Source organism: Tachypleus tridentatus, chromosome 10 (assembly GCF_004210375.1).
Source record: "Tachypleus tridentatus isolate NWPU-2018 chromosome 10, ASM421037v1, whole genome shotgun sequence".
NCBI classification, from domain to species: domain Eukaryota; kingdom Metazoa; phylum Arthropoda; class Merostomata; order Xiphosura; family Limulidae; genus Tachypleus; species Tachypleus tridentatus.
The window spans coordinates 61,228,467-61,372,645 of NC_134834.1; the positions used below are offsets into that span (position 1 = coordinate 61,228,467).

At 33.4% G+C, this 144,179-nt stretch overlaps 1 protein-coding gene across 3 annotated transcripts; it reads right to left on the minus strand.

Annotated features, from left to right (window-relative positions):
• Nucleotides 1-26,085: 26,085 nt before the first annotated feature.
• On the minus strand, nt 26,086-105,384 carry LOC143229399 (RYamide receptor-like). Of its 3 annotated transcripts, none has more exons than XM_076461678.1 (6): nt 104,463-105,384; nt 65,374-65,388; nt 47,311-47,411; nt 38,131-38,221; nt 28,780-28,926; nt 26,086-26,451 (listed from the first exon to the last, which is right to left on the minus strand). In XM_076461678.1, the coding sequence occupies exons 1-6, from the start codon at nt 105,252-105,254 to the stop codon at nt 26,365-26,367; spliced, it is 1,233 nt and encodes a 410-aa protein (XP_076317793.1). In that variant the 5' UTR covers nt 105,255-105,384; the 3' UTR covers nt 26,086-26,364. The 3 variants fall into 3 exon arrangements, with proteins under 3 accessions (XP_076317793.1, XP_076317794.1, XP_076317795.1); XM_076461680.1 differs by having other exon boundaries at nt 26,334-26,451; nt 28,750-28,926; XM_076461679.1 differs by lacking the exon at nt 65,374-65,388.
• Nucleotides 105,385-144,179: the final 38,795 nt, after the last annotated feature.

Consider the following 144,179-nt stretch of genomic DNA (forward strand, 5'->3'; position numbering starts at 1 on the left):
TTATAATGATTTAAGTAAATTCTTTCTTAAAACATTCAACTAACAATAACTTACGATTACAGCATTTTACCAATACAGATCAAAACTATTGTTCCTTAACCACCTGGCGTAAATTTATCATAATACACCGTACTAAAGACAGATCACTATATAAAGAAACAAATAAAAGATACAAACATGTACTTTATAGTCAAACATAATTACTTTGTGACACCAACAGTATTATTTCTTCACACTGCATTGCATGTTCAGTGGATGTTAGATTTCAGCTTTTAGGCATAAAAAATTAATTTTCGACTTTTCTTTCACGACACCGTTAAGGTTATGTCACTCCAAATTATACTTGTAATTCAAATTATGATAACCTACATGCAATATCTTGTATTCATCATAATCAAAATCCATCTGCCATTAATTTGCCCAAATTATTAAATTATCTAAATTATTTTGTAAAGCAGCAGTGCACTCTTCACAGCCAGCAACATCCAAGACGTTAATATCATCAGTCAATTTAAGTAACTTCTTGACCATTTCTTCACCTATGTCAGTAACTGAAATAAAAAAAACAATGGTCCTAAATTGGGGTACACAAGTTGCAACATTAATCCACTTTGACTGAACTTCATTTATAACAACCCTCTGCTTTGTCTCATCAAGCCATTCTTCTATTCAATCAGTTAACATCCTTCACGCCTATAGATATAAGTTTATACAAACCGTTTATGTGGCACTTCGTTAAATGCTTTCTTAAAATTTAGATACACCAAATTTACACTCTTACTCTCATATATATTTAGTGACATTTTCAAAGCATGTCAAAAGATTCGTAATGGTGTGTGTTTGTGTTTCTCTTATAGCAAAGCCACATCGGTCTATCTGCTGAGCCCATCGAGGGGAATCGAACTCCTGATTTTAGCGTTGTAAATTCGTGGACTTACCGTTGATTTGTAAGGGAAACCATATTAACTATCCGATATAATTCTAGATTTTTTTAAAATGACTTTGCAATGTATCTTTTATCAGACTTTCCAAAACCTTTTTCCACAACTGATGTAAGATTGATAGGCCTGTAATGATTGAGATAACTTCTATTACCTCCTTTGAAAATAGGAGTGACATTAAATAACTTCCAATATGTTGGTACTTGTCTCCTATCCAAGAACTTTAAAAAATTGTGACAAGTAGCTCACATATCCAGTTCTCCACATCCTTAAAAACTCTCGAGAAAATATTATACGGCTTAGGAGCTTTAGCATTCTTTAAACTTTCCTGGTTTTTTGTTTCGTCAAACTTTTTAATGAAATGAGTATGTTACACTATGGCACAATGCAACTGTCATCACGTTATGGCTGATTTCGATTTTAACTTTATGTTGTTTATTTGCAAAGTATTTTACACAAATAACACTTAACAAGTGCATAATTATTTGAGCAAAAAAACATAGCACGACAAACAATTGCTATGAGCTTTCACGTACTTATTACTTTGTGAATACCCACCCTTTCAGACGATTCTGCATATTAGTTATGTTTGCCTTCACCATATTTTGGAATAATTTAGCCTCAGCTTGTTTCATAAACTGCTTTAAACATATTTTAGCTACTCTTTACTTTAGTACGGGTTTTATTCTTTGTTTTTATGAGTTTTTTTGTTTCAGTTCACAAAACCCTTATCAAATATTGAATGCTCATAACTGTTTCATATTCTATACATTATTATAAATACCATTACAATACATTTTTGTTTACTTTACCTGTAGTTTTATTAAATAAAGTTGCGTACGTGCAGTTTTGTTTGTCTGACTCCTTAACATTTTTTAAAACAATACACTAGGATTTATCAATTTATCACATAATAGTTACAAGAAAGCGCAGTTTAAAAGGCGTTCGTGTAAATGAATAGAATAAGAAAAAATCAAGTGAAGTGCTCGAAATGTGCTACAATGTTTTTGTGGGTGGCGGCTAGTTTGTTACAAATATTCTGTATTACTCTCTATAGTTTAATAAAGTTGATTTATTGCCATTTTACCTTCTCAGTTTTGATATACACCCATATTGCCTTAATATAAAACCTGAAAAGGTAAAATAGAAAACAAACAATTTTGGTCAATTGTGGGTAGTAATACAAAACATTTGAAACACAATTTTACAACCATACATTGATAAACTTAACATAAAAACATAAAAACAATTATACGGCTTTGTTTAAATCGAACGCAAAATATTTGTGCATTGTACAACTAATTTGCTTTTATTCTATATTTTCTATAATGATGTATTGTGTACTAACGACAGAATAACTATTTATGTGTAATTATTCATTATTTATCGCTCCTGTACGAGTAGCACCCATATACCTGCACACATTTATCTATCACTGTATATATTACAGAGAGGTAGGAGTCTTATTTCAACAAACCATCTATCTATAGCTATATGTACACATGTTTTGCAGAGACGAATATAATGGCCTCTAAGCCTAATGTGATCACATACCATAATTAAGAAAAAGGACTGCATGAACTGGATCGTAGTCCATATATATTACGAAAATTGTTCTAATATTTTATGGTCACTTTCATACCCAGTTTTCAACACGGATATTTGAAGAGAGAAAAGATCTAAACATCAGGCGAAACGCAAATAAGCTTACATTACAGTATATCTCTCGTAACAGGCAAAAAAGTTCATACACAAAAACATTAAATACAATATGATAAAGCGATCTTTCTGTTAGAGCAACAATAAACTTAAATTTTAGGCTTAATGGTGAAGCCTATAAAATGTTATTGTAAATTGATTCCTTTTTGTATTATAAAAATGAATAAATCCAATTTAAATAAGTTTCAACAATAAAATAAAACGTATAGAAATAACTTATATAAACAATGTATTTCAAACCAGATGGTCCTTATGAAAAGCAACATCTGATTAGTAAGTTACCATGTGAAACTTGATTTCGAAAGCTCACATGTACTTAAAGCAGTTACCTTGTAGACACTGTGCTGAACAGCAGTTAAAGTGTTAAGAAAGCATTAATTCATTGTTTTCACTTGTAACGGATTTAATATTACTTTAATATCTATGTTTATTTCCGTTTAATATACATTTAGAAATGTATGTAGCTTGTACTGTTAAATGTGCTTGTGCAATCCTGCCTGTTCTTTAAATTTGTAGATTTTCGGGAGAAAGAATCAATAATATATGTTTTAGAAAGGTATTAGCGTATTTTGTTTTTAGTATTACCCCGCTGGTACAGGAGTAAGTCGATGAATTTACAACGTTAAAAGCAGGCGTTCGATTCTCCTTAGTGTACTCAGCTTTGTTATAGGAAAAGACACACACATTTTTATATATTATTGTCCAAGTGAACTTTCAAGAATTTCGCCTAAAGATTATGAATTGACGCGCCAAGAAACAGTTTAAAGAAAATCGTTGGTCGGCTATAGAGTAGAGTAACAACAAAAAAACCGAGAAGTTTAAAACAAAATATTTAACAATGATTGTTAGCAAAAATATTTTATATAATCTTGTAACTAATCATTTAGTACAAACTATCACCTTGGTACACAAGGGCTATCTGCGCTAGCCGTCCATAATTTATCAGTGTAAGACGAGAGGGAAGAAAGCTAGTCATCGCCACCCACCGTCAACTTCTGAACTACTCTTTTACCAACGAATGGCGTGATTCACCTTCACATTATAACCAGTGATGTCGAGAAACCCACTTGTTGAGAAATTTATATGCAAAAACGGCTCGTTTGGGTTGAGAAAATATTTTACATAGAAGGTCGAAACGTTGTTCGCTCTTCTATGTAAAATATTTTCTCAACCCAAACGAGCCGTTTTTGCATATAAATTTCACATTATAACGCCCCCCCCCCCCAAGGCTGAAAGGGCGAGCACGTTTGGTGTGACGATCGCTTTGGAGTGGATTTTATTTAAGTATAAGGCGTATTACTTTTTCAGATTAAAAAAGTGCTTGAGACGACAGTTTTATAGCTAAAATTATCATTTTAGGTTTCCTTATCTTATAATTACAGAAGTGTAATATGAAACATACAAGTTCGTGTTAGTTAACAAACATTAATATAGTCAGCTGAAGACAGCAATTTCAAGCTGTATCAGCTCTTACGTGCGATGATGGATAACGTTATCTGACAAAAGATTTACGTGTTTCTAAGTGTGGAAAACAGATTGTTACAAATTTCATACAAATACTCATGTACCTTTCTCTTTGTTTTCAAATGTTTGTTTTATGTGATAGGTTAGGTTTGTGAAGTTACACGAGCTGGAAAGGTAAAATGAAATTAACTTGAGTTTGTTTGTTCATCTCAAGGAATTAAATCCTGTATTTTGATATTGTAAGTTAGTAAACTGATGTACCGGAAGATTAAACACTTTAGTGGAAATCGACATATATATATAAATTTAGACCTAAATTAGTTAGCAATGAGGCTTAGTTTGGATGCTTTTTTAGTATAAATGAAAGTAGGTGATTAGATCATATATTCTGAGTGGACGTATAACTTGAACCAAGTAGACAGAACTGACTATTAGTAGGGTTGTAAAACGTTCCTTTATAAATCACATGTTTTCATAAAGGTGTGAAAGAACGTAACGAAGCTATTATAATATCAAAACTAACAAGAGTAAAAAAGAAACCACCGAGTGTGAGGAACGATGGGAGGTTGAATATTTCAAACAAGCCTAATAAGCCCTTTATAAAAACTTAAAATCTAAAGAGAGTTTGGTTAGAAACTCCTGTGTTGATTTGTGTCATGTCCTAGGTTTGTGCTTTACTTTTGGTCTAGTTTAACCACACACGTCCCCGTTTCACAAAGAAAATAAAAAAAAAGTTAAAAGATTTCTTAGACGTTGTTATTGCTGTCAAATACAAAATATCATTACCAATAAACGTTACTACTTCACTAGTGATGATCCAGTAAATATTAAGGCGTTCAACTCGTAATCTGAGGGTCGCGGGTTCAAATCCCGGTCGCACCAAACATGCCCGCCCTTTCAGCCGTGGGGGCGTTATAATGTTACGATCAATTCCACTATTCGTTGGTAAAAAAGTAGCCCAAGAGTTGGCGGTGGGTGGTGATGACTAGATGCCTTCCCTCTAGTCTTATACTGCTAAATTCAAAACAAACCAGTAAATACACAATTAAGCACGCCCTACTTCCAGTATCACTTTGTTGTTGGGCCTTGATTCCCTTGTCGTGGTTCTGGAATTCACAGTCACTCTTGTATCATTCACACGCGCAGGCAAATTACAGTAAAATCTACTAGACTGCAAAAAACAAACAAACCAAAGGTACTTTCAAAACTACAAAAACGTTTATCCACCTTATACAACAGCTGTGGTTTAGTAACTCTGAAATAAAAGAGCAGTCATTGCTTTTAGTCGTTATTCTGAATTTCAGAGAACCTTATTTTGAGATAGAGCTTTTATGGAAGTAGTAAGTACAGAATAATTAAAGACAACACCAACGTTAAAGCTATAAAACGTTTTATCAATTGCCTGTTGCGGTGAGTACAATAATAATAATCGTAATATATCTATATTTGAAAAACTTGTAATATTCTATTTATGAGTTGTTTAAAATTCTTCGGAGTCAAACCTGATATCTTTAATTCGAAATTGGTATATTGAATTAAATACTGGTATTTAATAAAAACTTATCCATTATCTTATGCTTACTTTTGCCAAGTAGATATTTCTATTAATCATCAGTCAGCTCAGACACAAAGAAAAATGAATTACAGCCTTTTAGGAGGTTTATAGAAGTAAAATAAAATGTAACTGTTATTCTTTGGCACCATTACTCGGAGAGTTGTCCCCCACTAGTACAGCGATAAGTCTTTGGATTTACAACGCTAAAATCAGGCGTTCGATTCCCGTCGGTGGGCTCAGCAGATAGCCCAATATGGATTTGCTATAAGAAATACACACTCGAAGAGTTTCTCCTACCGGATTAACATATAAAAATTACAACTTTATTATAACATTACATAATACCACGTGTGAATCTGTTAGTGGCAATTGTTGGTAATGCTTTCTAATAAACATGTTCAAAACTCGGTCATGAAAGAATAGTAGTTATCGAAATTATTATAAAGAAGAAATTTTATCTCCTCATGTTCACGAGACTTAAGAAACACTTCCTCCTAAACTTGCTTTCTATTTCAGATATTTTACATAAAAATTCCATAATTCAATATGCAGTTGCGAAAACATTGCAAAACACAAAATTTTAGTTTCTGATGTTTTGTTTTGTATTTCAGAGTTGTATAAAAATATCCGTTTTTAAATATATAGACCAAGTTAACAAAGTCTTTGGTGCCTGACCAGGGGCGTCTGCTCTAAATGTAGACATGTCTTTATTTAGACATGTATGTTTATTCTTTATTACTTTTAACCACCTTTTATCTTCTCACGTCATCGTTTATTTTGTTTGTTTGTTTTTGAATTTCGCGCAAAACTACTCGAGGGCTATCTGCGCTAGCCGTCCCTAATTTAGCAGTGTAAGACTAGGACTAGGTGGAAGACAGCTAGTCATCACCACTCACCGCCAGCTCTTGGACTACTCTTTTACCAACGAATAGTGGGATTGACCGTACATTATAACGTCCCCACGGCTGAAAGGACGAGCATGTTTGGCGTGACGGGGATTCGAACCCACGACCCTCATATTACGAGTCGAGTTCCATAATAACCTGGCCATACCGGGCCTTCTCACGCTATAGGGAACAACATTTATTTAAGAATAAAATGTTGTGTTTACGGAACGCCTATTGTAGTGTTGAAATAGCCTTTGATTTACTTGTGCTGGAAGCATTGTTAACATTCGGACTAAGATGATATGTTCAAATACGCCAATGATACTGTTGGAATGACGATTTATAAAGTACTCGTTGTATAACTACTGAAGTATTAATTATCGTATTTGTAGTTGAGTATTTCATCATAGTACAATTATCGTGAATTCTTGATTTATTAACAAAAAGCTTAAAGTTGTTGTTGTTTTTTTAATCGTGACAATCAACTTATTTGAAATCCACTATGAGCATACTATTTTTCTTGTGTATCTAAAATAATTAAGAAAGTTTTTAATCATCAGAAAAATTAATTTATTTTTCCATTTTAACATTTAGCTTTATGATTTCTTCAGGAGTAAAGTTAGCTAAGGTAAGTTTTATATGAGACACTTATGCACGTTTTTATTTTATCGTGTATTCTTTATTTCGTTTAATAGCTTCAAATAGACATAAAAATAGGCACACTTAATTCTGCAGTAAGATTAGGGACACTTTAGAATGTTTGATTTATTTTGTCAACATTATACACTATGGTCATATGTGACACCTTATACCTTAAGTAGTAAGTATTTATTATTAATTAAATATATAAAAATTACAGCTAATAGCTAGTAATTTTTATATAAAAATATATAATATATAATATATAAAAATTACAGCTAATAGCTAGTAATTGACAATTAGTCTTAGATGATCGTGTACTCAGCCTATATGCTATAATATCCATAACAATGATTGATAATGAATCATACCAACCTCAATGTTGAAGATGTAAGTATTTACGTTACGTAATGACTATGTTCATCTCACCCTCTCAATGAACAGTAGATCCATTCACTAGGCCCGGCAGGGCCTGGTGGTTAAGGCACTCGACTTGTAATCTGAGGGTCGCGGATTCGAATCCCTGTCACACCAAACATGCTCTTAGCCGTGGAGGCGTTAGAATGTGACGTTCAATCACACTATTCGTTGGTAAAAGAGTAGTCCAAGAGTTGGCGGTGGATGGTGATGACTAGCTGCTTTCTTTCTAGCCTTACACTGCGAAATTAAGGACGGCTAGCGCAGATAACTTTTGTGTAGCTTTGCTCGAAATTCTAAACAAACCAAATACAAATTATTCGAAAGTGAAAACAATGACCTAGAAAATATCAAAACGATGTGTTAAAATTACTGATCGTTAAGAAGGATCACCAAACTAGACTTGTATTTATGTAAAAACGGATCGTTTGGGTTGAGAAAATGTTTTACGGAGAGGAGCGAACAACGTTTTGACCTTCTTCGATCATCGTCAGGTTCACAAAGGAAGAAAGAAGCCAATATTTTTATGACACAAGTTGAAACATAAGCAATTAACACAACTTTCAACCACCACTACACTGGTACAGATATGTAGATGACACGGTTGCGGGATTCAGATCTACAGAACACACACTTAATTTTTTCAATCACATTAATGCTATACATCCCAACATCAACGTCACATGTGAACAGGAAGAAAGCAATCAAATATCATTTCTTAATCTCAAAATTACAAGAACCGATACACAATTTAAAACAGAAATCCACCGAAAAATCACCCATACTGGACTATACATTCCTTGGGACTCAGCACATGAAACAAAACAAACACCCAACATACTAAGAAACCAAATAAACACAGCCATAAAACTATGCTCACCAGATAAAATTAACGATGAATTAGACAAAATAAAACAATACTTTGTCAACATTAACAAGTTTCCTCCACAAACCGTAGAAAACATTATACGCACACACCTAGACAGAAAGCAAAATCATCCAACAAAAGTAAATATATCTCACGAATCAAAAAATATCGAAACCATATACTGCTGCATATCATATATTCCTGACATCAGCAGAAAAATAACCAACATTTGGCAAAAACTAATAACAAAATATGGCATTCCAGTTAATACCAAATTTATTCAAAAACCAGGCAGAAAACTGAGGTCTAGACTATGTAAAAACTACACTGACAAACACCACACCAACATTATTTATAAAATACAATGTGATAACTGCCACAACTTCTATATTGGAGAAACAAGTAGAAAAATGGAAACCAGATTCAAAGAACATAAAAAGTCACCTTCACACGTTTTCGAACACTGCAAGTCAAATAAACACAACATAACCATAGAAAACACTCAAATACTAAATAAAGAAACAAACATAAACAAATGTAAAATTAAAGAAGCCTTACTTATACAACAACTTAAACCCAAAATAAACCAATACAAAAAAACTCCTTTATACCTATATTAAAAAAATAATAATATAATAAATCATAATAATAAAATAAATAATATAAAATTATATATTCTTACATCTAAGCCTCCATCTACATTCCGACACTCAGTTACACAACCCCTTTCAAACATGTGATCAGCTTCCGGTCAGTTACCTCTTTCTTTCTTTGTGAACCTGATGATGACCGAAGAAGGTCGAAACGTTGTTAACTCCTTTACGTAAAAAAATTTCTCATCCCAAACGAGCCGTTTTTACATAAATATTTTTCTCTACAAGTGGGTTTTCTCGACATCACTGATTAGGCTTGTATTTAATCCTACGATAAAGAAGTTTAATAGTGTACTTTATCTTTTCACTATGATGAGCAATAGTTCGTTTGGCTGCTGTCGTTGCATCTTCTGTTCATCAGTATTATAAACAAGATGCTCACATATTTCGTCTTACTCCACTAAAAAGTAAACTATCTTGCCATCTTCTGATTTCAAAAACTTGACGGAATCCAATGCAACTAGAAACTGGAAAACTAGACACCTAAAACATGACGAAGTAGGACATTTAAAAATCGTTTGGTTGTTGTAAAATAAAACAATAATTACAGTAATTATTTCATTATATGATCTGTAAATATTCAGGCTTACTACATTACCAGTTTAATTTACTCCAGTATTTAAACTGTATGAATCTAGACCATTTTTTTAACTTTTAAATCTACGCCATTATTTAATCCACACTTCATAAATTTATTGTTTAAACTAGTACACAGTAAGAATTATGGTAAAACTGAAATATAAAATAAACAATTGTAAAAGTAATTTAAGCAGTGTATACACCAATGATGTCTAACCTTTCATAAACTAACTTGGGAAATTGATAAGCTAGGTAGTAAAATTCACGATTACATAACGTGAAATATAAATGCCAAATAGTTTTAAAACGCTCCCTCTGGTGGTTATGATACTGATTTCTAGGTTACTTTTATATTTTAAAATCCGTTATTTCTGTGACTAAGTGGCAAATCTGAGGGCGTATGACGTTACCAATCAGGTTTCGATACCCGCGATGTACAGAACAAAGATAGTCCAATATATATCTTTGCGCTTTGTAACAGAAAAACATTTTAAATTATTTAAAAGCGTACTACCAAATAATTTTTTAGATAAAGTTAGATACACATATTTATATTTATGATGCCACTAGTTGCAAATAATACAAATCTTTGTCATCCTTCTAGCTAATCACAGTTTATCACAATTTGATTTGGGCATTAAGGCATACAGAATCGTAATAATTAAAGTCTGGGCTAAGAATGACTTATCTTTAGCTTTCCCACATTGTGAATCCAAGAGTTCGTGATTCACGGCTCGTTACTGCAAAAACAGCCCCCAGTCATCGGACTTAAAACACTAGAAACCGAGCTTAGGTACCCGTGGTAGGCAGACTACAGATAGCCCATTGTGTAGCTTTGTGCTTAACTACAAACTTCGTCCGCGATACATTTATTCGACAGTTCTTGTTATATTAGCATCAAGGCTCAAACGTTTTTGTTTTGTTTTTTAAATCGCAAGTTTTAACTCACTTGAAAAATCCATTATAAGTATGCTTGTTTGCTTGGTATTAGAAGGAAGGTCTGCAGTACCATCAAGAGAGACAGGTTTTCAAGTTGAAAACAAAGAACCATCAAACATCATCTACGGATCATCCGCACCAGTAGAAGAGGGTCGTTCATGTCTTATCATTACGTGACAGAAATTAGAGAGCGTAAGGACCGAGGAAGAGAGAAGTCGGAAGGTGGCAGAGAGAGACACAGAAGTCGAGGATATAGTGAAACTCACCATCGTTTGATTGAACATTTTGAGGAAATCCATTTTTACGAGGAAGAATATCTAAAAGAGAGAGGGAAGAAATACCGAGACGAAAATGAAGACACGTCCAATAATCCTAGACACAAATATAAAAATGAAAAAGGATATTTAAATTATCCTAACGATCGTGAAAGTAACAATCTGGAGTATTCTTTAGTTTCATCAAAAGATAAATTTTATGATTTGTTAAATCACATAGGTTCTAATCATGTTAACAACGAAACGGTAGAACAGCATTCTTACTCTACTAATGAACCGCCTTTTCCACATTTTCCAATACCCACTTCTAACTTTAAGATTTAATAATGAGTTTCGTACTTGGGTTATGGCTACTGTTAAGTTTAATGACAAAGAACTCCAAAAATTTATGTTTGTCAAACATGTGGGTCCTCCAGTTCAATCACTGAATGCTAAAGTTTATTTAAATCGCCACCCTCCCCACATCAGTTAAAAAGGGAATTTGGTGCGGATGTAAACAGTTTATTAAAACATTTACTACCACAAAGATACACTTTTAAACTAGTTAAAATACCTGTTAATGTAAAACAACATATTTTGAAATCTCAAGTTCCGGGAGAAAGACAATTTGTGCTTTTTGAACTACATCAGATCACTTTCTTCCGTAGTTTTACCATTACTTCACACTCAACTCAGGGTATCCACTCCACGCGGCCACAAGGCCTAGGGCCTTATTAAACCAGACTTTAATATATATATATATTATATCAAGACCAATGGAGCCTAACCTCTCATTTCTTCCTAGTTACAACCTATTCCGCTCTTTACATAATTTCATCAAAGCTACACAAAACACGTCTTATCAAGCTCAGGAAGCAAGGAATCATCCAAAAGTACGAGATAAAACACATTCTGTTGACAGACTCTGATGATCTCGCGAGAAAATACGCAATAAATATAGCTCTAGTTTTATACGTTCTCCGAAACAATGCGGTTCCGATTAAAATAAAAGAGAAAAGGAACAATTATTCGTATAAAGTACTAGCATTAGAAAAGTTACTGCATACTATATCTACAAGTTATTTTATACTAATGTACAATAATGTTAAGAAAAAATACCTGATAAACTGCAAAATGATCTTTTGTAAGTTTTATTCTGTAACTCTTGTTTGGTATCAACCCATTCATTGTACCCCATAGTCTTACCAATTCGCAAGTCGAATGATTTTCTAAATACGTTAAGGCATTTTTTAAGAGTGCATCTATTCAGTTATGACATGGTTAACATTTGAAATACTAGAATAAAAAAGTTTGCGAAATAAGAATCTGATTATGTAATAATTCACGATGAATTTGTGTCTTTTTTCCAATCTTTTATAAATTTATTACGTTAACTAAAATTATAAAACGCCACAAGCAACAATTCTTCATATTCTGTACCCCCAAAATTATACGTCATGTCATGCTTTTGTTTATTTTATACACTAAATGAGTTATAATATTTTAACTCCCCACTGTAATATAGCAAGATGTCTGCGGGCTTACAGCGCTAAGGACCGTATTTCGATACCCGTGGTGGGCAGAGCGCATATAGTCCATTGTGTATCTTTGTGTTTAACTACAAACAAGCCCGGCATTGCCAGGTGGTTAAGGCATTTGACTCGGAGGGTCGGGGTTCGAATCCCCGTCACATCGAACATGCTCACCCATTCTGCAATGGGGGTGTTATTACGAGACGGTCAATTCCACAATTCGTTGATAAAAGTGTAGTCCAAGAGTTGGTTGTGGGTGATGATGATTACTTCCTTCCTTCTAGTCTTACTCTGCTGATGTATTGACCCTAACATTATAACGCCCTCAGGTTGAAAACGCGAACATGTTTGGTGTAACGAGGATTTGAACCGGCAACCCTAAGATTACGAGTTGAGTGTCTTAACCACCTGGCCATGCTAACACGACATAAGGCAACCACATGATATAATAGTTCAATGACACGTTATTACAGGAGTATCATCTCATTGCGACGAAAACTTTCTATCCAATGTATCTTTGTATACTGTGTATAAAATTATCTAGATTACCTTTATTCTCTATGGAATTTTATAGATATGCTATTGAATCATATTTTGACTTTAAAATATCCAAATAGCAACATTTCAAGGCTTCTCTCGCGATTTCCTGCTTTGTGAATTTAGTAACACTGGTTTTAAGAAATTTTCGTTACAATAAGAAGATACTCATGGAATAATGCATCATTGAATTATTATATTCACTAAACACTGAAAATATATCAACACTATTGAGCTGTTTGTGAGCGAATTTGTGACTTTAGAAACTGCCAACTTCTTTTTCTGATGTCTTTCAAACGGACAGCGTTACGTTAATGGGATTAAAACTCTAAAATTCGATGCTCGTTTCTTTGTCGTTGACACAGCAGATAACCTACCGAGGCTTAGCTTTACATCAAATAAACTTTCACCGAATGTCATGTCATTGTTGTCTGTATTGAAAATCGCTAAATTTGCCACTAGCTGCTTTGGCAAACCTTTGTCGCTAAGAGCCAGAAACGTCACAATATGTAGCGACAAAATTGTTAAGTCGGCAACACCGCATATAATATAAAGAACTCGAAACTTTAACTTCCTGAGCAAAACGACAAAAAGGAAGAAGAAAATAACTGTTGTTATTGATTGCTAGCAGTAAAACATCACTAAAAACATCAATAAGAGAATTTACTTTTCCGGATATTTAGATGCAAAATAGGTTTAAACTAAACATATTAAAAACATATTAAATACCTTTATTTATAAACACTAATGCTCCGTTGTTTTAAAGCTTTGTTAGTTTGATCAATAAAGAGAATGTTGGACAGGGCGAAGCAAGAAATGGCCATTGGGGGGTAGTTTGAGTGCTTGATGCAAGCGCCGCAGGCGCGAAGCCATGCTAGGGGGGTCCAGTGGCATGTTTCCCGGGAAAGTTTTTAATAAAAACATAAAAGAAAAGCCTGAATTATGCATTTTGAGATCATCTTTTTGGCAAATTTCAGAATGGCACACTGAGGTGTTTGTCTTACTTTTTAATCATAAATAAATATATAGGGCTATATTTATAATATAAAACTTAAAGTTATAAGGCCCAGCAAAGGAGGCCTACAGTCCTGTCATCAACATATAAAATATAGAGTCACTCAGAAGAGTGAAAAATATATGTATAGTGTCTATAATCTGTATTCAAATATCATGGACAGTGTATGTTCAGATTCCCTGGATTTCAAGAATTAACTTCACAAATAAACAGTGGGTGGCACTGCAGCAGGCTGGCAGCGCCATGGCACTAACCTAGTACCATTAACGCCATCTATAGTGAATGATTCACTATAGATGGCGTCAATGGTACTGTGAATGTGACGTTGACAAACAGAAGTTGTGATAAACAATCATTCGCTATGTCAAGCCTGTAAAAGCAAAGGACACTGCATGGGTTCTTTAAACCCATTCATGAGGCTGAACCTGATCAATCTGCTGCAGCCAATCAGGTTGAATCAGAATTGTCAACTCAATTATCATTACCGTGGCCTTCTACCAGTGCTGCTACTACCACCTCAGGTCCAGTCTGAGACATTGGAAATTACATTTGTGATGATGTCAGCATTGGGAAACAGGTAAGTCGACTCCTCATTATATTAATTTTGTATTAAAAATCATGCAAACACTCTGTATCGTTGGCTTTCACAGTGGAGATGGCTACTCTACAGTCAACATGCAAAGGGTGCTTTCTGCAAGTACTGCTGTCTTTTTGCTTCTGATGGTGCTGGTGTTGGAAGCCAGAAATTGGGGCAACTAGTGAAATTTCCATACACAAACTGAAAGAAGGCTGTTGAAGACTTCAAGGCATATGAATTGAAACAGTACCACGAAGATAGCAAAGAAAAAGCTAACAATTTTCTACAGGTCGTAAACACAAGTTCATCTGTACACTTGCAGCTTGATGCAACTTACAAGCAAGAAATTGAACAGAACTGACAATATTTAATGCCTATTATTGATACTGTATTGCTTTGTGGGAGACAGAGTTTAGCTTTGAGGGGAAAATATGATTCTGGTCCAATGTATGTTGGTAAAACTGATGAGGAGCCCGTCAGTAATGATGGGAATTTTCGGGCAATTTTGCGATACAGAGTACAAAGAGGAATGCTACGTATCTGAGTCCTCAAATTTAAAATGAAATCATTAATGCCTGTAATACTCATGTTCTTGATGCTTTGGTCAACAGGGTTAATGCTGCAAAGTGTTTCTCAATATTAGCTGATGAAACAACAGATATTTCAGGCATTGAACAGTTATCTAACAGTGTTACATATTTGCATGCTAATGACAACTCTATTGCAATGAGAGAAGAATTTTGTGCAATTTATACCTGTTTATGATATGACAGGCGGAAACTTGGCTGATGTTATCATAACCAATCTGACAAAATATGGTATTGACATGGCTTACCTGCGAGGACAAGGATACGACGGTGCTACCTCTATGAGTGGGAAATTCAATGGTGTCCAGAGACACATAACTGATAAATTCCCACTTGCACCCTATGTACACTGCAGTGCCCATTTCATAAGCTTGGCAATTTTTGATGCTTGTAAAGAAGTTCCTGTGCGAAATTGCATGAGAGTAATTTTTAGCATTAAAAACTTTTACAATACACCCAAACGAAAGCACGTTTTGGCTCTTTAGGTGGAGAATAAAGCAACTGAATCGAAAAAAAAGTTTAAAAGACCTCTGCCCCACCCGGTGGGTTGAGAGGCATGACTCAGTCATTGTCTTTCTAGAATTAATCCATGCAGTTGCAGATACTCTTGAGACCATATCAGGTTGGCAAGACAGAGATTCTGTCACGAAAGCCAATCAATTGTTGTGTCCCATAACACAGCCAGAATTCATGATCACTCTACTTACCATTGCTAAATTGTTTTCCTTTAGTTTACCTCTGTACAACTTACTGCAGCAACACAACATTGATTTAGGTGCTGCGATGCATCACGCAGAAATTGTGAAAGATTTAATCCGTTCACTCAGAAATAATACTGTGAATGAATTTAACAACATTTTCTGTGAGGCTCAAACTCTGTGTAATGAGCTTCAAATTGACATCATAATGCCAAGGCAGGCTAAAAGACAGATGTACCGTGCTAACCCACAAACCACTAGCCCTGAGGAGTACTTTCATATTGTTGTATTTGTACCATTTGTTGATCACTTTCTTTCACAAATATGTGACCGTCTGTCCAGTCACAAAATTCTCCTTACAAACTTCATGTGTCTACTACCTTCAGGATCTACCACATAACGGTCAGAACCTACAGCACAACAATGTGACCAACTTAAAGAGTTGGTCAATATATACAAGGTTGACATTGACAGCACTTCACTAGCTGCAGCAGGTGAACTTAGGGATTGGTGCAAATCACTTGCGAGCAACAGACCAAAAAATCTCAGAGATGCATATGCAATGTGCAATGCAGAAATGTTCCCACTCATTCCTAAACTGTTGAAAGTATTTGTCACGCTGCCTGTATCAACGAGCTCAGTGAAGCGTTCGTTTTCAACTCTCAGAAGACTCAAAACGTATTTGAGAAATACCACCCCTGAATATCGATTGAGTGGCCTGGCCTCATTATACATTCACCGTGATATTAAAGTTGAACCAAACTGTGTTGCAGATGTACTGGCAAGAACGAACAGGCGTTAGAGCCTTTCATAGATATTCGATCGTATTTCTCTAGTTGTGACAAAACTTGTGTATTAAAAGAGTGTTCGATCAGAAATTTACATTTGACCATTTGTTGTGTGTGAAACTATCTGTCATGCAATCACGGATCTTTATGAAACTTCACAGGTGGCAATTGAACTAAAAAGTTTGGGTCCATGGGGGGTAACCCCCAAACCCCCTGATGTTGGATAAGAAAAAGATTTCGTAGTACTATAAATACGACTGGGATATCTTACGCAAAATATTATATCTTGAATGCCTTTTGTACCAAATTCTGAAGAGTAGCAAAGTTGGATATCATTGGATTAATAACTTTAAAATATCGTATTACTGAGCAAGTATAAATCGTGCATTTTTTTATACATAGAGTAAACGTAAATAAATAACTGTTGTTTCTTTTTTCAACAAATTTCAACATCATGTTCCATATCAAGCTTAGATAATCTATCGGGAAAAGTTGGAACAAGATAATGAAGAAGAAGCAAAACTAGAAGTGATTCATGGAACCAAGAGAACCATGCTGAAGTACCGTTTAAAAACTAGCCAAGTGAAGCAGATGTGATAATTGGACATAGAAATAAAGTTCGAAAAAGCGAAATAAAGTGATATAAAAATGAAAATGAAGACGTAGCAGTAACTTTGGCTTTCTCGTAGTTTACAGTTATGTTATATTCTTCTGTTTTGTAGTTTACAGTTATGTTATATTCTTCTGTTTTTAAATTTCAATTTTTTTTTTAAAATATCGATTTCAATACTTAACTTTATTGAAGTATTTACGAAAATGTTACTTATAACCTTGCAAAGTACGAGGTTTAAATACTATGAAATGGACTTTAGTGAGATATTACTTGTTGATTTTTTACAAAGCTTTGTTCCTAGTTTTGAGCCGCTAGATGGACGCCACCTAATTAATAACATTAAAATCAACCTTAGTGCAAGGTAATCATTGTAACCTCAGTATAAATAATTGAATAACTTGTCCTTTATGACTTTTTCTAGCTTCAGAGCAATTCTTAATTTTTTAAAATTATATTTAATGTTGAAAATTTCGCTGGCACTGGTTGTTTCTGTGGTATAGCTATGAGTTTCAAAGTTGAAGAAACGGGAACGAATACGTGCAATGCAATACCAAAAATATTTATCGCACTCTAAGTTGTTCGGGCGTTATAAGAGTTAAAGTCGATCCTTTAGAGTATATGGTAGGTAATAGGGCACTAGTGACTGGATACCTTTTCTCTGGTAAAAAGTAAGGACGGTGACAGATACCTTACTAAGTATGTCATAAATACAAAATAATAATAAAAATAAAAGACTGTAAGTTTAATAACCACACCTGAATGAGTAAGAAGTGGATCTGGTGCGCCATCACTAGTAAAACTTACAAACTAATCTATTACATATCTGATTCACACACACATATGAAACTATATACTCTGCTGGCTAAAATATTAAGGCCAATGAACATAAAGAAAAAATATACATTTTGCGTTGTTTGACTCAACCACTTATTTGAGTAGAACTTCGAAAGATGAAAATAAGAAAAGGGAAAATAAAAACCCAAAACCTTTTCAGCATTTAATAGGGAAAATGTGAACACTATAAAATTAGCCTAAATACTAGCTGGTCAAAAGTTTACGACCATACTAAAACAAAGCGTTAATCGGTAAACGCGTAACGATATTTAGTCAATAAGGATGCTCTCTCCAACATGTCAATGTAGCCATCTGCTGTTTGACGCCCCTGTATAACCTGAAGTCCCATTGTTCCATGGAAGGAGAAAGCATCCCAGATCATGATGGAACCGCCTCCACTGTGTCGTGTAGAAAATGTCTCCGGTGGCATATCTTTATCGTGCCAGTGACCTTGGAAGCCATCTGAACTATCCAGGTTAATTTTTTTCTCATCAGAAAACAAAACCTTCGTTCACTTTTCTACGTCCCATGTTTGATGCTTCTGAGCAAAGTTTAACCGAGCTGTTTCGTGATGTAGAAGGAAGCATGGCCTTTGAAAACGTTTGTGGTTTTTAAAGCCTTTCTCTCGTAGATGCCGTCTTATTGTTCTTAAGCCTCATACTGCGTCCGTAAGGGCCTTAATCTGGTTCGACCATTGGCTCTTGTCTTGCCGGAAAACCCGTCGAATCCTCCTGCTCAACGCCGGTGAAATTTTCTTGGGCCGACCTCTTGAAATTCTTGTTCTGTATCCCTCAGGGTCTTTTAAGAAATTTGCAACAGCAGTTTTACTACACCTAATCTCACCAGCGACGGCACGTTGAAAGAGACCTTGGTTTTGCAGCTCGACAATTCTGCCACTTTCAAACTCTGTCAACTTTTTAGCCTTTGCTATGTTTTTACCCAATGTAACACAGGAGATGTCAGTTGGAGATGTTAACAACGCTAATGCTTGAACACAAATGACTAAATTTCGTTAGGTGTTCACTGATTAGCTCTTCGTTTCAGTATGGTTTTAAACGTTTGACCAGCTAGTATTTATGCTAATTTCATAGTGTTCACATTAGCCCTATTAAATGCTAAAAAAGTTTTTTTACTTTTATGTTTCCTTTTCTTATTGTCATCTTTTGAAGCTCTACTCAAATAAGTGGTTGAGTCTAACAACGCAAAATGCATATTTTTTTTATGTTCATTGCCCTTAAGATTTTGGCCAGCAGTGCATATGTTTTTTAACATTAAATATATCAAACAACAGGTTGGGCTGTAGCAGTGTTTTTCGTCTAAACACAAAGATAGCTATTTTTAACTTAAAGAACAATCATATTTTTTCTTATTGTGTATTTCAAGCATTACTATATCATAATATATCATGATTTACGAAAGTTATGTGTTTACATTATATACTGTTGACGAGCGTAACTCGGCCAATGAACGGGAAGGTCAAGTTTGCATAGTCATTAATAACCGTCTTCAGAATGCCAGGTGGTTAGGGCGTCTGACTCGGAATCTGTGGGTCACGGGCTCGAATCCTCATCACACCAAACATGATCGCCCTTTCAACCGTGAGAGCGTCATAATGTAACCGTTTATCGAACTATTCGTTGGTAAAAGAGTAGCACAAGAGTTAGCTGTGGGTAGTGTTGACTAGCTGCCTTCATGTCAATTTTACATTGCTAAGTTAGGGAAAACTAGCGTAAATAGCAAAACTACACAAGGGCTATCTGCGCTAGTCGTCCCTAATTTAGCAGTGTAAGACTAGAGGGAAGGCAGCTAGTCATCACCACCCACCGCCAATTCTTGGGCTCTTCTTTTACCAACGAAGAGTGGGATTAATCGTACATTATAACGCCCCTACGGCTGAAAGGGCGAGCATGGTGGTGTTTTTAAAGAGAGGCAGTCGTCTTAGCAACAATATTAACCATATTCGTGATAACGTCAAACCCATTTGAAGTAAAAATGTATCTCAAGACGGCTGGTATGGGTATTAAAATTTTTATTAAAATGAAGTACAGAAGAACGTTTCGACCTTCTTAGGTCATCTTTAGAAGGTTGAAACGTTGTTCTCTACTTTATTTTAATAAAAGTTTTAATACTCATACCAGCAGACTTGAGATACATTTTTAACGATACTTAGCATCGGGTATTGAAATTCTTAACAAAGTAGAAAATGCAAAAAACGAATTATAAAAACTACAAAACTAACGGCAAAAATTTAAACTTTTATATAAAACCAAAATCAAAATCTTGGTTTTTGTAATTGTATAACAATATATAAATATTGTATATACTTTGTAGTTAACATCAAACAATTACTTGAATGCGATAACTATAAAAAAAAGTACTTTAATATATATTGTATAGAAAAAATATAATGTTCAGATTTCAAATAATGCATTATAGAATCTATTACAAATACAAACCTAAAATACATAAAAACTAAAAACCTAAAAAAAGAAGATAAAATTGTAAAGATGTAGTTTTACGTAGCTACTATGATAAGTGATATGTTCGATATTATTAATAAGTGCCGTCCTTTAGGCCCCAAAATGTTTCTTTTTTTCGAGGCCTGAAAGATTGTTAAACCTAAATTATTGCTACGAATTTAATTAATTTCACTTTACAGTACCGACTTATTGCTGGTCGTTGTTTCAGTTAATACTCACTGATATCAAAGTAATTATTTGATCTTTAATATGTATTTCATTCAATATGAAAGAATACAAATTTTTATGAGACTATATAACAGCATTCATTAAAATGTTGTTATAATAAGTATAATGAAATAGTTTCCATTATAGTATCGTCATAGAATGAATGTGTTTCTACTCCTTCTCTTGGTGGCCAGTTTGTTTGAGACACAGTTTGAAAGTCAATTCTTTGCCCTTGGATTTAAGACTTAGAATATGTATTCAGCATGTCAGAATCACAGATAAAGCAGTGTTCAAAAGTTCTATCTTAACGGTGGAATGTAATATTGGTATTCATTCTGTTTTGCAACGAACGTTTATTCTACTTTCTAAAATTACAGTTTGACAGACGACAAAAATGTATTTAATCATTCCAACTACGTTAGAAAAAAAAAAGTCAAGTTGTACTTAGGTTTTTACTTCTTTGTTTGTTTGTTTTGGAATTTCGCACAAAGCTACTCGAGAGCTATCTGAGCTAGCCGTCCCTAATTTAGCAGTGTAAGACTAGAGGGAAGGCAGCTAGTCATCACCACCCACCGCCAACTCTTGGACTACTCTTTTACCAACGAATAGTGGGATTGACCGTCACATTATAACGCCCCCACGGCTGAAAGGGCGAGCATGTTTGGCGCGACCGGGATGCGAACCCGCGACCCTCAGATTACGAGTCGCACGCCTTAACACGCTTGGCCATGCCGGGCCTTTTACTTCTTATAGATCCACATTTTAATTTTGAAACTGAAGTAAAATACGTTTTAACAAAGCATTTACATTAAATCTAAATATTCTCTATCCATTTTTAGAATTGAGTTAAAGTTAATTCGTTCGAAAAATTAGCATATTTTCAGCTTTCACTTTCTTGGATGGTTCTCGTAAGTTTTTCAAGTGAAAGTAAATAAGACAATTCAATAACAGATCTCATGATGCTTCGTATGTCAGAACATTGTTAGCCGAACCAACGAACGTATATTAAAATTCTGTCAACCATAACAAGTTACAATTCAAATTAAATGTCTAATAACTAAAAATGCACTAAAAAGCTTCTTTGAATATGATGTCGCAAAGCAAACTTTGAAACATTAATTGAAATAATGCAAAAAATTGTTTTTGTTCGCAAAACCAAATACAATCTACACATTTTGCCTATAATCGAGTAATGCAAAATGATTATAAATAAAGTTTACCATAAAGGATTTTGAAAACTGGATTACCCAAGCAAGAACTTCAACGTATGTGTGTTTGTGTTTTGTTGTAGCAAAGCCACATCGGGCTATCTGCTGAGCCTACCTTAGGGATTCGAACCCCTGATTTTAGCGTTGTAGACTTACCGCTGCACTAGCGAAGGGGGGGCGAACCTCAACGCATATTAGACAATAAGTTTATTTGACATTGACCTCAAGCAAAATATTTTTATATTTTAAGAAGTTCCCAAACAAAGTATTTGAAATTAGATCTTGTGTAATATTTCTCTGATGAAATTAGATTGTACCTTATTGATCCAAGTCAATTTGTTTTGTAGTGAACTTTTATGAAGATTACAAACAACTTCATGATTATATATTTAATGCTTATTAAGCTTATCACTCTAACCTTCTTCTTTAGATAGTAGCAGCTGCAGTGAGAGAATGAGGAATTTTAAAACACCTGTAAAACAGAATATATAATAATTATTGAATTTTTTTACTACCACAAATAGCGACACATCAGAAGACAACGTAAATCTAGCTAGATGTACACTAGAACCGTTTTAAGTATGATGCATCAAACAGAGTGTATCTAAGTCCAACTAGATGTGTTACAGGACAATTTCAAACAACGAAGTATCAGATACAGTAGGTCTAATATAGCGAGTTCTGCATAAGGACTATTTTAAACTAAGATGCATTTGAGCGTTCACCAAAGACTAGGTGAATATATACTAGGACTATTTTAAATCACTAATCATAAACTGCACGCTTGGTCTGTTTGAACCCATAGTGCAACAAAGAGAGTATACATATAGCGTAATTACATAATAAGATAATTCTATCCTATCATGTAACAGAGTTGGAACAGGTGCATAGTTCACTTCTGTATCAACAATATTTTAACCAAATACACACTATACGGGAAGTTTAGATGAAATATAAGTTAAATATTCCAAAATGGATTGAAAGAAAGTTTGTAAACAATACGGATATTAAGAAAACTTTTATTTTAAAGCTCACTTATTTGTCCAAATTTAACTTATAAGATATTAATTAGTTTTTAAAAAGCAATTTACACATAAATCAACAAGTTCCTTAATAAGGTGCACACTGCTGTTTATATTCTATATTGAATATCCGCTTGAATCCATTAAAATGTTACAAAGTAAGTTTCACATTTTTTTTAGCAATATTAAGGATGTTTTGCAAAATACTGAGGTCCGTCCTCTTTTCTGGTGACAGTGTTACAAATAAGAACGAAACATTTAAAAGAAAAAACTGTATCTCAGAAACTAGCTCAGGCACGTTTACAGATATTGACCGCCTCGTGACATCTGTATGTTACAAACTGTCCGACATATATTGTTAATTACAGTTTCATTTTATTCGTCATTCATACGTCAGATAAACATTCTTAAGTCGCAACTCACTAAAGGAAACCTATCGAAATACTCCATTTTTTTAGAGAAACGTAGCTATATTATACTAGAGATAATCTACATAAACAGAGGTTTCGAACTAAGTTTTTAACATATTCCCGAGCTTAAATGATGTTATTAACTATAATATCGATACACTTAACAATTTACAGATTCCAACCTCACTTCAACCAATAAACCTTTACTGTCACAGACCATAAACGTATTCCACTTAACGTACTACCCATTCAACACACAAATAACTCGTATATCGTTAAACACTTTCACATCATAACAAATCACATGTTCCCTAATAAACCTCTAATTTTTTTACAAACGAGACACTAACATTAAGAATGTACTTATCTATACTCAACTTCAAAAGAACATACAATAATCATGTTTTACTCAAGTTACAACTTAAAATTATCAGGGAAGCAGATACAACACTTGTCCTTACATTGATCACAAAACACTCATTAAATGTCTTAAGTCAGCTATTTTACCTGTACATCTATATGTTTAACTTACTGTATTACCTGTAACAACTGTGACTACATCTATGTAGTACAAATCAACTACATGTTCGCTGAAAGGACACGAGAAAATTAAGACAGGATTTCTGAGACAAAGATAAGTCTTTAGTTTGACACTTTAACAAAGCTGATAATTCAGAAAACATTTTAAATTAATTTTTCTATGACATATCCGTTTCTCCTCTAATGTAAGATGAAAAATCGAAAAAATAAGCTTTCAAATTAGTTTGTATTAGTTCTTTTGGTATCATTGAACATCTCAGTTTTTATCATTTTAAAAATAGACTTTTTAATTTTTTTTAATATTTAAGTTTTTTATTTATCTTCTTGTTTTAACTATATTTAAATGTTTATTTTTTATTCGTTCTTAGCCATTTCGAGTTATTTAATCAACAGTTCTTCACTATTTTATTGGGCTTTTATTGTTATATTATTTAATTCTTGTGTTTCTATTTCGCGTTATATTCTTTTCTGTGTATTGTTTCCTTTTAGAGTGTTTACCAATAATTTGTTATTAACCAATAAGTTTGAAAAACAGCGTTTACTTGAAATATTGCTTAAGAAATAGTGTGTGTGTTCTTCTTATAACAAAGTCACAATTAGGCTATCTGCTGAGTTCACCGTGGGAAATCGAACCCCTGATTTTAGCGTTGTAAATCCATAAATTTACCGCTGTACCAGCGGTGGATCCAAAGAAATAGAAAAAAAAAAAGTGAAATACGCTTAAAGTAATGCATCCCCCAGAATGTAATTTATATATTGTTTATTCTCCTATTATTTATCTGGGAAACAAGGCTTCTCAGCGGCTTAACAGTAAGCTTGGGAGCTTATAACATAAAAATCAAGATTTGATCCCTGCAACAAGCACAGTCCAGACAGCCCGTCGTGGAGCTTTATATTTAATTAAACAAAAGCAAGTGAATAAGTAAACTGAACATTTAATGACAGAGCAAGATTCGAAAAGGTTCTGATGATAAATTAATTAATTAAATTATATTCGGTTCTGAAAACTTTAGAAAAATAATAAAAAATAACTCATTAAATTCGAATACCGTGATACGTTTACTTTTACAGTTTTAACGGGGCTAATAAACTAAGTCACATGGATTTCTTAAAACTGAGTGACATTGACATTATCTTTGTATAGCTTGCTAAAATAAAAACTGTGATAGACACCTTTTAGAAAAGAGAAGAATTTGTTGTTCCGGAATAGAAATTGTTCTGATGAAACTTAATACCTCAAAAATAAGAAATATTGAGTTTTTAGGTATGTCTGAAATTGGTAGAATGTGTAGGACATGTGGAATTTAAAAACGTCAAAAATTGGAATTGTCAAGACACAAACTGACAAGATCTCAATCAACACAATATTATACACACATATATATGTAACAATTAAAAAGTGTTTTGGTAAGATAAAATATTTTCAGGGTGAAAACGCATAACACACTAAAAAAGTAAATTTTTTCAAGACATATAAACAGCGATAAAATGAAAATCTATCCCACAGTACTTTGATACTCAAGAAAAATATGACCTTTAGAAATGACACAAAACGTATCCAAGCAGAATTAGTATTGGAGCATAAAGTATTGTTATATTTTCTAAAGATATAGACTTAACAATTTATATATCATTTAGTCATATTTAGAGCAAACTGATAATTTATGCAAACTCAAGAGTTAAGCAGTAATTTATTTAAAATAAAACCTGTTTAGAATTAGATAAAATAACAGCAACATTGAAGAAATATCCTAGTTCTGCCAACAGGTTACAATTCAAGATTATTGATTCAATAAAACATTTTAGGTATTTGATTATTGAAATAACAGATTTATAACAAATGAAATACCGAATATCTGGATTTATGTTGACGTCATATGCATTTAAAAAGCAAACAACATTCATCATTCAATGTGCCAATATTTATTTTCTTTAATACATCAAAAATAACAACAAAGTACAGCTTTAGAGACCAAACGAAACGGATTTGATATATATATATATATATATATACGTATAACAACACAATAAATTCATACGTATAAGAAAGAACGAAAGACAATAGTTACATTACTTAACTTGTCAGTATTTATTGTCTTTCAAACATCAAATATAACACCAAAGTACATTTTAAGTCACAAATCGAAACTGACTCGATAGATATTATAACATAAATTCATATATATTTTATAATCACGTTTTGAGCTCATATATATTGTACAAATAAAAAGATATATATGTGAATACATATTTTTTTTTAATATCTGGAAAATATGTCAAAGTGAATTACTATCTTTCTTCACAGGGCTGGGTGTACATGTTGAAGCATGGACTTCCTCACTGCACGAGAGAGCTGAGCGAATCATGCTTCGCGCTCCTTCATGTGGGAAGAAATGGATCATTAGAGGCTGTTTATACAGCTGGATGTGTGGTTTTGGCACAGGAAATTGATCCTTTGGGACCAAGGCGTTCCTATAGATGATGTGTTCTGTAAAAGAAAGAAGGAGTAACATAAAATAAATATTAAATAAATAATATCATAATTAAAACTTAAGAACTAAGTCTAAAAAACTCTGAACTCTTTATTGTTAAATTATTTTTGGCTAAATATTTTCTAAAACTGTATGTAAAAATAAATAACGGAGACTTTCATTGGTCTTCATTTGTTGTATATACTATCACTTCTTTTGAAGTCTTATGGTTTTCGGCTCAACTTCATTATTTTTTAAAAAGGATATCAACAATGATAAAAGTGCCATGAACTTTCTGACCTGTAATATCCTACTGTGGTTGAAATATTGTTACACAGAAATATTCCAGCTACACTTAAGAGAGAGCTGATAAACAACATAATCATCCTTTTTTTGATGTGCAATTACATCCATCACAATAAATAATTCACCAGTTTTAATGCAATGTAGTTTGTAACTATAAGTACTTTGTGTGACGTAACTGAGTTGTCCTGATAGAAAACGAACTGCCATGTAGGTTTTTACAAATTTTATCTTTGTTTCTTTTTATAACTTAAAGGTCGTTAATGTTCTTTTGCTCCAGGTACTACCTTTTGTTCTATGTCAGTTATTTAGAGTATCCCTTTCAGTTTTATGAAAACAAAATATATACACTGAAGAAAATATTTAAAACAAAAGACTGGTATTGTGAACAACGTGCAAAATACATGGATAAATTGAGAATATTATTTTTATTCTACGTTTTATCGAGCAACAGATAGTTCATAGTTTAGTTTGAGTGTAAGTTTCACGTTAAGAATACTTACGGTAAGGCTGTAGTGATCATATTTCAATCGTTGTTATGGTTAGTATCATATATGATTACTTATTTCTAATCATTAATCAGTAATTAATTTTTCATATAACTGTATCCTAAATACTAACTAGTTTCAATTGCTTATCTGCCGTCGTTTTCAATATGTCTCTGCTGTTAGCACATACAACAAATGTGGACCAGTGAAAGTCTTTATTGTTTATTTATGCATAGAGTTTTAAAAAAAATTTACTCAGAATGAATTTAACAATAAAGAGCTTAGATTTTGCTGATTTATATGTTAGGTTGACTCAGTTTTTATTAGTTAGATACTAGTAATAAATAATTAGACTTAGGTAATTGTATGAGATGCTAACCATAATAAAAAATTTCCTTTCAAGAATGATAGAGATGGAATAAAAACCCTACAATCAGAGCGTTTTAGAAAAGTGGGCCTTCCTTCTTCATGGGCAAACAGGTCCACCTTTGAAAAGCGCTTGGGTTATTGGATTTTTATTTAAAAAATTGTCCTTGTTAGGTATAATTAAGAACGACATTTTAATATCAGCTTTTGTTGTACTTAAGTGTACCACATGTTTTTTTACTCTCTGTTTTAATATAGAACTTTTTCAAAATTTATTTGTGCAGGTATGTTCGATTTCATACAATATAATGGTCGTCAATTTCCTTTTACTCCAATTACCTATTGCTTTGTGTCGTTTATCTAGAGTATCACATTTTGTCTTCTGGTGGGAAAGATAGCTGCAAGGTCACATGTATTAGAATAATTAGACGAAGCTAAAATTATTATTACTTTTTTTTTACAAGCAGTCAGGTAGCTTCTTGAGGTAATGGTTTCTCTCATGCTTAATTGAGAATAATAAGTCATGTGGAAGCGCTAGTCACTCTTGATATGTTTGTCGTTAATTAGTTAAGCAAGTAACATAATGTCTTGTCTGGAATACCATCTTGACCAGCTTGGTCTGGAACAAGAGACCAACAGAGTTAAACTCGCTTACGATCTAATTTGTGTCAAAGCATCTTCACACCTAACTCTCCAGCACAGATGAGTGTTTGTAATTGAACATTTGTGTTCAGTCGTTATCTATTTATCGCGAACTCATTTAACCAGAAAATACACAATTATTTCTCAGTAATTATCTTGATAAATCTCCCAGTATTCCGCGGACTTATGTTTTTAATTTTAGGGAAAGTAAGTGCATCTTAAAATATCACATTTCATCAAGCCAGATGACGGTAAAAGCGATGCTGTATGTTTGTTTTGCAAGCTGCTAAAAGTAAAATCTATAAACATAATTGTAAAATATATTTATACCTTTTCGTTTCAACTAATCGGCTTAGAATATGAACTATAGAACAACTGATATAAGAATTTTCGTTTTTACTTTTCAGCCAAGAACATTTTAAACTATTTTAATTGAACGGGCTGTTATGTTTTTAGGTTAGATTGGTTGGCCTACATGGACTACCCTCACTAATCTCAAGTGAAACATCTATCTACCAATCATAAAGCGGTACTGAAATGACAGACACTTTGTTCTACTCTTGATATCCTGATTGATTGACGCACAGATAGAACCATCGAATTGGAGTTATCTAATTCAAAGAATTGCTGTTGACGTCGTCTCCTATGACTGTTCCTGTGAAACTTGTGTCGAAACTCCCGTTTGAACCTTTCCTAGGAATAAAAACAAGAAAACATTCGTAACAGTCTGTAAGACTATTATGATCACACAAAAAATCTGAAAAAAAACTTCCATCAGAAAGTGTTGTTAACCTAACGACACGATCTTCCTTTACGGGGTGTTATTAACCTGCTGATACGAACTCTTTTGACCAATTATTGCTCTTTATATATTTCTGAAACGTACCACAAGAAATGAATTGTACAAAGAATAGATTTACAATTGAACCAATGTAAAGTGTACTAGAATACGTGTACGTGTACCACAAATAAAATGACAAATACACTAGCACACACAATGTACAACAATAAAATGAGAAATATACTAGCACACGCAATGTACAACAATGAAATGATAAATGTAGAATACAAAATATCATAATAAACACTCTATGAGAGATTTTGCAAACGTGGACAATAATTTACTATGCACAACAATAAGTGAACATTACATAGGAATCTAAGGTTTAAAATACAAAATTGTATGATAATTATGAATAGAATGAAACAGTAAGGGAACATGGACATTGTACAATATTGCTCGAAACAATTCACGGAGAGAGAGAGAGTGTGTGTATATATATATATATCTTAAGAAAAATATTTTTATGTCCTTAGATTGTAATTAGCTTGCCAAAACTCGTATTAAATTAAAATAAAAAATTACATCGGGATCATTACTTGAACCCAGGAACTCTAGTTAACAGATGCAGTGCTCAATCGCAGTAGTATTGAATAAATTAATGTTTTCATTCTTTAAAGTTGAGGATATAGCAGTGACATATAACTGGGAATAACGTATGTATGTAGATACACTTAAATCTTTCCTATAAATTAAGCCCAAGAATTATAAATATATGAATATCACCACAAACAATTTTGTTAATAAAGTTGAAGAGCCTGAGATAAAATAAATAGAACATTAAGGTTGAAGAAGAACAGTGAAAATGATGGTCGTGGTTAAGTTCCATATTAACAATTTCGAAATATAGCACATTCTTTGGAATCAATCTATTATTCCCAAGATCCCAAAAGCCACATTAAATAGGGATGTAAGAACTCGGGGCCTGGCATGGCCAGATGGCTAAGGCGCTCGACTCTTCATCTGAGGGTTGTAGGTTCGAATTCCTGTCGTACCACACCCGCTCGCCCTTTAGGAACGGTTAGTACAGATGGACCTCGTGTAGCTTTGCGCGAAATTCAAAAAATTCTGAGAACTTGGATAAAAATTAAGTACAGTTTGTGTAAACACGCTACCTTTTTTAGAAACAAACTATTTCAAAATTTAAATTTCACGCAGTGCATAGATGATGCCAAGGTCTATGAATTACTTTTTAATATGTATTTTTTCAGAAACAAATAAACTTGAGAATACGCTCATAGATCATTGCCACCATTAAATATTTTAACTACGTAAGAGAACCGTCACATTCTTTTAAAAGATACATAAGGCTAAAACACGTAATATACAATCCCAAGTTTACTAAATTTGATTCGAGGTTTTGTTGCAGTCTTAATAAAAGCAACATCAAAATTTTCAATGTATAATACTAAAGATTATTCTATACACAAAACCTCCAATAATAATCCAAGGGTCGCAGGTTCAAATCCCCATCACACTAAACATGCTCGCCCTACATGTGGGGGAGTTATAACGTAACGGTCAATCTCACTATTCGTTGGTAAAAGAGTAGCCCAAGAGTTGGCAGTAGGTGGTGATGACTAGCTGCCTTCCTTCTGGTCTTACACTGCTAAATTAGGGACGGCTGGCGCAGATAGCGCTCGTTTAACTATGCGCGAAATTCAAAAACAAAGTCTTCTTCTATCTGATATTTTTTCCCTATATGATTAGTAGTGTTGTGTAGTAAGCTGTATTAACTGTATGATCAATAGTATTCTCTAGTAAGCTGTATTAACTGTATGAATGCGTTTTGTTATAGCAAAACCACATCAGACTATCTGCTGAATCCACCGAGGGGATTCAAATCCCTGATTTTAGCGTTATAAATCCGTAGATCTACCATTGTAGTACTAGTAGGCGACTGTATTAACTGTATGACCAATATTTATATGCAAAAACGGCTCGTTTGGGTTGAGAAAATATTTTACATAGAAGAGCGAACAACGTTTCGACCTTCTTCGGTCATCGTCAGGTTCACAAAGAAAGAGGTAACTGACCGGAAGCTGACCACATGTTTGAAAGGGGGTTGTGTAACTGTGTGTCGAAATGTAGAGGGCGGTATTAGATGTTTGAATATATAATTTTATTTATTTTATTATATTAATATAGATATAAAGGCGTTCCTTTATATTGGTTTATTTTGGGTTTAAGTTGTTGTATAAGTAAAGCTTCTTTAATTTTGCGTTTGTTTATGTTTGTTTCTTTATTTAGTATTTGAGTGTTTTCTATGGTTATGTTGTGTTTATTTGACTTGCAGTGTTCGAAAACGTGTGAAGGTGACTTTTTATGTTCTTTGAATCTGGTTTCCATTTTTTAACTTGTTTCTCCAATATAGAAGTCGTGGCAGTTATCACATTGTATTTCATAAATAATGTTGGTGTGGTGTTTGTCAGTGTAGTTTTTACATAGTATAGACCTCAGTTTTATGCCTGGTTTTGAATAAATTTGGTATTAACTGGAATGCCATATTTTGTTATTAGTTTTTGCCAAATGTTGGTTATTTTTCTGCTGATGTCAGGAATATATGATATGGAGCAGTATATGGTTTCGATATTTTTTGATTCGTGAGATATATTTACTTTTGTTGGTTGATTTTGCTTTCTGTCTAGGTGTGTGCGTATAATGTTTTCTACGGTTTGTGGAGGAAACTTATTGATGTTGATGAAGTATTGTTTTATTTTGTCTAATTCATCGTTAATTTTATCTGGTGAGCATAGTTTTATGGCTGTGTTTATTTGGTTTCTTAGTATGTTGAGTTTTTGTTTTGTTTCATGTGCTGAGTCCCAAGGAATGTATAGTCCAGTATGGGTGATTTTTCGGTGGATTTCTGTTTTAAATTGTGTATCGGTTCTTGTAATTTTGAGATTAAGAAATGATATTTGATTGCTTTCTTCCTGTTCACATGTGACGTTGATGTTGGGATGTATAGCATTAATGTGATTGAAAAAATTAAGTATGTGTTCTGTAGATTTGAATCCCGCAACCGTGTCAGCTACATATCTGTACCAGTATAGTGGTGGATGTAATGCTGTGTTAATTGTTTGTGTTTCAACTTGTGTCATTAAAATATTGGCTAGAACTGGTGATACTGGGTTGCCCATGCTTAGGCCATTTGTTTGTATATAGTTTTGGTTGTTGAACATGAAGTTTGTCTTTATCGTGGTGAATTCTATGAGGGTTGCTAACTGGTTACTGGGAATTTCTATAGTTGGGTTAGGGTCTCGGATATAGAGTTCTAAGGCCATCTTGCAGGCTTCAGTGGTTGGAACTTCTGTAAAGAGGGATATAACATCGAAACTGGCCATTAAGGCTTTATGATTAAATTGATTAAGATTAGACTTGAAATTAAAAGAGTCTTTGATGAATGAGCTGGCTGATGTTACATATTTGGAGAATGCCCATGCTATGTATTTACCAAGATTGTAATTAAACGATTCATATGTGGACATTATTGGTCGTATATGGACAATCTGGTTTATGAGGTTGTGGGATGCCGTATATTTGCAGTGTGCGTGAGTCGGTTTTACGTAGGTAGGAATAAAGTGTTTGTGAAATTGTGTTGGCTTTTTTCATTTGTAGTAGTAATTTGTTCAGTTGCGTCTCGTGTGTCTTTGTTGGATTTGTGTGTATTGGTTTAAATTTGTTCGTGTCTGATAGGATTTTATTCATTTTTTGGATGTATTCATTCGTGTTCATTATGACTATAGCGTTACCTTTATCTGCTTTTAGAATTTTTATGTTTTTAATGGGATTAATGTCTCTTTTTGTAAGGTTGTTTTTTAGTTTTCTGTTTTGTGAAATTATGTTGATGGTTTTGTGAGAAACTTCTTTGAAAAAATCGTTTAAGATGTTGTTTTTAAGTGTTTCTGGAAAATATAAATTTGTAATTTTACCTGGGAAGTTTGGCTGTTGGATGTCAATAAAATTATCTAAGTTGTCTTCTTTCTGTTGGTTGTGTTTGGTTGTTTCCTTGTTTTTGTTCTCTGTAGAAAGTATCACAAGTCTCCTGGCTAGGTCTTCTAAACATGTTTTGATTTCTATGGTTGGAATGTACCTAGGTGCTATTGCGAAGTTGAGTCCTTTGTTAAGTAGTAGGACTCAACTTCGCAAAGAAGAAAAACAAGGCACAAAACTGAGATCTATACTATGTAAAAACTACACTGACAAACACCACACCAACATTATTTATGAAATACAATGTGATAACTGCCACGACTTCTATATTGGAGAAACAAGTTAAAAAATGGAAACCAGATTCAAAGAACATAAAAAGTCACCTTCACACGTTTTCGAACACTGCAAGTCAAATAAACACAACATAACCATAGAAAACACTCAAATACTAAATAAAGAAACAAACATAAACAAACGCAAAATTAAAGAAGCCTTACTTATACAACAACTTAAACCCAAAATAAACCAATATAAAGGAACGCCTTTATATCTATATTAATATAATAAAATGAATAAAATTATATATTCAAACATCTAATACCGCCCTCTACATTTCGACACACAGTTACACAACCCCCTTTCAAACATGTGGTCAGCTTCCGGTCAGTTACCTCTTTCTTTGTGAACCTGACAATGACCGAAGAAGGTCGAAAAGTTGTTCGCTCTTCTATGTAAAATATTTTCTCAACCCAAACCGTTTTTGCATATAAATTTCTTAACAAGTGGGTTTCTCGACATCACTGATTATGTATGATCAATAGTATTCTGTAGTAAGCTGTATTAACTGTATGATCAATAATATTCTGTAGCAGGCTGTATTAACTGTATGATTAATAGTATTCTTTAGTAAGCTGTATTAACTATATGATCAAAATTCTTCTTGTATTAAGTTATGTTAACTATACGACCAAAAGTCTTTTTCTAGTAAGTTATGTTAACTATATAATCAATAACCTTCTTGTATCAATAGTATTCTGTAGTAAGCTGTATTAACTGTATGATCAATAATATTCTGTAGCAGGCTGTATTAACTGTATGATTAATAGTATTCTTTAGTTAGCTGTATTAACTATATGATCAAAATTCTTCTTGTATTAAGTTATGTTAACTATACGACCAAAAGTCTTTTTCTAGTAAGTTATGTTAACTATATAATCAATAACCTTCTTGTATTAAGTTGTATTAAGAATATCAAGAAAACCTCTCATTTTAAGCTACTTTATTTGTGTGATTTTTCTGTTATATTTTAATTTTATTATTTGTGTTGGCTTTGGTATCTTTATATGTGTTGAAATATTACCTAACTATATAAATAAAACGCTTGTGATTATCTGTCTGTCCAAAACTTATCTCTCTCATTGCATCAGGGCCCGGTTTAGCCAGTAAGGTTAAGGCGTTCGACTAGTAATCCGAGGGTCGCGGGTTCGAATCCCCGTCGCACCAAACATACTCGCCGGTGACGGTCTATCCAACTATTTGTTGGCAAAAGAGTAGTCCAAGAGTTAGTGGTGGGTGATAGTGAATAGTTGCCTTCCCTATAGTCTTACACTGCTAAATCAGGGACGGATAGCGCAGATATCTCTAGAGTAGCTTAACGCGAAATTTAAAAAAACATTCTCGATCAAACGTTGTTCTGTACTTTATTTTGACTAAAGATGTAATACCTATACCAGCCGTACTGAAAATATATTTTCACTTCAAGTGAGTTTTTCATCATCATGAAGAAGACTTTTGATTATATAGTCACTACAAAAAGACTATTGATTACTAACTGGAGTATACTCGACAGAAGTAATGTAAATTCCTGATTAATGAAAGGTTATCTTAGTACATGAAAAGTTGCTTCATTTATATGTAATTGTAACAAACGTAAAAACGTCCATAGAAATTTCAAAACACAAAATATGAAACCGCAAGTTTGCATATATTCCCGCATGGACCCAACCAATTTTCTTTCCAAATTTGGTGAAGGTCCAGTTACAGAAGGTGAAGTAGTAATAAAATACGCAAAAACAACCATGAAAACCGCAAAATGCAAAACTTGCTCATATTTTTTTTTCCCCATTGACCCAACGAATACTCATACGAAATTTCGTGAAGGTTCATCCATAAGAGGTGAGATAGTGGAAAACACGCAAAAATGCTTATAAAACTGCAAAATGGAAAGTTTTGTAAGTATCTGCTCATAGACCTAATGAACCTTCAAACTAAATTTGATTCATTCATAAGGGACGAAGTAGTTACATGAATACATGACAGTCGACAGAAAGTACTAATATATTTATATAAATATAGTTAATACACTTACTAGAAGACTATTGATTATACAGCTAAAACAAGTTTCTACTGTTCATTATATATTTAATACAGCTTATTGCAAGGCTACTGATTATACAATTAATACAACTGATCACTAGGAGACTGTTAATAATATAGATAATACAAGTTACACAAGAAGTATAGTTTAGGATAACCATACTAAAAATACAAATCCTTGGACTTCCAATCCAGTAAGTAAATCACCAGAATACCACTGACTACCACAAAGAGATTAGGATTTTAATTACCTAGCTAATAAAACTTTATATAAAGATACAATATTTCAAATATACGTATCGACTTTTATCCCCACACGCATATTGATCTTAGTTCCGTCGAATTAATGATCTGCTGGTGGCTTTTGTAAGCCAGGAACTTTAAAGTCCGAAGAATAGCTAGTTCAGTCAGAAACCGTAATATCACAGAAATTTTCGGTAGTGAGGGATTCTAACTTACAACCTCAGATTGCAAGTCACCTCGCCGTGCCAGCCTCGTCGATGTGGATAGTTTTACTTATTAGAAGACTGTCTTATACTTATAATTCTGACCTCACTACAAATAGACGACGTTTCATATCAGTTATAGAACTTACATTAGGAGGACGTTGCTTCTACAAACAGACAACTGCCGATTTAGTTAATACAACTTACTGCAAAAAGATTATTGTCTATTCAGATTATTCATGCCACTACAATAGACAGCTTTATATATGTGTGTGTGTTATGCACAAAACACAATTTACACAGTACGTCAACTTTTAATATGCACGTGTCAGTTGTATGTGTGATATTAAATACATTTTGGATATTAGAATACTGCTTGTCATCAGCAAACGCAAAACTTCTTATCAATGCTCTTAACAACAGAAATTATTACTATAGGGTTTGTTTTATTCGTTATAAAGCCCTATGAGCATCAAACTAAAGAAACAAAACTACTTAATGACGCATGTAAGTTTTTACCATACTAGAAGTTTAAATGAGTTTAACGTTGGATATGCAAGATGAACGTTAACGGCAGAGATGAGAGCACTGTTATCATTTACAATATCCCTAAGGGAAGTTTTATCAAAAATACGTACTTAGAAACAATGTTTTTAAGTTAAAAAGCGTGTTTCTTTTGCAAACATAGATCGAATACAACATATTGAATAATGAAAATTGTCTTTAGTTTTCTCGTTTTTAGTTCGGATAATTTAACACAGAAAATCTAACAGGGAATTTTTTTGACAGAAGTTTCTGGGAAATATTTAACTGTCTACGAAAGTAACTCTTGTCCGCTTCGTCTTCCGATCGACCATTTTAATGACAAATTGCAGCTGTAAGACTAGGAGAAAAAACAAAAGCAGTTATGGCATTGCTAGTTTATTAAATGTATGTCGAATGAAAATTTGTGTTAGCATTTCTAAACGTCATCCAAACAACTTCTCAGGTAGACATGATACACAGAAGTTTCCAATCAAATATATATACACTATTCTTTGAAACATATTTAATTGTATGGTTTGTATTACCAAAACATGTAGGACAATTTATTAAATAAGGTACTTGGGTATGTATCAGAATACATTTCTCAAGACAGTGTAATAATGAAATATTAATACCGTTTCGTTTATCCTATTAGGTGTATTCAGTTATACTCAAAACTGTAACAGAACGTTTTATCAAATTTGTCATTGTGCATTCTACAAAAGACACAATTTTATATATAAATTTTAGAACTGCGTTTGACACGTGAAAAATAAGAAGTTGAAATGTTTGTATAAAGGTTCTGAAAAGAGCAGAGTGGTCTAAGTTAACAGAGATTAGTTAAAAAAAGCGATATTGTTATTATATAAAGAAAATAAAACAAGGAGGTTTGAAAGTGGAGAGAAAGCAGGTAATTTTAAAGGTGAACTACGAGAAACTATAATAAGAGATGTCATCCCAACGAGTGTTTTGTATTTCATAAGATTACATTAATATGTTTTGTTTTCGTTTTAGGAACTTTTTTCAGAGCACACGATGAATCATATCCTGATAAATCATTCACCAATCTTAAAAAAATACTGCCACAAACAATGAAATTATTAACGATGAATTAATAATAATTATTAAATGAATATGATTGTTATTCAACATAAACAAAATTCAGTTGGTATATAAACAATAACATATCAAAAATAATTATAATGCATATGCAAAAACTATTATTATTGATACTGATAGCTGATTAACTTTCAGTGATAAAAAATTAGCGCATGACTTTGAAAGGCGTTAACAACCAGTAAGAATCTTATGTCAGCACCATTAAAAATAGTAGTATTTGTGTGTTATAAAGTTTAAATCTGCTCACTATTGATAAATTCACGAAAGACGTGAGAACAATAAGTACCAGCTCATTTCCAAATTTATCATTGTTCATTTCAGTAAAACAATAGTCACTATACGTAAAATTAATCTAAGAGTTTATATAAAGTATCTTTCTTTGAAGACTTGTTAGTTTGGTAATAAAAACTTAGAATACAATGTGAATTTTCTGTAAGCTTTATGAAAGAATGAAACCTTAAATTATAATTAAGAGGCAACTAAGTAAACATATATTTCTGTTGCGATGTATTTCATGTAACATGCACAGAACATATATATTTGTAACGGGTACATTGAGAAAAAAGTCGTACTTATATTACAAATGACGTACATATGACGTTATACGTATTATTGTTGTGAAAATGGCTGATTTAAAACAGTATAAACAGTACTTACATTGTAGATGGCGTATATAAAGGGGTTGTAACAGGAATTACTCATAGCAAGCCAATGACAGCAAAACCATATGACGTTAATATACTTATAGCTGAAAAAGACATAATACTATTAGAAAAATATCAGAACATTTTAACCTTAAAGTAAATACACGACCACGTTTTTAAACGTCCTACCTAATTATAATACATACCTGCAATAGTTTTTTTTACAAACATTTACAAATGTTTATATGTCCTAAAGTAATTCTTGTATCTTGAATCCGAATATGATATCATTTTATCCGTCACGTACAGATTTCCCATAAGACGTCATGCTTACTTGTTTATAAGTGAATCATTTTGATTGAAACCGGGTCACATTTTCTTGTGTTTAAAATGTTGACAACCACTGGCTATAGATTTCTCTAAACCAATCGCGATGTAAGAGTCTTGTTGATTGTTCTAGAACCCAAACAAACAAACAAAAAAATACTCATTGTGGTTAGCGCAATAATTATTTGATGTAAGAGTTTTTTCTTTCTAATTTGTAAAAAGAAAAAAAATCTTACATGATAGAAATAAAGAATATTATTTTCGAAATCTGCATAACAGAATTATGGATAATCCGTTATTATAACCCAAACAACTTTCATGAAGTTTAAATTTGTAGGCCTACAGAATGTGTAAATTGTTATACATAAATTAATAACAATTTATTGTCGTTTTTGCCCAGATTTATTTTAATAACTCTTTAAGTTTATCTCAAAGTTACAAAATATTAGTATTAGATTCTACAAGAGTTCCCACCCTTAATGGCTTAACGGTAAATCTAAAGGCTTTAAAATTTAAAAATAGGTATTGATACTTGTGGCAGGCACAGTAGAGATAGACCACTGAGTAGTTTTAAGTTTAGCAACAAACAAACAAAACTCCATAAGAAATACGTATATCAATTTATACGTTATTTTTATATTGTTTTTATGGAATTTTGAAATCATGAAGTGTCACTATGGAAGCCATAAACACTAAAGTATAAAAGTTAGTATCTCTTACGAGATAGTAATACACACAGTAATAACCGTGATTGGCACTTTCCTATTCTATACTAGCAAGCGTTTGATAAGAGGGCGGTTTGAAAATATTAACATGTGAAACTTCATACAATGTACTAGTCTAAACTAGACCTGGCATGGCCAAGCGTGTTAAGGTGTGCGACTCGTAATCTGAGGGGCTCGGGTTTGCATCCCCGTCGCGCTAAATATACTCGCCCTTTCAGCCGTGGGGGCGTTATAATGTGACGGTCAATCCTACTATTTGTTGGTAAAAGAGTAGCCCAAGAGTTGGCGGTGGGTGGTGATGACTAGCTGCCTTCCCTCTAGTCTTACACTGCTAAATTAGGGACGGTTAGCACAGATAGCCCTCGAGTAACTTCGTGCAAAATTCAAACAAACAAACTAGTCTAAACTAAACTTGATTCAATTATGAAGACATAACGAAATTGTGATTTTTGTATTTAAATAGTTATCCGTATCTATTAACATAGCAGCATATTAATTGGTATGTACGAGGTAATCCTGTTATTATTCTTATTTTCTCCTCGAGATTCAGATTCCCTTATATATTTAACCAATGCTAAAGTTTAATAATAATTTTAAACTGAGTAGTGTTTTTTGGGCATTTTCTTTACAGAATATATTTATAGAAAATTTATCTGTTGTTTCCTTTCATTATTTCGGATTTTCGCTCAACGCTACACAAGATATCCATAATTTTCAAACAACAGACTAGAGAAGAAAGCATACAGTCTACAGCACCCACCACTATCTCTTGGGCAACTCTAATCGAATATTAGGATTTCGACGATCACTCTTCTAACGAACCTCCTTCTCCAGGTGTTGAACACGTTGTTGGGCCATGGAACACTGACCTTGGGAATTATTGTTCCTCATGCTAACCCATTTTCCACGTCCAACTCAATATTATTGTGGAGCATCAAAACAAACATTTCATTTAAGCATCTGAAAAGGTATCTCAGAGGTAAGTCCAACGGAATATAACGTTAAAAACTGGTTTCAAGCATAGATAGCTCACGTTTTTGTGTTAGTTATCCTGTTTCGTGCGTTTGATTGTAAAAACTCGTGAAATCGATTTGAAGTGTAATCGTTTTATACATTTAGTATCTGGAATTTGCAGAATTTTTTTTCTGTTAAATGTTAATTGAAAAGTTCTAAAGTCATTGTTTTCTATAATGTCTCTTTCGTGTATGTTATTATTTTTATTTAAAGTCAAGTGTAAATTTATTCCAGCGAAATTATTATTTGTGGAAATCATTTCAACCGAAAATACAGTAAAACTTCGTCTATTGATTTTATAATAATCACAAGAGTGTTCAATATTCCACAGCTGATCAGTGAAAGTACTCGAACAAGCAATACGGCATAACAATTTATAAGATAATTTAGATAAAAAACATCATATTCCTAGAACAAGTTTATTAGACTATCTAAAAATATTAGAAACCTGTAAAGGACACAAACTACACGTATACTCAGATTTTTTTCTTAATTTATTATTACTCTTTTTTATATTATATACTTTGTTACAATTCAGTACATATTTCTACAATACTTTATCTGCAACGTGTTCACTGAATGGATTGAGCTACGAATGTTAGCATTATACATCTTAAAGCTTATCTCCGACTTTCTGGGGCATTTTAAAGAACTGTCCTGTAATTTCTATGTTCAAAACTAAAACAAAATATTAGCAATAGAGATATCACAGTTTGATTCCATGCTATGTAATATAGTACCAATGAATTACAATTTCAACAATTTTAGGTTAAAGGTTTTTGTTTTTTTTTTAATTTCGCGCAAAGCTACTCGAGAGCTACATGCGCTAGCCGTCCATAATTTATCAGTGTAAGACTAGAGGAAAGGCAAATAGTCATCACCACCCACGTTTACACAAATTAATCTTTTCTTATATTGCTGGCCTGGCATGGCCTAGCGCGTAAGGCGTGCGACTCGTAATCCGAGGTTCGCGCCCGCGTCGCGCCAAACATGCTCGCCCTCCCAGCTGTGGGGGCGTTATAATGTGACGGTCAATCCCACTATTCGTTGGTAAAGAGTAGCCCAAGAGTTTGCGGTGGGTGGTGATGACTAACTACCTTCTTACACTGCTAAATTAAGGACGGCTAGCAGAGATAGCCCTCGAGTAGCTTTGTGCGAAATTCTAAAACACACAAAACAAATCTTATATTGCTTCTATCGTGGCTTTAAACATACCCATAAAATAGTATGTTATTAAAGTTGTTCTAATGGAAAGAACAACGTGGAATAAACGTTTGGCCGAAATAAAGAATACCGATCTTTCTTTTCCCTAAAGGGTGTTTTTTTGTTTCAATACGATGACCATATATTTTAATTTCCTTACAGTGATTTTTTTTTTCGAAACGATTACCAGTTGTTTCAAGTTCCTTAAAGGAAACCTAGTGGTGAAGTTGTTTGGTTAAAATAATTAGTCAGTATTTTTCGTTTCTTTAGTTAAAGGTAAGTTTTCAGTCAAAACAATGACCATAAAAATTCCTTTCTCTAAAAGCGAAGTGAAACGGTGGATATTTAGTTCTTCTTCTTTAGGATGACATAAACGATTTCATTGTAGTTTTAAAAAATATTAGCAGTAGTAGGTGCATTTGTTTGTTATTCGTGTTACTAAATCGCCGTAGAATCTTGTGTTGTTTAAAACATTCTACGTATACTTGGATAATATGAGCTTCCGTTTCATATTTCGCTTGATTTGAAAACTTTGCTCGTATACTTTATCAGACAACTAAGTAGGTTCTGTTCAATTTAAATGCATATCTGTTAGTTGTATTAACTTTTCATATACGAATTTTTAAAGTAACATAATTAAAAAACTTTATTTTATAGCATTTGTTATTTTTGGTTTGGTAAAGTGAATAAAAAAATGTTCCAGGAAACTGTCTTTAGGCATAAAATAAAATGAAAAAAGATGTTTTTAGACACTATGATTATAGTGGCCTAACTGTGATTTATTAACTGTACGTAACTTCTCTTTGCAATGACATTTAGTGACATTTACATTATATAGATACTTATAACTTTATACAATAGTGACATAAAATCAGTTTCGGTTTCAAATACTTAAGAAAACTCAACTGTTTCGTAAATTCAAAATAAATTATATTTCCATTTAAAGGCCATTGAATAAAATCAGCTAAATAAAAAACTAAAGATTAAATCATTCTAATGGAAAAAACGGGTATTTATAAAATTGAACGTAAATGTGATATTGTATACATTGATAAAACTGGAAAATATTTAAAATTTTGAATGAATGAACATAAGAGAAATGTTAAAAACAGAACAGATACCTCTGTAATAGCTAAATATAGAAATTACACATGTTATCTAGCGGGAACAATTGTCATTCAACCTAGAAATTAGAGAAAAAGTAGAAATAACGAATCACAGTAAAAAGACGTATTTAAAATAAGGATTAAAGTCTGTAGAATCAGAAACTATGTAGATGGCGCGACGTTTTTTAAGTATGTAAACTACGTGGTTAAATGATCCTTTTTTATATTTATATGTTAGTGCAGTATTTAGTTTTTACACTGCTGAGGATGACCTGAATCAATGTGAAAACATGTACTGTCTTTAAAGACTGTTGATTGACTTTAGTATTTCAATGTTTCATTGCATTTTTAAAATTTACAGAAGCCGCTTGAATTTTAACCGTTTAACAGTTTGATTTTCGTTTCGTCATAATGTAGCACTTTCCAACACTCCTTTATATCCAAATTATGGATTCTAATGTGATTTAATTTTAGTATTATGACATTGGTGATTAAATGTATTATTGAAGAGTAACTACAATGCCATAATATTTAGATTAGAACTGTTATGAAACTGGATCACGGATTAAGTAGGTGTTCGTGTATAGGATAAAACTATTATGTTCTAGTACACGTATCGAGCGTTGATTATTCATTTTACCTAAATTAAAGACAACTCTCGATTAAGCGGTAAACAGTTGTGCATTCGAACGTAGCGTAGCTACTATAAGTCATTAAAATTTGTTCGTTACAATAAGGAAGCTTGGCTATTTGGTAGTGTAAATGTTGGAAAAATTAATTCAGTTTACTTAAACTTAATAACAGAAAACGTAAATTTTGGTGCTTATTTTTAAATAATAAATAATGGTCGTGATTTCGCTAACTTTTATATGTGAACTGGTTCTAGATGAAAATTATCATAAGTCAAACTTCTTTCAGGTAGTGTTACATATTTGTAATATTTATTCACTTATGAGAGTAAGCGCTAATTTCGCGTTCTGAATTGTTACTTGCTAAGATTAAAATGCGATAATGATATCTAATTGTCGAATAAAACGTTTCTAGACATCTGCAAAACGTGAATAACCAAAAATAACAACTACTGTTGAGAAATAGTATATAAATATATATATAAACAGTGAAACCCGTCTAAGCCGAAAACTGCATAGAGCGGAAACTTGTACAAGCCGGAAATTTTAACAATTTGCAGCATTATTTTAAGATTTCTCTTATAAAAGTCCTCCATACGGGGAAACCTGCGTAACGCGAACGGAAAACTATCTTTCACCTACCTCATTTATTAACAAGTAGGATTAGAACCTGAGTAAGGCGGAAAAAAACTGTTTTTTATTAAATATTAATATCTTATTTAATTAATAATTTCTTCAACAATTAATAAATTATTGTTTAATTAATGATTTGTTTAAATATTAATAAATTCACGGACATTTTCTTACAGTAAGTATTGGTTGAATATGTTATGTTCTTTTTTCTGCCATCATTATTTTCGTGGTTAATTTTGATTCATGATTTGTAGAAATATATTTGTCTTTTAAGTGCAAAATTCTACTCTTTAAATAATTAAAAAAGTAAATTCATATCTTCCCTAATTTCAAAATTTAGGAATAATTTACTAAATACCCTCATTTTAAAAAAAAGTTGTTTGTTATGACGATTTTAGTGAAATCTAAACTCTGATTGAGAAGATTGATGTAGATGATTCTGTGAGCGCAGAAGGTTTTGTGAACAAGTTAAAACAAGAATTTTTTTTCTCAGAAACTGATGAAATGTATTTAAAATCTATAATAGAATAGCAAGATGGTAGCAGTGTGAGAGATTCAGAAGATGAACAAAATGGAAAAGATAGGGAGGAAATAGAAATTCCTAGTTCATCACAAGTGTTAGGTTATATCAACACTATCAGATTGTATGTAAAAATGAAGGGCCAATTAACCATATGAGAAAGTCCATTAAAAAGACGAAACAGTTGAAATTGGACACTTTCCTCAAATAAATTTGATTAAGATTTTGTGTACTTATATATATATTCTGAATGTCTATTTTTGTTCTTATTCTAATAAATATAGCATAAACAGTATAATAACTTTATTCGCAAACGTCTTATTTCCTTTCAGTCAAGCAAGTATAACGTTCCGCTCAGAAATTATATATAATTTAGGAAATGCATATTCACTGTTTAAGATGGAAAATCTACTTAAGCTGGAAATTTTATTCGGTCCCATGCAGACAAGTTCTACTCTATATGTATAAATTTATTTGCATGCATTTATAAATTGAATATTTTGAACAAATCAAATTAAAAACAGCTTTGAACAATAAATTTTATGTTAATAATATCTGTAAACTTTAACTTCTAAATTGAAAAATAAGTAATCTTATACCAATATTGTCTATAAAGGTGAAACCGTGAATTAAACGCTTAATTATTTAAAGTTAACGTTGTCTATGAAGGTGAGTTCCTAAATTCGACACAAATATTCCCAAGCATTAGCGAACATCCACATTATAATTATTCAGTCTGAATTAGATTTCTTGAAACATTTTGATACGAAGCTCAACCATCTGATCAAAAGTGATGACTTTTTTTTTGTAAGAATTAGTTAAACAAGTTTTTGTGGTACAGAATTTAGGCTTAGTTCGTTTGTTGAATTCTACGTAAAACTATTTGAAGGTTATCCGTACAAGCCGTCCCTATTTTAAAAGTAATAAACTAGAAGGAAGGAATCAATATCGACAATTCTTTAATTACACTTTACCAACACTTTAAATTGCAATTTACCGTCATTAATGTTAATATCACTGAGATTTATCTATTAAACGTTACAATAATGTTCTAAAGTTAGCATATTGTTAACCAATGATTGTCATTGTAATACTTTCACTTTTAGTTGTTATACACGTTTTGACGGCTCAGCAGTAAATGTGTAGGCTTATAACGCTAAAAAACCAGGTTTGGATACCAGTGGTGGGCAAAATTCATTGTATAGCTTTGTACTTAAGAATAAACAAACATAAATACACATACGTATATGTATATAATAAATCACTTATACGTATAAGTGTGACCATGAGAAAGAATTCGATATATGACGTCAGGCATCGCCAGGTAATTAAGGCATTCGACTCGCTATCTGAGAGTCGCGAGTTCGAGTATCCGTCACACCAAACATGCTCGCTCTTTCAACCGTGGGGATGTTATAATGTAATGGTCAATCCCATTATTCGTTGGTAAAAGAGTAGCCCAAGAGTTCGCGGTGTGTGGTGATGACTAGATGCCCTCCCTCTAGTCTTACACTACTAAGTTAGGGATGGCTAGCGCAGATAGACCTCGTGTAGTTTTGCTCGAAATTCAAAACAAACAAACATTAGAGTCATGGATTATCATTAGTCTCATAAGAGAAGGTGCACGGAGGACAAACAAACATTGGAGTCATGGATTATCATTAGTCTCATAAGAAAAGGTGCACGGAGGACAAACAAACAACCAGAAAGAAATCAATATATGTCAAAGTTGTTAGACAACCTTAGATATGTGGCTGCACTACCTGTATCAATATAATTTTCTTTTAAATAGTATGTTCCCAAGTTTTGTAGTTATATAGAGTAGAATATGGTAGTAAGCATCCGATATGAAAGTGAAAGCTTTTACCAAAGGTAGGTTTTTTTCATGATAATCTGTATATTTATAAGCATACGATTTTGGTGTTGCTTGTTTTTAATATGTAAACCTTTTTTTCAAAGATTTTTGACTTAATCACCACTTAAGACCAAAGTTATGATATTCTAATTTGCATATTTTCTTCATTATTATGTTTGTGATTTCTTTTAATTGTTCTTAATGGAAATAGACGATGTTTGGAAAATACTGATATTTTGTACTTATAACTACTACTAAAATTAAGGTTGTTGAAATTTACTGTTTAAGGAAACAGCTATATTTTAATCATTACTCCAAAGTGTTTAATTTCAAACATATTTAAATATAAAAAATCTTGAATTTCTCTAGTCGAGACTACTCTCCGAATATGAGAAATAGAATTTTCCTACTTGTCTCCTGATGAGTTTCACATGTTTGTTTTTTCTAAAGGCACGTGAATCTTATCACATAGTTGAGAGAAAGATTGCTCTAAAGCTCCGTATGGACCAACTGTAACTCTCACCACTAAACAAAGTAACAAAATTGACTCACAACCTATGGCACAGATAATGGATTGTTTGTTCAGGTAGACTATTTTCAGTTTAAGAAAGATTCTGGTGTATACACACTTATTTTAATACTAAGTAAGAAATCAAATTATTTCCATGAAAATTTATCGATAGGTCATTTGTATATTATACTCGGCTGTGATCGTGCTTAACTACGCTCGTCATTCTAAAGTAGACGTCAATAAACAATGACGGATGAAGACAATCTTTATACTTTACTGTGAATGTGTTCATTTATCTGTTTTCAGTAAGGAAATATGAAAATATGCATAATGTAAATATACATTCTGATGATAAAGAGGTACCTGTTATCGTTTGGCACATTTTAATCGTTAATCTTAAATCACTACTGTAAAACAATCGAAATATTTTATTAAAGCAGAAAATAATATAAAACGCAATACATATCTGTCTTAAATTTGATTCAATTACTGTACTTTTTTACATTGTGAAAAAACATTTTCTCGACATCGGTTAAGTAAAACATGGCCAATTAAATGAGTAAAACAATTAATGTTAAAATATATATATAATTTTACTTTTGTATACACTGTTGGATATAATTTTCTAAAGGACTTACATATTTTGATAAAAATATAGAAAAGTGTTTACTTATTAATTTGTGGGAATATCTCCTGTAGTAGATTGTAACTTTGAAATGGTAGCCAGCAGAAGGAAAAGAGAGCAACAACGATAGCAAGCATTTTGATGACCTACAAGGATAAAAGGAATACACAAATATATATCTATGTGTCACAACAGTACCATAAAACATTAAACAGTTTAGAATCATTTTATAAATAACGTATAACGTAAAAGCTGTTTGTGACAGGTAATTTCCTTCTTCTTTTCTAATTAGATACTTTAAGCTTATTTGATTAAGGTATGTTCTCTATGTTGTAATTTATTATAACAAAACATCAATAAACATTGATTAGAAATGTATAATCTTCATCTAAAATAAAAAGTTAGGTGTAACAAGAAATCCACTATTAAACTTTGTTGATTAATTTGTAATGACTACGGGATTTAATAATATATGTACTTGTTAAATAACTTTATTCTAATTAAAATTATTTCCAAATTCTTTGTATACACAAATACTTGTTTGTCAGATATTTGCAAAAGCTACTCAAATGTCCCTAATTTCGTAATGATAGACTAGATGGAAGGTAGCTAATCAACAGCATCCAACGCCAGATCTTGGGATATTCTTGTCCAACAGAATAGTGGGATCTGATCACCACGCTTAGAACGCATCTAAGACCCAAAATTAATGGATCGCATTTTTGTTCTGGTATATGGCAACAAGATACGAATACTGGATCCACCAAAAGCTAAGTTCGGTATGCTTACCACTGGGCTGCACTTGAGCCAAATTACTTAGAATACAAATATCGATATGAATATGCATAAGTAAATAGTTTGAATAATAAAAACACAGGGTGACTTTGTAGTTCATTTACACAGACGACATCACGACGGGTTAAGTAAAGCAAACTTTATTGTCTACACGTAGATATACTTTTAAACTTTCTTTACTTTCTATAAACCATCTTTCAGGCTGAAGCTTAAAAAGTAATGGGAGAGAAGGGTATATAATACGTATATTTCATGAATATCGAAGGTTTTTGTTTCCTTCACAACATTATTATTATTTTCTAAGTTTTATTTCCTTTTCTGTGCCGTAAAGTAGTTTTAAGCTAGAGAAATCATGAACGTTTCGGTATTTCTTCATTAGTTTTCCTAGACTTGAAGCTGATCTTTACGATACGTCTATAATACCAGACTTTAAGTGCCTCAAACTATTGTTTTGTTTTCTCGGATAAGAACCACGTTTCTGCTCCATTAAGTACGTCTGGCCACATTTAAAATGTTAGTTCTGTTTCTTTCTGTTCTAGTTTGACATCTGTCGTGATCAATTGTTTGAGGTTGAGTCATTTTGTTCTTGCCTTTTCTATACTTTGCGTTATCTATTTTCAGCACTTGGCATCACTTCAGTTGATCCAGTTTTTTACCTTCTACTTTGATAGGTATTCTAGAAGATAGAGAAGTATAAAACCATCTGGGATTAGAAAGGATTATAAGTAAAGTCAGTATTAGCGTTAGTGCTTTGCTGTAACCATGGACAAAATAAGAAAATGTACTTTTGAATTTATGTTGGTAACAGGTAATTTAGTGATACGAAGCTAAATATAAAGTGTACTGTTCTAAATGATAAAGCATGCGGATTTATCTCACACATGGTTACCTATTTAAACTTCAAATATTAAATATTTATTGAAAATCAAACCTTTAGAATATTAAATGCGCCTCATGCAACAAAACCAAAAAGTATTCAGTTTTCGCTTAAAATTCACTTTTAGAGCTTTTAGTGAAATAAGAACTCGAAAAATTATTTTACATTTAATGATTCATCCAACCGATGCTCAATAGATATGATGCAAAGAACGACTAACTGAACTTTTCTATGTATGTGATTACTTTTGATTACTTCTAGTCTTGAAAGTTTCTTTCTCCACTAGTCTTCACAATTGATGATGTCAGAATATTTTCAGACCACTGAACGTGTTTCAAAATAAAGAGAGAAATTATTTTGTTCTTTCCCAGATGCTCTATTGCATGGACTGTGGTCCCTCTTGGTGGGGTGATTATTGATGATGCTATAAGTCCATCACAGAGTTTTAGTTCATTAACGTCTCTTCGTTGAAGCTGTTGAACCGTAAAAATAACGTTAAGTTTCAGAAAATGAAACTTTCTATATATCATACAGGAACAAAAAAAAGGTCACTGCATCGGTATAATTGACTGAATTGTTTTTACAAAAACTGAAAATCAGTGCAAGAAGCGGTATGAAAATAATTTCAAACTATTGCGCAGGGTTTTGAATGGGCTCATCTCTCTACTTATATAATCAAATATATATTCGTTTCGTTTTCAGCCAATCACAGTCTCTCATTATAAATTTAAAGTAATCTTCATCTCTTCGGAAAATGCTTTTGCATCTGTTAGGCTCATGCAAATCCTTCATTAAGCCAATCACTGTCTAGTGTATATTTGACGTTTTTCCATAAACCACGAGACAACTATTTATACAGCAGACGGTAAAAATTCACGAAAACATTTTAATTTAGAACTTTCTGACAAGGTTAGGAAGAATTACCCTTAATTTACTTGGTTTCTTTTACTCGTTTGACATGCACCACACGCACTTGTGAGTAAACCGAGACTATCGAACTCACTATAGTAATAATAAAGCACTAATTACAGCTTGGGAGGACATAAGCATTGACGTATTGAAAGGTAAGATATGATGCTCTTCTACTGTTATAATGTTACTGAGACCGAAAAAGTTACAACATTTCTCTATAATCAGTTCTCTGCTCCACATTACCATCAATGTGAAACTTTATTTTTAGTGTCTCATTTCTATCATTTCTTTTCACTACTTTGAAATTGTAATTTACTGCTTTTCCCCTATTATTGCTTATAGATGTTCTCCGCTGGTACAGCGGTAAGTCTACGGATTTACAGTGTTAAAATTAGGGGGTTGATTCCCCGCGGTGGATATAATAGATAGCCTAATGTACCTTTGCTAAAATAAAACAGATATTTTGCCAATAACATTCTGCAGTCGTTGACAAATGTCTACTTCTTTTTTGTTTTTTTACTGGCCACAACCAACTCTAAATAAAGGTATATGAACCAGCGAGGAATATAAACAGATGTCTGTAATTAGATGCCAAAAATTTAAACACACCGGTCAAGGTAGTTGTGAAAATATAAGTTCAAGAATAGCAAAAAAACTTCAGAGACTAAATGACGTTGTGAATACATATATAGGACTAACTAGGGATGAAAACCGTTGCAACGAGGTAGAAGAGACATAAAAAGCAACTGAATTTAGATATTATTTGTTTAGATATTATTATTTGAAATAATTATAGATAAAAAAACCAAGGAAAAAGAGCAAAAAAAGAGAGAGAATAAACACTTGAGACTAAATAGGACTGTAAATAAGTTTTTGGTTTATTTTGGAGCGAAAAACAAAACAAACAAAAATGCAGCTCTAAAACAAGCTAAGAGCTCAAAAGTGTAAATATGCCAAACAATAGTGAAAGTGAATCTCTGGGGTAGCTGATAAGGCTAAAATTTAAGGATTATTTCCAGACGTAAACTATCCTTTATCCTAAGTAAGAAACTAAGGCAGGGGTTCCCAACCTTTTGGCACTCGCAACCCCTTACCTAAAAGTTTGAAACCCATGTGACCTCCTACTTAGGGCTTACTATCAGCAGCTTAATTTTTTTTATTTTCTGTGAAGGAGAGGGAAAGAAACATCTAAAAAAATATTTAAAAATTCTGTAATTATTTATTAGCAAATTAAATCAGATTGGTCCAACCTGAATTCACAAAAAGAACATATATTTCTTAAAATAATATTAACATAGGTTTGAACAGCTATCCAACCCAGCTAGTGAGATGCCTGATGTTGCATTTCAGCAGCAAGCTTTGAAATTCGTGGTCGAGCGTTTGTTAGAGCCAGTCTCATGTCATCTCCAACATCCAATCTGTTCTTATTCTTTGTTTTTATATTGACAAGAGTGGAAAATCCTGCCTCACACAAGTAGGTAGAAGCAAATGGAACAAGGACACGTAAAGCTATCATGCTGACTTTGGAGTATGACTGATACATAGCGCACCAGAACTGAGTCACGGATTTCACCTTGAAGAGATCACGGGCTGAAGAGTCATTCCTTAGATCCAGAAATTCATCTTGGATATCATCTGGGATGCTGGATACATCAAGTTCAGTACAAAATGGGTTCCTTACCAGGGCCTCCTGTTCCTGTGATAGCTCAGGGAAGTAACGCTCGACTTCCTTTTTTAGAGACTGAAGATGTTCGGTAATCTCATCCTTGAGGAACTGATCCAGTTGGATCTGAGACTCATCCGTCACTCCACAAAGTTTTAAAACATAGCGATGTTTTTAAGATTGGTTTTCCGACGCCAGTTCTGCAGTTTGAAAACAAAGGCCCGAAGACTATCGTGAAAAAGGAGAACATGTGTTTCCCTTCCTTGAAGCTTCAAATTGAGCTTGTTCAGCTGGTCAAAAATGTCGGCTAGGTATGCAACCCTTTTATTCCATGCTTCATCTTCGAAGTGAGCTACAAGATCTTTCCTTTCTTAAGTCTCCAGGAATAGCTTTATTTCATCTTTCATTTCAAAGACACGATTAATAACGTTTCCTTTCGACAACCAACGTACTGCTGTGTAGAAGAGAAGGACTTCGTGGTCAGCATTCATGTCTTTGCATAGTTCTTTGAATAGGCGAGTGTTGAGTGCTTGAATCTTCACATAATTTACAATTTTGATTACAGATTCAAGCACTTCCTGCAGAGAGGCAGAGAGAATCTTACTGGCGAGATCATATCGGTAAATCATGCAGTGGATGCCCTTTGCTTGAGGTGCTAGCTTCTTCACTCTCGACTGGAATCCTGATTTCGATCCCAGCATAGCCGGTGCCCCACCCGTACAAACCCCACACACGTTTTCCCATTGAAGATCTTCGTCTTGAAAAAAAGTTCAAACTTTTTCCATGACATCATCAGCTTTTTTTGTGGTTTCAAGTGCACTGCAGAATAAGAATTCGTTTTTGATGTCACCTGAATTAATGTATCTCACGAAGACAAGCAACTGTGAACATGAACTTACATCTGTTGACTCGTCGAGCTGAAAGGAGAACAAAGGGGAACCCTTGATTTCAGTCAAAACCTGTTCCTTCACATCCATAGACATTTTAGAAATGAGCCTCTGTATAGTATTATTTGACAGGGATACTTGCTGCATCTTCTTTGCACTGGCTTCTCCAAGAATAAGATTTACTGCTTTCATCATGCAGGGTTTAAGAAGTGTTTCTCCAATCGTGTGAGGCTTTTTTGTTCAGCAATTTCGAATGCAATCTCATATGAAGCTTCCACTACGGCTGCACTCTGCTGCTGAAACGACCCACTTCTATCGATTCTTTGGCTTTTAAGACACCGTTCATGCCGTTTGAAGAAATCCAAACCCTTCTTTGCGTGTTCTGGATGTTTCGTCTCGAGATGACGCTTGAGTTTTGATGGTTTCATTGACTCTGCACTCAGGACAGCATGGCACAAAACACACTGTGGTTTCTCGATGCCGTCGTTGGCGAGCACAGTGGTTAAGCCAATGTTGAGGTAGCATTCTGAGTATCTGCACCGTTTAGCCATGGACACAACTCATTTCTACTGCTTACTTAACTCCTTGTTAAAATGAAATAAAAATGTTGAAATGAACGCTTTGGCAACTGTAGATCTTACACTGACTACTTGTGGGGGGTGCAGGTAGAGTAATGATGGGGTAAGTATTGGGAGGGAAGGGAGCGTGGCCAGTCGCGCGATTCGTCATTCACCAATCAGCAACGGACATGTGACTCACGTGTCGACAGCGAGCACATACACACTTAATCACAACTAAACAGACACACAAGCATACGTACATGCGCGTGCACTCACATACTCGCTACTCACTAGTACACACATACATACAGTTGCAGACACATACACATTCACTCACAGGCACGCATACATACACCCATAATATCACCTAATGACATTGAACTAACGTAGCACACGTTTTGCTTTGCATCGAAATAAAAATAATGTAAGAGCATGAAAATGTAATTGATGAAATAAAATTAATGTTATCCCAAGCTACTTCTAACAAGGCTACGCGACTCCCTTGCCAAGGCTTCGCGACCCCACAGGGGGTCGCGACCCACCGGTTGGGAACCCCTGAACTAAGGTATCAAAGACTGTAGTAAATCTCTTCTCTCCTCCAGAAAACTGATTAGATCCTGTTTATGGGATAGCCAAAGGTTGAATACAGTTTTATTCCACGACCTTGCTGTAAATACAGGTGTGAATGTTACCTCCAGAATTGTAAGATCAACTGTAACATAAACTGGCCTCACTGGATGTGTAACTGCTTGTAAACCGATGCTAAGGAAAGATAACCAAACTAAAAGGCTGAGAAAATGCATCAAACCACAAAAACTGTAAAGTAACAAATGTAAACATAATCAGTTTACAACGTATACAGTGAAGGATTGTGGGAATTAGTTCAATTTTGAGGTAATATCTCATCCTATAGTGTTGATGACCTACACATACTGATGGTATTCTGACTGCTGACAAGTACAGGAGGTTGTAATTTATCATGCCATTCAGGGTTTTTCATAATATTTGAAATTTTTGCTGGTGAATAGATAACACATCTTATTAGCTAAATGAATGCATTTACGTCAATGGGGATAACATTAAAGGAATAAAACCAGTGAAGGTGATGGATAATGCTGTAATTATTAAATCTGAATCTACTACAAAGGCCTCAAAGTTCTTATCACTTATACAACAGATGACATTTCTTTATGTTTACTATTTGAACAGAATAAGCATTCCAATGTTTAACTCAAATTAATTTCGAGATAATAAATATTATATTTTACCGGGAATAATATAACATTTAACGATATTAAGTTTGTTAAGAAAATAACATACTAAGACGTAATTACGTTATTTACTAAAGAATCTCAATGTTCTAAAACTCTGTTTAATGTTTGGCATGATTCACTTGGTAATGTAGGTAATTGTGGTTGGGTTAATAACTAACAGAAGTAATACAGCTCTTCAACTATGTTTAATGTTTGGCATGATTCACTTGGTATATGTAGGTAATTATGGTTGGGTTAATAACTAACAGAAGTAATACAGCTCTTCAACTATGTTTAATGTTTGGCATGATTCAGTTGGAATAGTTAATTATGGTGGTTGGATTAATAAGTAAGAGGACTGTCAAAGTTCTGAAACTGTGTTTAATGCGATTCACTTGGTATAGTTAATTATGGTTTGGTAAATAACTAAAATGAGTATTAAAGTTCTGGAATTTTGTCTAGTGTTTGATGTGATTACTTTGCTATGGTTAATTACAGTTGGTTTAAAATCTAATAGGATAGCCAAAGTTTTGGATCTTTGCTTAATGTTTTATACGATTCTATAAGGTTAATAAGTATCATTCGACTACAGTGAAGGTTACGAACGGCGAATATCGAAAGAATTATTTATTACGATGTAAGATTATAACTGAGGTTATCCGCAAAGGAGAATAAAACTATTTGGGAATATGGTAACAAGGAGCTCAATAAACTTATAAAACAGACCATTAACATGTTAAGAAAAGTGAGCAAGTCACTTTCTTACTGGTAGAACAGAACATAGGTTTATTCTGTTATTCATTCTGTTTCAGATTTTACACAGAAGCATGACTGGTCGGAGATGTAGCAAAATTGTTACATTGTGGCAAAAATTATTTTAAAATTTATTTGCAAACAATATAACAAATGTAATTATTATTTATACTTGAAACCTTATTAGATCATTTAATTGACATTATGCGCGTATTATTAATTTGTTTTTACTAAAATTATTTTTGTACTAAAAATTGAGAAATCAAACAATAGCCAGTTACTGTAATAAATCATTGCATATTAGTATTAAAGAGAATCAGTTAAATAAATATACTAGCTCCAACAACAAAGCTATGATGCAATAAATAAAGCTTTCTAAATGGATTTCACTACATATAGGAAAACAACTAAGTGGTACCACCAAACGACGTCCATGGGAGATTACCCCATTTAATATATTAATTGTAATCGTTATTTTGAAAAAAAAAACACAAATCATTTCGTTGAACATATTCAATTGTAACGTTTAACATGATTCATGCTTGACAGTAAAACAAATTAATAAATAAAAAATGAAATAAAACTAATAAAAATCGTCAACATGTTTTTATATAAGCTAGGTTTAATTGTCCAAGATTCTAACTGTACCTTTGGTGTAGTTATAAACTGCAAAAAAACGTGTAATTCTAAGTAACAAACAACTATTTCGACTTTCCAGGGTTTGGTTTGTTTTGAATTTCGTGCAAAGCTACTCGAGGACTATCTGCGCTAGCCATCTCTAAGTTAGCAATGTAAGACTAGAGGGAAGACAGTTAGTCATCACCATCTACCGCTATCTCTTGGGCTACTTTTTTACCAACGAATAGTTGGATTGACCGTCACATTGTAATACCTCCTCGGCTGAAAGGGTGAGTATGGTTGGTGTGATGGGAATTCGAACCCGCGACCCTCAAATTACAAGTCGAATGTCTTAACCACCTGGCCCTGCAGGGTGAGTTTCCATGGAGGCACGTTTGATAATGGAAGCTTTGACTCAATATCACTCATTTAGGGTGGTGCGTTAAATTCAAAACATATTTGTATCAATCTTTGCAAAGAAGATTATTTTAGCTGTAATTCATCTTATCAGTTAGTGACATAAATATATACAAATAGAGGTTGATGAATAATGCATTAAAATACGGTTTAGAAAATCAACAAGCTATCATAAAGTTAGCTGTTAAACAATTCATACAGGATTTAAATGTAAAATTACTTTCACTTTCATATATAAATATTCATTGCTGTTCAGTTAATCTCCAACAGTGCTTATTCGTTCAAATATACAAAAAATATGTAAGTTAGAAAGAAATTAATATTTTGTAATAACAAAATAGCCAGGCAAAAAGAAATTTATAATCAAAGTATATAATGAAAGGGTTTGCAAAATAAATGATTAAAGCAAGCCACGAAAACCTTCAGTCCACTTTAGCCTATAACTTCACGACCTGATATAGAATTGTAACAAGCTCAGACAAAACTCCAGCAAATAAAATCCAAACAAACACAATATCCAATATCTAAAACATAGCGTACCAACACTTTATTAAAAAAATCAATGTCGCATCTATAAATAAGGTCGGAATGTATTGTGCGGAAGGTTATATGAAACATACAAAAGCTAGGATATTTTTTGTTGTCTTATATAGCGATGTCATGCTTTAGAATTGTAAAAATAGAGAAGAAAAAAACGCATGTTAGATGAAGGTTTAGCTTATGGAACAGTAAGAAAATGCTTTGTGTTATTATTTTAGAACTCTGCTGCTTTATAAATTATTAGTCTCTATTGTTTATATTTACAGTTTTGTGTCACATAATAATAGAGGCATTACATAAAATTTTAAGGAACATATTACTATGGCTACGAAAGACAGAGAAAAGATTTTCTTTTACAATCACTTGTTATTAAATTATTAGTAAAATCAATATTATTTGTATCTTTTGCCATCTTTTCTCTGTTACAGTGAAAATACCGATGTTTTCAGATAATTGTAGCATTGTTTGTTACAAAGATATATCTACACACAACGGTTACTACTTGTGGACGCTAGGTTTTAAATTATTTCATTTATAAAAGCATTCTAATAATTAGGTTCGGCATCGCTAGGTGGGGAAAGCGCTCGACTCGCAATATGTGGGTTGCGGATTCGAATCCCAATTACACTCAACACTTTCGCTCTTTTAACTGTGGTTTACGCTTATGAATTGGGAGCGTCATGTATATACGACCAGGAACGTTTATTTAACTACAGCGAATTCATACCGGACATTAATGACTCTATTACAGTAAACCTTGAAAACGACTTAAGTGTTAATGTACTTCATCTCTTATGTTCTTTCCCAATATTAAGGCTAGCTACAGCAATGCATACGATTAAGAAAGTAAACTGCAATAGATATTACTATGGTATTACTGTACATTTTCATAATATTTTACTATTATGACTTCGAGTTCACTGTCTTTTCCCATCGATGTTTCATCCCCAGGATCGATCAACTCAAGTAACTTCAGCGGTGAAAAACTCGACATGTGATCAACGACGAATGCAGAACTAACTATTACCCTGTTAAGAGAATTGCATGTATATCAACTCAAGATAAAGTTGCACCTTGTAAACCATCGATAAGATACCAAAAAAGTCTCACACCAGTTAGAGGACTGTATTCTTTCTAAATCTGTAAAACTGTTAGACATAAATCATTATTTTTAATTACCGTTATTGTAAATTGTGTTATTGTTTGTATATTGAAACATACTTGTATTAAAAGAGAAAATTGTGCATATCAATCTTATTAGCAAATATAATAAGTTAGATACATATCGAAATTTAATTAACTTCTAAATTTAAATTATCGTTTAATTTAATTTCAGGCTATTTGAAACTGTAATACGTAACAAAGTTGTATATTAAAGCTGCAAAACTAAGGAGTAGAAATTATTATTGTCAACAGCTGTCGTTAGAGTATCTTGCTTTCAGTAATATGTGCATTTCGACAATTTCAGTTCGTTTTACTGGTTTCATACTAATCAACCATTGCTTACAGTTTTAACACGCCTTCAGCTATCTGATTATATAGCAAAAGCTAAATGTGTATAATAGAATTGTAAATAATAACGTTATTTGCCCAGCAATAGTTATTTTTAATATTACTCTGTTTGTGCATTTATCATATTTTGGAAGCTTACCATCTTGGAAACGGCAGTTGTTTATTTACTGCTAAGTTCAGATTGATGAATAATGGTGTATTTAGTGATACTGTCTGAGATTCAATGTAGGTAAAATGTAGCATACACTAGTTTAAATCTGAATATAACAATACTGACTTTGTTGTGGATTGTTAAAACTATTAAAAAAATACTTGTTACTGACAGCTTGAAGACAAAATAAATCACCCAAGGGGTGAATGTTATAAGTTGTAAGGCATTTTCACTGCGGAAAGTCGAAGAGAGGTAGAGTAAAATGGAAGAACATTCTGTTTATCTGTCTGATAATACAAATCATGAACATGGTGAGAAAAGAATTATCTTTGATGAAAGCAAGTGTAATGTGTTATGAGATGAAATACGATAGACACATAAAAAAGACGATTATGCAATGTAAAATATACAATAAGTGAAACTTGCTTTACCAATAAATTGCATGGCAATATCAAATCTTCTTAGCGTTGTGAATGAAACGCTACAGGATAAAAAAATGGGTAAAAACTATTAAATTAAGTAGCGAAGCAAAAATGCAGTTTCCTAAAAGTAGGTTTCCTCTAAGTGCAACGTTACACAACTGACTATCTGCAATCTTCCCACCGTAAGGATTGAACCTATATTTTAGTAATATAAGCACGTAAGCTTATCTCTGAGGAATTATTCTTTGTTTTTGAACTTCGCGCATAGCTACATTAAGGCTATTTGCTCTGGTCATCCCTACTTTAGCAGTGTAAGACTAGCAGGTAATCAGCTAGTTATCGCCACCCATCGCCAACTCTTGGACTACTCTTTTACAATTGAACTGACCATCACATCATAACAGCTGAAATGGTAGGCATGTTTGGTGGGACGGAGATTTGAACTTACGACTTTCGGATTACGAATTAAATTCTCTAACCACCAAGTGATATCAGTCCTGTGAAGACATAAACATTCATGATAATTGTCTTCGTTGGTGTGTCTGCATAAATAATGTTGTTACTTCTTAAACAACTTTAAAGAACACGAGTGGCTAGATAGTAAGCGGACTTACAATATCCAGAAAAAAATAAACACAAAACTTATTCAAGACATAATATAGAGTGATCGTGTAGTTTATTAAACATAATTAATTATCTCTAATTTGTTTGTTTTGAGCTAAGTACACGATACACAAAGAGCTATCTTTTCTCTGCCGACCGTAGTCATCAAAACCTAATGTTTAGTGTTATACGCCATTATACTGCTGAGCCAGCGGAGTGGAAAAAGTCCTTTAATTTCATACAGATTGTTCTAGATAGAACTTGCAATAAATTAGGATTTCTTAGCGTGTTCTCTTCATATATATATATATTAATACAGCATAATATAATTAGTATTTAAAAAACATCTTGAACGTATTAGGTGTTTAACCTCTTAGAAAACTGAATAAACAAAACTTTGATTATTTTTATTAAAACTAAGAATTTGAAATAAAAATGTACCTATCACTCTTCAGGGTTATATTTTTTAAACTAACTTGATACGTTACAGAAGAGTTTTACCATTTGGCTAGAGATAAATTGTGTAACGTTTGTTCAATCTCATTAGCTTAAGACAAATTTGAACATATAATTTATCATTGCTTTATTTTTGTCATAACGTTGTTTTTGTTCTGAAATTTTAATATAACATTAAATTATTACCTCTTTAAACGACTCCTGACTACAATTATGTGACACTTTCAGATGCGAAACAAATCTATGTTTTGTTGCTAGCAAACGTTGGCTTTTGTGCGCAAACGAGAAATATGAAACTGCTCACGTAATGCTTTGGAACAAAATGTAAAATATATTTATTCAACTTAAACGTAAATAAAATAGCATCCTGTATCTCCAGAACGTAACGTTATTAGGTTAATATTTTGCTATTACAACTTCGTTAGGAATTACCGATTTCCTACCAGTTTACCAATCCAATTGAATTTAATTAGGAACGTGGCTATTAGTAAATGGAACATTGATACACATAAGTCAAAGCTTGATGAAACTTTTGTAAAGGGCGGAAGATTTTCGAAACGTCGTCCTCTACACTTGTAGTTGCCGTCCATTCTATAAAGTTTCTTCAAGAGTACTCTGCCTAAACAATCTATTAAAGTCAAAGCCTAGCTTTCTACACTTTAGGAATAAGTTTAAATACATAGAAATAAGTGAAACCAAAAAAATGCTGGATAAATAATATATATAAACTGACAGGTAAACTATTAAAATTATTGGATAAAGAATAGCATTCTTTATATATATATAATACATCTTAATAGCTGTATCTGTAAATATTATTTCACCTTATCCTATCAATATATACACAAAACAACGCCTTGAAAATATCTTTTAACCCTTATGAATTTGTATGGAGACTTCATGAATGTTCAATATATTAAAATTTTAAGGATGCTACTAACGTTTCTCCACTTAACGCAAACTTTATATATGTTCATTTTATATTTCTTTTTGTTCCAGTATAATATAATTAAATGTGTTGATTTTCTCTTAAAGCAACAAACTAACGAGAATGAATACAAATACATATGTGAAAAACATAAAAATGCGAAACACCTATAAAGAAATTAGAATTTTGGAGATAATTCACATCAAATATATTTAGTTTTATTTCTTATCTTCTTTGCAACGTATAGAGTAAATACTCTCGTTTTCAAGCCAAAACAAGCTTTTATATCAAAAACAGACCATTTTAGGATGATTTGAAAGTAATACAGTGAGTACATGATAAAATAATACAATGCAAAGTGAAGCACAAACTTTAGACCTTATAATAACGACAACATTACAAATCTGAAGAACATAGTAATGAGGTGGTTACTTATGTGATTAAATGTGTTTTTAACCCATTCCCTCACACAGAACTGGGTGAAACCAAGTGGCTATTGTTTCAGACACTGTGGATCCAATCCAGTGATTCATGGTTTGCGTCCTATTACTGCAAAACCGCGTTCCGCAGATTAAGACCGTGATTATAAGAGTAACATTATATTCCATTATTTATTTAGAATAGCTTAAAAGTTAGTATGCATACTGTCAACTAGCTGCGTTTCCGTTAGTCTGAGCTCGGCATGGTCTCATGGTTGAAGCACTCAACTCTCAATCTGAGGATCGCGGGTTCAAATCCCCGTCACTCCAAACATGCTTGATCTTTCAGCCGTGGGAGCGTTATACTGTAACGTTCAGTCCACTATTCCTTTGTAAAAGAGTATCTCAAGAGTTAGCAGTGGGTAATGATGACTTGCTGCCTTCCATCTAGTCTTACACTGCTAAGTTAGGGACAGCTAGCTCAGATATATCTAATGTAGCTTTGCGCAAAATTCACAAAATATAAAACAAATCCTCTAGTCTATTGGTTCAGTGTTAAAAAGTTAGTGCAGATAGATCTTAATAAGCTTTTCGCTAATATTGAAAACAGACGCACAAAAATCCCTAAAACAAAAGTGTACTGATGTTATAAAATTATGAACTTTTATTTTGTAATTTTTTCTTTCTTTCTCTCCACTTGTAGTTTCAGTAAACACCTTAAATATAATTTATTTGTTACAAATCGAACCACCAACTAACAAACCTGTCAGTGAATTAAAGCTAAGACAAGAGATTTGAATGAGGAATAAAAAATTCCTCGATACAAAGTCGAAAAATATATTTTTTATTTGCTCAAAAGTCAACAAAAAATAAAAGAAAATTGTTACTTCTTCAGAAATTTAGATTATCTGAAATTACATTAAAGAAAAATTATTTGTCTCAATACTTCTTTTTAAATATAAGAAAAGTTTCTCTAACTGAAAGTATTTCGCACTGAACTTAATTGTTCCAGATTCTACACACATAAATAGATATAATTAAAAAAAATAGATTTTTATTTGTCGATCACCGATAAAACTACAACAAAATAAACTCAGTTTCCGTTTTCTCATTAACATTCTCTTTTGAAGTGCATGTGAGTCGTTGATTCAAACATATGTTATGAAAAATCTTCATTAAATGTCAATTCGAAAATATAGAACAAAATTGCTAAACTGTACATGTCAGCATTTAACGATAAACTTTAAGCAAAGCAAATTCTTTAATATTCCAGTTGATTAGAGACTATCGCCAGTATCACTGGTGTGTCATGTAATGTTTAATACGCGTTTGTTATTCTCAGTAAAAACAGTTCACTGACAATGAGTAAGCGTTCAAGCAGGATTACGCGAACTAGCTTCAGCCAAAGGTCGCTAAGTTTACAAACCATTGTGTTGGATGGATACAAATGGTACATTTACGTTTATAAATAGGTGTAATGTGCATTAATAAGACTCAATGAGCAATAGAAAAAAACACACATTACCATTGTACCCCAAAAGATTCAACACTTTGAGATAGCGATAACCTTATTTTGTTTCAGTAATTGTCTTTCAAAGGTTGTGAAAAATCACGAAAAACAGTTCACGAAATATGACGTCATCGTGTTTGGAACTAAATTAAACACTCGAATCAATACTTCGAAATAAACATTTATATTTTCTCATTACAGCAACTTCTTTTAAAAGATGCAGATTTTTTTTCACAAAATAAGTAAAACATTCAACGTTTAAAAATGCACGATGATTTACTGTATAAGCTAAAAGTAAAACTTATACAATAAATAACTGTGAATTTTTAAACGTTAAATGTTCTTACTTATTCTATGAAATCTATGCACAATAACAATCATAGAATAAATATATTGATCTGTTTTTAAGTTTCAGTACAATTGGTATCCGTATTAACTGTTAACGACCATCATCAGATAACACGTATAGTTTTGTAAACGTTAAACAGTGTATGGCCTGGTGGTTAGGCCTGTTACTCATATTATGCTAGTCGAGGGAACAAAACCCACTGCTGAACATCTTCGCTCTTTTAGTCGTGAGGGCGTTATAAGGTGACAGTCAATCTCATTATACATTATTAAATAGTAGTGCAAGAGCTGGCAGGAGTTGCTAGCAGATCAACTATCTTCACTGTGACCGGCAATCTAAAACTAGATATGTTGGCGAATAGCCTTAGTAGGTTTATCTTTGTATAACAAACATCACGTTAAGTAATTTACGTGATGCAGGTTTAAGGTTCGAGATGTCATCAAAGTAAAATACTTTCGAAACGGGCCCGGCATGGCCAAGCGTGTTAAGGCGTGCGACTCGTAATCTGAGGGTCGCGGGTTCGCATCCCGGTCGCGCCAAACATGCTCGCCCTTTCAGCCGTGGGGGCGTTATAATGTGACGATCAATTCCACTTTTCATTGGTAAAAGAGTAGCCCAAGAGTTGGTGGTGGGTGGTGATGACGAGCTGCTTTCCCTCTAGTCTTACACTACTAAATTAGGGACGGCTAGCACAGATAGCCCTCGAGTAGCTTTGTGTGAAATTTCAAAAACAAACCAACTTTCGAAACGAATATTCCAGTTATCATCTTAACGATTTGAACTCGTGACACCTACAGCAATAAGCACAGGGACCAATACAATATAACTGAAGTTCCTCTATGTCCTGGTATATAATCATGTACCAAATTAATAGATTTATCTTTTGTAAGAAAGCAAACAAACTACAAGAAAAGGAGAACAAAAATTATTATGACCATTATCAAAAAATGTTTTTTGTCAGAGCTTTTATGAAAACCTCAACAAAGCCAAACATTTGTAGAACGTATCAATTACTTTGATACTTAGCATGAGAAAAAGAAGGATTTTAACGTCTATTATTCACTGAAATGGATAAAATGATAATTTGTTGTTTTGGTTCAGTTGGGATATATGATTTAAAAGATAATGGTTTTGGTTGTGTTGTGTATAAGCAAACTAATATAAAAGTGTATTTAACACACACTCTCTCGGAGACACATGTTGTTATTCTTTACGTTATAAAGAAATAAAAGTTTAATGTTCAACAAAATTACTAGAAATGTAGCAAAATTTACTCACAATATTTAAGCAATCTCACGTTATTGTTTTTTAGGTTTTTTTCGTTACAGGTAAAAAAATTCGTCCTAAGTTATAGGATAAGTGAATTTGCTAAATACTGTAAAAATGTCAATTATCAAGATTAAGTTTGTTAAATGGTGTAAAAATATTATAAACCACCATCGACATATTCGATTGCTGTAAAGATGTCGCAAACCATAAGAGAAAAATGAAAATATTTTTTTCTCTAGTAACAATAAAAGAAATCAAAATGGTAAGTACTTTTAAATGCGTGTTGTTTAGTAGGATGCATTTAATATTAGCTGTGATTGGACATTAATGTGATCCTCAGTGTTTAACAATCAAATTCCAAAACAAATCGCAAATTCCCCAATCCGACACAGCAGTTACTGATCTAAACGGTCACGACGTCTAGTAATGAAACTGATAGTTAACCTTAAATCCAGGTAAACATAGTTTATGACGTCATAATACTAGAGGTACTTCAGCAGGGTCTCCAAAAGTGTTATGTTCTAACAATAAATAAACCAAACATTAAGACAAACAAAATTCTTATTTCTTACTTTTGATTTTTATATGCCATTTTATATTGTAGTTTACAAAGTGCTGAATTATTCTTGTACTTCATGGCATATACTCGTTTTACTGACATCAAAACAGTATTACTTGCAACATTATGTCTCCCTTACGTGACGCAGCTTTAGTGTCTGCTGACAACATACTATTGTATAGTGGTACAAATGGTTACAACAGGCGATCTTCAGCCCTCTTATGGAAAAATAATGCAGTTTTTTTTTTTTTTTTTGATTTCCCGTAAATATATTTGAAGCTCATATGTACTTGCCGTCCCTACTATTGAGATGATAGACTAGAGGGAAATTATCTCTTGGACTCCAACAAATAGTGGGATTGACTGTAGCGTATAAACAACCCTACAACAAAGAAGACGAGCATGATTATCTTTGCAGCTGTGCTAGACCTACAGTGGTTTAGAATTATGGTCGGAATTATGGTCCCTCGTTAAAAGGAAGTGGCCACCTTTAAATGTCTGCTGGAATGCAACTAAATAACTATCCCTGACCAAAACTCAACAACGATAATAATCTTTTAACACAAACACTCAGAACACACACATATGATCACTCGGACAAAACTGGTTAGGACTTGATATCACTGACACAAAACGTAGGTTTAATGTTACTCACGTTATTCACAGCTTCCTGCGATTCCGCCAAAAGGGACAAGTGGATAGGCAAAAATAAACAATAAAAATAATGATTATCGATCATAATCGATTTACAAGTTTTCTCTACATAAACATATTTAAGCTATCATTTGTTTCTTATTGTAAAATGAAATCACAATTTCTTTAATATCCCATACTTGTATGCATTTTATTGTTTAAGTATTTTACACTTACTTGCGTTAGTTTTAAAACAATAAAATAAAATAACAACAAAACCAAAAATTATAAACGACGACTCTAGAGGTAAAAATAACAATTTATTTCAACCAAGTAACATAAGAAACCCTTTGGGGTTCTCAGGCTCCACTTAGTTTTCTTGCAGTCTTTTAATCCTAATGAAGTCAGGGTTTCAATAAATTGTTACATTAAAAAAAAAAACTCTAAGAAACTAGTTTTGTTTAATACTTATTATATGTTTTCAGTTTCCATATTTTAATGTATTTAAAGGTTGAGATAAAAAGGTTTTAATATTTATGAAGTTATAATATGTTCGCCAAATAAAAATTGTTGCTAACATAAAGTGGTCAAAAATACTTATAAACTACAGTTTTAATTTCATGATAAGAGTTGTGATGATCCCTGAATATCACAAGTTGTTGTTGAAACTAAATGTAGTAAAATTATTTTTGCACACAGTTTTGTCTAAAACATGAACACCCAATATTAATTCGACAAAGACCTTTGATTAACACATTATTATTGGAATATTTCTCATGCACACGTACTGTATTCCGTTATTTTTACCAACACTGATACCATAATGAAAATCAAACAGAGGAATTTAAATAATGCTTTTGGTGTGTTAAATATTCAATCCACAATTCATATTATTCTAAAATAATAAATATTCCAGATTTCTCTTAGATATCGAATGAATAATGTTTCCAAACAACCAGATTAAATACTATGCTCTAACTGAGACAACAGGAAAGAATAAGAACAAACTGGAGTCTGCAGTATTGTGAGTATTAGAGCACATGATGTCATACCAAAACAGCTGATGTATTCGATGCTTTCATATTAGGAATACATATTCTTACTCACTCTGTATTTCACGGTTGCAATTTATCGTTCATAATCCACAGGCATTTACAATGCTTTGTAGAACATTATTTCCATCGAAAATTTCTTCCCTGCAATGTTTCTTTTCAACAACCCCAATCAGATATCTAACATGAAATCAAAACTTTTACAAAATAAGCCTTAAAATCAGTTATATAGTAATATCTTTGAACTTGATAGAGGTTATACTTCACTATCTTTATGTGGTTTACACTATAACAGGTGTTGCTCGTATATTTTGAGAATGCAAATCGTGTCTCAACCATTACTATGCCTGTCGAAAACCATCCAGGCTGATGAGCGAAAGTCCTAGTCAGCATTAGACATAGCAGTTACAGTGTATTTGACCCATTATTATACATTTTTATTTATTGTTACTCATAAATTCTCAGGATTTCTCGTGTTTCTTCCGAAGTCGAATTAAAGGTTTTAAATATTTCGTGGAACTTGTTGCATTCATTATCTTATAACTGATCTGAAATTTAGTCATATGGAAATATAAGGTGATATCCTACGTAATTATTTATTTATCTCAACAGCATTCACGCTCTCGGTGTTAAGTGAGCGAGCTTGTAACGCTTAAAATCAATTTTCGACACTCGAGGTGGAAAAAGCACGGATATGCCTTTGTGTAGCTTTCTGATTTTCCAAAAAGCTAACTCTCATCATCTCGGTTTTATTGGTATTTTATATCACTGTGGTATTTATTTCTGGCACTGTTTGAATATATAATATTTTATTTTACTTTATACGTGTTTATACGTGTGTTTTTCTGGCATTTTTTGGAAAATATGATATTTTTATTATTTCATTTTTTTCAGAATTAATATTTGTAGGTTTTTTTTCTCTAGCATTGTTTGGTTATTAATACTTTACTTTTCCTTAGAACTCATATTTGTAGGTTTGTTTCAAGAATATTTACTAATTTTTTATTTTATTTGTTCACTGATTGTATTTGGTGGTTTATTTGCTCTACGAGCAAAGTTACACACTAGTTCTTTTATGATCTCTTAACAACGAGGAATCGAAATATAGATTTTAATGTTATAAGACTTGACTCTCACTGTTGACACGCCTTGCGGTTTCACAGAAATATGGACTTCATGTCTATCAACTTACTGTAGAAAAATATTAAATTTGATTTATTGTACAATCCTTACTGTATTTGGATAATACTTTAGCAAAACTTAAATTTGAAAGAAACAAATATATAAAATCATATAAAACCTGTAACGTTGGCATCCCCGCACACACATCTCAAGGTCTCCATCTAAATTTAAACAACACGTTATTCGGAATTATTTGTATAGAAATTATTATGAATTAATCAAATAAGGATCAAACGAATAAAGAACTGATATACAAACAAGTGCTATCGATATGCTTTGACATTAATTTTGTTGGCATTCTACAATACAATATGAACGTTTATTAAATGACTTTTATAGCAGATCAACTCACAAACGGCAGTATGCAAATCTTATAATGACATTAGAAGTTTGTACCAGATCATCTCACAAACGACAGTATAAAAATCCTTTAATGATATTAGAGTCTGCATCAGATGAACTCACAACCAGCATTATCCAAATCTAATAATGATATTAGAAGTCTATACTAGTTCAATTCACAACCGGAACTATCTGAATGTTGTATTAATATTAGAAGTATGTATGAGATCAACTCATAACCAGCAGTATCCAAATATTGTCATAATCTTGGAATTTTGTCAGCTGCATCTGCTCTCGAAGCAGAAACAACGGCCATTAATGTTAGTATTGAGATGTTATTGTAATGAATCGTCACATTTACTCTTAATGTAGAAAGAGCTATTACGTTTACACTGAGTAGCTGACCCAAAATGATATTTTAGTATGAAATTTCCAGTCATAACTAAGAGCACATAGTTTTGCCCTTTGTTAACGATCTATTGATTATCAGTCATAGTCGTAACCAGCTAGCTATGAGAATAACGAGGTCGTATTTTTTTTTTTTTTGGCTTCCTTCATGCACTCACATATATTTACATATGGAAGGTGCATTTTGAACCGTTCTTTTGATATCTATGAAATATTTATCCTGGTTACGGTATTGTTTACTATTTTACGAATGTTATATGAAGTCTTTTGTTATCCCAGTAATATCCAAATACTGTTACTGATTTGTTATTAGGAGCTATTTACTAAATGAACTGCAAATTAACGTTAGCAATCTTTTTAATAATTCAATATTATATATCTTTTATTCTAGTGAGGATGTAACCAAAACACGAGCCACATATCTTCCATCTTAGTCTGGATGTTTTCTGAGACCCCTTTTTAGTTCCTTAATTTTTCTATAAAATATTGTAATTATCTAAAGGACACTTAATTAATTTTTATTATTATCGTATGTGCCTAACCTTCAGCTCTATTAGGAACATTTTTTTTATATTAGCAACAATATTTTTAATATTCTGTTCCGCTACAGTGGCGATAAAAAACATAATTGTGGATAGTAACTGTGAAACTTTTTTTATTATTCGAATTACTTCGAATCACGCAGTATTTCTAAAGCTACCCCTTACAAGTTTATAAGAATCGAGGGATTAAGGAGTCTTTATTTATTATTTTGGAAACACAAAATACGCTATTTATTTCCTTAGATAATATCAGAACGAATTTTGAGACAGTTATAGAAGAAATTAAACTGAGACACTATCGTACATCAAAGTTAATCGCACGTTTTAAGAAAGATGTTCCATGTTTTGTGCTACTATTATAACTGCTTCCTGAATTTTTGACTTATTTTTATTTTAGCGCAAATCTATACCAAGAGCTATTTACGGTTTGTTCAAATTTAGTTTTTTCAGTCCTTAAAACTATAAATAATTTTCTATTTCTCAACCTGTCACGTGATCAAATTCTGTTGCGAAACACGTTTGCTTTTTTATTTGTGGGAGCATTATAATGCTACGGTAAATTTTACTATTTACTTGTAAAATATATCCAAGAGGTGAAGATAGGTTGTGTTGAGTAGCTACTTTTCTTTTCACTTTAAAATTAGGTTTGGTTTGTTTTGAATTTCGCACAAAGCTACTCGAGGGCTATCTGTGCTAGCTGTCCCTAATTTAGCAGTGTAAGACTAGAGGGAAGGCAGCTAGTAATCACCACCCACCGCTAACTCTTGGGCTACTCTTTTACCAACGAATAGTGGGATTGACCGTCACATTATAACGCCCCCACGGCTGAAAGGGAGAGCATGTTTGGCGCGACGGGGATGCAAACCCGCGACCCTCAAATTACGAGTCGCACGCCTTAACACGCTTGGCCATGCCAGGCCCGGTTTGTTTTGAATTTCGCACAAAGCTACACGAGGGCTATATGCGCTACCCGTCTCTAATTTAGTAGTGTAAGTCTAAAGGGAAGGCAGCTAGTCATCACCACCAACTGCCAGCTCTCGGGCTACTCTTTTAGCAACGAATAGTGGAATTGACCGCAACATTATAACGCCCCTACGGCTGAAAGGGCAAGTATGTTTGATGCGACGGGGATTCGAGCCCAAGACCATTAGATTACGAGTCGAGTGCCTTAACCACCTGGCCATTCCAGGCCCTTAAAATTAGGATTTACTAGCTTTGGAGCAGCTTTTCACAATATTTAACAAACAAAATTTAAGTTTTAACAACCAGTTAATATGAATTACTTTGCTGTATGTTCTACTTCATTGCAGGATGTCAGTATAAGCTATTGTATGTTCGGTATAAAATCAATCATTTTTATACTAGTATTTTATGATATTTATGAACCTTCTCTTCCAAATGCCGTAATGCTCTAACTTATTAATTTACGATGCTTCCTATTTCCTATTTGTCACCAAACAAATAATTCTTAAAACGGAAGTTAATTTTATTACTTGTATTACAATTGTGTTAACCATTTAAAAAAAGCAGTTTTACATTTCATTTTATTCGTCTTCTTAAGAACTATTTATAAATAATAACTTATAAGACTACACACATATCGCTAGTTATAATCCATTTTTTATAATCCAGTTTTTTTTTATTTATATAAGCTTTCAGTTTCTTTTCAGAATACGTCTACCGTGGGCATGTACCCGGGTATTACGGATAAAAAACAGACTAGAAGAGTGTGTGTTTTTCTTTTAGAAAGGTACATCGGGTTATCTTCTGTATCCATCGAGGGAAATTAAATTCCTGATTTTAGCGATATAAATCCGTATACTTACTGTACCAGCGAGGCACCACTAAAAGAGATGGAAAATAAAATGAATATATGTAATCAGGCTTTTGTGACGATATTGTAGTCTTGGAAAGAACAAAGGATTTTTTTGCTTCTATTTAAACCTAGAACAGGTACAATGTTTGTTGCTTGAAGCATGATCGATTGCTTGAAACGTTTTTAAGTTATTTGGACCTGGTTTTTGATCTGCTTTATTATTCACCAGCGTTTGCTGCCTGCTAGTTCTAGTTTGTTTATCCATGGAGATGGTAGTTAAAAGGTCTTGCAATTTCCTGATGCTCTCTGAGATCGACAACAAGTGATCTGTTTGTCAGATGTATGTATTGCGGTCCACATGTACATCAAAATATTTTGTAACTTATATTTCGAAACATTTCTCAAGATATTGTACCTATATCTCAACATAAGTACTTGAATAAAGCACTTTCTTCAGATCATTCTGAAGTATTTCACTTAGAAGGCTGAAAACCAGAGCACCTTTGCAAGGCAGAATTTTCTCTATTATTGATTTGCATTGATATTTAAGGCACTTTTGATACTGTAAACCTCAGCATAGAGATCCAGAGGTTGTATCACTCAAGAAACAAAGCAGAACCAGTGCGTTATAAGCTTCAACCCCGAAGAATAGCATGGTGTTTGAATAAGTTAGTATATTTTGTTCTTTACTGACAAATCGATGAAAACAAGTATAGTTGTAATACATATTTTATAGATGAAGGAATATCGTCTTCCATTTGTACTTTCTTTAGTTTGTTATTTTCTGTGAAAGAAGAACGTAACGTAAAAATTATAAACAAAATTAATTAACCATTAAATTCTCTAATAAACAAGAGATTTTCACTTTAAACAGTAAATGAGGTGGTAACAAGAAATCTTATACGGGTGTTACTCCTGAGAACCATTTAACATGCATCGTGAAATCAACAGGTAATAAAAATATATACTGAAGTTGAGATATAACATACTATACTACACTCTTTTGATGGCTTGATAAATAACTACATAGAACTTAAGTGTAAAAGAAGTAGATTTATTAACATCAAAACATTATTGGGAAGTGATTCAAAAGTTTTATATAATCTAACAACTACAGGTGTGACGATTATAGAGAGCATTAAGCTTGGGTTCAAAGAAAGCCGAAATTGTTCTTTGTTGAAGATAAGATAAAATCTTTAAACGATAATTTATAAAAAAAAAACAAAGCGTTTTAATGATATGAAACTAAAATAGAGATGAAATGGTTAACTGAACATTAGGTTTATAAAGTTTTCAAAGATCACTATTATTATCTTTATTAGTCAAATATCGTCAATTTATTTTCAGGAAAAATTAATAACGTAAATCAACTTCAACATATCATCTTTTCGTGCTGTTTTTCATCTGAAACATTTTCATAGAGGTTTTCTATCTCAAGACCCATAATTTATTTCATAAGGATTATAAAACAACAACAACACAAAGTAGGTTTGATTTTGTTTCGAATTTCGCGCAAAGCTACACGAGGGCTATTTGCACTAGCCGTCCCTAATTTAACAGTGTATGGCTAGAGGGAGACAGCTAGTCATCATCACCCACCGCCAACTCTTGGGATACTTTTTACCAACGAATAGTGAGATTGACCGTCACATTATAACGCCCTCACGGCTGAAAGGGCGAACATATTTGGTGAGACCGGGATTCGAGCCCGTGATCCTCAGATTACGTGTCGCACGCCTTAACCCACCTGGCCACCTGAAAGGGCGCGTATGTTTGGTGTGACGGTGATTCGAACTCACGACCTTCGGATTACGAGTCAAATGCCTTAACCACCTGGCCATGTGGGGCCCGCAAAAGTTGGCTGACCAGAAAATAAAGTTAGAGAGTTATTGAAACTGAAAAAAAGGAATTAAGTTAAAAGTTCAGAAATTAAACAAGTTACTACTCAGCAGAGTTACAGAAAATCGACAGTGACATTGTGACAAATATTTCAGTAATAAGCAAATAGGACGATAAAACTGACTAAATATTGAAAGACAAAAAACTAAACAAGTTGGGATGGAAAATAAGGCTTCATGAAAACTAGTACAAGTAGAAATTATTGTAAAGAATATAACATCGATGAGTTTCAAAGCAAAACGGTGAATGTTGAATATTGTTCTAGTTCCCAACATTTTAAAGAATGTAGAAAACGAAGAAAGAGATGTAATATGGGGAAGATAACAGACATGTATCAACGAGGAAATTATAAGAAACCAGTCCAAAATATATTATGAGAACAACACTGTATAAGATTTGCAAGCTTTTAGTTAAATCTCCAATTTTCCGTTGTTCATATGAAGAATAGAAATCTTGTTGTAACAGAAAAAACATTACACTATGTCCTTGTTAAGTTCCCTCATACAATTTTATTTTGCCCGGCATGGCCAGGTGGGTTAAGGCGTGCGACTCGTAATCCGAGGGTCGCGGGTTAGAATCCTCGTCACACCAAACATGCTCGCCCTTTCAGCCGTGGGGCGTTATAATGTGATGGTCAATAATGTGTTAGTTAATAATAAATTATTTCCACCAGATATGTTAATTATTTTCATGTATTATAAAAGTTAGATGAAGTACTATATCTAAAAATAACATAACAGACAAACAGTTATTAAAGAACCCTTGCATAGCCGAGTTGTTAAGGTATTCAACTCGTATTCAGAGGGTCGAAGGGTTCGAATCACCGTCGCACCAAACATGCTCGTCCTTTTAGCCGCGGAGGCATAATAATGTGACGGTCAGTTCCACTATTCGTTGGTAAAAGAGTATCCAAAGAGTTGGCGGTGGGTAGTGATGACTATCAGCCTTTCCTCTAGTCTTACACTGCTAAATTAGGGTTTGGCTAGCGCATATAGCCCTCGTGTAGCTTTTTCGCGAAATTCAAAACAAACCAGACAAAATCACAATTATTGATTTTTTGTAAAATGTCGCATTGACCGTTTTTTTGAAATCGAATAAAAGAAATATCGGTTGAACACGTTACGCGGGGAGACAAATAAACAACCCTTTAAAGTAAGAGAATATAAAATGTTTTTTATCGGAACTTATATGAGCACCAAAAAATAAAAACAGTGTATTCATTTTTTGACGTTTTTTTCTTATATGAGCACCAAAAAATAAAAATTGTATTCACTTATAATTTTCATGAGGAAATTTCTATCTCTTGATTCTTTTTTAGTGTAAAGCACAATTATTATATATCTTTCCAGACCGTAGAAAGTAAAACTTAAAGTAAAGCACAAATTTTTAAACTGCACAGCTTCATATGCCTGACGGCAGACTTGGATCATGTAACTTGAAACAAGTAACGTTCTCAGTTAATAAATGTCAAAAGCGATCATTGGTCCGCAATTTTGGTGCGTTATAAGAGTGGCGGTCAAATCCTACTATTCAATCAGAGTGACCCAATAGAAGCTAAAAGCTCAAAATTTGAGAAGGATAGCCTAACTAGCCCTTGTATAACTTTATGTGAATATCAGATATAAGGAAAAAAATATACAATTAAAACATTATGTGAGTATCAGACATTAGGAAACAAAACTATACAATTAAAACCTTATGTGAGTATCAGATATAAAGAAAAACTATACAATTAAAACCGAAAACTATATTCCTATACCATCATTACTAACAGTGACCTTCCTTCAATATTAAAAATTACCTTCCTTTTAATTAGTGCTAAAAGTGGCCTACTACTTTAAGAGCATTAAAAGAAACATTCTACTTCATAAGCCGTAGGAACAATCTTCCTACTTTATTAGAGGTTTCTCTTTGATAAATCTCTATCTTTCATGCCGAAATTCTAGAAAGATAGACTACCGTTTAATATTATGTAGATAAACACTTTGTTGTCGAGATGAACGTGTACAATAGCAGTTGAAAGATGATTCTCTGATTTCATGTTACAGTTTTATAGAAAATCTTCTCTCACGGGTGGGAATCCCCGTCACATCAAATATGCTCGCCCTTTCAGCAGTGGGGGCGTTATTATGTGACTGGCAATCCCACTATTCTTTGGTAAAAGAGTAGCCCAAGAGTTGGCGGTGGGTGGTGATGACTAGCTGCCTTCCCTCTAGTCTTACACTGCTAAATTAGGGACGGCTAGCACAGATAGCTCTCGAGTAGCTTTGTGCGAAATTCAAAAACAAACAAACTTGTTTGTTTTGGTATTATGCATAAATGTACACAAAGAGCTATCTGTGTTCTGCCCCCCACAGGTATCTAAACCAGGATTTTAGCAAAATTAATCTGTAGACATGCCACTGACGGGGGCAAGCCCTCGAAAAACTATAACCGGTCTTCGTTTCTTAAATAAGCAGTGAAATTCAAAACAAACAAACAAACTTACAAGTAAGTGTTTACACTTTATAAATTATGGTGAACGATCTTTGTAATTATCATATACATTTATGAAATTTATCCTAAGAAAGATTTAGAGACGTACTGAAATACTTAAATATGAATATTTGTTTGTTTGAAGTTAAGCTCAAAGCTACACAAAGATACATCTGTGCTCTGACCACCATGGCTATATGAAACCCGACTGCCAGCGTTGTAAGTCCACAGACATACCACTGTGCTACTAGAGGTTGTATGTGGAAACATCATCACTTATGTACAAATAGTAATAGGTAGAAGGTAAGGTTCAAGTTCGAAATTCAAGCTAGAATTGACTTTAATAATATTTTGCTTATTATTTTATTAGTCCCTCGCTGGTACAACAGTAAAGTCTACAGATTTACAACGTTAACATCAGGGGGTCGATTACCCTCAGTGGATTCACCAGATAGTTTGCAGTGGCTTTTCTATAAGAAAACGCACATACATTTATTTATGAAACGTAGTTTATTTTTTGAACAAACTTGTTAAGATCCTAAGTCACCTGATTCTAAATTAAGAGTCTGGTAACGATGGAGTATTTCTTGTTCACACAATAAGCTATCTGTGATTTGCTCACCGTGGGTATGCAAATTTTATTTTCAGCATTGTAATCTTTCAGACTTACCGTTGAACTATTGGGAGACGAATATAATAAAGGACAGGTTCTGAAGCGTGTTTTTAGAGTTTTATAAACGCTGCGACAGCTTAGGTGTAATAAATAATTGCATCTTTGATTTAACGTAATATCACAGTTAACTCATTTGTTTGAACGAAGTTAACAGATATATTTGATGCGGTTTGACTTAATAATATGGATAACATTTTTCCCTTTTAGAAGTTTAATGAATTTAAGTCTACATCAGATTTTAAACTTGCTGTTTTTGAAAACAGGGGAAACTAAAATAAATGTATGAGTTTGGAAAATAATAAAATCACATGAATAATGAGCTAATTTTAGGAACATAATGCACTTGATTTGTTTACAGAGTTCTTTGCTGATAAATCTATATTTTTTATGGAGTTCAGTAATCTATTTGCTCAGGTTACAAAAAAATATTAAAGAAACAGATACAGTAAATCACGGAAATCGTTTCGGAAAGAAAGAAAACTTTACTTCTCAGTATTTCATTTACATTATCTTAATAAAATCGTTTAGTATATTCCATTATCAGTCATCACATTAGCCCCAAAACCACAATGTGCGGGAATAAACGATGGAGGCATGTTTGGTTCAGCGATGAATCACGTTTTATGCTTCGTAGGCAGGATGGAAGGACCCATCATGTGGAACGTCAACGACGTTTTTCAACATGACAACGCCCGTCCTCACACAGCCCGACTCACCACTGTCTTCTTGAGACACCACGACATTAATGTTCTTCCCTGGCCCTCCAGATCACCAGATTTTAAACCACATCGAACATCTTTGGGACGAGTTGGAGAGACGTCTGCGACGGCGACGACCTCAACCGCAGACTCTACCTCAGCTTGCAGCAGCTTTGCAAGCTGAGTGGACAGCAATTCCACAGGATGTGATTCGTCATCTTATCGTTTCCATGGGCAGGAGATGCCAAGCAGTTACTGATGCTCACGGGGGGCATACTCGTTATTGACGATGAGTGACGTTAAACTTCACCTAGTGAGCGTGGACTTCGCCTTTGCAGACTTTGGATATCAGCAGTGATTGTGCAAAGTTTCACACATGTCCTACAGAACTACCCGGAATAAACTTGTTAACAATTTGTCTCATATTTTGCCTTTTGCGTTTCTTTTTTTGAAGAGTATATATATATATATGTTGTTGTTGATGCTTTCCATTAAATTTAAAGGAGAACGTGTTTCAGTGAACAATTTAATGCTATACATTTTTCCAAAACATTAAAGAAGAGTGCTGACAGTTGCTTGAGTTTTTTGTACTTCTGAAAACATACAAGATTTAACGAGGATGAGATAACTATCTAGCAAGTACGGCTGATTAAAGTTGAAATGTGGCTTCATAAACTGAACACGTACAAAAGATCAGTGTCGCCATGCATACATGGTTTAGTATACAGTTTTGTTCCTAAAGTTACGTTAGCTGTATAGAGATTTAGGATATATTTTTTTCCCTGTTTTTACCGATGGAATGAACACAAGTGGCTTAGGTAGTGCAACGCCCTCCCTGAAAAATGACACTACTGCTTTCTCTACTTATAAGTATTTGGCAAATTTCTCAGTGTAATCTTTTTTTTTACCTGTACAATATATCTCAAAAGCTTGCGAGTGATGCTGTCTATTGTCTCTGTACGTTCTGACTTTTGTTGTGTTACGTAAAGATAATTTTCCACTTTGTTCATTTCCTTTTTTTTCCAATTCAATTGAGTCAGAATTCAATTTTATTTCTGCAGAAGATCTTCTGTCGTTTCGTTTATTATTGTAGTTACTATTCTTACCTCCAAGGTAATGAGAGCTCCTTGGAATGCGTTCCAACAATGGGTTTTATGTCACGTTGCTAAGCAACAAAAGTATATATGTTATACTTTTACACTAAAATGTTTTCAGAATACGCGCACAATCAAATTAATAGCCCGAACAAAGCCGGGTGCTTTCGCTAATCAATGAATAATATAAAATAAAATATAGATTAAACGAGTAAGTTAAGATGTATTATATAAATTAGAAGTTTTAACCAGTGATCATAAAATAGCGAATATTAAATACAGGAGGATATTTACCAATGTATACCGTTGCATTCATTCATTGAATATAAATGTTTATTTGATTCAAGAGAGAAAGCTTCTTGATACTATTTTCTAAGTTACATTTATTACTGTCACAAATCATAATCATACAAATTAATACAACTCATTACCACTATGTGTGGCCAGGTGGGTTAAGGCATTCGTTCATAATTCGAGAGTCACTGGTTCGAATCCCGGTCGCATCAACATCCTCGTCCTTTCATCCGTGGGGGCTTTATAATGTGATGGTCAATCCCACTATTCGTTGGTAGAAGAGTAGCCCAGAAAATGGCGGTGGGTGGTGATGACTAGCTGCCTTCCCTCTAGTCTTACACTGCTAAATTAGGGATGGCTAGCACAGATAGCCCTCGAGTAGCTTTGCGCAAAATTCAAAACAAACCACTATACATTTTGCAAATTTGTTAGATTATTTTAGACTTGTATTTAACTCGTCAGGTTTATTGTAAGATTATATTTTATAAATCTACCGAGTTAAACAGCCATTTCAACTATTTTCTAACTGTTTTTTTTTAAATTTTGTTTGTTTGTTTTGGAATTTCGCACAAAGCTACTCGAGGGCTATCTGTGCTAGCCGTCCCTAATTTAGCAATGTAAGACTAGAGGGAAGGCAGCTAGTCATCATTACCCACCGCCAACTCTTGGGCTACTCTTTTACCAACGAATAGTGGGATTGACCGTCACATTATAACGCCTCCACGGCTGAAAGGGCGAGCATGTTTGGCGCGACCGGGATGCGAACCCGCGACCCTCAGATTACGAAGCGCACGCCTTAACGCGCTAGGCCATGCTAGGCCATGCTAGGCCCGTTTTTCTTTAAAAACTTCTAGCACTTTGGAACGAAAACGGATATGGTTTTCATAACAAATGGTCCCTAGTGATACAGCGGTATGTCTGCGAACGTACCACGCTAGAAACTAGGTTTCGATATCCGTGGTGGGTAGAGCACAGATAGCCCATTGTGTAGCTTTTTGCTTAATTCCAAACAAACAAACTCATAACAAATGTATACAACGTCAAATAATATTTTCTCCTTTATATTACAGCTATAAAACAATCAAGACCTATTCGTGATGACGAGAAACCCACTTGAAGTAAAAATATATCTCAGTACGGCTGGTATGGGTATTAACACTTTTACTAATAAAGCAGAGAATAATGTTTCGACCTTCTTAGGTCATCTTCAGTAACCTGAAAAAAACCAACGATAGTGCGAAAAGCAATAATCTAGTTTTTGTTTTTTTAAGTTGTATTCAACCTTTTATTTTTAATATTAATTTATCGTATTAGTTAATTTGTAAAACACACGAACATAGCGAAAGTACCTGTCTTTGCTCGAGATGTTAGGTTGATATTTTCTAGATCAATATGTGTGTGTATTCTGAACCTACTGTAGCATAGAAGGACAGTAAAAATACTTTAAACGTTTTTGCTTTTTAGAAACAAAAGCCGTAAATATAATACAGTAAATTAAGATTTTACTTTTATTAAAAAGTTTAACATTGCGTAAATATTTCTTATTCATATTTGATATCACATTTTATCAGAATCTGTTACAGTTTTTTAACATTCATTGCTTCATACTAAACAGTAGTGGTTTTATTTCCCAAAGAAATAGTAGACAGATATGCAGACACGCTATATAATAATATATCAACTTCTAACATATAAAAAAAGTCAGTGCGTTTTGATAACAGTGGATTTTATATCATGTTGTTTAGCAATAAAAGTGAAATCTAATATTGCTGCTAAAAGTATAAAATAAAAGGTATAAACTACAAAACTGAAAAAACAACACAAAATCTTGTTATTTTCTGGAACTATGGGAGGAACACATACGTGTCTGTCTGTCTGTGACTTCTATTTGTAACATAAGAAACCACATTTCTGTGGTTTCACGCCAGCTTTCCTCATTAAAATATGCGCACGACCATGCACGTACTTACGTAGATAAATAATAATACCCGGGTGAAAACCCTCAGGGTCTACTTAGTATGTGTGCAAAAGTTCAGGTTTCTAGGTTTTTTCCAATTAGAGTTATGGTGGTCACACATACACAGACATGCAAGTGTGCACACACACGCGTGTTTGTCTGTCTTTATGTGATTCTTTTTGTAATGTAACAAACCACTTTGTTCCCAGGAGGTCCAGCGGTAGATATTTGGATTTACGTAGCTAAAATTAGGAGCTCGATTTCTTTCGTTGAACACGGCAAACAGCTCGATTCTTCTTTGCTATAAGAAAAAAACACACTTCTTTGCTATGCGGTTTTTCGCTAGATTGCCTCATTAAAATGATGTGCATGCGCGCATGCACGTGAATAAGCTAAGACATAATACCCAGGTGCACATTCTCAGGGTGAACTTAGTATGGGTGCAAACTTTCAGGTTTTATGGTTCTTTGCATTTGGTGCTAGGCGGTCGAGCGTGCTCGCACGCACACATAGACCCATCCTTTTATTTTTATATATATGGTTATTTGCGTATCGACTTACTACTAGTCTGAGGTTACTAAGTTTCCCCAAATCGTGAGATATCACTGGATATACGGCTGAAAATATTGTTAACTAATGAATCTGTCTACTTTTTGTTTTATTACTTTGTATGTAGTAAGAGCGTACTTTGAGTTAAAGGTTAAAGACAAGGATAATTTTTAGTTCTGATCAGAGCATAACCAGCGACAATGTGAAAGATTTTGTGTTTAATGTAAACATTTTTAGCTTATTCAGCTGAACCTGAAAAATATCATTTATTTAATGCTTGAAATGCTACGCACATTTTAAGGTATTGGTACGTTATTAAAGTGAAAGACAATCCCTTAATGTGAACAAAAGGTTTTTAGGGTGTTTCAAACTTGGGGTAAGCGAAATATAGTTTTCGTAAAGTAGTCGTAAATACAAAAATATGTATTTAGTTTGACAGCGTTTGAAAAAGCACAATAAAGATATCTGAACACCCTCTGTAGTAAGTAAATACTTTTTCTGGTAATGTTTAAAATCTTCCCAGAGTAACACCAAGCTGGAGGTTTACAGCCGCTTAACAGAAGTAATCAGTTGTTTTAACAGAAGTAATCAGTTGTTCGCAAGTTTCATACCGTCGATACTAATGTAGCTTTTCCTTTATGCGCTTATGATTTAGTCAGTATTAGACATTCGAAGTTCTTCCTGTGAAATATTACAGTGCAAATGGTGATATTTCTAAACACTTTTGTCTGATTGCACATTAATTTTGCAGACTTTCAGCTTTTCTTAAACTAACTGTTTTCTTGCCTACAGCCCCAAACCTTATTTTTATGAAGAAATTTGACTTTATGGCGATTTCAACTTTTTTAGCCTTACGTATGTATGAGAAATGAATTTGCCATTTCCGGCATCCAAACACTGGTCTAAAGGGATTAGTTTCAATGCTATGTTCCACTAAACAAAAGAGAAATACTATTCTTTTCAACATTTTTTTGTGATCATCCATTTTAAATTTTAAATTTCTTCCAGTTGGTCCTATGTAAGCTATTTCATATTAACGTGATATATCATTAATTTTTATGATAATTTACTTTGAATTTTAATTTTTTTCTAGTTTGTCCTTTGTAAGCTATTTAATATTCACATGATAAACAGCATTCTTCATTTAATCAATTTTATATTTGACTATATTAAGAATTTGGCTAACTTTGTTTATCGGTTTGTATGTTGGAAAAGTATTTGTCTGTTTATTATTTTTTTTTATTTAACAAGATAAGCTTGGTATAAATATTAGTGCCAAATATTTTCTGTTTTTACATGTTTTAGCATATGGTTTTAACGTAAACTTTTGTCCCTGTTTTTAGTTTGTTGACAACTTGTTCAACAACATTAAGATTAAAACCTCTTTCTACTGCTATATGATTAATTAATAATAACTCATTGTTAACATTATCCTGTTTGTTCCATAATTTTAGTATCCTATTCACAAAATAGTAAAAAACATTAGTTTTTCTAGATTTAGCGTGACTAGATTTTTCATGTGGTAAAATAATTACAGAAAAGATTAGGATAATTGGCAGTTTCCAATTTATTCTTTTTTATTCACTAAAACATCCAAATATAAACAACTATTTGTTTCAATTTTATAGTTAAATCTTATAGAATTTTCAGTACTATTAAACCAATTAAAAAATAGCTAGTTCGTGTACACCATGCCTTTTGTTTGCAAAATATTTTGCCATATATCCGTTTTTTTAGATTTTATTAAAATTCCTTGGCACTTGCGTAAAGTTCAATGTGAAAACTCATAGTTATTTAACGATTTTTATATAGACAGTTTTGAAAGTGAAGCGCTAGAAAAAAAATTGGTAAAAACTTAAGTATGGTTAAGGTATGTCGATAGTACATTTTTGACTTGGCGTTTTGTTTTAGACGAACTAATTAATTTTACTAATTACCTTAATAGCAATGATAATTCTATAAGATTTTATTATGAAATTGAGACAAATGGTTCCTTATCTTTTGTCATATTTATTATAACATTTAAATTTTGTCCCTACTACAGAATATTCACTCTGAAACTGTATCTATTTCCACTGTTATGGATAATAGACTGGGATTTAATTAAGTAAGATATTAAAATATAATCTCATTTAAGCGTCATAGCAGCTCAGGAAAGCATATGTTGAGAGTTTTTCACCAAGCTATTACAGCGATTCCCATTTACGGTGGTACAAACAGTAGAATTAATTAGAGTAGTTAATGAACATAGGACAGGTTATAATGCAGATTTATTATCCAGAGTTAATAAAAACGAGAGATTAGGATATGTTATTCATCTTGTTCACATGAGCCAATCAGTACAATGATGGACTTCTTTGTGGTTCAGTAAATTGCGCGATGGTTAAGGATAACCTTGTTTTGCTACAATGGACTTCGAAATACTTACATGAATAAAACGCTCGCATAAGTTTGCCAAATGTTACTAATCTAATCGGTCACAATAAAAATGAAAAATATGCTTTTCTGGTAGATATTCTGTCTTATGATTGTCATTTACTATTTTTGTGACAGCCGATTTGAAGAAAACAAAAGAAAATATTATTTTTTGGGAGTTTCTTTTCCTATTGTCAGTCACCATTGTTGAAACATCCGATCTGAAGAAAAGAAAAAAAAATTCGGAAAAGTAATCAAGAAACAAAAAATACATTTTCGGGAGTGAAGTAAGCCACCCACCCACCGTCTAAGTCATGAAATCAAGGTGGTCTCCGAGAAAAAGTGTGTAACGACTACTGTTTCTGTTATTGCAAGCTGAGTTAATTGTAAGATTCTGCCTAGAGAAAATTCAAATATTTCTCTCTCAGGACTTGCTATTTTATCAAGTGAAGTTGAACACGATTCTTGGGCATTTAAACAATATAATTTTAGAAAAATAGCAATATAGGAATGAATTATCTGCCTCTCCTTGGATCAGAACTAAATAAAAACAGTTAGAAAATGAGGAAGGTATATGAGATTTGCAATTAAAATCACCACTGTAATATTCGTGGAACTATGTGTCATAGTTTCTAGAGAATAAAATTTTGAAGAACCGTCTTGTACATCACAGTATACAAAGTTCATATCTTTGAAGGTTGAAAAATTGTTTTGTACATCCCGTGATACAAAGGTTAAAACTGCAAAGGTTAAAAAATAGTGCTTGTGTGAGAAAGGTTACAGGTAAGAAGATTAAGAAATAGTTTCACACGTCCTAATGAGACAAAGGTTACAACTACGAAGGTTAAGAAACAGTTTCTTACATCTTAGATATAGAAAGGTCACAATTACTTATATTGAAAAAATAATTTTGTGCATCGCAGTGGTATTAAGACAAAATAATATTCATTTTAACACCACGAGACTGTTATTTTAAAATAACAGTTTTCATTTATAAAGTCAGAAGAAAATATTTGTATGTTATTTTATATTCTGCATTGAATATCGATATATGTATATACACTTAATACTAAAGCGTATGTAATTGTAAAGCTACACGCAAAATAGAAAATACTCAACTAAGTACTGATGTTGGTCTTTTGCATGTGTTCAGACCTTCAAATCTAAACTTTAAATATACACCTTCCACTGTTTTTATCTTTTAAACTAAATTGTATATACAAAGACTCATTTTGCCATTGTTCTAAATTGTCAACGCCAAAAATAATTTTTCTTTTTTTCCTATAAAACAAATCGTGACATAAAGTAGCCAACAGATGGCACTGCTAAATGCTACTCATAATTGTTACTTTTGTCTGCGAGCTGCAAAAAAAATCGAACTAAAACTAAACAATGGTATTTTTAAGGCCAACTTTAATGTTTAACCTCTGGCCAGTTATTACAGTGCATTGTTAAGTATTAATGGCTTGCTTCGCGTAAAACTGGTGAGAAAAGACTTTTGGAGAATATATAAAGATGAGATAGTCATGTCTTAGGATATGATGAACGCTTTTATAAGCTATAAAATTAATTATATATAGTTTTTGCAATGGACTAAATGCGGATATATAAAAAAATATACATATTTGTTTAAACAAAAGAACAATCATAATTATTATTACAAGCAACAAATTACCTTTCATTATTTGTACATGCGTTGATTAGAATGTTTGTTTTAGCGTATTTTGTAAGAAATACCATGCAAGTAATGTTATAGTCCTGGCGTTTGCATTTAGTAACTACTAATTTCATCACATATGTGCTTTTTCTCTGATGAAACTTATTTTAAATCTAAGGTTTTCTGTTGATTAATAGGATTAAGAATCGTAAAGATCACATATAAAAACAAGCTGCTTCAAAATATCTACTCTTTACTGGAAAATACGATATAAAATTTACAAGATAAAGAAACCTCAACTGTTCAATGTTTTTTCTTCCAACATGAATATACTAATAAAAAGTGTTCACTTAATTTCTCAGTATTAAACGCTGTCAATAGATTCATTCTCGTTTTTAAAACTCCAAACTATGCATGGCCTGTCAAATTAAATTTCAAATAAAAAAAGGTTTTAATTATTGTCGTTCCTAAAGCTCCGCAATTTCATATTTGATTTCTTGGAGTATGTTAATTTTATAATGATAAAGATATAAATAGACTAATTCTTTCGAGCTCATTACAAAACAAACTTGACACATTAAAAAACAGACGCAATGATAATCAAAGAAGAGGACCTAGCTATTATCAATGAAAAAAAATATAGTTATCAAAGAAGACAACACAGTGACTAACAAAGAGAAAGATACACTGTTTATCAAAGAAGAGGACACAGTGACTAACAAAGAGAAAGATGCACTGTTTATCAAAGAAGAAGACACAGTGACTAACAAAGAGAAAGATACACTGTTTATCAAAGAAGATACAGTGACTAACAAAGAGAAAGATACACTGTTTATCAAAGAAAAGGACACAGTGACCAACAAAGAGAAAGATACACTGTATCCTCTTCTTTGATAAACAGTGTATCTTTTTCTTTGTTGGTCACTGTGTCCTCTTCTTTGATAATCAGTGTATCTTTCTCTTTGTTAGTTACTATTTGTTTGTTTTGATAACTATATTTTTTCCTTAATAATCACTATATTTTTTCATTTAATAGACAGAATTAGTAACAAAAAAGTGAATGTGAAAAGAAGAGAATACAATAAATTCTATGGACTCTATCAAAGAAAAAATCTCAATGTCTACGAAAGAAATGAATGTATTGACTGTCAAATAACTGAATACAATAATTAAAAATGAAAGCAATACATTAAGTATCAAAGAGCATCATAGAAGGTGGTGCTTATCAAAGAAAAGACAATGACTACTTAGAGAATACACGGACTATGAAAGACGAAAATATAGTGATTGTCGAAAATGATTATATAAATCCTATAAAATATGAATACACAATGACAATCAAAGAGGGCGCATTGAATACCAAAGAGCTTGATACGGTGAATATAAAAAAAGGTTACACTGATAATCCAGACGATCATACAGTAGCTATCAAAACTGGATACAGTAAATATCAAAAAATATTTTTAAAATGAATTTTTAGGTTGCATCATACCAGGCGCAACGATTAGTTTTTAATAAGCTAAAACCTAAAGACATAATATAGGTGAAAACTGATACATTTTGGGGCAAATCTTTATCGAAAACGAGAACCCAAAACTACAAAAACTATTTCAAAATTGTAAAATATTAAGATTAATCCTATGATAAACTGCTCCTTCAAATATATTCCTTACAATAAGTTACTGAAGCTAAGGCATCATGAGAACGATGTTCTGGACCACATTCTTTCCTTGGAACTACGTTCCCCATGATCAGCCATGCTTAATTTTATATAGTTTTAGCCAAAATGCTTGCATATTTTGTAATAAATATCATTATTATTTTAAAAATGGAATACAAATACACTTAAGGACCTCAAACTGAGAAAATCATGTTATACTAAACATCTACACATTTAATTTATATAGTGATACAAGTTTCAGGGACGTGATGAACGATTTATTAGCTACCTGTAGAAAGATGTGTAATTCAGAATCTCATTTTCACTACGACAAATAGCTAGCTACCCAAACATATACTGCACCACTTCCTGTCTTTCCTCTTCTGTTCTCCAGACAAAAGATGAACACAAATTCTATCTTAATCTTTAACAAGCCAGAAATAAGACTCGTCTGAAAAGATGACATGTCGCTAATATTCTAACTATAAGATAAGACTCTGTCTTGCCCAAGTAACATGATAACGGAAGTGAATCCTGGTTAATATCAGTTTTCATACAGCCCTTTTTGCAAAATAACCTTGTTCTTCTTGATACCATCAAATGAATGTGTTCTTGCCATTCCTGTTGTAAGGCGTGGCAAGATTTCTTTTGGCCCTGACATGCTAACCAAATCAAAACAAGGTCATCTCAGACAGTGGGTTTTCGGTGTCTACCACTATATTTCCCTGGAATAATATTTCCTAAAGTCTGATGACCTTTGAGGATGCCGGATACCGTACGTTAGGGATACCCTAATGCTCTGGCAAATCTCGTTTCCTTCATACCATTTCTGAACAATCGGACAATTTGACGCCCAATAGCTTTCATATGAGGAGACAAAGCATTGATCTGTCTTGAAAACATTATATCAAAAGCACAGCCTTTTATGCAAAATGCGTGTACGTGTGTTGTGATTGAAATGCTCTAAATAATGTATACATACAAGAATAACAACCTGTACATGCTTATTCTGTCATACGCTACATTCTTTGTTACTACTTGGGCAATCACTCAATATCTACTCCATGCATGTATACAATAGCATTAATATAGAATAGTATGAAAATATTTTGGCCAAGAATGCATCTATCATTACTCACTATTACTCGTGACACCACAATTTACAATGCATCAGTCTTTTTGAAAGATTGTGTGGCCATCATAAATCACATATCTGTTGCACTTCACAGATAATCCAAGGTATGTAAAAAAAACATTAGCTTTCAAAGCTATTTTTAAGAAAGCTAAAGTTACCAAAAGGTTATTGCAGTTGCTGTGATCCCAGGTTCTTTGCTATTCTTTTGAGGAAAATGGTCATTATAACACTTTGGGGCGGAAGGTTCTCTTTCATAACAATAGTCTTTGTTTTGCAGTCTGTAGTTGACTTGGGGTGTGTGGATTTTAAGGCTATTTCTATTTTATTGTTCTGCTGTGCAAGTTTTATGTTTTAATAAAGAACATTGAATGTTCTTTTTCGACATGTTTTTTCTTTGGCTCTGCATCGTTTATCAGTTTCACTACATGAATAAATTAAATAGGTGTCGCTTTATATGTACAGCTGGATTGATAAGTTTATCCATGACGGCATATAACTGTTGAATGATGGCGAATTTACCAGGAACACTTATATAAACTGTTACATATTATAATTTATTTTGGAGGATTCTCCGACCTATTATGTTATGTATGTCGAGGTGTTACTATTTCACATAACCGGAAATTTGAATCTAGAAGTTAATAAAATGTTAATATTTATCAAATTTTTATTTTCCAACAATTTTATTTTTTATCACTTATATATTTTAATATACAAACATAAAAACGATACGTTTATAATAAAGGCTATTGCTAATAGTTATTACAAATGATAGTTTTACAATTTACAAACAGTATGGTTGTTATGCCTTGTCTAGAACTAAATATCTTATTGATGATCCAGGTCCACAACGAGCAAATTAATTTTGAACTCGCTTAAGCTGACTAGCTTGATTGGCTTTGCACCAGTTATAAGCGTAAGCTCTCGCCGACGACAATATCTAATGTCTTCGTAGAAATACTAACATTCGAAGTAAGTTAATTCACTGAAGTTGGACGGTTTGTAATGTTCGAAATCTATAAACGTTCCTGCTCCAATTCTGTAGTTTTCCGATTAATATACGTTAATCACAATTATAGCTTCCTGGGCCTGTAGCACACTGACTGTAGCTCTCCAATAATATTATTTTCTTCCATCTCTAGCCCAGTCGCTTCTTTTAGAAATCACGCGAGTTTGTTGATATGTCGACAATGTTCTAGCGCGCTTTCGTCAAACAAGTATTGTAGATTTTTAGGCATACGAACGTTCTACAAATTTCGAGAACTGGCGGAACATTCACAATACAGTCAAGAATATACGTCACATGCAAAAAATAAAACTAAAAAACAAACATAGGCACTAAAATAAACTATACAGAAAATATACACATGCAAAAAATAAAACTATACAGAAACAAACACAGGCACTAAAATAAATAAACAACATTAAATTTGTTATAACATGTGCTGAAAGTACTATCCGTGGTGTCATGATGCGCATCTGTAGTCATATACTAATGCATTAGTACATACATTTTGCTAAAACAAAGTGTAAATAGTTTTCTGTTTCTTCAATCGCTAGTTAATTCTAATGCCATTAATGCACAAACTAAGAGACACATTGTGATGTACATTATCATAAATGTTGAAATATAAAATAGTTATTAACTTAATATTAAGTACAATCTTCAATTTTTAAAGTTAAAAATTTATAATGATGAACAATACAGTTAGAGAATTGTCGAATAGTCACTTACTTATAGGCATTGATAACTAGGTATTTTCGGGTGAAAACAGCATCAATGCGTTATGTTTCTTCCCTGTTTTCATTTATTTATTTTTACATGTAAGTACCAGAGAAAATAATAATAGCATTCATAATGTCTTCTTAGGGAGTTACACATACCTTGTAAAGTTTGGCTGACAGTGATAAGGTTTTTACTAGACAATACTTCCACTTCAAACACAGCTCAATTGTTTTGGATGTATAAAACGCTTGTTCTTTTTCGCATTCGTGGGTCCACATATAAATGTCTTATGACACATACACATCTTTCTAGCTATTTAAAATTCTGTTTAGAGGCCTAGTACTACTCTTCAAATTATTCTTGTTTAAGCGTAGAAACAAACCTGAGATTTTTAGCTTTATAAGAATATACATTTACCGCTGAGTTACCAAGTGTCAAATCAGTAAATGTGAATGTTTATAATGCTAAAAACCGTGTTTTGATACCCGTGGTGGTTACGGTACAGACAGCCCATTGTGTACTTCGTAAATTTATGCCTAGTAATCCCAATAAATAAACGTACCGCTGATTAGGAGAGGCCTAATCATCAAGCCCTTTTCAAAATATTTTCCATAAATAAGTGTGTTAAATGTAAGAACAAATGCTGAAAACTTTTAAGAAAACTGAAGAACGGGGTGTGTTTTTTTATTAAACTGAATGTAACATAGTTTTTAATTTGTCAAACTCTGGATGCTACAGTTGGAATTTCGGTTCTGTTACAGTAAAACAAATCGTGCTCGTTACTTTTCAGTCGTGGGTGAAGTATTAGAATGGTAGTCAAGTCCCAGCATTTGACTAGACTAGCTGAACAGTGGGCAGTACTTTCTTTCTAATTTGTCTGTTCAAAAGTAGGGAGGGCTAGTACAGATAGCTTCTTCACGAATATGAAAAGCGACTAAGCATTAAAATTTTCCTATCATGTTTGATAACAATAACAACATACAGTCTTATGTCTACCTAGAACTCAGTCACTTTGTGTTCATTGAGATTTTTGTCTCTTTTCTTCTGTTTATCCAGATCGGTTAATCTGCTTGTTTATATTTTATCATTTTATTTATTTTTGTAGATTTTTCCCCATTTTATCTGTTTATCTAAATCTATATCACTATACCTGTTTATCCACGATTCAATAATTTGAATCTGTTTATCTAATATTCTCTAAACGTGTCTGTTTAATTTCTAATCAGTGCAAAATTGGTTTCAGAAATATTGCTTCGAAATCAGAAATACTTGTTTTATAACTGAAAAGCCGAAAAAAAGTAATTCCCGATTTAACGAATTCACTAGATAAGAAAGAAGTATACGTAACTTTTCTTAACAGAAAGTAGTTAACCTGTATAAGTACTGAACATCATTGGGTATTAAATAATAAGATACAAAATATTCGTTGAACAGTTTAATCAAAGTTAGGTTAGGCCACAGACGAAACGTATGGCTAACAGACACTTAATTGAGACTAAATAAAATAAAAAGCAAGAAACGAGTAATTCATCGTGATGCTACGAGTGTTCGGTTTAAATCAAAACGTTGAATAAGAGAAACATTGTCTCTTTGGTTTTATCCGATTCAATTGATTATTGATTATCTACGTATCAGCTTTTGTGTGTTCAACTGTGTATACCTGCTAAAGTAAAGGTTATGGGTATACTTGCCAAGGCAAAAGTTATTTATATTGAGACATATTTGAAGAATGAGTGTTATGTGTTCGGTTTCTTGATACTCTTGGAATTATTTTCTTCGTTGAAGTCACTCAGTCTGATAATCTCGATCTATAATCACCACGCGCGTGCGTATATGTTTTTCTTATAGCAAAACCACGTCGGGCTACCCGCTGAGTCTACCGAGGAGAATCGAACCCTTGATTTTTAGTGTTGTAAATTCGTAGAGATACCGCTGTATCAGCGGGGGACCAATAACCGCAGTTTCTATTCTAACAAGCTTTGGTGAAGCCGACTAGTTTATTTATAAACTAGGTATTTTTTGTAATTTGTAAACAGCCTTCTCTGGTGACCTAGACGTCTCTTCTTAAGTTCACGTTTAAATAAGTGAATGTGACAATCATCTATGTATATAAACCGGAAACCTTAACAGCTGTGTATTTTATAAGTAATTGTTGTGGTTTTAGTTTCTTCGGAAGGAGACTTATCTCAAGATGTGGATGGGAGTTTGTAAATGTTTGTAAACTTGAAATATTTAGTTATTATTTTTAACTGTAACAGCAGGTATGACCAGCTTTACTGCAATGGGATAGTTCTCTTTTTAAACTATAGCTCTTACTTTGTGAATGTGTGGGTTACTTCAGACTAGCTTTGGTTTTGGAGTCCGTTGCTAGCTAAAAGCTGTAGTTATTCTAGTTTTGTTGCTTTCGTTGAAATGTGCGTCTTTTTGGTTTTACATCGTTTAAAAATCTCTCTATGTAAATATTCATTTTTAGAGAAACTATGATGCAGTTCTTGATCCTTAAATTGTCCATTGAGGCATTTGTGATTAAAAAAACTACAGGTGGCGCCATAATTTGCATCTGATAAGAAACGTCACTACGTTAGCAAAAGAAAATTTGCGATTAGCTTTTTGTAGATAGGAGCTAAGAAGAATTGATCAACATATAAAGTTTAAACAAATGTGAACTGTAGATCTCGGAACGTTTATCACAATAGCTCTGTTATAGGCACTGTGACAGCGTGGCATGGTCTCAATGGTTGGATGATCTATCAACACGTATTAACGTCTCATCAAAGTCAAACACTTAGAACCACCAAAATATATATTTAGACAACATACTGATTTGTTTATTTAATGAAACGATAACAATGGCATCATTAACAGTTAATATTACGAAGTGCTAATTAACTAAACTAATGAAGTAAAGCCGAACTATTTAGCAAAACGCTGTAAACGAGGAATTAGCTAGTAAGTTACAAATAACGACGTATCACGCTTGCATGATGTGCTCAAACTGTTCAATAACTAAGTTTTAAACTAAAGAAGCATATAAATGAATTGCTAATAAAATTAGTATTGTCGTTATCATTTTATTAAGGTCGCGATATTTTGTAAAGTTATTAACCTTAAAAACAGCAGTAAATTTAGTATTTAGTTCACCACAAAATTAGATACAGTTGGTGTTCAAAATATAGTAGATTTTACCTCGTTTGTTAAAAATAAGAGTAAGTTTATAATTTTCGTTTATGAAAATTTATAATATTCAACATATTATATGATATTAATGAGCTTGGGTGAATGAACATAGTACTATAATTTACTTGTAGTATCTGTGTTAGAAAATAAAAAATAAGAACAAAAATTAACTGTATTTCATATTAAAAAAAAAAACAAGTTTTATAATAATATCAATTTAAACGATATTGTGTTTTAAAACTGTAAGTTGTAGTGTTGAATTTGTCAGAAATTAAATTGTGGACCAAATCATTATTTGGAAGTTTTTCAAAACGCTGCTTTAGTTTCTTAATCATTGTATCGATACCTACGTACTTGTATTTCATATAATAGTTTCTTTTCCTACCAAAAGAATTGTTGTTAACATTTGACTTTGAAGTATCTAGCAGCAGGATTCAGACCAAAGCTTATATTATTAATTTTTCCTATCACATATATCCCCCGCTGATACAGCGGTAAGTCTACGGATTTACAACGCTAAAATCAGGGGTTCGATGTTCTTCGATGGATACAGTAGGTAACACGATGTGGCTTTTCTATAAGAAAACATACACATTTACACTCCTATCGAATGTGAATATTAAAAGTCGTTGTCTTTTTTCTACTAGCATTTCACAGTTCAGCAGTACTAAATGTATTTGTTTTTCATCTTAATAACGTTATTACAAAATATGCAAACATTTTGGCTAAGGTTGTGTGTTGTATTCGTCAGTCTCAATATTCATTGTCTCATCTGTTCGATAAACAGCTCTGCTAGGTGGACTTTATTCATTAGTTGAATGTCTAGTCTTTCTCGTCTGGTCTCGAATGAACTGATGTATAAATGTTTATATCTGTTACTTCTGACTTGACACGAAATGTTAGGTTTAGCCCTAGTAAATAACTTTACCCAAATGAGTCATTTCCAATTAAACACAAGGCAGGCTACAACCTTGGAATATAACCTGGGTTACAAGTGGACAAAACTTGATGTTAACATTCTTGAACAATGTGAACATTACGACCAAGTTATTCTTTCCCATGTGATTTAAATATAATATGTATAAAACATTTGTAACAGATCAGATTAACACCTTTTACCTGTCTTGACCATTTACATAGAAGAGCGAACAACGTTTCGACCTTTCACCTTGTTCGCTCTTCTATGTAATGTTTTCAAAACGTTTTGCATATAAATTTCTCAACAAGTGGGTTTCTCGTCATCACTGAAGATCAACACCTGTCTTGACCATGTGTTACGTGCAAATTACACAGAATAAAGGAACTTTTTTTTTAAATATATATATTGAGATGAGAAGGTGGAAAATATGTGGTATGTCTGTATACCTCATTGGTCTTGAAAGAAGTGTATGGGATCAGGCATCTTCAAAGCTAAGGTCCTGACAAAACCATAGACCATAGACGCATAGTCCAGTATCGATTGAATAAGGAGAACACGTTAGATCCTGAGCATAGTACATCGATCCACACCCCAGGGTGTAAGAAGGGCACAGAAGATGGTGAGTGCACTAGTACGCTTAACACATAGTTACTTTATGTGATGAAAGAAAACAAGCTTATGGTCAAAGATAAACCCCAAAATCTTTGTCTCAGAAATCATTGAAAAAACAATATCACCGAGGTGGAGCTTAGGATAATAGTGTAAATCCTGTTGGTGGCAAAAATGCATTGAATTAATTTTTTGGAAAAAAAAAAAAAACCATTTGCTGAGGTGCCTCAACAAGTGATTGAGGACAGTCTAAAGCTGCCGCTTAATAGACCTCATGTTTGATGAACGACAAGAGATGTGAAAATCATCAACATAAAGCCCATTTGCAACAATAGCAGGAAGCTGCGCAGTGATAACATTGATCTTAATATTGAAAATTGTGACACTCAAGATACAGCCCTGAGGACTTCAAATTCCCGTGTAAATGAACTGGAAAGAGTCGAATCCACATGGACTCAGAGTTGCCTGTCTAGTAAAAAGTTCTGAATAAAAAATTGGTTAACGGCCATGCTACCCACACGAGTACAGGTCCCGTAAAATGCTATACCTCCACATAATGTTATAAGTCTTTCAAAGTCAAAGAACACAGAAACAAAGTGTTCTCTCTTGAAGAAGACTTCCTTAATCAAGATTTCAAGACAAATCAGGTGGTTTATGATGAAAGACCTCGACAGAACTCACACTTAGTGGACAAAAGAAGGTTGTCTGATTCGAGGAAACAAACAAGACGAACATTAACCATCTTCTCTAAGACCTTACAAAGATAGCTAGACAAAGCAAATGGATGAGAATTAGAAGGAATCTTGGGATCCTCCCCAGGCTTAGAGAAAGAGAGAACAGTAGCCTAGTGACAAGCTTTAGGAAGAACATTCATCTGTCAGATCTGGTAAAAAACCACTAGAAGTGTAGCAAGAGATGCAGTAGAGAGATAGAACAGCATCTCATAGTGAACTTAATCAGATCTGACTGATGTACTGTCAGACTAATGAAGAGTTCCACCAATCTAAAGGGGCTATTACAGTCATAGAGACGATTGACCTAAAAGGAAAGAAGCGATCGCTCTGCCTGAGATTTAATAGCCAATAAAGCAGGGGAAGAGACAGAAGTACTGGAAAGATGAGCAAAGTTCTTGCCAAGAGCATCGTCGATGCTCTGTAGATCAGCAATCGTCTGGTCATTGGAGAGAAAGATGGAAAGAGGATGGGAAGAATGCCCCATTGACCTTCCAAGCCGTGTCCCAGAGAACCTTGGAATTGGCGGGTAGAAGAGATGTTAGTTGTGAACTTTGGTACCGAAGTCTGATCTGCCGAGAATGAGCACAGGTCTGCTGGAAGGCAGTGAAGTTTGAAACAATGGGATACCTGCAAAACATATTTTAAGCCATTTCTATGCTTTCTTTTTTTTCTGATATTGGGCAGGAGATCATCATGGACTAGGATACCATGGAAAACGTGTCAGAGTTTTAGGTATAGAACGAAGAGCTACTTAAACAATGCAATCATTTACCACTCCAATGCATTCTTTAATAGATGACAGATTAACGACAGCATCATCAAGTTCCGATAGAGAGATGAAAAAGAGCCAGTCATTCTAATCCAGCTTTCACTGTGGCACTCGCGTTGGGTGGCATCAACTACAGACAACCTCCCTTAAAACTGTAGGGAAGTACTTCCTCATGGGTCACTGTCATCCCTCTAAGAAAAGTAAAGGATAGCAGATAGATGGATCAATGGCAGCAAAAGACTCATTAGGTACATGAAAATAAGTATAAGAACCAGTACTAAGAAAGGAAAAGTTCTACAGAACGACCATCATCAATACAAGCACCACCCCAGAAAGAATTGTGTCCATTACAGTCTCACAGGATGTCAAAGGGAGATGACAACTGTTTAACAACAGCATCATTGTCTGATTGATCATTAGTCTCTCCAGGAGATAGGTACAGATAAAAATAATGATGTTCCGACCCAAGGAAATAATGATGGCTATGGCTTCTAAGGATGTAATGAGTTTTATAGATAAGGTCAACCAGCAGTGCCGCCCTTCCATGCACTCGCCTATCACACAGCCTATTATTCCAGTACAAATGATAGAAATCATTTAAGCTCTTAATATCACTGAGATCATAACGGAAACATTAACAGTACCACTGTATCAATGTAGCTATTTTTAGCTAGATGGAGGAGAGTTTAGTAGAGAACCTTCCTGTTTATAACCGTGTCTCTTTATCAGAAGCAGATCTGTTGACGTCCATGGATCCTATTTTGGGTCGAGTGGGCAAGTCTCTGTTATAGATAGGTTCCAGTGACTGAGAGCATGGACAAGTAATTGTTCTTCATCCAGGCTTGGTCAGGTGAATAGGACGTTCGACTCGTAATCTGAGGGTCGCAGGTTCGAATACCTGTCACACCAAATATGCTCGCCATTTCAGCCGTGGAAGCGTTATAATGTAACGATCAATCCCACTATTCGTTGGAAATAATTAGTCCAAGAGTTGTTGGTAGGTGGTGATGACTAACTGCCTTCCCCCTAATCTTACACTGCTAAATTAAGGATGGCTAGCGTAAATAGCCATTGTGTAGTTTTGCTCGAAATTCAAATCCAAACATGTAGTAGTAGTAGAATGTAATGCAGCAGTGAATATTCGTGACAAAGTTGTGGATAACAATTTATAAGTTTCTAGGTGAGAAATATTGGTAACAATTTTAATCCCTGTACCTCTTTTACCTCTACCAACGTAGAGCAAGATCTATAATAAGAAGGGTGGAAAAACTACAATGAACACAGAGAGTGTTCAGTTCTCACTCGTAGGCATCATGGTCTTTGCTACCACAACGAGCATACAGTCATGTGAAAAAGTTAGGATACCCTATTGAAGCCTGTGTATTTTTGTAACATTTTTGAATATATAGATATTTAATCTCAATTTTAACAATACTGAGGGATTATAGAAATATAATTAAACAATTAAAACTGAAGAAAAGACTTTTCAAGATCTTCTGTAAATGCAATTCTACAAAAACGCATATTCTAACTGAGGAAAAAGTTAGGACACCCCACATTTATTTCCACTTAAAATGGCTCAACTCACACACAGGTGTATCACACCAGGTGCACATGATTAGAAAATTGTTTCTCAGCATTTTTAATGAGGCTTGCCCTAGTTAAACCTCAGACATTTAGTTTTGTGTGCTCCTGACTGTTGAAGTGAGAATGAGCACCATGGTGAGAGCAAAAGAGCTGTCTGAGGCCTTCAGAATGAAAATTGTAGCAGCTTATGAGTCTGGTAAGGGATTTAAAAAGATCCCAAAGAATTTTGAAATCAGCCATTCCACTGTCCGGAAAATAGTCAACAAGTGGAGGACTTTAAAAACAGGTGCCAACATGCCCAGGTCTGGTTGTCCAAACAAGTTCACTCCGAGAGCAAACCGCAAGATGCTAAAAAGGTCTCCAAACACCCCAACATGTCATCACGGGACCTACAGCAGGCTCTGGCTACTGTTGATGTGAAAGTGCATGCCTCTACAATCGGAAAGAGACTGCACAAGTTTAACTTGCATGGGAGATGTGCAAGGAGAAAACCTTTGTTCTCCAAGAGAAACATGAAGGCTAGACTGAAGTTTGCCAGAGAGAATGTAGACAAAGACCATGACTTCTGGAATAATGTTCTTTGGACAGATGAGTCCAAACTTGAATCATTTGGACACCAGAACAAAGGACATGTTTGGTGTAAACCAAATACAGCATTTCAGGAAAAGAACCTCATACCAACTGTGAAGCATGGAGATGGAAGTGTCATGGTTTGGAGCTGCTTTGCTGCAGCAGGACCTGGACAGCTCACAATCATAGAATCCACCATGAATTCTACTGTGTATCAGAGGGTGCTTGAGGATCATGTGAGACCATCTGTACGAAAATTAAAGATGAAGCGAAACTGAACCCTGCAACATGACAATGACCTAAAACATACCAGTAAATCTACCAAGGACTGGCTGAAAACTAAGAAATGGAGAGTCCTGGAATGGCCGAGTCAAAGCCCAGATCTTAATCCCATTGAGATGCTGTGGGGTGACTTGAAACTGGCTGTACATGCAAGAAACCCCTCAAACAGCTCATAGCTGAAAGAATTCTCCATTGAGGAGGGGAGCAGACTTTCTTCAGATCGATATCAGATACTAGTATATGGCTACAAGAAGCGTCTCACTGCAGTTATTCCAGCCAAAGGGGTAACACTAGCTATTAGGAGGTAGGGTGTCTTGACTTTTCCTCAGTTAGAATATTTATTTTTGTAGAATTACATTTACAGAAGATCTTGAAAAGTCTTTTCTTCAGTTTTAATTGTTTAGTTATATTCCTATAATCTTTCAGTATTGTTAAAATTGAGATTAAATGTCTATATAACCAAAAATGTTACAAAAATACACAGACTTTTATAGGGTGTCCTAACATTTTTACATGAGTGTACATTACAGAAACACAACAAGATATCTTAGAAAGACCAAACCACTGACACTGAAAATAACTGAGAGGGTTGAAAATATGTGGTCATACATTGCAGTTCAGATAACCTGCTTTGACAGTAGCAAATGGATGTAGCAATGTAAACGTCAAAATAAGAACACTGGTAAGCATCATAATTCCCTTTTTACGCATGGAGATATGTCGCACTACAGATACTCTTTGGTTGGATCTCCAACTCTGAGATGCCCTTCAACTCCCTATGAACAATAATTGCTCTTGACGAATTCAAAGTAGCATTGTCTTTGAAATCAAGAGAAGTTCACTGTGTTTTAAGGTAGATGTTTCCACCAAGATGTCCTCAGAACGTAGCTTCTTGACAAACTTTGGAGGAACAGCAAATTTCTCTAATCCATTCTGAATAAGAAAGGGAGACAATGGTCCTATAGGTTTGTATGACAAAAAATGCAGGATGAGAAAAATGAGCCATGCGATTAATGTATGTCTAATGATACAATTAATTTGTAAAAAAAAAGGATATGTAATTCAAATTACAGTTTGTCCTGTTTCAGTACAATATATACTTTTGTTATGAAAATACACTTTACAAAGAACTGTATTAGTTTAAGTTGTTGAAAACGTTTCATATTTCTAGCTGTGAAGGGACTATAAGTGTGAGTGTCAATGTAACTATTCGGTTTAAATGTGGTCGGGACCTGGCATGGCCAGGTGGTTAGGGTGCTCGTCTCGCAAGTTGAGAGTCGCAGGTTCGAATCTCCGTCAGACAAAGCATGCTCGCCCTTTCAGCCATGGGGGCGTTTTAAGTGAACAATCAATTCTACTATTCGTTGGTAAAAGAATAGCCCAAGATTTGGTGGTGGGTGGTGATGACTAGCTGACTTCCCTCTTGTCTTGCACTGTTAAATTATGGAAAGCTAGCGCAGATAGTTTTCGTGTAGCTTTACACTAAATTTCTCACCAAACTCACACGTTGCTACTCTTGTTGAAATCAGTGGGTTTGCCATGCTCCATGAAAAGGTGCCTTTCTTATAAGAAATACTTCATTTAACACTGCTAGTCTCATTTTAGACAATAGTAAGTTTATCAAATGTTAGTGAAAAGAAGTGAAAAAAAATGTGGATAATTAAAACAATATTACAGACTGCATATAAAATAGAACTTGTTACGATGAGAAAAGATGTTTTAAAATTAGGTTTTTGTGTTAAGAGGAAGTATTACAGTAGTTATATCTTGTTTCTTACTTTCCTTCACGTTTAAATAAAATATGTTTGGAGAGGTATATTTAGACAACAAGGATGACGTACTGTCACAAGTGACCACCGTACTGTCATAAAATGTGATAAAACTTATTTATAGAACAACTAAATAAGCATTTCATAGCAGATCCTTACTGACAATAACTCAAACAACATCACGCATTTCGTGTTGCAAAAACCAAATAGAACAGGCAGATGCTGTTGATTAAATATTTTAATAGCAGAAACTTTACTCTTGTAGACATCATTGTATTCCCTGTAAAAATAAGATATTTGGGAATTTTAAGGCATAACTTTAGATGCTTAGTTTTCAGCAAAAATAATAAAGATGCCGAAAATAAATTATTTTACAGTGTAATTTATAGCCGAAAGTTTACCAGATTTTGGAAAAATTTGAGTACTAAAACTGTTACGAAAAAAAGTTTATTGGGAAGCTTTTTTTACATATTTCTCTTAATTTGTCAATTGCGACTCAAAATCGGAGGCATTTACTAAATAGAATTTCACACTGACTTTCTGTTCAGTACCAAAACTTGTCATTTAAATTGAATCATGCTGTTTACTTATGCAGTATAATACTATAAAAGTGACTACGGCAGACAGAAGATAATACCGTTTATTACACACTTCTGATATCATTCTGCAATGAAAAAATGAAGAGAGATGTATAAGGAAAAAAAATACAAAACAACAACAGAACACACCTGCAGTTAACTTCTTTTTATAGCAGTATATGATGTACTTCTCATTTTATGGGTTTCCTCGGTTGTCAAGAGTTAAAGGCAAAAATCCACAAGAAAAACAGCTGAAATATTTTTTGTTTCATATTCAATAGTAGGGAGACAAATCTCATATTCAAATGTGTTTCAATGTATTTTGTTTTATTATGCTAATCATGCAACAATGAACTGACTCTCATAAAATATGAATAAATTAGTTAGTTTATGCATGGAACTTAAAGAATCGTGAACTAAAATTATACGACGATTTAACAAACTAAATTTTATTAATTGATAATTTTAATATGATTGATTTAATTGTTTAAAGGTCAAGTTGTTGTTCACGAGCCAGCATATCTGAGTGCTCTGTTATATTATTCTAAAACAAACATTAAGTGAATGGTTCAGTAGTTTTTGTTTATTTTAGGGTAAGACCTCAATTGGCTATTCCATCTATTGACTGCAAGGAATCGAATTCTAGATTTTAGCTTGATAAATTCATAAACTTAACGCTGACCAACTAGGAGGGGTAGGCTTAATAACAAACTTTATGGTTTACAAATGTTAGATTACAGGACTTGATTCCTAGTACGGACAGATCTTAGATAATTCAACGTCTAGGTTTGCGCTTAAAAAAAAGAGAGCCACATTTCACAGTAAAACCGTCACAAACAAACTCCTCGGTGAAAAATAGTCATTTAAACCAAAACACCAAACAATTCAAACGGTTAACAAAATGACTAACAGCTAGTCACTAATACAATTTTCTATTAAACAGCCCTTATAGCTAAAATACAAATAAACCTTTCCATTAAACAGTCACATATAACTTAACACCAAATAAACCTTTTTGTTAAACATTCACTTACAGCTAATTACCAAACAAGCTTTTCTATTAAACAGTCACTTACAGTTAAACACCAAATACATTTCTCTCAAGCAGTCACTTACAGCAAAACATCAAATAAGCCTTTCTATTAAACAGTCAATTACAGCTAAACACCAAACAAACCTTTATATTAAACAGTCACGTACAGTTAAGCACCAAATAAACCTTTATATTAAACAATCATTTACAGCTAAACACCAAATAAACCTTTTATTAAACAGTTACATACAGCTAAACACCTTTCTGTTAATGTAAGTCAAATACAGCTAAACACCAAAAATAAACCTTTTATTAAAAAGTTACATTCAGCTAAACACCAAAAATAAACCTTTCTATTAAACAGTCACATACAGCTAAGCACCAAATAAACCTTTCTGTTAATATAAGTCAAATACAGCTAAACACTCAAATAAAGCTTTCTATTAAACAGTCACTTACAGTTAAACACCAAAAATAAAACGTTCTATTAAACAGTCACACACAGCAAAACACCAAATAGACCTTTCTATTAAACAGTCACTTACACCTAAACACCATATAAACCTTTCTGTTATTATAAGTCAATTACAGCTAAACACCAAATAAACTTTTCTATTAAACAGTCACTTACAGCTAAGCACCAAATATACCTTTCTATTAAACAGTCACTTACAGCTAAACATCAAATAAAACTGTGTATTAAACAATCACTTACAGATAAACACCAAATAAACCTTTCCATTAGACAGTCACTTATAGCTAAACACCAAATAAATCCTTTCTATTAAACAGTCACTTACAGCTAAACACCAAATAAATCTTTTCTATTAAACAGTCACTTACAGCTAAACATCAAATAAAACTGTCTATTAAACAATCACTTACAGCTAAACAACAAATAAACCTTTCTGTTCAATATAAGTCAATTATAGCTAAGCAATAAATAAACGTTTCTAATGAACAGTCACTTACAGCTAAACACCAAATAAACCTTTTAATTAAATGTCATTTACAGCTAAACACGGAAACAAACCTTTCTATTAAGCAGTCACATATAGCTACATACCAAAAATTAACCTTTCTAATAAACAGTTACTTACAGCTGAATACTAAATAAGCTTTTCTATTAAACAGTCACTTACGGCTAAACACCAAATAAACCTTTTTATTAAACAGTCACTTACAGCTAAATACCAAATAAGCTTTTCTATTAAAGCCACTTATAGCTAAACATTAAATTAACCTTTTTATTGAACAGTAACTTATGGATAAACACCAAATAAACTTTTCTGTTAAATATAAGTCAGTTACAGCTGACCACCATACAAACACTGCAATTAAACATAGTCAATTAACGCTAATCAATAACTAAGTTTTTGAGTAAAATCTGATAATTTACATTGAATGACTATCACAATGCACAAATAACAATAGGTGATTTATACCTTCAAAACTGTTTTTGCCCACCAAATTTTGTGTAAAGAAAAAATTTAAATCACTCTTTATTTGGTACGAAATCAACTATTCCTTCTTAAACTTCTGTTACGTGATAAAACGTTATTCATAAGTAATTCAGCTTGTTAAAAGTAAAATTGTCTTTATCGGAACCCAGTTTGTCAGCCTCATACCCTAAGAATGAAATCTCTAATTTTATTACCTTAAGAATATATCATAAAGAACACACGGGCATTTACCTTATCGAGCACCCAAATAATCCTGTAGATTCCATTAAGAAAGATTAAGTTAATGGATGTTAACATATTTTTATAATGTTCCCATAGACCCCAGAATCATTCAAATATCTTTCATTTAAGTCATTTCTAATAAGTCAGGTTAGTTTTTTAGATAAAAATACTTACCAATGAAACACACATGTAAGTAAATAGATATATTTCCGCAGTGCTCTGTTCATGAGTAAATAGAACCAAAATTAACAGTAGCAAATATTTTTATGTTTTACTTTTGATCTTCATACCTTATGCTGTATTATTGCCTAAATAATGCACAATTCTTCTCGTGATGCATTGCATGCGCACGTTTCGCTGACGTCACGGCAGTACAAATTGCAAGATTGAGCGTTTTTATGTGACGCCATTTTAGTGTTTATTTACTGCCTGACAGAAGACCCATCAGAGTGGAATGATCCAACCAGGCAGCCTTCGATCCTCTTTGTAAGAAATTTACCCTTTAATTTGCTATCAACATATCTTTACGCACACTCTAAAATTCTATTACCTTTATTACTCGTATTAGAACTCTGTCTTGATGGCTTGATGACTTATCCTCCATTATGATAATATCCTATTCTTTCTTAAGTTATGTAACCAAGCTGGTTCTCAAGTGTGTTAAAACAACGATCCAAAATATGAAAACTCAAACAGACTACCGTGTAATTATCATAGTTAAAGACTATTTGCCAAATATTTGTTCAACTTACCAAATGCCTCAAATCATTATGTAATACAAAAACAAACATTCTTAATATAGTTATAAGTACCCCAAAGTTTAAAGTCATCAATAAACTTTACTAATTTATTATTTATCCCCTATCTATATAACGAACATAACTAACAAATAGCAAAAGCCTAAGCATTGATCTACAAAGCATCTGATTAGTGACAAATGTAAGCCAAAACAATAATCATTTTTTGTTTTTTAGGTTCTACATTAACCATTCTTTCCCGATAAACAATTTTTAAGTGAAACGTAGTCACTTACAAGCTACAATAAATCAACATGCAAATTCATCATTAAAAGTGTTTTCACTTTAGCTTCGAAATAGGTTTGTCTCAACTAGTTAAAAAAAAAACTTAATATTCAGTTTTGAATTATCCTGATGAAAAGGTTTATTCACTGTACTGAAATGACATTCTATATTGAGAATAGGAAATATATGACAGTGAATTTATTTACTTGTAGTTCCTTAAGGTTAATTCTGAGCCAAGCATTCAAATGGATGATAAAATCTTTCTGGATAACTTAAACATTAGCACTATAGATAGAATAAAGTACTTAGATCTATCTCATGACGAGTCATTCTAAGTCTATCATTATAAACATCTTGATGTTTGAAAAAAACACACTGAAATACAAAATTTCTACTTTCATGAAGAAACGTTTACCTTTTGAAAGCACTCGTATTGTAGGATTTCGTATTTTTGTCATTCTAAGCACAACGTAGTCTAAGGTATTTTTCCTGTAATTGTTAATAATGGAAGTAAGGTACGTATCAAACTGATCAAACGTGCTTAAATGTACCTAATGATTGATCTATCTGATCAAAGTGATTAGATGAAACCAGAAAATGTGTTCTGCAAATTTTGACTTCTAGTTTTAAAATAAATACTTCGCCACAAACTGACAGCGGTGTTTTTTTTCTGCTTTTTATTTTTGCAAGTGGTGATTTTAACAAAGTCATGATTCTACCGAACATGTAAAAAGATAAATTAAATGTAATAATTTGAAAAATACATCATTAGGATACTGATAAATGATAACATTGAATGATACCTTTCTTTTGTTACGAAGGATTCCCGCATCACGAGTTCCTTCGGCATTTCCGGGAGCTTGAGCATATTTGAGTTTGAGACTCATCCGGCCGTACGCATAACTGATGACAAACAGTGGAAAAAAATACTGCAAACATACCAACATGGGATTGTATGTTTTCCAGATAATTTTAGGAATGCCCACGTTGTTACAGAAGGGTTTGGTATAGTTTCCTGTTGTGGAGTCATAGACGTAGGTTACTCTTAAAGCCAAGGCGTAGGGCACACTGGCTGCCGCAGCAAATGTCCAAATACCCAGGATAACAAACTTAGCCCTCAGTTTCGAAGTCCGAGCTTTGAGGGGAAACATAACGGCGCGGTAACGATCCAGAGCAATAGCAGTCAAAGTGAAAATACTTACATTCACCGACAGAGTCTGTACAAAGGGACAAAAAGCGCACATGAAAGCAGGTAGGACCCAACGCTGTAATAACGCAGCTTGAAACTGAAAGGGAATGGAGAAAAGTCCGATAATGATGTCCGCACAAGCCAAATTAGCGATGAAAAAGTTAGTAACTGTCTGCATGCGGAGGCTAGTGGCTACAATCCACAACACACAAAAGTTGCCTACCACCGCCAACAGAGACACAGCACCATAACAAACAGATAATAAACTGATTATTCCCACTGGGACGTCATAAATTTCAATTGTAGCTTGTTGTGGAGTGGACACATTAACATCGCTTTTCTCAAGGTGTGTGGCTATGCTACTGTTTAGAATAGCAGGCTGGGTATAGGTGACAGGAAAATTCATGAAGGAAGTATTGAGATTATCGATAGGTCGAGGCCTTTGATGTTTACTTAACCTTTAGTCCGTTTTCAATTTAGACGCCAAACGCAAAATGTAACCCTGCTGGTCCGAGTTTTCTCTCCGTAGAACTGATTCAATGTTTCTTGGACGGGCTAGTTAATATTGGTGAAGAATTCTTGTACGCTTGCGCAGTGGCTACATGCACGCAGGTCTGTAACTCTTAGGGAACGCAACTGAACCAGCAGCTGCTTGTGAAATGAATCTTTCTCTTGAAAACGAATGAGAGGAGATCAATAAAGATTGAGAAGTGTATAGGATGAAATACAACTTTACACTAGTTGGAAGCATCTTACGAATGTCAAAGTTTAACATTGTTTACCACTCCTGCCATTTTATGAATAGTTATTGGAACTATATATCACAGAAATATATATCAAACAAAATATGTGAATATATTTAACATTCGAAAAATAAGATTTGTACGACGACAATTAAAAAACTCTGTTTCATACCATTATATATTAAAAGCTATTTGTCCAAGTATAACGGTATCTTACCGATGGCACATTGAAAATGATAAATTTTATTTTAAAAGTTTGAATGTGATACAGGAGTTTCAAAAACTGTCGCAGGAGGTGTTCCCTGTGCATACGGTCATTCCAAGTTAGCGCACCAATCTTATCAATCAAAGACAATACTGCAAGCATAACTAATGTGTTCTGGACAGTGTTCTATGATCCGTGAAATATCCGTCACACTGACATGCATTTCATTTAAATAACTAATACCATATTCTTAAAGAAGAGAGAAATTACTTCAATGTTACAATCGAGAAAAGCGATTAGGTACACAGTAGAATATTGTTTTAAAATACACTGTGAAATTTCCAAACATTTCTGTATATAACCAGTGATTATTATGTTCCAATAGCAACGTAGTGTTTAAGATATAACCATTTGAAATGTAAAATTTTATTTACCATTCCGGAAGAGAAAATACAAGTTTTTACCTTATATTCGGTTCTATAAGTTCCACAGACTATTCAGTCCTATTATCTTCATAGAAGTAAAGTGGCAGATGTGTTTTTGCTTGTTGTTTCGGATTAGTACCGATAATGTGCGTGTATTTTTCTTATAGCAAAGCAACATCCGGCCATCTGCTGTGTCTACCGAGGGGAATCGAATCCCTGAGTTTAGCGTTGTAAATCCGAAGATTTACTGCTATTCCAGCGGGGACGCCATAGATAATAATGTAAACGTTATTTTACAGTCAAGTTAAGAACACTGATGAAACGACGCTTTATTTTATGAATTCCCTGTAGTCTTGGGATCGTTCAGATCGGTGGATCTTTTGTTCGGTGGATGTTTTGACATTTTAAGATCACACTGTATGAAGACGGTTTCGTTTGATAAATAGTTTGATGTTTTGAAGTTATTTTAAAACTACTTATAATGTATCTGTATAAGGACGCTTTCATTTGATAGATGTATTGGAATAACATTGAAACATCGACGCATTTGTTACGGATTTCATGGTATAAACACTTGTTTTCACGTTTCACGAATTTCCAGTCAGCTGTATATTGATATGTGTGTGTGGAATATCTGAATTATGATAATCATTTGTTACCCTGGCTGATGAATCTAAGCTGCAGATTCAGTTTGTGGACAGGTGTTTCCAAGTGCTGATAGTTTTACAACATGTTCGCTCCACATGTTCAAATCTATTTTAAGGTACATTTCAACTGACATTAAGTCAATCATAAGTGTTGAGTAGAAAAATGAGATATGGTTGTTATCACAAAATGAATTTTACACCGCAGTTTGTGAAAAATGATTCTTTCTTTTGTTTTTCAACTAAGTTCGTAATTTCTGTCATTTCTTCTCGAGTGGTGATTTCCAGCGTGATTGAACAGTTATTCATCTATTATTTATGTTACTTTGCAGTTTATGTTACTTTTGTTTGAAAATAAACGTTTTTTGTGTGTGAATTGAATAACTAATTATTTATTTCTCTATTTACTCAAATAAATTTGTAATTTATATTATTTAATTCTGAGAAGGAATTGTTTTCTAAAATTTAAAACTACATATTTTTTATCTGATATTCAAGTAACTCCGTAACTTTTGTTATTTTAATTTGAAAGTACTTTTGTTGACGGTCTTGGGTTCGAATCCCCGTTGTATCAAATAGCCGTGGGGACGCTATAATATGACGGTCAATTCCACTATTCGTTGGTGAAAGAGTAGCCCAAGAGTTGGCTGTGGGTGGTGATGACTAGCTGCCTTCCCTCTAGTCTTACACTTCTTCTAATAAATAATCAGCGAAGAGCAAGCAGTACAGTTCTATTCAGAGTGGAACAGTTTCAGATTTTGCAGTGACATAATATTAAGGTGGGTTTGAAAAATAAAATTACATTACAGTCAAGGAACTGTTATTACATTATTGTTTCTCTCTACTTACTCTCATTTTAATATATTTATATGCATACATACATTGCTATACAATAATATAAAATAAAGAGCTATGAACTAAAAAATATAGGCTTATTTTAATGAAGGCTGTAACGATTTTATTGGAGTCGTAACTTGTCAACGAGAGTTGCAGTAAAAAATTCATAGAGAGCTGTAGTGACACAAGAATGAAAAATTTGTTCATTGTTAATGTTGGTGAGTCTCAACAGTGTATTCTAAAGACGGCTGGTATAAGTATTAGAGCTTTAATTAAAATAAAGTACAGAACAACCTTTCGACCTTCTTGGGTCATCTTCAGGTTAACAAAGAGAGAGCTGCATTTTTACTTCACGTGGGTTTCTTGACATCACGAGTCTCAACAATGTTGTAAAAGCGCTACCACTGTTGAAATAGTTACCTTTTATCTCGTAGGTCTTTATTATCTTACCTACACGCACGCTTAAGGAGACTTTAGAACCAAATTTTAAATCTGCAATACAATATATATGTGTGTGTCAATAATTCTAGTATCATAAGATACATTAATTGTAAATAGGTTGTTATATTACCACTATATAAAATAATAGAATTAATGGAAACCAAAAACATTTATCATTAGAATTAAAAACCTTTTTTCTATTACCAGTCCTTGTCATCATCATTTTGGCTAACAACTTCTTAACTGTGTTTATAATATATGAAAGTGTTTGCAGGTAATGTTTGCTGTAGTTTGTTAAATATAACTATTCAGATCCAAACCTAATGCACCATAGGATAAAATACATACTTTTGACTTGCTTCCTAACTTTATTTTAAGTAAGCAAGACTTCAACACAAACTTAGGTTCAGTTGAACGACCCCGTCGCATTGTCTAACAGTCTAACTTAACTCGAATAACTCTCACTCACTATAGTGTTTGCTCATTGGCTTGCTAGGTCTAACTTTTTTATATTTCAGTCTTTTATCTCTGTCTGAAAGTTGCTAAGGCGGAGCGACTCAGCTTTTTATTTAGGGTTTTGTACATTATATTTAAACAATTTGGGTGTCTTATATCGTAACAGCCAGCGATGTCACGTCGAAATAGTCCTGCAGGTTAGTTTACTTTTAAAAATATTACAGCCTAAGGATTTCATGACCAAAGCAACTCATTCCGTCCTTCACACTATCCAAGTTTCATTTAGTGGTTGTTTTTTTACAATTAATCAGAACATAAAATGTTAAATATAATCATATACTGTGAGGAAATAGACAGATAATTATATATCTTAATTGCTTTCTTTACTTAGAATTCTCACGGATAGCTACAAATAACAATTCCTAATTTTGAGCCAATAGACAAGAAAAGAGCAACTAATCAAAACACCAACAACCAACTTTTGAACAACTTTTTCCTGAGTGAATGTTTTATTGTCGCTTTTATAGCCTACTTCCTGTACAAAGTACAAAACGCATTTTGACGACAGTGAACTAACCCTTCGGATTGACAGACCATGCAAGTAAACCATTAGGACACATTTAATAGATGTTTTTTAAAGATTGAAATACTGGATAAAAACACTTTGCCATTCTAGAAGTCGTGAAAGAAAGATCTTATGACTTTTTCACAATAAAACGACATTAAATTAGTATAACATCAACATATTTATATTTTCACAATTTATATGAAAATGTTTTAAGTGGACCACGTTATTGACTTAGATTCCTGTTACAATATTCAAACTGTATACAGATGGTTAATGTATTGGTGAGTGGTACCTTCTTCGATGTATTTTAGATTATGGCAAATTTCAAACGATTTAGAGTTCATGACTGTCACGTGTCGACTGAAGGAATATGCTACAACAATCTTAAAGAGGAAATTTGTACAGCGAGAGTTTTAAGCAGTCAAAGGACATAACATTTCGGTGTGAAGTTTTCAATATTTTGCGAAAAACATAATATCACATTATGAAATTTTATCACGTTTCTACCAAAGAAACGGATAGATATATTCTACGTGCGGGCATTTGATATTTATTTAGCCTGAAAATTTTGTTGATGTTGTTATTTTCCACATATAGAGTAAACACTCAGATTAAAGGCTATTAAGCTTTAGATATGTAGTCACACATGGAAAAAACTACTGAAAAAAAAGAACAACTATTCAACATTACACTGCTGGCCAAAATCTTAAGGACGATGAACATAAAGAAAAAATATGCATTTTGCATTGTTAAACTCAACCGCTTATTTGACTAGAGCTTCGAAAGATGACAATAAGAAAAGGGAAAATAAAAATAAAAAACTTTTTTAGCATTTAATAGGGAAAATGTAAACACTATGAAATTAGCGTAAATACCAGCTGGTCAAAAGTTTAAACCCATACAGAAACGAAGCGTTAATTGGTAAACACGTAACGAAATTTAGTCATTTGTGTTCAAGCATTAGCGTTGTCAACATCTCCCACTGACATCTCCCGTGTTACATTGGGCAAAAACATGGCAAAGGCTAAAAATTTGACAGAATTTGAACGTGGCATAATTGTCGAGCTGCAAAAGCAAGATCTCTCCAACGTGCCATCGCTGGTGAGATTGAGCGTAATAAAACTGCTGTTGCAAATTTCTTAAAAGATCCTGAGGGATACGGAACGAGAATTTCAAGTGGTCGGCCCAAGAAAATTTCACCGGCTTTGAGCAGAAGGATTCGGCGGGTTGTCCGGCAAGACACCAGCCAACCGTCGAACCAGATTAAGGCCCTTACGGACGCAGAATGCAGCTCAAGAACAATAAGACGGCATCTACGAAAGAAAAGCTTTAAAAACCGTAAACGTCTTCAAGGGCTACGCTTCCTCCCATGCCACAAAACAGTTCGGTTAAACTTTGCTAAGACGCACCAAACATGGGACGTAGAAATGTGGACGAAGGTTTTGTTCTCTGATGAGAAAAAAAATTAACCTGGATAGTTCAGATGGCTTCCAACGTTACTGGCACGATAAGAATATGCCACCGAAAACATTTTATACACGGCACAGTGGAGGAGGTTCCATCATGATCTGGGGTGCTTTCTCCTTCCATGGAACAATGGTTATACAGGGGAGTCCAACAGCAGCTGGCTACACTGGCATGTTGGAGAGAGCACCCGTATTGACTGACGGCCCTCGCTTATTTGGAAATAACTGGATCTTTCAGCAGGACAACGCTGCAATCCACAATGCCCGCAGGACAAATGACTTTTTAATGGTAAATAACGTGATTCTTTTGCACCATTTTGTGTGTTTACCTGAAATGAACCCATTGAAAATGTTTGTGGGTGGATGACAAGGGAAGTTTATAGAAATGGACGTCAATTCCAAAGAGTGCATTGTTTTCAAGAAGCCATCTTCACCACTTGGAATAACACTCCAGCCAGCCTTATGCAAGCGCTTATATCGACCATACCAAAGCAAATGTTTGAAGTTATTCGCAATAATGCCCGTGCAATCACTATTAAGACCACTTGTTGGGCATTTCCTACCCTGTTTAGAACTTCTTTTTGGTATGGTCTTAAACTTTTGACCAGCTAGTATTTAGGCTAATTTCACAGCGTTCACCTTTTCCCTATTAAATGCTAAAAGGTTTTTTATTTTATTTTTTATTTTCATTTTTCGAAGCTCTACTCAAATAAGTAGTTGAGTCTAACAATGCAAAATGCATATCTTGTTTTTATGTTCATTGTCCTCAAGATTTTGGCCAGCAGCGTATTCGCACCTCTAATCCTTTCATTGCGCCCGTCACCGTCATATTGATTTTGATCAGGAACTGGGAGGATCAGGTACTATGTATACACCTTTCTTCACATACGGCGACCACATAATACGGTTTAAATTTCCCTCCGGAAATGTGAATCGAGCTCGAAAAATCAATACACGAAGCCTAACCTACACAGATGATGATGTTAGTCGACAATTGGTATCAATTTCACCGTATAAAAATTATAAATATTTTGCGTGATACTGAAAGTACTTTTTACAAATGTATATATTTCAACAAGTTTATTTCATTTCCACAATGATGACATAAGCTTGCTGAAATGTTGTACACTTGCAATAAAGTTTCTTTCACTTCCCACTCGAGCCGCCTCTGAACCACATTTTCTGAAAAGTATGTTTCTCAGTATCAGCATTACATTACATATATTGCTTTTCAAGACATAAGTGATATTTACAGTTGACAATTGTTCAATTTGTATGAGAAAACCGACTCAAAATGACATCAAATCGCTCCAGTGTTTTCACACTTGAAGGAACAGTTCAGCTTGTGCAAATTGATGATGATTCAGGCTCTGAATCTCATTTTGATTGTCCTATGACTGAGAAAAAGATACGCGTGTAAAGAGTGAAATGAATAGTGCGATTAAAACGACGGAGTGTGATTATGGTTCGAACATTGGACTTTTTTATTTGTGACCGTTGGACCTTGCATTGCTTTATATACAGAATATTACTATCACAGGTGGATTTCACTTTCCAATTATTTTTGGAATTACCATAACCCACAGATTACAGCACAGTAATAGTTGGAAATAATTTGTTACCTATAAACAAAACAATGCAACTTATTGTTTTAATATCTGTTTCAGGCAAGATGTTGAACAAAAAAATGTAGAACAAAAGTTCTAATGGAAAAAAGGCAAAACATGGGTAAGAGTGACAAAATTAGATACAGATAACCTGTCAGGGAGTTTTGTATTTATCTACTACAACTGTGAAATCAATATGCAAAAACAATAAAGTACTCAATCACCAATGCGAGCTAACAGTAAATACAAGATTTTTTTCTGTTTGGTTGGTTTTTGAATTTCACGCAAAGCTACACGAGGGATATCTGTGCTAGCCGTTCCTATTTTAGCAGCGTAAGACTAGAGGGAAGTCAGCTAATCATCACCACCCACCGCCAACTCTTGGGCTACTTTTTTACCAACGAATAGTGAGATTGACCGTACCATCAGGCCCAAGCAATTGAAAGGGCGTGCATGTTTGGTGTGACGGGCCAGACACAGTAGAGGTCAGCAAAAGTCCATAATACTCTTATTTTCTAAGAATTTTAACTACTTTAGTACGTCTGATTTGAAAGCAGTTCATCATGTGAATCAAGAATTAGTTTTTGTACGTAATGTCCACAGTTGAAGATAGTTCATCATGTGAACCAAGAATGAGCTTGTGTTGTAAGTAATATCCACAGTTGAAGATAGTTTATCATGTGAATCATGAATGATTTTATTTTGTAAGTAATATTCACAGTTACTGATGAAATCTTCACGCAGTTTATTTGGCTCAAAATAATGCACTGTGTTCATAATCCCTAGACATAATTTTAACACTAGTTCAGAATTACAAATATATTTGAGTTCAAATGTAACAAATGTGGTATGCTGTATGCAACGTGGTTATCAAAATAAGAACGGTGTTACACTTTTTATTGTGGAAGAAAGTGTTGCGATCATTACACACCCTGAATGGTCAATATGTTTTCATAATTCAGACCTAAACCTAAAATTTACTCAGATACACTCTTAAATGTATGATCGAAGTTGTGTAGGTATGGTGAAAGAAAAATGAAAATGGGTGCTCGATCAGGACTTGAAAATAGAAGAGGTCTGTAACGTTGTCACTTTAGAATTTTTTAAAGTTAACCCTTTAAAAGAAGATCTGCTATCTTTTAATGTAGTTGGTGGCCATTGTTGCCTTTATTTCTCTAACATAGATGCACCAAACGTGTTCGTAAGTGTAGAATCCAATGAGTCCTGTTGCCAATAAATCAGAACAAATAAGTATTAAATACATTGCTGATTGTGTCTAAAACTAATCGCTTCATTAAAAAGTTCATCCTAAGACCAAACACGTGAGATTTTTCAAGGTCACCATTAAACTTTAGTGAAGATACTGTTTGGTGAGAGTATGTGACACAGATCAAAGTGCAATGTGCCTCAAGCAGCTCTAAAAACGATTCAGTAAGTAGGAATAAGTTTAGTGGTTCAAAGAGCTTATAAACTTCAGTTGTGCTTAGATTTAGGAAAAACCCAGTGCAAAGTAGACTGTTAGTTATAGCTTAGAACATATAGCAACAATATTGTTAAGTAACATAAAAAGTGGTGAGGTTCTTTACTTACTGCTTAATAATACTGTATGTGGAATTACGTTATCATAATTTATGATAAAACCAGTGGAACAAGAGAATGTTCAATCGTTTTGTGTAAATTAAACAAGTCTAGCGGACATAATAAGGTAATATTTTTCATTTAATCTGGTTAATTCTGTTGATTAATAGCAAAAAACAGATGCATCGTGGAGCTTAACTTATGAAACAGCATGAAATGGTGAAACACACTTAAATTTAGGAATATAATAGACAATTTGTGTAGCATATGGCACGACAAGAATTGTCTGTAACAAAAACAAACATTCTATCAAGTGAATGATCAGCTCCAAGACTTCATCCCCCTTTACTGATAAAGAATCTACGATTTGGTTGAAGAGACTAAACGAAGATCAATATGAACCGTACGATGAAACGTACCGCCTTTCATCGATATAACAAAAAATAAACAAATAAAAACTTGTGAATGATGTAACAGCGACCTATAACACTGAGAACTCAACAAACACCGGTATGGAAGAAACCCGAATTTTCCTGCCTGGCTAAATATGAGCTGTAAAAATGAGTGGTCTCCACACAACAGTGAAGGATGCTGCTACATCTTACAAATCATTTGCCTTATTACAGAGAAATAACATGTTAGTCTCAGAGAAAGACTAGTATGAGACTACTCTTTATCGAGCTTGTAAAATCTAGTTAGATTAGATCATTGTCTTATGAAGTTATATGCAAGTAAATGTTTAAGTGTTTATATTTTTGCTACTTGTTCTTTTTGTGATGGACATACATAATAGTTTAATGGAGAAGTACTGATATATAAATAAATTTTCTAAGATCTTTATTGTTTGTAGTAATGGTTAAAGAAACACTTGCTGATAAATATTACAGTGATTATTTCAGGAAAATAAGACGAGTGCTGTGACTTTAGGGAATCGCTAACAATTAAATTTAATTCTTTTTTTAACGTTTGTTTTGGATATTCGTGCAAGGTTATGCAACGACTGTGGTAGCGGTCCTAAATTTTAAGTTCATGAGTTAGAGAGAAAGGAGCTAGTCAACAGCAGCTACAATCAAATCGTGAGTTACTACAGTCGATTAGTGGATGGGTATTTTGTTACAGCAAAACCACGTTAAGTTATTTGCTGTGTTCACCTAATGGAGCCGAACACCTGATATTAGCATTACTGCTGACCTACAGGAGGAACGATTAGTGGACTTTTACTGTTATTGTCATAATGCCAACAAAGTGCACTTTGCGAATTTTTGGTAAGGGGACATAAACCATGGATGTGCGGGTTGACCGTAACTAAAAGCGGTGCTTGTTTTACATTATGTACATTGCGATTATAGGGCACTCTATACCACAAAATCAAACACCACTTTCAGTTACGAAAATGTAAACATATATTAACTTGCCTTAAACAGAACGGTATGTAACCTAGTGCTCTTTACGCTGTTAATTCCATTATGCAGTTCGTGGTTGCTTGCGTTACTTGTGGGCTGTGCCCTCTTTGATGAAAAGTAAAATCCAGGGAAGCTCTCTCCGAATACTGGAAGTCTCTAGCATAGTTTTTTAGCTCTTGCGTTACATGAGGTACAGTTGAGATTTAAAATTACAAATATTTACCCTAAACAAAGTCTAAAACTTTCCGTCAAAGATAAAAAATAAAAACACATGTTTTTGACCCGTCAACATTACTGTGAAAACATATTTTAAAAACTAAACACAGTAACTGAAAGCGTTTTTATTGAACACATCCCACTATGGGATGAAAGCGAGTCTAAGGACTTACAATGCTAAAATCCAGAGTTCAATTTCCTGCAGTGAACACAGCCGATAGTCAAATGCAGCTTTATTCAAAAACAGACAAATTCTATTGAACACACTATAGAATTAACCTATTTCTAAATCTTCAAAGAGAATACATCAACAGAACCACGGCGAAATATTAAGTTTTCACGTTTGATACAGACGTATTGCCAAAACAGTCAACTACAAGAACAAACTAAAATCAGCAATTCCTTCAAAATCTGATAATCAGTTATGTGACCCTTGTATTGTTATTTCTTCCTAGAATAAAGAAAAGTAATACAAATACTACATAATAAATAAAAAAGCACATCTATACGAATATTGAATTGAGAACACACATGTATAGTTTCTAAAGACATTAAACGATAAGTTCTCATGTAATTGGCACTTGGGCAAGAGTATATGTGTGTGAGTCTGTGTGTTTTTTATAGCAAAGTCACATCGGACTATATGCTGAGTCCACCGAAGGAAATCAAAGCCCTGATTTTAGCGTTGTAAATCCGTAGAATCACCATTGCACCAGCGGGGGACACTTAGGCAAGACTAAACCTGATCAACTTTAATCTTTTCAGATAGAAAGTATATCGACATTATATCGTATATTTTATAAACAACGGAATAAAAATATGAGGATATATTGATATTATTTTTCAAAACAATGACATTTCTGGAAAACTACTGGATTCTCAATTTGGCAATACTTTTGGTAATTACGTATTTTATAAAATAATGAGCTTCGCAAATTAACTTGGTACTAAGTATTGATTTTTGTTTGTAATTTAAGTTGCTGATTATAAATTTTGAAACAAAAATATCACCAATTTTGTAAAATCACACTTATCATCCCACGTCATTCAGATTCTCGGTTATATTTCTTTAATTTTATTAAGTTTTCATTGTATTCTTTTAAGAAATGAACATGCGTATTTTCCTGCAACTTTCTTAAGTAGTTGGATAAATATTTTAATACGCATCAAATCCACCAATAGTGGAACAAATTATGTTTGTTTCTATGATTCTACAAACTGAAGAGAACTAATTTTATTCTGCATTGGAAAACAAATGGATTAATTATATTGTCTTAGTTCTACACTTCCTAAATAGGTATCTTAAACGAATATGTTCTTTAAGATTCAATAAAATGTCAAACAATGCTGATTATCTATTGCATTAAATAAGAAGTAATGCGTACTCTAGCGGATTTACTATTTATTATACATTTATTTTAGTATTTTTGTTTGTTTCAGTTTAATGCACGTAACGTATATTGTTATATTTGTATTGCGCAACTCCAGTCTGTACTCTAAATTTGTGGAAGATTTTCGAAAATAAGTATCAAAAATATATGTTTTTCAAAACACTAGCACATCTTCGAATGTTGTTGAACTTTTGAGAATCTCACCTAACGAAAATAAAACATAGCTGTTGCTGGACAGTTGCAAACTGTTTTTGTTAATCTGAAGGTGATCTAAGAAGGTCGAAACCTTGTTCTCTACTTTATTTTAATAAAAGTTTCAATACCCATACGAACCATCTCAAGAGATGTGACAATATCAGTTCAGAATTAAGTTGCTCTTTGTGGATCTGGACCATTCATAAAATATTCAGTTCTAGACCGGATATAAGACTCAGTATTCTATGTAAGTTTGTAAAACTCTTATATATCAACCATTATTTGAAATAATCGTTATCATAAATTCTATTATTGTTTGTATGTTAAAATATATTTGTGTTAAGAAAGAAAATTTTGTGTATCAATTGTTGGAAAATATCATAAATTTATGTATATATATACACTGTTCGCCAAAATCTTAAGGCCAATGAACATAAAGAAAAAATATGCATTTTGCTTTGTTAGACTCAATCGCTTATTTGAGTAGAGCTTCGAAAGATGAAAATAAGAAAAGGGAAAATAAAAATAAAAAACTTTTTTAGCATTTAATAGGGAAATTTTAACACTATGAAATTAGCCTAAATACTAGCTGATCAAAAGTTTAAAACCATACTGAAACGAAGCGTTAATCGGTAAACACGTAACGAAATTTAGTCATTTGTATTCAAGTATTAGCGTTGTCAACAACTGCCACTGACATCTCCTGTGTTACATTGGGTAACATGTTTTTACATGGCAAAAGCTCAAAAGTTGACAGAGTTTGAACGTTGCAGAATTGTCAAGCTGCAAAAGCAAGGTCTTTCTCAACGTGCCATCGCTGGTGAGATTGGGCGTAATAAAACTGCTGTTGCAAATTTCTTAAAAGACCCTGAGGGATACGGAATGAAAATTTCAAGTAGTCGGTCCAAGAAAATTTCGCAGGTGTTGAGCAGGAGGATTCGACGGGTTGTCCGGCAAGACATCAGTTGATCGTCAAACCAGATTAAGGCCCTTACGGACGCAGAATGCAACTCAAGAACAATAATACAGCATCTACGAGAGAAAAGCTTTAAAAACCGTAAATATCTTCAAAGGCCACGCCTCCTTCCACAACACGAAACAGCTCGGTTAAACTTTGCTGAAAAGCACCAAACATGGGACGTATAAAAGTGAACAAAGGTTTTGTTCTCTGATGAGAAACAATTTAACCTGGATGATCCAGATTATTTCCAACTGACTGGCATCTTCTACACGACACAGTGGAGAAGGTTCCATCATGATCTGGGGTGCTTTCTCCTTCTATGGAATAATGGAGTTTCAGGCTACACAGGGGCGTCAAACAGTAGCTGGCTACATTGGCATGTTGGAGAGAGCATCCTTATTAACTGAAGGCCCTAGCTTGTGTAAAATGATTGGATCTTTCATCAGGCCAACACTGCAATCCACAATGCCCGCAGGACAAAGGACTTTTTCATGGCGAATAACGTGATTTTTTGGACCATCCAGCGTGTTCGCCCGAACTGAATCCCATTGAAAATGTTTGGGAGTGGATGGCAAGGGAAGTCTATAGAAATGGACGTAAACTCCAAACAGTGCATGATCTTCATGAAACCATCTTCACCACTTGGAATAACGTTTCAGCCAACCTTCTGCAAACACTTATATCGACCATGCCAAAGCGAATGTTTGAAGTTATTCGCAATTACGTCTATCCAACTCACTACTGATACCTCTTGTTGGGCATTTCCTACCCTGTTTAGGTCTTCTTTTTTGTATGATTTTAAACTTTTGACCAGCTAGTATTTAGGCTAATTTCATAGTGTTTACATTTTCCCTATTAAATGCTGAAAAAGTTTTTTTTTTTCCTTGTTTCTTATTTACATCTTTCAAAGCTGTACTCAAATAAGTGGTTGAGTTTAACATCGCCAAATGCAAATGTTCATTGACCTTAAGATATTAGCCAGCAGTGTGTAACGAAATTCAATTTACTTCTAAATTGAAATTACAGTTTCCGGCTATTTGAACTTGTAATGCATAATATAAGTAAAAAAAATAATTCGGAGACTCACCCGAGAGAAAAATTATAATATGTAACAATTCATGCTTTTGAAACCAAATGAAAAAGAAAAAAATAACAATATTTAGCTTTTCTCATTCTCTAAATGGTAGTATATAAATATTATCTTATTATTATTTTTAAATTAGGAAATATAAACGATTTCAACATATGCTATTTTCAAAACTACATGTTAAAAATCTCGCAATATTTTTGTTTTCTTCCTAGAAACAGCAAGATAAAGAAAATTACTTACATTCTTCTAAGTAATACCCGGGTATTTGCATAACCCTAATGATATCAAGAATAAATTATTTATTCTAAGATTTCCGAACCATGATAGCAGTGTGTATTCAGTTTGAAAACATGATCATATTCTTTCCATTCTATAACTCCTAGAAACTGCATTATTGAACAAATATAAGACTATAAAACAATAGGAAAAATTAATATACACTAACGACTTTATGAACGATGAGATACATTTAATGTTTTATGTAGATTATGTTTAGAGTGAATGTTTACAGATATATTGAAATAAAATAGTTTATGGAAATGCACAACTGTCACATACACATACAGGAGTCACAGACAATGCAAATAATGATGATTAAAGTACCATTAATAATTTACGTAATTACAGAAAACAAACACCCAAGTGTAAGCTGTATAGTGACTAGTAATTTATATTTGTTTCAAACACCATCAATACACTTGTTGTTATGCTTCCATAATTCTATCGATATATAGACCGAGCATAGCACGGTGGTTAAGGCACTGGACTTGCAATCTGAGGATAGTAGGTTGGAATCCATATCCCACCATACATGCTCGCCATTTCAGCTGTAGGGTGGATTATAATGTAGCGGTCAATCTCATTAATTATTGGTAAAAGAGTAGCCTAAGAGTTGGCAGAAGATGGTGATGACTAGCTGCCTTCCTTTTGTCTTTCACTTTTAAATTATTGGCGGCTAGTGCAAATAGCTATTTACTTTGAAATTTAAAAACAAACAAACAAATCTTTCAATACATGATTGTGAAATATTTTTCGAATCTCTTGTATTACTCTGCAGAATTATTCAAGTTGTCTGTTTGCTGTTTAACTATTTAGGTTTATATATAAACCTTCAAGGTATTGTTTCAACACATTTATTTTGCCTTGAAAGTTGAAAGTTGACTCCTTGCCCAACTGATCTTGTTTCTTATGGATTGGCATGATGAAACAGAATCTATTTTTGCCTATCAGCTGTTTGTGTACCATCAAGTTTGTGTGGTTTTCCAACACCATTGGTTGAAATTTAGCTCACATTTGTATTGATCTTCCGGCATATTTCACTGTAGACATTGTTCATTAACTGTGACAATGTTCTTCTCTCAGACATCAGACAGGTTACTATCGCTAATTTCTATAAATAGCAACTTCTTCCAGCCTGCACATCCAACTGTTTGGAATTTAATACCTATTGACTTTGTTGTCTTCTGCTAAACAATGACGAACTTCAGCAGCTGTTTCTCCAATAATACTTCTTCAATCATTGATTATCTTGCTGCTGTATAGGTCACATTCTAGCTTGTATTTTAGGTATGTCTATTCGCAACACGTAAAAAGAGCTATTTATCATCACTTTGAATGTATTTGAACTTTAATTCTCTGCTAATTCAGTTCTCAATAATATTTATAAGTACCCTTTTTACAGTTTCAACCAAATCGGTGCCATTAAACAACTTTAACCAGTCACATCTTCGATTTCTACACTTTATCATATAGCATTTCTGTTGTTGTACTAATCCTGGGATTAGTATGACCTACCTATTATGTTGTGTGATTGATTGAATGATAATCATTTTCAGTGTAAATTATCAGTACGTGACTTTTCCAGCGCAATTTACTTACATACAGTGAAATTATACTATTACCAAAATATTGATTTAATATCTATTTAAATCACCGTTCCATAATTATTTTCATTACGATGTATATTTTAAAAAGTACTCGATATAGTGAGGTATTAATCTATATAAATAAACATCAAATGTGTGTATCTGTTCCTTATACGTTACCACATTTCTTGATCAATCAGTATCAAACTAGAGACAGTCATACAGGATAATAAGAGGATGGTCATACGGGGAGGTCTGCTCCCATCTAATTCTATATCTAATTTCATAAAAAAAACTATCAATGTTCTATACTCATTAGAATGAACTATGTAACCACTATTGTTAGAATTCTTCAAAATGGTATTGGTGTCTTTATATATTATTATCTATTTATCTAAGTAAACGTCACGAGCATGTGTGTATCTGTTCCTTATACGTTTCCACATTTCTTGATTAATTAGCAACAAACTTGGTTCAATTATATTAATACAGGAAAACACGAGGAACTTGGATTTCCATCTAAATTAAAATCTAATTTTGGAAACAAAAGCTGCCAATGTTGTATACCTCTCAGCATTTAAACGAACTATATAACCATTATTGATATAAATATTGAAAACAATATATATTTTTTTCCATTATTGATATCTTTATGTATTTTACTTGCACTTTTAATGTTTATTATGCTACGAAAAAATTAGAAGCACAGTTTCCTATCCTTTGTTATAAACGAGTTGTTATTTCACAAAGTACTCCGGGTAGTGTGTTTTAAACCAGAACAATTTTTATACATATACTTCAAAAAACAACTTCAAAGTAGGGATATTCATCACTTCAAAGTGAAGAAACGTAGTGTTTAATATCCTGCTTTAATGACGTCATCATAATTATGCGTTGGCATAATCTGATATATAAAGACGTACAATAATATTTTTAGCTAAATACCACTAAGCTAATGTTCGTCATTTCAAGTTCACACTTTGTTTTCTCCTTTATCAATCTACCATCTTATGCTCAATTTACACAATGCCATGACCGACAAGTAGCACTACAAGTGCATTCATGAATCCATTTGTGTGAAGTTTTTCTAATAGCCAAATGTTATTGCGAATTATTATTTTTCTTTCTACTTTTTTTTTTCAAAATTGCGAATTAAACTAAACTACAATGTTGGAATAGTTCTCCAGGTAATAATAACATATACATTTTACAAACTTAATAGTTGACTTTCCTAAATTTTGTTTTTTTCAACGTGTTCTTTGAAAAGTATATTTGTTTTTGTATAAATACATATCTTATAACATCAAAAACGTCTTCATGGTGAAATACCTTGTTTATAGTTACTTGTCTCAATGGTTAACTTGACAGACGGTCCATAACTCACAATCCATTGTCGCAAAAGAAAATCGCACTTCACATTTTCATGCCATAAGTGCGTTAAACAAACAATATAGTTACTTTCTTGTATTATTCAACACCAATATTTCATAAATATACAAAACTTTTTCTTGAAAATGTACTATATTACTTGGAAGTTTTATAAACATTGTATTATTGGCTATGGAACGAGAAGGTATTGTCTGAATCATAAGAACATATTTGTGTGATACAGGTATTGATATTTAATTTTCTAGTTTCTACATCATTGACCAATGCACTTTTGTTACACAAATGAGTTTTTATTAAAAAGTGAAATAATAATTATTTTAAAAATAAACATGCTCTGTAATTCTCACCATAACTATAATATGGAAGCCAGTCGCCATACCCTGAGGATTTATAGGAATCTATTAAATTGTTGAGATATACTAAATCCTCTTTAGATATGTTAACATATCTTTACATGACAAGAAAAAAACATCACGTTTGTATAACTTAGAGACTAGATTCGATTTACAAACGCCTCTTTTATGGACTAAATGTATTGTTAAGATTTCTTTGTGCAAAACTACACAATAGACTGTTTGAGCTCTGTTCACTTCAGGAAATCGAATCTTGTGTTTTAAAGTTGTATGTAACTGATTCACCAGGGAGCTATTGATAAAATAGTCTACAATTGAACACATGCACATTGACACAGAATTAAATCAGGCAAATCTGAGAACATTTAAAATTCTGGAACTTGTCTATGTTTTCAGTGACGGATTTAACGTTGTTTAGGCCCAGGAGCAAATAGTTTTTGTAGGCCCTCCTCTCATGTAATTTTACATGTAATTAAATTATCAATGGGACCCCACTAAGGCCATTAGCACTGGGGCTGACCCCTCATTAAGACAATTGACACTGGGGCTAAGCCTCCTCTAGCCCCTACCTAAATACTTCATTGTACGTTTTTCTTTTTTTTTTTTCATTTTCAACTGTTATTAATCCTGGAGACTAAAACTGCTGAATACGTAACGTTAAAACCATTTTGAGACTATAAGACAGGCACGATGGATAGGCATGTACCACATCAAACAAGTACAGGTGTGTTCAGAACACGCACTTAGAATATCCTAATCGTATATATGGAGGCATTTATACTTAATGACATTAGAAAACAAAGTAATATGAGCTTGGAGCAGGATCGTCCTCTAGAGCATAACCTTCAACATCGTTTTGATATAACCTCTTTATATGTAAATAGTTGTCAAAACAAGTGTTACGCTTGTTACAAAAGTTGCTCTTATATGAATTCTGTTGTAAGTCAATATACCATAAAATTTACATTAACGTTCTTCTCTTCGTCATTTGGATAATTCCAGCTTGCGATATAAATCATGTTTGATTATCAAATTCACTCGAAAAACACGTGGAGGAATGTGGGAATTAGTCATTTTAAAGGTAGCAAAATGTTTTTAAAGCTAGTCTTAACATTTTGCACTAGCTTTGTTCTACAAATACAACACGCCGTTAAGAAATATACACACACACGCATATATATATATATATATATATATACTTATACGTATAATGTGCTTGAGTTTGTTTAAAGCCCTTTTCTACTACAACTAAAATATTTATTTACCCAACAATTTCACTTTAAGCTTTAATCTAGATAGTTTTGTTTAAAGCAATTTCATAATATTTTATTGATACAAAACTTATCTTCACTTTAAGCGGTTTAATACAAGAACAAGAATAATTAAAAATATTATCACATCTGCTGTCAAAGAGGTTTGGTTTGGTTTTGAATTTCGCGCAAAGCTACACGACAGATATCTGCGCTAGCGGTCCGTAATTTAGCAGTGTAAGACTAGAAAGAGAATACAGCTAATCATCACCACCTACCGCCAACCCTTGGGTTACTCTTTTACAACGAATAATGGAATTGACCGTACCATTATAACGCCCCCTAACTACGACTCTATTTGAAGGTATTACTTTCCAATTGCACAGTGTTTATTAATTTCAAACGTGGAAATTTCGAGGGCCCGGTATGACCAAGCGTGTTATGGTGTGCGACTCGTAATCTGAGGGTCGTGGGTTCGAATTCCCGTCGCGCCAAATATGCTCGCCCTTTCAGCCGTGGGGGCGTTATAATGTGACGGTCAATCCCATCATTCGTTGGTAAAATAGTAGCCCAAGAGTTGGCGGCTGGTTGATGACTAGCTGCCTTCCCTCTAGTCTTACACTGCTAAATTAGGGACGGCTAGCACAGATAGCCCTCGAGTAGCTTTGTGCGAAATTCAAAAAAAAATCCCAACTAAAAATTTAAATTTCTACCAATTGAAATAAAATTAATGTTACTTTGTTCTATACTTGTATAAATAAGATTGGAATGTAATGTAAGAAATAAGAGAAAATGGTTGTAGGCATGACTATGTAACGTTTGTAAAAGCATGTTGTGTTATTAGATATCTAGTTTTACAACAATTTGGATTATTTCGGCCAGTCCGTGCAACGTTCTTTAAACCTTCATTCATACATAACGAAGTATGATTAAGAATCTGAAGGTGACGGACATACGTGTACGAATATTCAGTTCCTGTTATAAGTTAACCCTTTTTTGCGATAATAAAGTCTTGGTTTTCCGAATTAATATTTTGTTGTCTATACTGAGTGTTCTAAAACAAAGAAAAAATACAGAACAAATTCACAGCGAAGGCTGTCCTTATACCGAAATAATCTTGAAAGAATAATCTATATGAATAAATAATCAGTTCAAAACATTGTCAGAGTTCCACGTTGGGACAGTGGCAAGTGTACGGATTTACAACGCTAAAATTAGGGTTTCGATTCCGCTCGGTGGACACAGCAGATAGTCTCGATATGGCTTTGCTATAACAGAGACACACACATTATCAGATGTCGTGTGAGGACTACAGTGTTTTAATTAAACAAGCGTAACTATATTCGCGGGCTTAACTTTCCAAATTTTATTTTGAAAAGTTGAGAAATGGTACAGTTTTGTAACCAATCATATTAGTCTGGTTTGTTCTGATTACTCTCGTTAAATAAAATAGTTCAAATATGTGTATTTAAAAATTGTTCATAAATTATCAAAATTTTTATCTATGGCTTTTTTTTTTCAGATCACAAATTTTGAATGATTAAAATTACTAAATTTGTGCTCGAATAACGTCTCTTCCGGTTGAAGAAATTTAAGAAAGAGGAAAAGTAGAATAGTTTGATATTTTAGTGTTTTCTAATTGTTCTTCACAGTTACAAATTACCGGTGTTTTGATTATATGTAAATACCTATATAGTCCGGATATATAATCTCAGATATTAAACGTATATGAATCTCATAATAATGAGATGAATTCTGATATAAAAAAACTTCTTATGTATTATCGAAGCTAAAATATTTTGATACATTTTAGTTATAAACTGATATAAGCAAATGAAAAAAAGATAAACGATGCAGAGCTACCAAAACTAGCTAGCAATAATAATTTACTTGTAGAATATAGAATGACATAAATAAGGTTCAGGTAATAGTCATTCTTAAACCAAAAACAGCTGGAGCTTTGTTAATAACCATACACTGAGAATTATATATGTGCGAATTTCATGGTAAGAATTACTGAATACTTATTATGTTTCACAAAATGATGGATTCGATCTCTGGAGTAAGCGCATGCCATATAAACCATATATTGCTTTCTGCTTTAGAAAAAAAATCCTAAAATCGATCGCCGATGGGAAAGACACGCTACTATTCCTGAAAAAAACTACAGAATTCTCATGAAGATAACGTCTAAAAAAATCATTTTCTTGTCTTATAAGATATTCATAAAGTTTCAACAATATTCAGTGAATCAAACTTTAAATCTTAGCCTGAGAAAACAGAACATTACCTGATACCAAAATAATTTTCTGATAGTTTTTCATATCAAAGAATTTCAAAAACCAACTATCACCCTCGATACTTAAAATTTGATCTAAAGTCTAAACACAATAAATAATAAACTTAGAAAGATGGTAAACGCACACAGTCTAGTTATGTTATTTTCTTCAAACTATTGCTCACAGAAATAATAACTAAAAACCAATTTCTATGCCTGAAGGGAAGCATTTAGTTGGAGATTTTTACGCTTTGTTTTAGAAAGAGAATTATAATATATTAAATGCCACATCTAAATACATTGTATTTTAGCCAACCAATGACAGCAATGTTTGAAGTAGAATTGTAAGATGTAATCAAATATTTGATTACACCAAGTGAAATTTTGGTGTGGGCAGAACAGAAACAAAACGAACATTCAGTATGGCAAGAAGTCAGATCTTATTACTCATTCTGTCTTCTATATATTTCTGTATGATATGTAAAACACTATATAGAAGGAACACAGACATTTAATTTGGAAAATTATTTTGCATTTATTATTTCAATAATGTTTTTACTATTCTTCTTATATTCTTTCAAAAATGTTATTATAGGTGTTATCATTGATTTGACACTTTTTAAAAGTATTCTCAAGCGATGAAAAGTATTTAACTGGCTATAAGGTATTTAACCTAATGTACGAATTAACAGTTTTGTTACGAAACTGTACCAGCGTATTTGTTGAGTTTAGGGATCGGGTTACTGAAATTCAAGTGATTTTTTCTCAGCAATAATTTCTACTTAATGTACCCGTCTTGTCTTCCATAAGGAATTTACTTGGTATTAATACAGAGTTTCGACCGTATTATGTAAAGTGGAAGGGAAGCCATAGAAGAGTGGATTTTGCCCTTCACATTTGTCATGCATTTTTCGGATTTATCTGTCTTATCAACAACCACATCCCCACAACATGCTTAATCACGTAACGACAGCTGTAATATAGCACATTGTGAACCAGGATATTTTCGTCTACATCTAAAGGCACTGCAAAAAAAAAAAAAAAGCATTGTAATCTACTTATAATCTCAAATTCATTTGCATTTGAAATTAATTCCACGTAAAGACGTTAAGGATAATATCTGTACTGACGAAAGGATTCTACTTCTTGAGATGCCGCTGTGAAAAGAAAACGTAATGTTCTATTTTGTATCTTACGCCTTTTAGTTTTGTTATTTACAGACATTATGTGTAGAAGTTTCTCTTATTTTATTAGTTTGCTTGCTGATTTAATGAAAATAATGACACAAGGTTTTTTCTTTGTTTTGTTTTGCTCAATTTCGCGCAAAGCTACATTAGAGTTATCTGCGCTAGCTGTCCTTAATTTAGCAGCGTAAGACTAGAGGGAAGGCAGCTAGTCATCACCACCCACCTCCAACTCTTGAGCAACTCTTTTACCAACGAATAGTGAAATTGACTATTACATTATAACGTCCTCACGGATGAAAGGATGAGCACGTTTGGTGAGCCCCTCATGTTTAAACTTGCACTTTATAGTCAACAGTTAACCATCTGGAGATGGTTTTATCTTTAAAAAAAAAAGAAGCCGAAAATGTTTGTAGTGCGTAAGATATTGGAGCTCTTTATTGCAATATATGTATATGTATATATATATATATATAATTGCCTCCAGAAAAATATATTCATTTTAAGATAAAGACTAAAAAATGACTAGTCAACAATACCCATGGCTACTTTAATCGAACAGTAGAATTTGAATCTCACTTTTATAGTAGGTATGTAACTTGAAGAGTAATGGTAACCACCCTTGCTTTCGTGGAGATATAGATTATTTAAGCTCAAAAACATACTATAGAATCAAAGATTGTTCTTTCATCTTAAAGTTAAATTTTCATCAAATTTAATAATTGCCTTAAAAACTGTACTTTGGTTAGATATAATTCCTGTGTGGTTGCCATATTTTTAAACACTTTAATTTTTGAGTAAAAAATGAAAAAAATATGCGGGTCCTCGAACTCAAGTTCCTCTCGGTCGTTCGGCTGTTTCCGTGACGTTTTACAACTATGACGTAATAGTTGCCAAACACGCTTTGTTGCGCGCCGACCATTGAATTTTTTTCAGTGCTGGTGTTTTATGTAAATCTATCGGTTCTTTTTCGGATTACATACTTTGTGAGACTATTTTTGTCTTGATATTGCTACTTTATGTTTGTTTTATGATAACATGATTTGCTGCCTTGCTTATGGTTGTAAAAACGGTTCTGCATCGGGCAAAAGCTTCTTTTCGTTTTCGTGCAAGGAGAAGGAACCGGCAAGGTGGCAACAGTGAGTGCGGGTGGTCAATAGGAAGAACTGGACTCCTTCACACCATCCAAAGCTTTGTCAAGATCACTTTTAACGCTCATGTTTTGAATCGGATCTCACAGTTTTGGATTCCGTGGGTTTCAAGCCAGGCAGGTTGAGCAAATCGGCAGTAGACAGGATCGTTTCCACCATCTTTCCTCGTGTAGAGCTGAGGACTGATCTCAGGTTCCGCCTCTCTGAAGCCATCCCTTGCCATCACAAGTATAAAGCGATAAACAATAACTAGTGTAATATAATAATTTAAAAAGTACAAGATTTTGAAGAATGTAACTAGACATACACATTTCACATTCATGAGCGTGTTTTGCATTTGTGGCACCTGAAAGTCAGTGAAACCTTGATTTTATAGTTCAGACAGTGGACAAATCTATCCCAAATAGAGTATATTTCAAGTTTAAAAGCTGGTAGATCATTCCGTGGATGTTTTTGTATCATTTTTAAATATAGAAAAGTTTAAAGAATTCCATTTTTCAAATTTAACATTTCAAGATAAATTAACTATTCAGACTGCTACATCTAGTTTGATTTTATAGAAAGAATTATGACTATAATTGAAATTCATTTTGTTACGAGTCATAAATACCCGGTACAATGATTGTGGAAGGGCCGAGTATTAGTTACCATAGTCGGCAAAGTATAAATAAATAAAACCCAGTCTGTGATACTAATAATCTATAAACACCATACAGGTTTCGAGATGCTTAAAATTGCACGTGAAATAATACAGACCATATTTGTTGTCGTGACTTAGGCTTACCATTCTTCCACTGGAGGTATGGCCGACTCCCAATCGTCCTGAGCGCTATCAGTATCACTCACAGTTCCGCTACTCTCGTTCGTGGAACTGTTCTCATCACTATAACTTGTCAGATCTGTGTCAAAAGTAACTGTTCTAGGCTCGTTCAGAGTAGGTTTGAATTGATATGGTGCTACTCGACACTGTTCAGAACACAAAGTTAAAACAGACTCTCCCTCTGTTTCTCCGTATGCACTGGCCATGTTTATTTACATTTAACGCGCTGGTGTTGGCGGTTTGTTTGGCAACTATTACGTCACAGTATTTTTCCTAGCGGCAAACGTAAAAACTAAAACGTTCGAATTGCCGCTCGGAAAGGGCTCTTTCTGCACCAAGTGCTATGTTTCATTTATTAGCATATATTTTTTATAAAAAATGTGAACCTGCAAAATTAATCAGTATGAGAAGTTTTTTTGACTGCGAAGTTTTCTTTTTCTCTGTAAAATTCACCTTTAAGCTCCGGTTATATATATGTAACTATATACATATCTATATTTAATTTTGTGGCAACGGGATGCGAAACAAGGACCCGCGGATTCACAGAGCGGCACATAAATCATTAGGCTTCTCCAAGCCCAACATTAATTAAGGATTACTGTTAAAACACCTAATATAAGAAATCGTAGTTCTATTAGCACAGTTCACAAACAGCTGGAGTTAACTTGGCACGATCATTACGAGATATTAAACAGATTTTTAAATGTTTGTGAACCATGGGAACATTCTATGTAATATTACCAAATACAATAATCATCCTACAGCAATATTTTAAATTCTGATTTATATAAAAATATCAAGACAAGCGAAGTTAAAGAACAAGTTTAAAAATATATAAATAATAAAATAAACTGTCACAACTTGCTGCAAATTTTAAAAACAAAATATACCAAACAGTTAGGCCTGGCATGGCCAAGCGCGTAAGGCGTGCGACTCGTAATCCGAGGGTCGCGGGTTCGCGCCCGCGTCGCGCTAAACATGCTCGCCCTCCCAGCCGTGGGGGCGTATAATGTGACGGTCAATCCCACTATTCGTTGGTAAAAGAGTAGCCCAAGAGTTGGCGGTGGGTGGTGATGACTAGCTGCCTTCCCTCTAGTCTTACACTGCTAAATTAGGGACGGCTAGCACAGATAGCTCTCGAGTAGCTTTGTGCGAAATTCCAAAAACAAACAAACCAAACAGTTGCTTTCATGATTATCACTCTTCAAAGCCCTTACCACATTATTTAAATGCGAATCAAATTATTACGTAGAAACTGAAAAGGTTACTATTTATGTATGCAGTCATGTAATAAATCTTTCCAAACATACACAATTTAAGGCTTTGCAAATAACATACATATCATTACGCAACTTTGAGACTAAGGAAGAGCCTGTTATTTAGTAGAGATATAGATTATTTAAGTTCAGAAACACACAGTAGAATCAAAGATTTTTCTCTCATCGTAGGCTCAGGTTATATGTGTATAAATATATATGTATGTATGAATATTTGATATTACACTCAAACTTCCAGGGAAGCATTTATAGTACTCAAATAGATGGAGGCGAGTTCTTCCAGGAAAGCATTTATACAGTTCAAACAGATGTAATCTTTAAACGTCAGTGTTTACACAATTCAAATGATAAATATTTTATAGAAAAGCATCTGCAAAATTTAAACAGTTGTTAGGTGAGAAATTGGGTAGAAATATATACATAATTGAAACAGATGTTGAAAAGTTCTATAGAATTTCCACATTCAAACACTTGTAGGTTATTTAATTATAATATATATTAAAAATTAAAATAGAACCAGAGGAGTTATATGGAATTTCTGAATAATTCAAAGAAATATAGAAGAGTTTTACAACATAATTTCTATTCAGTTTAAACAGATATAGATCTTCTGAGGAAATATATCTACAGTGTTCAAACAAATGTCAAGAACTGAAATTTCTACATACTTCGAGCAACCGCTTCTAAATTTTTCTGTAGAATTTTTATACAATTCAAATCGACGTGGACGAGTGCTTCTATGAAATCTCTTCTTAATTTAAATAAATATAAACGAATTATTTTAAATAATTTCTATATAGTTCAGTCATATGTATACAAGTTCTCACATATGAAGGTGAGTCTTTATAGGTAATCATACACATAGATGGAGACGATTTATTTTAGGGAAATATCAATAAAAAGATGCAGTGGAGTATTTCTCATGTTACATGAGCATTGTTGAATTACTTAAGGATTACATCTGCACAGTAGATGACGTTTATTAGAAGTAGTGAACTTTTGCAGCATATCAGGAGATAAGTCTTTGATTACATCTTTCCCAGTCGTCGATACAAAACGACATGTATATAGAAAGTCTAACATGAATAACACGCAAATCATGTGTACAATACACAAGCCGCATGTGAAGTGTTCATTGTTGTACGTATTGCTTTAGAATATTATCTAAAGATGCCTTAAAACTGTGTAAAGGGAGTGCTAAGTAAAACTACGGCTTGTGTAAAAGCAACTATGTGGCTCAAATAAAACGAATTTATCCAGTTATATATGCATATAACTACTTTAATGTTATTCACATGAAATAACGATTTTTCAAGGTAACACCACCGATTTTAATATCTGGAACGAGTCCAAATATAAAAAGTAATTCTTCTACGCTCAACTCGTCTACATGTTTATCTATCTATGCCTGAAAATTAAAGTTGAAAATAAAATCAAATCAGTAGAAATTATTAAACACAACCCAAAACACGAACAGTTGTACATCAAGCGTAGAAAACTGTAAAAGGTAACTTAACTGTAGGTAAATTTATTATTTTACAATCTACATTAAAATCACATTTCCAGTTTTTGACTCTTTATAAAGTAAACAGAAGAGTATTTAACTTCACCATAAATTTACGGTTTGGGTTGTAATGAGATATAATTATAATTATTATGTTGAAAGAGAAGTTTGTCTTAAGAAAACATTCATTAATTTTTATATTGATAATATAAGTGTGCTAAAAGAAGGCTTAGAAAATATTTTAGTTCATTGAACACATAAAATTTTGAAAACTTACGAACTGTTCCATAGAAAATTGTGTGTAATACCAAAAATTGTTCCATAAAGAACTGTGCAATAACGAAAATTACTTTTTGTTAGCCTGATTATTGTGATTAGTTGAATAAACGAACTCTAGGATACCTCTGATGTAAGAAGTACATAAATGTCCAGTTTAACCTCGCCATGCATTTCTAATTGTATGTGTGATAATAAACTAAGCACTCTACTTCGTAGATTGTATCTCCTATAAAACTGAGATGTTTTCAAAGCATGTCTAGTATTTCCTGTGTAAAAAGGTTTCCCACATTTAGTAGCAAGTTACACAGTTCAGCCTGAACGTTCATGTGTCAGTTAGTTTATTTGCATTGCTTCTTCCATGTGTATCAATTCATTCTCTTGTCAACAGTGACATTTGACAACAACAAATGGGCATTCACTTTTCTGAATGTGAACCAATGAGTCACTTGAATCCCTGAATATGAGTCATCACACTTGTGTTATGCGACTTCATAGAAAGGCAAAATTTGGCAGTGCTAGTAAAATACGACTTATTCTACCAAAATATTGCCCAGTTTACACTATAATTTCAGGGAAATACAACTTCTTTACTCTTCACGTAAAAATCATATACAAATACGTCCTCTTCAACAATTAACTGTCTTTTCTAAGATAAAGCATTCAAGATTGAATACAATAATACAAATATGGTTTAACCAATTATATATATACAGTGAAATTATAATCTCTTTAGACTTGTATTCAGTATTTCTGTAGATACAATACAAAATCATATTTACTATGCCGCTAGCATAAGCGCAAAGCTTGGATGACGTACGAGAGTGAAGAGTTAGAGCACAAGATATTTACTTACATAACTTTAAAGCTATTCCCATAAAAATTATACTTCTAATTTATATCATGACATCTTACATGCATTATTTTGCATCTTTTAGATTGCCCGGAAATTAATGTCGTTTTTCAACAGCGAAGTTTGGAAAAGTATAAACCAGTGTTGTGAAACATGCTTTAATCAAAGTAAACACCATTTGGTTTAACTCACTTTTGCCAACGTGTAACGATGCTGTTTATGCCCCTGCTGTAGAAATCAGAGTTTCTATTGTCAATGAGCTCCCTTAAAACTTCTTCTGCAGCTGCCTGGTTTTAAAAGCGTTTATTGTTCAAAAAGCTGTTAAATAAAGTACTTGAAGAAAATAAAAATCTGTAAGGGAAAGGTCTGGGGAATGAGGTGGATGAGGCAGAATCTCGATTCCAAATTCCTTTAATTTTTGGAGCGTCATCCTTGATAGGTCTCATAACGCTGATTTTGTTGATCTTCAGTCAGCTCATGCGGAACCTACTTATACAACTTTTTCATCTTTTTAATTGCACCCAGGTGGTTGGCAATGCTTAATTTGCTTGTGCCTAACTTTTATGCAAGCTCACGTACTGTTGTGCGAGGATCTGTGTAACCTACTTCTCTTAATGTGTTTTAATCTAAGGATGGCTTTCTTCCAACAATACCTTCATCTACATCATGAAACCTTTGGAACCAACGCTGAACTCTTCGTTCAGTAACAGATTCATGGCTGAATGCCTGGTTGATATTCCGTGTCGTTTCTGTAGCTTTTCATCCAAGTTTGAAGTCGTAGAAAAAAATCAGACGAAATCTACTCTGAGTAGAATTTAAAGAGCAAGCATTAAAACACCTTGTAAGCGACAAGCGCTGGATTAAACCAACCAACCACCGATAAGTTACTCAACACTCAGCATCTAAATGTCATTGTGAGAATTCCGACATTTATTTCTGGCCAACCTAATATTTTCTTTGAAAGCCGTCTGCTTTGTAAAGCAGCTGTATTTTCCTCACAGCCAGAAACACCAGAAAGTTTAATGTCATCAGATAATTTAAATAATTTATTGATAATTTCTTCATCTATATCACTGATGTAAATAAAAAAGCAAAAGTCCTAACACTGTGTCCTGTGGTATCTCCGTGTGATATTATTCCAATTTGACTGAATTCCATTTATAACAAACAACTTTCTGTTTTTTCTCATTCAGCCAACTTTTTATCTAATGTAGAAACATATTTTCCATACTAAAAGAGATAATCTTTTAAACAAGCCTTTTATATGGCACCTTATCGAATGTTTCCTGAAAATCCAGATACATCAAATTCACTCCATAACATAATCTGCAAAATGAGTAACTTGTACAAAGAATGACAAAACATAAACAAAGCAAGATTTTTACTTCAGTGTAAAAAATTGACTTTCCGAAAAATTTTAAACATTGTTAAATAGCATTCCAAAGAGTCTTTTACTAGACTTTCAAACACTTTTTTCAACTGCTATGAGACTAATAAGCAAATAATTACTGGACAAATTTCTATCACCTCCTTTTAAAATTGGAGCAACATTAGTCAACTTCCGATCTTCTACCAACTGGACTTACAATAAAATTATATAATAAGTGGCTCAGATATCCAATTCTTAATTTCCTTCAACAGCTTTATCAGTTACAGAGCATTTGACCTTTTCGTATTGCAGGATCGTTTAGAAAAAAGAATTATCATGGATAGATTCACGTACGTTTATTAACAACACCAAAACACGTGCTAGTATCCAGTGGTGTGTGTTGAACTTATATTAATTTATTCCCTAACAATAAAATTAAAACTCCTATCTCTAAGCGTAAAGTGAAGCTACAAATTAAACGTTAAATAATTAAACTAGGAAATAGATTAAATAAAACCGATTGTTTATTTCTAAGTAAGCACTAATCTAACAATCGAACAACACAGCTAAATCCAAGTTAATTCTATTCTTTAACTCAAGCAAGCAATAACTTTCAATGTACTATTACAAAGTTCTAAGGCTTTGTGCTATAAAAATGGACTAAACCAGTGGTTCTTAACCTTGTTGGAGGTACTGAACCCTGGAAGTTTCGTACTTGCATTCACTGAACCCTATGTAATTGGAAAAATAAAATATGATTTTTTCAAATTCAAAACATAAATAGATATTTTATTAGTGCACAAAATGAACCATGCATCAGTTGCACACAATATCACTGTGTTCAAAGAACAAAACCAACAAAATATGAATTTCACATAAAAACAAAAACATAACTCAATGAATATTTACTGCAAATCAATGTGACTTTTGCTGTTGCTTTCCAGAGGCATGTTCAGAAATGCGCGGCTTCACCTTGGCAAGTGCCACTCTCATATCATTTTCGCAACAAAGTCTGTTCTTTTTCTTCGTTTTTGTGTCTACCATCCTCGAAAAGGATTGCTCGCAAAGATACGCTGTAACAGACGGTATGGGTATCTCAAGGGCTTTCTTAGCAATAAGAGAGTACGATAATTTGGTGACACCAAAACGTTGAGAGCATTGTTGTTCTGAAAAGTTGCTGTTGAACCTGGCTCTGCTGAAATTCAATGATTTCGTCTAGGTATTCATTATTGACATTTCCTGTCGCAACACTAAACGTGAACGGCTGTCTCACCCATGTTGGATATCACCCTCTGGTGAGGAAGTATCCATCGAGAGACTTTGCGAGCTCATCTAAGTGCATGGCAATTGCTTGCTTCAGTTCCCGGGTACAGAAATGTCTCCGATTTCAGACACATCTTCGATCTTACTCACACAGTCGTCCAGCAGGGGAAAGTTTGCGAAGTTATCATTCTCTGTTCGTCGTTTCCATAACGGTAGCTTTTTTTGAAAAACCTTCAGGTTTTCATCCGCTTCGATGATGTTGACTCCACCGCCCTGCACCTATTGATTGAGAGCACTGAAGATATCGGCCATGTACGCCAAAATGAGAATGAACTCAGATATTTCTGAGCAATCTGCATGACAATGTTGGTGCTCTCGCAAAAACAGGGCTAATTCCACACGCATGGCAAAAACACGATTCAGCACCTTTCCCCGGAATAACCACCGAACGTTAGAATGGTATAAAAGTACCTGGAATTCAGAGCCCATTTCATTACACAGCTCTTTAAAGATGCGGTGCTTTAGGGCACTATTTCGCACAAAGTTCACACATTCCACTACAATTTTTAATACTTCCGCCAGTTTTGAAGGCAAGGTTTTTGTTGCCAACGCATGCCTGTGCAGAACACAGTGCGTTACAATGATGTGTTGTGCATCGGCTTTCACCATCGCACAAAAACCAGAGTTTCGTCCCAGCATAACTGGAGCTCCGTCTGAACAAACTGCAGAAACCATATCCCACAAAAGATCGTTATCTCTGAAGAAGTCATCCACAAGTTTTTCACGTCGGCTGCCTTAGTTGTTGTTGTACGAGGCTTACAAAATAAAAAATCTTCTTTTATCTCGTCGTTCTTCACATAGCGCACGAATACAACAAGCTGGCTTAGATTGGAAACGTTGGTGGTCTCGTTGAGTTGAAGACTTAATTTTGCTGGGCTTGAAATCAGACCTACAATTACTTGAGCCAAGATTTTATCGCTTATGTCATCTATTCTGCCGCTGACAGTGTCATTTGAAAGAGGAATTTGGGATAACTTATTTTTAGCAGCTTTTCCCAGCATGATATTCGCCATCTTTAACGCAGCTGGTTTTACAAGTGCTTCACTAATGGTGTGTGGTTTGCCCTGCTTTGCGATCAAGTACGCAACTTCGTACGATGCTGTGAGGATCGGTTTGTACAAAACCGAGAACAGGCAAAGTAGTCTTTTCATCGAACCTGGCTCTCTTTACCTTGAATTCAGCAAGCGTTGTGTTCTTGTATTTCCCATCTCATGCAGCTTTATGGAATGTTCTCTTAGTTTTGTCGGTGCTAGACTATACTTGCTCAACTTGGCATTGCAAATCATGCATTGAGGACACTGACTCCCATCATGTTCCTTTATAAACGTGAATCCATATTGTACGTATTCATGCGACTACTTTCTGTTTTTGCTCGACATAGTTAGTATGAAGGGATTGAAAGAGTAGGAAAAAATCACAAATGACGCACGATTACTACAGTCACAAGTCGACTGCTAAGCGCACGAAGTTCCCTGCAGCACAGATATTAAGGCCAAGTGATGCGACGTGAGCAGCCGCAGCTAATGATGGCCAAGTGGAGCATGACGTCACGAATCATACGAGTTGGGTGAACGGAAAGGACACACACATAGTGTGCGTATATTGACCTCTGCCGAACTCCTGAAACTGATTCACCGAACCCCTGGGGTTCGATTGAACCCAGGTTAAGAACCACAGTTACGAACTTACAGAGAAGCCAAAGTAAAACAAAGCAATTTAACATTACAAAAGTATAAATATTTATTGTTTATGCATCTTTGTTACAAGAGCAAACGTAGGTGTAAATACAAAAATATCGCACATGAAACATATCTCACACTTAAGATATGAGTCACTTAGTTCAGTAATGGCTGGGTGCCAAAAAAAACAACAAACAATGCAACAGTAAACTGTTGAAAAACGTGTAACATTTGACCGAATGCATATACATATATGTAGTTTAAAGTGTTTCTCCTTAAGTGGACATAAAAATTTAAGAAATACGATAATTAAATATTGTTAATTTAAATAGAGGTATAGAGGTCGTCAATGAATTACAGAAGCGAGTTGAATCAAAATGCAGAGATTATATTTTAAAATTTACAACTAGGAACTCTGAAAAAAGTAAACAAACTAGGTTGGGAATAACGTCTGCATAATTTTCTCAAATTGAGAATAATTGTTGGTAAAAATCAGTTAAATGATTTATTAAATCATTGGTAAAAATCAGTTAAATCTACTATATAGAAAATCCAGTGCGTTTTGGCAACACTACGTTCCAACAATGGCTTTTATGTCATGTTGCTTAGCAACAAAAGATTAATGTAATATTGTTGTTGGTCTACATATGAACATATAAAAGATTCAAAAAATATTGGTTGATTTCGTAATTTAGAGTCTCCTTTGATAGGAAGGTTTGTTTTTATTAAAATGTTGGTGATATAGCATAAAATAGTTTAATTGAGAAACGATTTAAGTTTAAAATTGAATCGATATTTTTACTTTCATAATAAATATTGTACTTGGCTCTAGGCTAGGTAATCGCTAGGTAGTTTGTTTTATTTTAGGCTTACTATACCAACACTCACTACACTTATCAGGTTTCACGAAATCGCCCTTCACGACTCCCATGCATCCCGTTTCTAAAATACGAATGGGGAGACAATAACTGAACTATCCGATCTGAAGAAATGCATTTTGGCTTTCATTACTCGTCCTGTTTTGAAAAATAAAGCGTGACATGTTGTAACACACACCGGTTGTATAGGTTAAATTATTTTGTGCTTGTCAGAATGTTAAACTGCATCACTGTTAAAAAATTATTTATTTATCTTATCATATATGTGGAAGATCGCATTGTAAAAGAGATTCTGACATTAATGCGCCATCCTCTAACAAACTACATTACAATCTGAAGTTTGTTAGACATATGGAAGATTAAGATTCGAGGTTCACAGTTTAGTCTTTTGAATATTCAGAGAAGAGTTACAACTTCCTTTCATCTATCTCATTTATGTGAATTCAAAATAAACAGATAAGAGGTAAGGGTCATCAAGTATTTTAAAATTACATACAAAATACTGGAAATAATGTTATTTTGTGCATTTTATATGCTGAACAAAATGTATATACAGGTTCAGAATGTGACACATGGAAAAATGAACTTCAAACCTATAATATTCAGGTAAAATCTTCATTAGCGTTTAATACATATCTCTATTTAGTCAGAATATAATTTAAAAAGCTACTAGTTAATAATTGACTGTTACAGAATGAGTACTGGTTTTTTTACAATGTTACAAAGACAAGTATACTGTTGTTGTGCAGTATTAAAGACAACATTATACACGTTCAATGGTACGTAACATCACAGGCTTATTTCTCAGGTTAACTTATTACAGAGGAAATGCAATGTTTCAACATAATTAATGAAAAGTTTTATTACGTATAAAGTTTGTATAAGTACCACCTTTGCTCGAGCTATTCATTCTAAAGATCTTCTCACTCAAGTAGAAACAAATGTTAATTTTATTAAAACATATTTAATAACATTTATCTTTACTGTATACGAAAGATCCCTCAGTAGTTAAGCAATAAGGATACAAAATTAAAACGCTAGAATTTGGGATTCTATTCTGAACAGAATACAAACAACCTATTTTATAGCTTTGAGATAAACCAGACTTCTTATAGCGTTTTCATTGTCGAGATAGTCCTATATAATACGCACACTATAGGCAGTGATATTTTAATTCTTGAACACAAATTCATTGCCAAACCTTGTCCTAGCATATGGCAGGAATATATTCTCCATGTGATGTTTGTGAAAGGGGGCATTGACAACTCCTTGGAAAATATGAAAAGCAGTTTTTCCACCATTACGAATAGCCGCTCAAACATATACTGCACCATATCCTGTGTGTTTTCTGTGGGAAAGATAGTCTTCCTGCATCTCATCTCTATGTAAACGACAAATATGAATCCTATCATCAGCTTTAACAAGGCGGAAACAGGACTCATTTGAGAAAGTGACATGTCTGATCACACGCTAACCTCTCTGTTATTACTTTTGCATTTATCTAGTAGCTACTCCATCATTGTAAACATTAACATCAGTAAAGAACAGTATGCAAACGTTTTGGCCACTCCTACAGCAAACATCGTTTCAGAAAGGTCTAGGATGTTTGCAGGAACTTGAACAATGACTATTTACATTTTAGTCGTCCCTAATTTTGATCTAATAGACCAGAGTGAAGGCAACTAGTCAACAGCTTGTAATCCCAATCTTCAACTACGTTTTTCTGTTCAAATAGTGAAATGTGCTATTTATATGACATATATATACCTCGAAGTACGGAGTATGGAAACAGGCTGCGAACCATGAAGCGTCGTATCCCTAGCTCGAGCACGCTAAATATCAGGTCACGATTAATTAATCAGGGTATGAAATAATAACAAGTCGCCGGCATGAAAAGAAAGTATAATAAACGTGAATATAAAAGTGAACGTGATTAGATAATGTAAGTACAAATTAAAGTATTACATAACAAAGATAAGAAACCTGTTAGATAATGTAAATTCAAATTAAAATATTACATAACAAAGATAAAATCCTGTTAGATAATGTAAATATAAATTAAAATATTACATAACAAAGATAAGAAACCTGAACTTAAAAAATTGAACTATAAGAAAATTGTTGGTTGGTTACTCAGTACAATATTGTATAAAGAACTAACTTTTTCTTTGCCCGCTGAATATTAGTGTTATGAGCTCTTAGTGTTAACGCTGGGTACTGGAATAGAGACGGTTGGCTCAAACGAATATGATAAAATTTTGAAAATTACAAGATTAAAAGAATTTTATTTATTGGATAAGAATAAAAAAGTAAATATTTGCAAATGTACATATTAAACTGTTATCGTGTCGTTTCGTGTAGCATTTATAAGTCGTTTAAGATTAATATTAGAGCAATAAAATATAGTACTTTGGTTATTTATAGTATTTTTCACACAAGTTGTAACGAAGTGCTTTTTATATGAGTTGTCTGCTCAGATTGGTGTCTTGTTGATATAACGTTATCATAATTTACAGATGTTTCTGTACACAAACATTTTGTGATGCAAGTAAAAGATTCTTGCAAGTAGTAGTTGTTATGACAGCGACTAGATTATTTGCAGTTTTTTTTTTTTTAATTTCGCACAAAGCTAAACGAGGGCTATCTGTGCTAGCCGTCCCTTATTTAGCAGAGTAAGACTAGAGAGAAGGCAGTTAGTCATCACCACCCACCGCCAACTCTTGGACTACTGTTTCACTAAGGAATAGTGGAATTGATCGTCATATTATAACGCCCCCACGACTGAAAGGGTGAGCATGTTTGGTGCGACGGGGATTAGAACCCGCGACCCTCGGTTACTACTCGAACGCCTCAACCTACCTGGCCATGCCAGGCCATATTATTGGCAGTAGGCATTTTATTTTCACGTTTCTAAGTGTATTTATTTTTCAAGGTGCTTTTTTAACACGTATTTTAAATCAATATATAAGTAGTAACAGTTGGTTGGATTCCTTCAACTCTTAAAAGATGTTCGACCGTACGAAAATATCAAATTACTCACTGAAGCATTATTACTGTTGTTGTGTTAAACATGACTTTTCTTGTGAATTATTTAGAAAGTGAATATAGAGTTTAGTCACTAACTTTATTTAATTGTTGTTGTTGTTTATTAGCGTAGCACTACACAAATCGAACCCTGTATTTAAGCATTGTATACCACCACACTTGCTGCTGACCTATAGGTGGACAGTAGCTTTAGTAAAAGCTGAAATGATCAGATAAGGTCTAACTGATAAAATGAATCCCATGTGTTTAGTTTTAGGTCAGTTGTCCTTTTTAAACCAGGGATGAGTGTTAACAATTATAAAGTTTGCGTATTTCAAAGTACTTTTGTTTTTACTTACAGAAACTTTAAACGTTAAGGAATGATTAAGCTTTACGAATATTTTTCACATGTTATAATTATAGAAGTGTCAAGGTAGAAAATAAACAAACGGAAAATTATTCTACAAACTACGTCTATTTACTCTCTGGTGTTTTTAAATAAATAAAAAAGTAGCAATTGTTAAAGGAATATTCCTAACTATGACAATTTCGAACACGTTTATTAAACTCTTCATTAGACGTATAGTGAATTATTTTAAACCCAAGATTAACTATGCGCATAGAAGTTTTGTAAAAGGTTCACTTCTAAACAAGTTTCGTTTTGAAAGATTGATACGTAACTATGGAGACTTAATGTTTATTATATTTAATATTGGTAGTTTGAGAATCACAAGCTTCGGGGAAAGAATGACAAGATACAATCAGACAAATTAATTAGTGTCTAATTCTCTTCTATTTAATAAAGTAAACTTTTAAGTTTCGTTTTAAGAACTTCAAAATTTTTATGCATATAAGTGCACGTATGTTTTTAAGCGGAACATTGTCAACTAATTGGATGTACGCTTGCCTTTAGTTACTTGTTATTGCGGGTTGTTTACCTATGCTATAACTTTGCCTCTTTTCGTGAAAAAGAGTATTGTAAAGTAGAACACACTATGCAGAAGGTAGAAAAGAGTGTTGTAAAATAGAACACACTATGCAGAAGCGACTGTTGATCTTTACTATTAGCAAGTCAGGTGATGCCTTGAGGATTTATATATATGTGTATGTGTTATTACCTGATTTTGATAGGAATGGTCAGGACAGATGTACACTCGTCATTTTGAATGTGTATCCTGAGTTGAACAGAAATTACTTTCACTGCGTTTAAATTTGCCTTCCTTTCTTTTTTTCTCATTCAAACAAAACCAGGGAAATTTACACCAGATCACTTTACATTTATATCTTGTAGATCCTACTTGATGACTTGAAGGGAAGTAAGTGAACCTGAGATTTAAACACGTGTATCAGAAACAACTTCAAGTAAAGGTTCTCAGGCTTACAAAGTTTATTCTATGCCAGATGTAAGTGTTTGTTAAAAATAAATACACATAATGAACAATCTGTGATATGTTTTTACTGAAACACCGGTAAAAATTCAAAAAACAACTAGAACTGCGCTATCTCTAGTTACCGCCCCCATCTAGAGGCATGCGTAACATGAGCTTCGTGCCAGCCCTAACAACATGATGTTGCTCAGTTTCAGGTGTTTCTCAATAAGACCGGTAGATGTACGGACTAATAACGCAATATCTTGATAATCGATTCCTGATAATACGAGAGAGAGCCCAGTGTAGCGTTGCTCTAATGCAAAACAATAACAAATTTTTTCTATTTTTTCTATTTGATTTTGATTATGGGTTTTCATATCTATTTCGCTTTAAAAACATCAGGTACACATTTCCGAATCAAATTTAACTACAAGTTATTTTAATTTATAAATATTAATGCATTATTTTGCAAAATCGAAAGATTTATATGAAATGTTTGGCTCTTGTGTAGAGACTAGATTCTAATATTAATAATATGAATTACTTTTCGGTGTTATTTATGACGTCAGACCCAGCATGGACAGGTGGATTAAAGCGTTCGACTCATAATCTGAGGGACGCGCGTTCGAATCCCAGTCGCACTAAATATGCTCGTCCTTTCAGCCGTGTGGGTGTTATACTATGCCGGTCAATCCCATTATTCATTGGTAAAAGAATAGCCCAAGAGTTTACAGTGGGTGGTTTGTTTGTTTTTTGAATTTCGCACAAAGCTACTCGAGGGCTATCTGTGCTAGCCGTCCCTAATTTAGCAGTGTAAGGCTAGAGGGAAGGCAGCTTGTCATCACTCTTGGGCTACTCTTTTACAAACGAATAGTGGGATAACGCTCCCACGGCTGAAAGGGCGAGCATGTTTGGCGCGACGGGGATACGACGGGGTGGTGATGACTAGCTGCCTTCCCTCTAGTCTTACACTGCTAAATTAGGGACGGTTAGCACAGATTGCCCTCGAGTAGCTTTGTGCGAAATTCCCAAACAAACAAACACACAAAATCTTCAGTTTGTGTGGCTGACATACAATATCTGAGGGACGTTTAGCAGGTAAAAATTATAAAACTCCTCTTACGAAGCTATTTCTAATTTTCTGTCACAACAAAACGCGTAGTTTTACATTTACGAAATTAAAATAAATAGTAAGTAAACTATAAGACTATGCAACAAATCTCAAAAACTAAAATCACCCTGTCAATGACAAACGAACTGAA

Coding starts and splice junctions, on each gene's coding strand:
- LOC143229399 (XM_076461678.1), bottom strand. CDS start 105,254: ATGAATTTTCCTGTCACCTATACCCAGCCTGCTATTCTAAACAGTAGC. Junction 28,927..38,130: donor TTATATACGCCATCTACAAT/GTAAGTACTGTT, acceptor TTTTATTCCTAG/GAAAGGTTCAAACGGGAGTT. Junction 26,452..28,779: donor TATCAAGAGTAGAACAAAGT/GTCTGTCATTTC, acceptor TTTCTTTTACAG/AACACATCATCTATAGGAAC.